Source organism: Ylistrum balloti, unplaced genomic scaffold (assembly GCF_031769215.1).
Source record: "Ylistrum balloti isolate Yb309-2 unplaced genomic scaffold, AGI_CSIRO_Ybal_v1 Utg370190, whole genome shotgun sequence".
Classification (NCBI taxonomy): domain Eukaryota; kingdom Metazoa; phylum Mollusca; class Bivalvia; order Pectinida; family Pectinidae; genus Ylistrum; species Ylistrum balloti.
The window spans coordinates 690,834-835,012 of NW_026782170.1; the positions used below are offsets into that span (position 1 = coordinate 690,834).

Sequence of the window (144,179 nt, forward strand, 5' to 3'; positions counted from 1 at the left end):
GGTTGGGTGTTCATCACACCCTAACTAAGCAAAGGTTGGGTGTTAATCACACCCTAACTAAGCAACTGTCTGGATTTCATCACACCCTAAATATTTAATCAAGACAGGTATATTGGTCCACAAGTACGGGTACTTAACTTAAATATTGAACTTTGAACTTAATTTTTGATAACAGAATATGAATAGTATTTATCTGTTGAAGGGATCTGATAAATGCTGAATATTTTTCATGGTTTAGTTATATGAAAAAGTTTGCATAGTTATAATAAACTGCAAACACCAGCATTGATCTTTTATTGACATAATCAATAAATGTTCTAATTTATGTGTGTTTCTCAAATATCATATCAGTCACCATGAATGTGACACAGCATTGACCTACGTTTACATAAATGATATGCATAATTAGTATAGAAATAAAATTATAGGGTGTCCTACAGTAGAAGGGGTGGACACACCAGGTATAAACAGACTGAAGGATGCTTGTAGAGTTGAAGTACCTTATCATTGGTATTGCTGCTCATACTTTCTACTGATTGCACTAAATTGTCTAATATTGAACCTACTAACAAAAGAACTTACAGAGGGGAAGTTTGAATTACAAAATTCTTTGCACTAAAATCTGAGGTTAACATGGATATCTTTGTGATAAAATATTACATATAACTAGAAATAACTACAAAAACGTATAGCTATAAATAGCTGGTGGTTAGTTTGTATTAAAAGGTGAGGTGACATGGAAATCTTTAAGACAAACATGATGTATAAATCAGAAAAACTACAAAGATCTGTGTATATATTAACTAATTTGTAGCTCATGATCAATGCTCATTAATAATAAAACTTAGAGAAAAAATACATGTTTCCATAAAGCCCACAACATGTGCTAACCTGACCGACCTATGTTTTTTTGAGCCAATGTTAACATGGTTATTTTTTATAATTCTATAGGTAGGGATATCAAAGTAAAGATTCCATCTATACCAGTATATATCCCTCGTAAAAATATTTCAAAGATAAAAAGATTTCCTGACCTACCTATTCTTTTTTTGCATGGCAGTGGAAACATGTATTAATTTTCAGGCCTTTACCAATGTTAGTGATCATAACCTAGACAGCAGTTTAGTCAGGCTACTGAAGTATACATAAGCAGTATAACTGATTTGTAGGTGTATTCACACAAAACTTAAAAGTGGCTATCAAAATTTGTAGTGTCAATAAGACCAACAAGACAAGTTAATACCTACCCTGATCTGTGTTAAGGATAATTAAACCTGGTCATCAATATAACTTGAAGACCAGATAAAAGGTAGCTTAAAACACTCAAACAAAGGCTATACATTTTAATGTACACCAAGTATTAAGATGTAACCCTTATAAAGTTATCTGAGGTAAATGTCTATAAATGAATGATGTATGAATTAGGGATTTTTTTTGTTAAAAATTTATCAATAACTACAGAAATTATCATATAATTCTGTTGAAAATCAGGAGTTTGGTTTAAAGAGTTATACACATTTTGCCTTTTGTTAAATCATTGAGCTTCACTTTTTTCCCACTCAAATTTTGAATTAAATGATGGTCATTATATTGTTACAATAAAATTTCAGCAAAACACTCCTTTCACAATAGCTGACTTAAGCACTTTGCCCCGTTCGAATTGCAGGCATATAGCCAGCAAATTTAAGTTCACAACACCAATTGTAAATAAATACAAATTAAAATCACATATAAAGACAAAAACTAAAAACTAATAATAAATGATATATTGTAATACCACATGAGCAAAAACCAAACTTAACAATCATTCAAAAGATTTCTAGAATCAATTTGAAATTAATATACACTGTATCTTACACTGTATATGCTTTGAAAAGAAGTTTAAAGGTTAGAATCCTAAAAAGACATCTTCCGAACTTTGTTGTACGAAACAACAGTTTCAAGTTCATCATTGACATCCTGAAGAAATTTCCATTCTTCCAAAGTCAATTATTATCAATGATATATTGTTTTGATAAATACTTGCAATTTACTAAGACCAGCTTATTACACAACTCTTAGTCTTAAACACATAAACTTTCTTCACTACAGAATTATTTTCCATTAATATTCAATAAAAAATAACTAAAGCTAACCTGGTTTTTACATGGACTTCACAATTACACCATTATATATGGTCTAAAAAACTATCTTCATGAAAATGAAAAGAAAACCTTTCGTTGACTTAAATTAATAAATGATCTTAGAAAAACTTATAATTGGAAGTAATTCTAAGTCTCCTTTGATTGAATACCTATCTACTAGCTCATCGGTTGGTCTATTTACATATTACAATAGGTTCCTGTAAAACCCAGGCCCATTAGTAAATAAATACAGTTGATTTAACCCAATATTTTTAAACCTTCTGATCAATACATGGCCTGCTTGGGTTTCATGGGTCAGTGTAATGCTTTGGAAACCGAAACACAAATACTGCCAATGGTCAACAAAAAGGAAAGCCGGGTTGGGTATTTCACAACACCACTCCAGCAAGCATGTACAGACATATAGCCCCAACATGGGTTGACTAGTACTTTCACTTCTACTTTGTTTTCTACTAAAGCCTTTAAGCTTTTACTATAGGGATTCATGGGGTATATAGCAACACTGATTGCATGATATTGTAACCATTAAAATTACTATGATGTAACCAGTCTCAAAAGCCTATACTTAGTATTGTATGTTCACACTGAGGTAAATAACATTGATTAAGTACACATATCCTGAATAGAAATAAGGTTTTAGTGCTTTATGATTTTACATTGATACTGGAATAACTCAGCTCACCACATCTACAAATACGTATCTCAATAACAATGTCTTAAAATGATGTAATATTATACATAACCACATCAATTAGAATTTTAATCTGTAGTCCGTAAAATTACTGTCCAACTAGATTTTTCAAATGCTACAGTTGTGAAATAAATTAATGAGGTATTAAAAAATTGAGTAAAATATCAAACACGAACAGTATTGAAATTTCCGTAGCTGGAAGGTTTGATTGCTATGCATTGTGATAGTTGAAGACTTTATTCCAGAAAAAAAGTTTTGCTAACAGCAGTATTATCGACAAAGCTCAGGGTGAAAATAAAAAGAAGTTAGTTTAATCATCAGAAACAAAAATATGAAGTTGTAATCATATTTGGAAAATGTGATTTTAAGCATCACTATAGAATGTCTAGAAATAAACCTTTTTAGTATAGACATGAAAACAAGTAATAACAGCCAAGTTTGAAAGGAACACAGTGAGAAAGGAAAATCAATCGTATAATTCCATACCCTTTTTGTACTTAGGAACAGACTTATGTTCGCACAAGATTCAGAGTACAAGCAGTCAATACAGTGATGATGTTGTCCCAAAGCTGGAGCATCAATATTGATTACTCTCACTCTAGTCTCTATGTCATAATGTACCTTTCAGTCACATGGCAATTATTCCCTGTATCATTCTACAAATGGTGAACTAAAATTGGAAAGTCTCCAAACTTCCATCAAAAATTAATACAATTCACAAAAAGTCATGTTTGAAAGTACACACTACACAGGGCTTCAATTCTTTTGTTTTTGTTCTACTTTATGTGTTGAGATGGCTTCATTATTCTTCTCATGTTCCCCATAATTAATAATAATACCAGGTGCCAAAAAATGTTACCTGTGCACAATCTGAACTTAAATTTCCTAATGAAATCATTGAAATAGCATTTTCTTAAATATAAATGTATGGGAATTTTAACTGAACCTTTGAAAACAATGCTGAACATCAAATTAAGTTTTAAAATATTGTAGATATGTACACGAAAATAAAAAAGGAAAACACCTGCAAATGCAAAAATAAATGAAATTAGGATCTGGACTATTAACAATAATTAAAATAAAATCAATATCAAAGTAAAACTTGAGCTACAATCTATCCATGTATAAGTACCTTATTAACTAATCAACAATACACATACTTATTTTCGCACAAATTCAGGATTTCACAAAATTTTTAATTTCTGCAGATTTCACTTTGCGACACATTTAATTATCCATAATGTCATCTCTTGCACAATGCCTTTCCAATATGGAAACAATAATCGCCATAAGAAACGATTACACATATTCACAAGAAACCAATTCTTGACTTTCCAATGCATGCTCATCCACTGTTGTAGATATGAAAACTGATGTTCCTGATGGATGTAAACTGCTTTCTTCCGTTTAAGTATTCAAATTTTCAACACTTACAGTTAAATTAAGTTAAATGGAATGGGATATGTTTATGGTGCAGGACTATCAACTCTTTTTCTTTCCGTCTGTTATATGACCATTTATTGATTTTGGCTTTTCGGCAATATAAGTTGTATAGAAGAAGTGAGCAAAGAGAATGAAATATGTCCCATACATAATCATTCCATACTGAATTGGCTGTTCCGTCTGGCTACATTTAATACCCTGTTGATTCAGCTTGTGTGCAAAATAGGTGACAGCAAACCCAGTTACCATTTGTGTCAGCTGCAGTAATGTGATGATCATGCTCACAAACTTGGGTACATGGAATTTCATCGCACGCAGTGCATAGTAACTGTACATAATGGAATGCACAGTGTAGTTCATCCCCATAAACCATCTTCCAAATCCCAGATTTATTGGGTACATGTACCAGACGTAAATTAAAACAGTGATGTGATGATACCAGTGTAAGAATATAAGCTGTTGCTTTCTAAGAATAATGAAAATAGTGTCTCCAAGTTCATATACCTTCGAAAGTGCAAACATGAAACACCAGAACCCGGTCACGCCCTCGAAGTACGACGGGACACACAGCGAATACTCCATCCCATAATCTCTTACGGAGGAAATCAATTCTGGGACAGTCCTAATTGCTCCAAATATACTAAATATACCCAGTATCGCACTCCAGGTGGCGAGGTAGGGTCTCAGATCGTACCGAGGTCGATTCTCCATCCATTTCTTCCCACAGAACACGATGAGGACGTAGACGGTGGAATAAATGAAGCTGTCCGTCCAATGCCGCTTCATGTAACCTTGGAACAAAGACTGGTCATACTTTTGTTCAAAATGGAACACAAACGAGTGGTTGTAGGCACCCATTTCCTCCGACTTTTCGTATGAAGTGTCGTTCTAACCTCCTTCGCCCTAGTTACTAAGATTATGACCACGAGGGTTCGCAATGTAGGGTGCCGGTGCGCTGTCAACAGCATGTATTAAAACCTTTGATTGGTTAGAAATATGAACTGAGCTATCGTAAGTAACCAATCAGAGGTTGTTATGCAAATAGACTTCATGATTCGAGAAAAAATGGCCGTTCTAATGTGGACGTCAGGTTGTATATAACTATATAAATGTGTACTGGCACTTCAATACTATATGTGACAAAATCAGGTCAAATATGATTATAATTTAATTACCATGTGTTGATTTTAGCACTACAACACTGAATTGTAGCGCAGAAGCCACTAGAATGTAGATAGGATTTATTTTGCACTACGAGTTACCTCCCTTACACTTTCATTGACCATGGATCATCTGCCTAAGATATAGTTACTAAAACTAGCTACTCACCCTACTAGACCTTATTTTCACACTTCTCATTTTCAAAAGACCTTCTAAGGCACCAGTGATCCGCACTGTTCGCACCGTGCTTGGCACTTGCTGGACCGTCCCGTTGATTTTCTGAGTTCAATAATTTAATTGGAATACACCACGGGGGGAAGGGGCTTGTATGCAAACTATACATTATCTATACTATGAAAGTGTAAAGAAAGCGCTATATTTTATATATTCTAATCCATATTCCCTATCCTCTCTATGACAGTTAAGCATAATTTGTAGTGACCTATCTTAACTCAAATTTTTGATTTTGGTATTGGGCTTCATCTGTCATGGCTGGTTTTACAGGATTGGACAATAGCTGTCACACAGAAGTTCTAACTGAATCTCTACTAGGTGACATAATACCTGATATTTAATGGCATCTTTTCTCTTTATTTCCATCATTACAGCATCTTTCACAGTAAATTGATGCATTTATACTTGAAGTACCCTCACTATCAAATGGAGTTTATTCTATCTCTCCATCACAGAAAGAACTTGTCCTCAAATTTTTGTTGGGGTAAATTCATATTCTTGTGGCATAAAACAAAGTATCTCCATGGGGAAATTTCAGGTCCCTTAAAGATGTACATTTCTTGGTGACTATGCATGAATAGAAATTCAGAAGGGATATGGGGATGGTGAGCGATACCGGTCCCATGGGCCTCATGTTATTGCAGAAAGAATGTTTTTGTAACCAATCAATAATGTTCATGTATTTATTTTCAGGAATATTATTTTGCTTGTTGGCAAATACCATGGTTAATGCTGATATGCAAGACCAGGACAGGAAAAATTCTCAGGATTATATTGTACACCAGGAATCCATGAGCGAATCTCAAATTAGTTCTGAAAGTCCAAGGACAACATCGATGAATGATGTCAATTCAGATATGCATGGGAAAATTGACTTAACCTACAGTAAGGATGGGAACAGTGATCTTAATAATGATATTGTTGAACCCTCAAATTCTGAAGATGTAGATTTAGGGCAGACTTCCACATCACAACAAAGAAAAATTCCTGATAAGAAGGAAGAACCCATTGAAAGTCCTGAAGTTTCTGTTACAAACAAGAGGGAGGAGGTTGTGCATGTTTATCAAGAAGAGATTGAGGTTGTTAAAGATGAAAATGAGGTTCCATATGATAGTACAGAGGATGGAATGAAGGAGATAAAGGAAGCTGATGCAAGTGTTGAAAGTACAAACCAGAGTTATAGATACTTGTCATTTGGAAACATTCTCAAAAGCATTGTAGACCCTGTGCTAGAAGGCAGTTCTGAAGTGTTGGCTGATATGCCATCCTTTGACAGTAATGACTCCTCTCTGAATCCCACTCAAGTTGTGGAAAATACAACATTAGACAAATCTGTAGATGATGAAGAACTAACAAATAAAACAGATAAAAAGGTCAGGTTTCAGTGTAGTGGCAAGAACCTTACAGACACAAATGTAACTACTGAAACAGTAAAAATTGTTAACAATACAGGACTATTAAATGCACTTAACTTTGACAAGAATGAAAGTATATCAGACTGTGTTCTGGTATTGTTTTTTGCCCCATGGTGCCCGTTTTGTGCCAAAATGGCACCAAACTACAATGCCTTAGCCAGAGCGTTCCCCCAACTTGAGGTGTTGGCTGTGGATGCTGCACAATTCAGCAAGTAAGTGTTTATTTGCCTTAGCCAGGGTGTATGATATAAGTTTGTGTGCCTGGATGCCACAGTGAATAAATACATTCACCTTTCAACATAATGGCTGAAGAATTTTGGTGTTTGGTTTCCTTCCATAGCGAGACTCTGAGACTCGTGTTTACTCCCACACTAACAGCTGTTGTAAAAAAATCTTCATTATGGGTTATTAAGTTAATAAGCTTATGTCTATGGAATGGAAATCTCTGCATGCTTCATACAATCCCCTTTTTAATAGTATTTGAGAAAGCAAGGGAGTTAAGATATTTAAAATAAAAAATGAGAATTATTTGTCTGATCATGATAAAATCATTTGCTTTCTATAGTATCATTTGAAGTTGCTTACTAAATTCTGTAAGCTTACCCATATGTTATAATAAACATTATTTTAATTTTCCTTCATGTACTGATTTTGTTGAAATCTTGTTAGGTTACCTGTCGGGAAGGCTTTGTAAGTTTTATGTTGAAGAATAATCATTCTAGATATGGAGAAATCATTTTTATTGAATTACATATACTTCAGGGTTAAGGGAATTTATCCGTAAAAATAAATGGAGAGTATTGGTCTTTAGTTGCAAAAGGTTGTACAAAATGGAAAATGTTAGTTTATAGTGTATTGTGTTAAAAGTTTTGACAGATTAATCAACTTGGCATCCATTGTCAGGAATATCACTCATATGCTTAACTGCTTTTGTAGTGTTAAATACACATATGTATTACAATTAAGTGAAAATATTTATTCACAAATATGAATGTCAATGCACTTAGATCTGTCACTCCCCTGTAATGAGGAGATAGATTATTTGAAATTTCTGATGAGGAATAATGCTCTGAAAAATGTTATTATTGAAGAATGTATGTATGTTTTCAGTATGATAATGAGATGAAATTTGTTATCAATTACAATTTCTTAGGCTGAGCTACTGGATCATATATGTGGTCAAAATGTGGAAAGTGATCTAACATATCTCTTTCAGATGTCTGATACATGTATAGTGCATAGGTATAACTAAATGCAGCTGAGTAACTTATCTACCAAATTATTCCTTTCAGTCTTAATGCAAGGTTTGGAACTGTGTTGGTGCCTAACATTCTGCTGTTTCACCAGTCCAGGGCATTAGTCCGCTTTAACCAGACAGACAAAAGTTTTGACAATTTGGCATCGTTTGTCAGGAATATTACAGGTTTGTTAAGTTGCCTTTGTCTTTGTAGCAATACATGAATAAAAATTAAGTCGTAGGAACATTAAGTAAAATATAGCTGTAGCTGCCAGCAAGCAGGAATTGGCATTGTTCATTTCATTCTACAGTATCAGTCAGTAAGTAACAACACAGATGTTAGAAACTTTTAAGACAACCTTGATGCAGCAATTTTATCAAAACACACTAAGCAGCATCTCCTGTTGACAACACTTTTGATGCCAAAATTTCAGGTAGCATACTGCAGACATTTATAAAATTTATTAATGATTGTAAAATTTTCATGGTTGATTTGATTTTCATCTCCTTTTGCTGACAGGTTTGGAGCCGAACACTTCGGTGAATGTTACAGATGAGGATTATGATGGGCCCCTGTCCAGTATACCAACAGAGGAGTCAGATTATTTACTGTGGGTTGCATGGCTTTTTGTCCTTACCTTCACCTGTATTGTTTTTGTCCAATCTGCCTATGGCCAGCAGTGTATCACTAAGGTACGCATACTCTGGCAGGAACATCAGCATATAGACTGACCCTCCAGTGGTCAAGGAAGTCTAGGAAAGTACATGGTGCTTGCCATGTATACATGGAAACCAACACAGATATACTGCCCAGTGGTCACTAGAGATCAAATCTCTGTTTACAGTACATGTATTAGTAAGTTAGCAGAGATACCAATGATGAATGACACGAGATGGCAGAGACACCATCCATGGCCAGCACTCATTATCATTCAAAGATGGTAAAAAATAATGACCATGCAACACTGTAGCCTTAAATCAGTGTGCCTCTAATATGGAAAAGTTACCTTGGCTGCAAATAAACTGTAGATACATTGATAAGAGGTCAATAACAAATATTGAAAACTGAAACAACATTTGAAAGTGATGTACTGCTTTGAAAAAAACCAATGTGATATCTGTACTGAACAGTCAGCTGCAGTGAAAAATCACACTGCCTGTGACGATCAAAATAATCTATGATTGTGGTGTCTAATATTCCAGCACAGTACATAAATTCCTGATAATTCTATATCTTCTCTGGAATTGTAAATGTACAAATTCAATGGATTACTGTTCAAGATTACAAACTTTTATTACATGTGCAATTTCTTAGGTCACCTGAAACAAAGTCTCATGGTTGACCTATTGCGATCACCTTCATCTGACATTTTGAACTTCTCAAAAACGTCTCAACCGATTTCAATGAAATTTTGTAGAAACCTTCCCTGGCCTAAGATGAAGCAAAGTAGTGAGATGGGGCAAAAGGTGTCAAATTTACTTAAATTTCAAAAATCTTCTTCTCAACACCCAGATACGGTAGTATCGAATGCTCTTCATGGATAGATGCGTCTTAGGTGATTTACCAAAAGCTGTGAATTTCATGGCTCCAAGGTCTTACATTTCCCTATTGGGAGGGGGTAAAGTTTACTTTAGTTTATAAAGTAAATATAGATTTTTGAGTATAATTTGTGTAATTTACATTGGAAATATTTCAAACGGGTAGAATTATGAATAAAGGATGACAGCTAAATGGTAAGAATAGATTGATCCTAACTGACCCCTAGGGGCTGTTGGACAGGGCCAGTTTGGGTCAAATTGACTTAAACTTCAAAAATCTTCTCAACACCCAGGTATGGTCGAATCAAATACTCATCTAGGATGAAAGCGTCTTAAGGTGCCTTAACTACCAAAATGGCTCTCATTTCTTCCTGGAGTGGCGATTAACTTTACTATAATTTATATCGAAAAATAGCATTTTTGATCATAACGTTGTTTATTTCTCACTGGAAAAATTATTAGTATAGGCTGAAAGTTTTGATGGTATGCATGTATTGACACTGGTTTACTATCATCAGTGTCACAATTTCTTTTTCATGACTCTTGAAAGTTACTTTCCCTTTCACCTTTATATTCAATGTTACTCAGATGAATTCATAAACAAATGTATTTATGATTTTCAATGAGAAATAATTGAATGGCTGCCATATTCTATATGATTTTTGAGATGTCAAAGCTTATGTTGTCAAAATGTATGTTAACTGTAAGATGCACTTACCGTAAGTAAAAATATGATTTAAAAAATTTAAAAAGTTTAATCATCCAGGTGAGATTGATGAGTAAGGTAGGTTGAAATCAATTGGCTAGTTCCATGTTTCAGCTGAAAGATCAAACTTATAGAATAATAAAGGTATTTATGTATTAGTGTAAGACGAGTAGGTTTCCTATACTGTTCTATAGCTTCTACAACATCAGTAGGACAGCAGACATCAGAGTACATTTTGTAATAAAACTTATATTCACTTTGATATGATAGTCAGATCAAGCTATAAGGCTGTGATATATTTGTTACTGTTGTCTGCACTTCTTCATTCCTGTCATTTAGTTCTTGGTTACATCTCAGAAGGAAACACAACTTTGTTCAACTTACAACAAACTTATATCTCTGACTCCACAGTCATATAGACATGGTGCTATCTAATTGCATAAGTTTGAAGACACGCAGGATAACTTTATTCACAAAGTCATAATAAACGTTTTGTAACAAACATGATGTCAGCTTCTATTACACAGTTGTAGTCCCGACAATTTCACATTTGGGTATAAATGATACTTTTACATTAATATAGTCAAAATTTGTTTAAAGTCATTTAATGGTTGTTTTTTACATGTGATGTAAATGCATTAGGACCACAGAGAAACATAAGTCTCCTATGAGTATTTATTAAGCAAATTAGTCATTGTTAAGTATCGCTGAAAAGGTATGTAAAGGGTTTAAATGTGTTTGATGGTTATTTGTATTTGATGTTTATATGTGTTAGATGGTTATTAATATTCAATAGCTTTAAAAGTGTTAGATGGTTATTTGTATTCGTTAGGTCTAAATGTGTTAGATGGTTATTTGTATTCGTTAGGTCTAAATGTGTTGGATGATTATTTGTATTCGTTAGGTCTAAATGTGTTGGATGGTTATTTGTATTCTTTAGGTCTAAAAGTGTTAGATGGTTATTTGTATTCGTTAGGTCTAAATGTGTTGGATGGTTATTTGTATTCGTTAGGTCTAAATGTGTTGGATGGTTATTTGTATTCTTTAGGTCTAAATGTGTTGGATGGTTATTTGTATTCGTTAGGTCTAAATGTGTTGGATGGTTATTTGTATTCGTTAGGTCTAAATGTGTTGGATGGTTATTTGTATTCGTTAGGTCTAAATGTGTTGGATGGTTATTTGTATTCGTTAGGTCTAAATGTGTTGGATGGTTATTTGTATTCTTTAGGTCTAAATGTGTTGGATGGTTATTTGTATTCGTTAGGTCTAAATGTGTTGGATGGTTATTTGTATTCGTTAGGTCTAAATGTGTTGGATGGTTATTTGTATTCGTTAGGTCTAAATGTGTTGGATGGTTATTTGTATTCGTTAGGTCTAAATGTGTTGGATGGTTATTTGTATTCTTTAGGTCTAAATGTGTTGGATGGTTATTTGTATTCTTTAGGTCTAAATGTGTTGGATGGTTATTTGTATTCTTTAGGTCTAAATGTGTTGGATGGTTATTTGTATTCTTTAGGTCTAAATGTGTTGGATGGTTATTTGTATTCTTTAGGTCTAAATGTGTTGGATGATTATTTGTATTCGTTAGGTCTAAATGTGTTGGATGGTTATTTGTATTCTTTAGGTCTAAATGTGTTGGATGGTTATTTGTATTCGTTAGGTCTAAATGTGTTGGATGGTTATTTGTATTCGTTAGGTCTAAATGTGTTGGATGGTTATTTGTATTCGTTAGGTCTAAATGTGTTGGATGGTTATTTGTATTCGTTAGGTCTAAATGTGTTGGATGGTTATTTGTATTCGTTAGGTCTAAATGTGTTGGATGGTTATTTGTATTCGTTAGGTCTAAATGTGTTGGATGGTTATTTGTATTCGTTAGGTCTAAATGTGTTGGATGGTTATTTGTATATGTTAGTATGTTAATTAAACTTGCCCTTTTGTTCTGACTATGAAAAATTATATCAACATATAAATGTTTGAACACATCTCTACTTTATTTCACTTTATTTTTTGTATATATGTGAAAGTAATGGATATGTCTGAAAGGTTTTATGATCTTAAAAATCAATAAACAAGTTGTCACCAAATCCCTCATTTCCTGCTTGTAAAGCATACATTTTCGGTTACCATATACAAATGTTTTGCTGTGACTACCTAGTACCAAACTTTTCATTGAACTTTAAAAAGTTGCAGATATGCTTTAGATGTGTTCAGTTCATGGAAGTTAAGGTACATAGATCACACTACTGTCTAATACATTATTATTGTCTTTATTACAGTACAGTACTTTCATTTGAATCGTTGATATGTTGCTTGTGGATATACAATTCTTATATACTTGTTCTTGTGTGAAGAAACCAGTCTTGTTTATAGTTGCAGAAATAACAACATTATGATGTTGCATGTTATTAATATATGTGATTTGTAAATGCTACATTTTCTTTAAACATATTAAAGAACCTGCTCTCAATAAAGCAGAGTAAGATTTTCAAAACTTATCATTTTTCTTTGCAAGTAGGAATGCAAGTTTTCAATCAAAACAATGAAGGGTATATTTGATTTCCTTTAAAATTTAACTGAAAGGATTTTTTTGTCATTTTTTATGGAAGTGACCAAGTGAAGTAATAATGGTGATACATGTACAATTGAAACTTGGCGATCTACATATCTTTTTGACTGACCCAAATGTGATAAAATTTTGATATCAATGTGACATATTGCTATTACGGTATATTATAAAGTTACTCTTCTTTATTAATTTGACCCATTGCCAGGGCCACAATTGGGAATTTCTGTCGAAAACCTTTTTTGAAAGGATGATTTGTACATGAAGCCATAAAACAAAGTCCTCTCCAGACTGTGTATGGAATAAAACATATGTAGCACTGAAGGTAAAGATTTATTCCTAGTCAAAATCAGTACATGTACATACACAATGACTCAAAGATGTTTCTGTATCCTCTTGGTTAACAAGAGTAAATAACAAATTAAAAAAATGAAGTACATTTATATTTTATTCTGGTTTGCTTCAATATTTGTACATTATATTTGCATCTTTTATAACTGTGTGAATGTCTTTATAAACCTGTACATAAAAGAGTACGGGACTAATCATAATGGCAAAAAAATCAATATGGCATTAGGTTTTGTATAATGTATGTAAACTTTAAAATCCATTATCAATGACATAGAAATGAGAGTATTCTGAAATAAGAACCACAAATGACATCAATATTCATTTCAATATTATTTAAAACCCTAAATGGCCAAATTTTTTTCCGGTATAGCATGCTTGTTTTTTGATATATGGACAGTTACATTAATTTCAGCAATAGATCAACTACTATACCATGAGAAAGTTCATTTCAACATATGGGTCTGCAGCAGTAACTTCAAATATACTTTCACATATACAAATGTCAATGTAAGGGAAAAATAATAGAATTCCAGAACTGCATAATTTCCGATATCTACTTATATAAGCAAGGATTCCAAATAAAAACCCTTTAATGGTACTGACAAGTTTTGAAGATGACCCTTTTCCTATTTATAGACTCAAGCCCCTCTGTTTCTATAACATTATGTTCATTTGTTTACACAAATTTACAGCAAATTTGGTAAAAATTCCTTCATCAGTTCTAGACAAGTAGGATTTTTTTGGAGCCAGAGAAATGAAAGAGGATGTGACACAACATGTTTTGAATACAAATGATTCCCTTTTCCAACTTGAATATTTGCAAGAAGGAAATTTCATAGCTGGTGATATTTTGTAGTAACAACTAAATTGCAAACATTCAGCTTGCAGGGATATATGCTTAATTGTTTGAACTTCATGAATACATTGCATTAGTTAAATTGATTTACTGCTTTCTGGTGCAATGCACAATAAAAGGTATGATGATGTAATTGGTGATTACATCTATGGTCATAAGGTGTTAAGCTCATGACAATTTGGTGTAAGGGCCAAAATATTGTAGTAATCCTGTAAAAAGCTCAAATGACATTCAGAAAAATATAGCGAGACTCAGAAATGTCAAGGAATGTATGCCTCACTTTAATTACCTACATCATTGATCCAATGAAAAGTGATATATGCACAATACCTGCTAAAGTTTCCTTTCAGTGGTTTTAGCTTGTGATACAGATAATTGGGATGGAGTTAACAAAGTAGTACTTAGAAAATAGTAGCAATGTATCCATGATATAATATTAAAGAAATTATAATCATGGTGGAATTTTTAAGGCACTTTAGGATTTAACCTTTACTGGAGTACGTTTTTGGTCATAACAAAATATGAAAAGTGAACACAAGTGAAAAAACAAGATTACATACATTTGTATGCATTGTCATGAAAACATGTATTGTCATTAAGAATTTTACAAATATCAGAAAAATATATGGAATATCAATGATATTTTTTGATGATACAAGAATTATATACCATTTATAAATTGTAGTTCTGCAATTAGAAGTTGTTTTCCATTAAAATACATTGTTTGACTTTCTTGATTGTGCTACACAAAAAATGTGACAGGAGTACATTAAATTATGGAACAAATATATATCCAACCATCATAATGATTTCTACATTGTGAGAATTGCTTATCTTATTCACATCCATCTCCAAAAAGCAAAAAGCACAAAACATTTATCTTAAGAGAGATCATAAAGTGAGTAAACCCTGTATACCACATTGCATTTCCAGGACTTGCAATGCATGATGCCTGATTTTAATCTCCCCCATCCCATTCCGCACCTCTCTTCATTTTCATAATAGCTCAAACACTGTACTTTATGTTGGATTTCATATGATACACTCTTTGACAGACAGATGCTTGTCATGTCTCTGCCACAAGTACTGTACATCAACCAGAGATGTATATAACATGCTATGTGTGTACATGTACATCTCTAACATCAATATACAAAGCAGGTGTTTCATTTCCACATTCATATGGAGTTATGTCTGGAATTTTCCATAGGTATTATATAAAAAAAATCTTATATTATAGTATACAATTTGTGAACAGTACAGTGCATATTTCAAGGTGAATGATATTTATTTGAAATTCATCCATTCAAACCTAGTTAACCAATGAAGTTGAATTAAGTCCAGCAACTAGAAAGTTAGAACTAGGAAGACAACTTGGTCCAGCCAACAACAGCACTGTCCAGCATCACAAAAAAAAACATACTAGCTAAACTTCTTTTGATGAAATACTACTGAAAAGTTCCTTGTAATCACATACAAACACATTGAAAATCCTGATAATAAGAGGGAGTGATGAAAAACATGTTCTACCCCTGTTGGAATTCGAACTAGGGATTCTTCAACCTCCAGCCAGATACTATACCTCTTCACTAAAGAGGATAGAAAAGTGACATGTTCTTTAAACTAAAAGAGTATACAGAAAAAGACAAAAACAAGTTTTAAAACCTCACCAGAATTCAAACATTTTCAGAAACTGAGACATTACTGGCTGCAATGGTTTAGCTGAAACTTTGGAAAGGATAAAATATCAGAATTAAACTGATAACTATCCAATATTAGCACTGACAATTATGGGTATTGTATGAAATACATAATGCCATTTTAATACGTATCTACAAAAAGTGTATCACTAATTTGAATAAATGATTTATTCCTCAATGAAAATTTAGCTATATCATTCAATAAAGAATTATATGCATTCATTAATTATTCTTAATTAAATTCATATCAATCTATTAAATAATATTGTTAATTTGTATTGAAATAATGATATATGTATCATTAATTTGAATGAGTGATATCACTTAATTAAAATTTTGTGTTATCATTAAAAAGATTGATATCTGGATCAAATGCCTCCAAAAAGTTGAGAATGTAAAACACCTTTATTGTATCATTGCTTACACATGTATACTATGTGTAAATCTACAAAAATGTCAAGCCACATCTATACAGTAAATGAGTATCTATTGGTAAATTATATAAGTATGGATATATGCCAGTCTGGCCCTTTAGTGTCTAAGACTTGTGTAGTTTGGTGGGATGTTTTTCCTTAATATAGGCTATATAATAAAAATTCGAAAACAGAATGGTCATAGACATTCCATAAAAAATTCCATAAATACAAAAACCATAATATAGATACCCTGTAGTTGCATGAATGAATCCTATAAAAAACTGTAGAAGCTGCAACTGTGTGATATGTTTCTTCCAAGGAAAGGACTTGTCTGGGAATGTAGCACTTAAGCCATAGTACAGGTAGAGAACAATATGTACAAAACAGTTGATGGCCAGGTAGAAGGCTATACAGGGCCAGGGATACACGTTGTATGATACGTCACTCAGCAGCAACATGGAGCAATGGTGGTACACATGCAGGAAGCTAATCTGCCGGCGACGGTGACGTAGCATCATGAAGACAGTGTCCAATAGCTCGACGAGTTTTGTTATCCAATAAATCCTGAAGAATGGGATCATCAACTCAGATGGGCCTTTCTGGAATGTTGACTCACTCTGAGACAGACCATACAGTAATCCCAACATGGCATACAGGCTGGCAGCACTACAGGCAAAGTTGTGGATTATCAGGATCTTAGAAAAAGACAAGTACTTCATAAATAGCAAAATGCACTTCTGTATTTTTATTTTTTTGTCACTGCATGCATACTTTTTATGAGTTAGCTAAAATGACTGCGTACATAGAGAAGATACAGTAAATCCTAATTGTACCAACATCATAGGGGACCACAAAAAATGTCCGATGTGACAGGGTGTCAGTAAAGTCAGTAGTATATGTAAAAAGCAATGAATAGCTCATTCAATTGTTTATATGGGACTTGAGAAATTATTCAATTTTGATCTAGTGCAACTTTGAAAGAAAAAATCAATTCGAAAATAGTGGTAAGTTGAAACCAAACTGAAAAACAAAATATACATTTTTACAATGATACACTATTACCCAAGTTCAAAATGGAGTGCTTAACTGACTTCATTTGCATCTTCTACTGAATCTAGTTACTAGTCATCTCCCATTCTTGCCATCATTAATCATTCCTCCAAATGCAAAGGGGTTTTTGGTTGAACTCACATTAACTTTCTTGTCATTTTATCCCCAAATGTTTGAAATGTTTTTTCCCTTCCATTAAAAACAAACTAACAAAAATCACAAGATGCCCTATGAAATTGTGAGAACTGGTATTTGCATGGTGAGTATTCCTTGATCTCTTTACAAGCATTGAAAGAGAGACTGATGTGTGCAGATTAGGTCAAGAAAACACCAGATCTATATTTTTGGTCTTTGTAGTGTTTGATTTAACTGGTTTTACTACATGTACTTACTGGTCTCATTTGGAGAGGGGAGGTAACTCTCTGGTAGATAGGTGACAACATAATCATGATGAGGTATGCACAGAACAATGGAAAAGACCACAATGAGGTGGTGGTCAGCAGGAATTTCTGTATATTTTCTACTGTGTATGCCATTTTGGGATGAATCTGAAAGTAGAGTAAAAAAACAAAACCATTCTAAACACCAAGTGAAGAACTATGAAATAGTGTTTGATAGGAGTGATTTAGTACTAATGTACTTCATTAGCTAAATGAAAATTGCAAGAATGGATCAACTGTACAGTATTTCATATAATCATTAAATCTATCAATTCCAAAATCAATTCTGAGGTCTAAGTCAATGTAATATTTTGATCAACCTGGAATGTATAATTGATTAATATCTCGGTGTAATTAAGCTCAGCAAAGAAAATTTGAGTCAACTAGCTTTACTGAGTTACTCAGTTATTCAAACTTGATAGCATTGCTGAGCATCAGGAGATAAACACAAACACAACTGATAATTTGTCCTTGGGTCTGGTCCCACCCACTTTGAAAATGTATCTATGGGTTGAGGCATATCCTTCAAAAGAACTGTCAAGTTTTGCATTATTGACTTAAATATGTAGGTTAGCAACACAGGCCCTCAGGGCCTCTTGTAACTCTTGTCTCTTTGCATCAAAAAGATGAAATACTGAAATCAGATACCTTTCTTTATATTTATTAACTTGTATCAAAATAGAAATAACACACAGCAAAAGAGAAGTGCTTCTTTGCATTTGACATCTTGTCATGAGCTTCATATTTGAGGTTAGGGACACCAGATAACTGTCACACTTAAATTTCCTGTTGATTAATGGTAGGTATATTACAGGAGGAAGCAATGAAAAACACCCTGTCACTACTGGGGCTTGAACCAAGAACCATGTCTCATGCTGGACACTATTGCTCAACTTGAGGGAAATTCTCACAAGTCGAGGCAAATAAAGTGACTTGTACTCTTTAACTTCTGCAATATTCCCTCCTTCACTTGAGAGCCTTCAACCCCCAAAGACAACAACTCGTATTCAGTATCTCAAAAGGAAGCATCTCAATCACCCATACCTGCTACCCTTGAAGTGGTCAATGGCATCAAATCTGTAATAGAAAGGAGAACCAATAATACAAAACACCTTGCCACCAAAAGGTTCAAACCAGTGAGCCTTCAGCCTCTAACTGCACACTTAGCTGATCTACTTAAAAGCAAGGCTAGTAAGGTGACCTGTAATCTCAACTTCTACAGGTATAGATGGTTTATAAAAACCAGTACTCATGCTTACAATTTTATTCCCTCTTTTGCCATTTGTCTGCATACTGGTTTTAAAAAATCATATGCCAAAGTAGCTGATCTACAGCTGTGGTCTTGTACAGTATTAATGCTAAACTTTACAAAAAGCAAATCCAAGACCTGAACAGAAATCTGAATGGCTGCCTACCATGATTATCAAAAACTAACCAAACGTATGTGCGATTTATTGTGGGCATAGAAATCGTGACTCTGTTAATCACCAAAATGGCTATTCCATCCATTATGAATAATTTGTTTTAAGTTTAGTTGTAATTAGCACAATTAGCATGTATTGGGTTGGAAGGCAATGAACTGTCTTGTTATGGCATTAATGGTCTTCATTATTGTCAGAGTTTTGTAGACATTCAGGACATGTGTAATATACTGTAATAGCTCCCAATATATGACGTTTGTCTGTTAAGTTCAATATTTTTCATATGACCAAACATAATCAATTTGGACATTAATCACAAACATCTTGCATTCATATCATCAATGCACTAAATACCAAATAAAAGTTTGGGTCTCATGAAGTACAATGCTAGACCTCAGTGAATGTTTGGAATGAAAATTACAAACGTAAACACAACACAACAAAAATAACAAAACTATATTAACTGTAATCTCAAATTTAAATCTCGTCATATATCCGTAAATACAACAAATCTGAACAATTGATTAAATTCGTCATTCAGTATGACTGATCGCAAGCCGTTTTACTGAAATAAATCGAGCGCTTCTGCATTTAACACGCATGTGTACGTGTTTCCGTGGTGGTAAGTGTGTTCACATGCGCACGCGTACGTGTGCATTTAGTTATAATTATACAATACATGTGATATTTCTGTTTACTTGGTATTAAGAATCTTTGGAGGGTAAAATCTGTAAACAGCACAGCAAAACATCTAAGAACGCTACATTACAAACAATATGAATCAAACCGGCTTTTTGCATCAGAAACCTTACCTAACCTGTTCACACCTTCAGGAACTGTTGTCTGCTTTATGATCCTACACCTGTTGTATGGGATATATCAGTGTGTATATTGTAGGGAAGGTATGATTTTTTTTCTCTGTAATTTAATTAGATTTATACAATATTAGATTACTAAATATACTAACTGTTACGTTTCCTATTTTGCGAATAAGTATTTTAATAATTCATCGTAATTACAATATCGTAACCTTTTTGATAAAAAGGTTGATTAAAATTAAATAATGACTGCTCTTTTACATCTTTTTATAAACTAATATTTTATCTGTAAAGAATTGCGATTCTGTTAATGAATAATACGAACAATTTTAATATTGTCATTTCTTGATTCCTGTATCATATTTAGTGTAGATTGTGGTAAATCATCTTTACATCACATTTTCTCAGCTATAGTAAATCCGGATATTAAATGTTGCTTAGGAAATTAGCATTGACCAGGAAATGCCACGTCCATAAGTTTGCGCAGGCGTACGAGCCGGAAGACACGACAGACGTCTGCGATGGAGTACTTCCGAAAATACCTTGGAGCACCACAAGAGGGTGGTCAACCCACGGGAGCTGAAACGGTTGGTGCTATTTAACAACAAACATAATGTAAAATAGATTATGTTGGTATATAGCTGGCATGTTGTCTACCATATGTCTGAAACTGCAGTGTAGGACCGGCCGGTAGACCCCCCCCCCAGCCACACTGTTTAGAGTATCGTACAGTCAGATGGTACTATACCTGTTGCAGATAACTTAGTATAGCACTGAGTAGGAATAGATGCATAATATAGAAACATACCATATGTATTACTCAATAGTATGTTTGCATATATGGATACCCATAACTGAAAACGCTAAGACAAGTGGAAAGATAGTCTGAAAGGATCCATCTATCCGCGATTTAGACTTTGTGGTGACAAGTCAAAAAATAAAATCAAAGCTAGATCAGAGTCTTTCGGAATAGTGGAAAAGGTGCTTTTGCTTCTCTCCTAGGGTTCTTGTAATCCCGTGTAAAGTTATAAACATTCAGTTCTACACAGTATCTTAATGATTGAACAAACATCAGAATTATGGGCTAATCACACGCATCACCAGAAATGATGCTTTTCAGTGTTTTACTTTTAAAAATCACCATCTTTCATTCCATGCCATAATTTCCTCATGGTGTAGGCCTCATAGATGCCGATATTGTTGATAAGTATTACACCCAACATCATGGTGACATTTTGGGTTCTTATGCACTTAGTGTTAAGTCACATGACAGGAATTTGGAGCAACACCAACATCTAAACCGTTCAAAAAGTACTGTCCATCTGTTTAGTTTTCATGATATGAATTTTAAAGGACAATTTAAACCAACCGGTGGGGGCAGGTTGTAGCAATATTTGCATGAAAACTGTTTTAGTTTCCAGATAGGCTTCAAAATTTTAAAAGAGCGGTAGTAACAAGTCAGAAGATGTAGCCATTCGTAGGAATCTTATGAAATTTGCTTCAAAAAGGCATGGAATGTTGTATGGATACTAGAAACATGCTATAAATTAAACTATACAACAACAAAACTCCTTACAATACTTAATATGTTGGTGATTATGAAAATTAAGCTCATACCAGACACAAGCATTTATGGGAAAGTATTGTACAATTTAATTGTGTATTCATACAATAATGATGAAAATAAGATTTGAGATATGATTATGCGAATCTTGTCAACCTGTTCATTAACAGCACACCATCAATAAAATATTGGGATGTCACCAATTCAATAACTTGTTAAATGTATACTGAATGAGACCACATGATATGCAAAAAGAACAGATTTTCATACTTTATTTTTTGTAATTTGTCTTAATGTCTTTATCTCATACGAAATGTGTGGCATGTAATATCTCACATATAATGCATGTTTACATTGATTCTAAATACATTTTATATTTTATTAGTCCACCATCCATGAATTGACATGTCCACAAATGATAAAATAGATAACAGTTGATATAGATTATAGTACTAGTGAATTTTGAGAGCAAAGTTTATCCACAAAATCAAGGGTTAATGACAATATGTATTTTTGAAAGTCCTAGAAATTTTAGCCCCACAAAAATGTATGATTTTACATTGGTTCTGAAATGGATAATGGTATAGCAAAAAGGGAAGGAAGACAGCAAACCAACAATTTTATAAATAATTGAAACAAAAAATATTACTGTTAAGTCAGATATTTTTGTTGGGCTCAAGAAATTTCATTCTGTGGACGCATAATTCCACAGATAACTATAGCTCAATAAAATTCCCCAGGAATATTTATGATATCATAGTATAGGGCCTATTTTTTGAGGGCTTTCCCAAACTATTTTGAGTGGTCAAACTGGACATTCAGAATAGACTTTGCACTCTGATGATATCCCATAGGGCCATTGCAACAAGGGTAATGTATATAAGATGAATTTCTAACTTTCAGGTTGAGAGGCTTGTAGACAGAGTTCAGTCATCCACACTACTAGATGACCGCAGAGATGCTGTTCGGGCTCTCAAAGCCATGTCTAAGGTAAAATGTTGTCTACCATTGTGGGTATCAAACCATTGAAAGCAACAGATATTTGTAATTCAGAAATGATGATTAAGATTTACACCCAATGTTCAAATGTAATTGTAAATGTTAATTGTTTCCATGAGTCAACATATAATGTATATGTATAAATGGTAGTTGAATGCTGATAATTTTTGATCTTTTTTTCAGAAATTCAGACTGGAGGTTGGTACACAAGGAATGGATATCCTGACCAAGACATTAGAAGCAGACAGGTACAATTAACTTCTTTGTATGTGTGCATTTGGTAAATCAAAAGTCATTCAATGATGTATACTCAACATGTCTTGTACAAGTTTTTGTAATATCTGAAGGCTTGATATGAAAGTGCTTATGCTTTATTAATGGACAGTGTTTCCATGGCAATGAATTTGCTTGGATGGAGTGATTAGTGAATGATACAATTTATTAGGTCTTTTTATGGATTTCTTTTACATGTATAGGATACATCTAATATATTATTATCTTTGATTTCAGAGGTGATGCAGAAATCACAGGCTATGCACTTGATGCTCTCTGCAATATTTTGTCTAATGAACCACTAGATGATGGTAAGTAATACTCACAGGAAAACATATGCAATTTTGTGGGCGTTAAAGTAATACACATTGAATTTTTATATGATGATTGGTGCTGGTTCAGTTTCTAGATTAAATGGTGTTGCAAGCAGTGGTGTCAGACCTGTAGCATAACCATTTTTATAACCAGCTTATTTTAAGGAAAGGCACATAACATTGTCTCTGGTCAACACTACATCATTTTGTCATAATTTGGTTTACCTTCTTTCTGCTATTATAAGTTGAAGTATAGTAAGTAGTTATTTAATAAGTAAGTTAGCTTTTCATTTGGTTTCATTCCACTAATATTTCTAAAGTTCTGAGCTTTGAACAGAAAAATTTTTCAGAAAATATCAATTTTCTCTTATTTTCATGGAGCTGGATGAGAACATTAAACTGAAACTTTAAAGTGAAGTTCTGTTATGATAAAATGCTGGTCAACACAATGTTTGGTACTATTTGCCTACTTTTATTTTCTTCAGAATTATGTGATTTGACATGTAATTGCCTTCTGGAATGTTGCAGGCCAGTTTTATATTTTGTTTAGATAGACATCTCTTTTTTCTAGAGTTATGATCCTTAGACCTTGGAAGTATCTATTAAGTTAAAACTCAATTTCAAGTGCTGGATTGGAATATTGAATTGAAATTGGATATATACAGTGCATTGTTTGTACCAGATCAACTATTAATCAATTTTGGTCAGCCAACACTTGACAGAGTCATTACTACATCTCAAGGCATTTGTGTTGTACTGATACATCTAGTTTTTGCTAATATTTTTTCTATGTGATATATTGATAGTTTTTTTTACATGAACTTGTTCAGATGATTTTAGAGAAACAAACCTATTTGTTGCTTTTATTTTATGCCAATTTCTTTGGGAAAGAGATCACTCTTGCTTTATCAAACATTTCCCTTTCAGATGAAGAAGAGATTCAGGAGAATGTTCCAGATGATCTTGGGAACCAGTTCACAGAAATATTTATAAAGAAAACAGATAATGTTCCATTACTGTTGTCACTGTTGGAGGTAAAATTTATGAAGACAAAATATTGATAACTTCAAAAAACCTGACACTGCGCATGGTGCTTTTCAGCAATCTAATCTATAAATCTTCCCTTCTGATTGTTTGCTGAAGTAAAACATTACTTAACTGACAATCACCCAATATTCTCCAATCAAAAATTGCTTGTTATCACTAATCAGAATTATTGTTGTCGCATGACATCAGAATTTGATGTGGTCTTTTTTTAGCCATTTTTTCTAATACTGGAGGAAAAGTGTCATTAATTAAGGAATGCTTAAATTTAAAAACTATTAGATGTAAAGGAACTTTGTATTTCACTTATGAAAGAAATTGATATAAACATTCATTTAATGTAAGATAAAAAGAATCCAACAGCATGTTTTATAAAAAAGAAAGCGGACAAATCTCATTAATGATAAGGGGAGCCAATGATTTTTCTTACCACGATTGTTATGAAGCATCTATGATCCTTCAAACCATGGAAACAATGTAAAAAGGAAATGTGGCTCTCTTAATACAATTTTACTTTTATAACTTTAATCCAATGATTGAGAGATTTTCTCAAGAGTGATTTCTGGTAAATAAATAGGGTGAAAATTGAAGGATAATTTTATGTTAACTTTTGATATTTTGTTTAAAAATATTATTATGTCCAAACCTTACTCAATAAAATAAAAAAAAATATTTCACTGATTTATCAAAGAATAAATATTTCAGTATAATTGATAATCACTCATGAAAGGTGATCTAATTTACTTGGTAAAATATTGAAGTATCAGAGTGATACAGACACTTCTGACCTCGTGTTAAGTGATGTTTGACTTTTCTTTCTGCAGGAGTATGATTTCCACATTCGTTGGCCAACTGTGCGACTACTTACAATTCTGTTGACCAACAAAGGCAAAGAATTACAAGAGATTATCCTAGTCAGTCCAATGGGAGTATCTAAACTGATGGACTTATTGTCAGACAGCAGAGAAATCATACGCAATGATGTTAGTTTTTTGTTTGTACTTAAATATCTTCAATTTAGTGTATAATGTATATAAATATGTCTGATTATTATAATATGTATAGGGTATTAATATTCATTGCAGTTTTGTAGTCACTAGCTGATCACATCTGTCCATAGAATCTTACATAGGGCAGCTTAAAGTCCTTACATTTTTTGAGAAATGAAGAAGAATTATATCATAATTGCTTTCTGGTCCTTCAAAATTATTAACTTGATCGATCCTAATTGTTAAAACACAATCTAGCAACAGAAAAACTAATGATTAGATCAACTAAATCAGAGATATGAGTTTGAATTACCATGTTAAAAAAATTGATAATGTGGTCAATGATAATTTAATTACGTAATCACTTAGTTTGTCCCTCAACTCTCCATTTCATAAGTTGTTTAAGAGGGGCAGTGATAGCTCAGTTGCTTAGAGAATAGGTCTCCATAACTTCAGGTGAAGATCTGAGGTACATGGTTCAATGTTCCCTTCCCATGATGTTCATGTTTCACTGGAAGCTGTGAAATGGACTGGTATTAGTGTTGAGGTTGGGTCCTTTGATAAGACATTTATCCTAATTGCTGTGGATGATCAGGCTTCCCTTACTGTATGTTATTCAGTTACATAGTCACAAGCTGATAGAAGACTTTGTCTCAAGACAACCAAAGCTGTTCAAGGGGCAGTAAACCCAGCAAATAGTCAAACAAATAACATATCACCTGTAAAATGTTCACAGATTAGGTTCTAGTCATATCTGTAATCAAATGATAATCAGCTAATACAGTTCTCTAATTGATCAATACTTTACTTCAAACACTATAATGTAAACAAGTGTAGCTTGATGAGGACAAAAGTTCAGTGGGCAACATTTACATGATTAAAAAAAAAAAAAAAGAAGTGAATGATTAACTTCAAACAATTTCTGTTGTTATTTTAGGCTCTTTTGCTGCTGATTCAGCTGACAAAGAACAATGCAAACTTGCAAAAGATTGTTGCTTTTGAAAATGCTTTCGAAAGACTGTTTGATGTTATTACAGAAGAAGGTGACAGTGATGGAGGTATGTTCTTTTCACACAGCTTTAGTTGTTTTTTTACCTGCTGTAACTTTACTTGTTGGGCATACAATTAAATTGGGTACTGTTTTTGACTAATGTATTGATTCTGGAATGATACAAAAAAGCTATTTAAGGTATTCTGAAGAACAATATATCCAGGTACTACTGTTTAAGTGCCATTAGTTATGTTTTGAGATTTAATTTTGTTATAATGCACATAACTAGGAAACCTAAAATCATTTTAATTGAACATTTTCAAAGAAAGTTTAGAAACTGTTTATAAATACAATTCGCTAGAGTTTCCCTTTTTTCACTACTTTTCATACATTCACATTATATAGCATTAGCTTGTCTAACTCTGTGTCTAAGTATCATTTGTCTCTACATGGATTTCCACTGCGTGACTTCGCTTATGTGACATGATTGATCATCTTCATCAGCTGGTACAATTGTATCATATATTCATTTGGTATTTCTGCAACTTCCCTTCGGTCAAAGAACTGATGTGCTGAATCACTGATTTATGGGTTTCTGGAACTAAATTCAGCAATGTTCATGTGATCTTTGAATTTGGCTGAGAGATGCAATTTTAGGTTGATAGCATATATTGGCTATTGTTTTTTATGCTTAGACTTAATATATTGAATGTATCAAAAAAACTTTCACATTTCACATATCGAAATGGGAAAATAATGACCTGAAATTTTTATACTGAGTATCTTACAGTTTTATGAATAGTTTTCAGACTGAACATGTGATAAGTTATATATTGTTAACAAAGCACATTGGCCCTCATCTCAAGTTGCAACACACATACATATATTAATATAATAAATCAGTATGTCTTCTACTTCTTGTCAATTAAACTTTATATTGTTGGATGCTTCCAAATTTTAATGCCTCACCAATTTTTTTAACAATTGAGTGTTATATGGAATAGGGACAGCCACAATATTAGTGTCATAAAACAACATACAGATCTGATTGCAGAATGAAAGAACATCATTATTCAAATATCAAATTTTATACTTTCTATGATTTAATTTCAGATATTGCTTAAACAATTTTTTTTATTACAGGTATTGTAGTAGAAGACTGTCTGATATTGCTGTTGAATCTACTCAAGAATAATGCATCAAACCAGAATTTCTTTCGTGAGAGCAGTTACATACAGAGATTGTCTCCTTTTTTCAATTTAAAGTCTGACCAGCAAACATCCCAACCTGGTTGGTCGGCACAAAAAGTCACTAATATACACAAAATGTTACAGGTAAGCACCAAAACGTCACCAACATAACAAAATATTTTAGAACATTTTCTTTATGTTAGTAATGTCAGTAGAATAGAAGTTCTTATAACACAACCAGAAGAAGACACTAACACTCAAATCTTCTACTGGTTGTGTTACAAGAACTTCTATTCTACTATCATAACAAAATGTTATAGGTGCTTTTTAGGTCACCTGAGACAAGTCTGATGGGATCAAAAAAGATAAAGTTGATTGGATTTAAAAAGAATTATACTCATCATACTCTATTATACTCAAGACCAAGATATGTCAGAATGAAATACTCTTCAAAAATGGAAGGGGTTTGAGAGGCATTATCGAAATCCTAATTTTCTTGACCCCTCTGGGGAGATCATGGTTAAGTTTCCCCTATAGTTTGTGATAAGTAAATGTATTTTTGAGCTTGAGTTATTTTCTCATTTCCAGTGGAAACAATTTAAAATATGGTTAGAATTTTCAACATTGTATGGCAGTTGATATTATATGTACATTTAACATTTGAATTATATGTACACTGGAGTTATCTTACCTTTGTTTACAAATTGATTTCTATGGCAAGTTACAAAAACAAAAATGATGGTTTTTACAAAACTTGTGTGTCTTTTGTCGCCCTTCAGCCTCTTGTTATCATAAGATTGTATTTTTTTACTGAAGATAAATATTAGAACATGTTTGAATTTCTTTGATTTATAATTTTTTTTCAGTTGGTTCGTACTTTAGTGTCTCCTAACAGTCCACAACAACAGATGTCATCATGTCAACGGTCAATGTTTCAGTGTGGTAAGGAATGTTGTATTACACATTCAAATGAAATTCTGGATGCTTAAATATCAATCTAGATATCTTGAGACGGAGAAAATTATTTAGCGATTAAATTTTATTTTGTGTCGCCTACAATTATACTCATGTCCTAAAAATTGGATAGTAATGTTAAAATGAATAACAACAAAATGCATAACCCAAAACCTGTAAGAGGTATCAACATAAGACTTCATAGGTAGATAGATCTCAACAAGGAGAAGTGCATTGCACCAGCACAATCACCCTCTTTTGCATAATTTAGGTGTTATTGCCCTTTGTTAATTTTCATACTTAAATTTTGTCTAGAGCATTACACTAAAACTGTTAAGAGGTATCATCATGAAACTGTATAGGTAGACAGATCTCGATGAGAAGGTGGGCAATGCACAAGAATCATAACTCTTTTGTTATTTTTCATACATAAATTTTGTCCCATTCGGAGAGCATAACCCATCTGACAGCCTTTGAAAATAAATCATTAAAGAATGTCATCGGAAAAAGTTGTATTCCACTATTTATTTAGACTTGCATTGATAATAGGAGAGTCTTCAAGGGTTTTAAATGTATTATTGCTGAAGGTATAATAACTGAATAAAAAATTGAAATCTTGCCTGATATAATCTGTTACAGGCTTAGTACAACAGTTATGTACCATACTGATGGCTAGTGGTGTGCCTGCAGATGTCCTCACAGAGGTATGTACAGCTAATGGTCTTCGTTATATCCATCATAAGTCTTCTGTGCCTTGGTGGTAACTTTGATACTCAATTTGATTTAATATTCTATCGCATTAATGTGTTAACAATTTCCATGTCCTTATTACATCACTTATTTGATTTTGTAAACAGAGTTTGAGAATAGGAATTGAACTTTATATACATCTTAATATAGAAAGACTTTATCACATACTTTGCAAATAATACTTTGCATATAATTGTACATTTGTTTCACTATTTGTCTTACTTAAGACCATTAACACTGTGGCAGAGGTGATCAGAGGCAACCCACAAAATCAAGAGTATTTCGCTTCTGTGATGGCTCCGTCCAACCCTCCCAGGTATTTGTCAGAACTAGAGTATATGTTACTTTGACAAAGATACATAACTGTCACAGTAATATATAGCTAGTATTTTTAAAATGATTGTTTAAAAACAGCATAATCTTATGAGAAAATTTTGTTTTTATTTTCATCATACATATAATTGATAGTCATACAATACACTATAACATTGTAGTATCAATATTTCAGCTTTGGTGTAGCATTTGGTACTAAGTTTAAGAAGTTTAATTGAATAAGTGAAAATGTTGAAAATACCCTGCTTCTTAACTGAGTTGATTAAATGAATAGTAATTCATTATGAAAATGTTTTATCAGAGTATGTGTAATAGTATTACATTTAGATATATAATTTGTATGCTTGTGCATTTAAGTTCATCTTATAAGTTTATCTTAATGATCCTTACTATATTTTTCAACAACATAATTTAGGATAACATGTGGTAATCTGAAAGAAAGAAAGTCAGAATATGAACTAGTTTCTAGTAGACACTGACTAGATCTGCATCCTGGTTTTAGATGCTAAGAAAATGGACCACAGTAATATTTTTACTTTGGCTCAACAAAGTGATACTTTACTTATCAACTGTCTTAAAATATTGATCGCATGATCCTGTGAGCACTCACACTCAGTTTTGTTTTTCAATCGATATGATGTATTGGTTAAATCAGTGATTGAGTTACTTCTGTAAAGTTTTCAGTTGTCTGCGTATACTAGAACTTGAACTAGCAGCTTTCACCCTTCAAGGGGCTCTTTAGGTTTTATCTGTATATTTATATTGTTCACAGGATAAAAATGATGCAAAATCCTTGCATTGCTAATTGTATATTTCAGACCAGCCATTGTGGTACTGTTGATGTCAATGGTAAATGAGAAGCAGCCTTTCACACTGAGATGTGCTGTCCTCTACTGTTTCCAGTCTTTCCTCTACAGGAATGAGATCGGACAGTCTCAGATAGTCCAGACACTCCTACCCACATCATCTGATGGTAACCCTTTTTGGCTTACCTGTTTAAAAGTCTACTGACGTTACTGGTATTGCCATTGTCATGGTACAGCATCTGCCCATCAGTCCCTCCACGTGTCAACTTTTTTCTTTGAATTACATTTTCCAATAGGCCTAGAGTGGAAGTATTGAGTCAGTAGCTTGTAGAGATTAAAGGTTTTCAGGTATTTTTTTTTTTAATTTAATTACCTTGGATGATCAGGCGGTGCAGTGGAAACACACCAACCTTTCATCTAGATAAAAATGTCATGCCACTAGCATATTGCCATACAAGGTTAACATGTTGCATACTGAAGTAAATGTAGAATTTATTCAAGTAACATCTTTTAACAAAGGACTTTTTGTTACCATTCCCATATCACAGTAGTTGAATATTTCAGTGGAACAATGATTGCTAATTTGTTATTGAAACAGTTACCTCGATTTCTGCTCTAGGATGTCAATAAACACAAATTTGTATAAGAAGTAAAATTATTCAGAAGTGTGTGAAGATTCATTACAATAGATTAAGAAACACACTGACAACTATTCTGAAGAGATAATAAAGAAAACAAATTAAGATGGAGGAGAGAAAAATGGTAATGCAATGCACTTTATGAATATAATTAATATGATTTTCAGGAAAATGCTGCAGTTTATCTTAGAACACTTCTGTGATCATTGCAGCAAATACAATATCTGCCGGCCAGTTACTTTGTGGAGGGCTTTTCAGTGCTGATTGCCTGTCAAACTGGTTTGCTGCTGTAGCCCTGTTACATGCCATTATGGAAAACCCAACGCAGAAGGAGCAACTCCTACGAGTCCAGCTAGCTACCAGCCTTGGTAGTCCTCCTGTCTCGCTGCTGCAGCAGTGTTGCAACATATTGTCACAGGTACCTTCTTCTGACAGGAATCTTTCACACCATAAAAGTATTTTCAATGTATTTGCTATTTTCTTTATGTTCTTAACAATAGTATTTTTGTCTGTCTTACTTTCAACCTTTTTCCAACTTTATTAATACTTTTTTGACTAAATTTACTATTTGTTTGTGAAAAATAAAAATACAAAGAACCATGATATTATGGTCATTGTGTTACAGTTTTAGTTAGTACACACTTTGAAAATTGAGATGTGTTTTAGTCAGTACAAATATTGAAAATTGAGATGTGTTTTAGTCAGTACAAATATTGAAAAGTGAGATGAGTTTTAGTAAGTACAAACTTTGAAATTGAGATGAAGAAATGTTTGTACCATACTGTAAGGGACAAGCACTTTTAGATGGCGATTTCTGATTCATGAGTGACATCTTTTTGTTTTTTCTTTTTGTTCTTGTTTTTGATAGTCATAAGTACTGGAAACAATATTATTTCCTCTGGTACTCTTGACAAAGGACAAAAGGGATTGAAAGTAATGTTGATACAAAAGGCATGAAAAAGAAGGCTGAGGGAGGAAATTAAATCAGACAAAAATATTTTTGAGTGCAGTTTATTATGTTCCAATCTCACTAATATAAATCCTTTTAACTCATAGTTTACAACATTTTTACTGACCCTTGTATGATTTCCGTCCTTTTTCTTCTGTTCTCTCTCAAATTTCTCTCATAGAATGTTTTGTTTTGTTTGGCATGATCTTAATAGTCTTTTTGTTCCATTATGAAATTTGTGTTTTATACTGGCCAGCTAGAGTGTATAGCTTATGACCATCCCTTGTGTATGTAATTAACACAGGAAGATGCTATGTCCGCTGATGTGAGTATCTTACTGTACTATATTTCCCCAGGCTTTTGGACACATGCGTAGTTTATTAACAATTGCTTAGTTTGTGTTGTTTGATCCACATCTTTGTTGTGCTGTTGTAATACTATCTGTCATCACGCATGATTCCCTCTCAAAAAAAAAACTATTGCATTTGGTAATTTAACAAAAAGGTGTTATTATGGTATAAAAATTCTACAGAAAAATAGATTAAAGCCAGGACGTCCTAAGGTCTTGTCCACATCATCCATATCAGAACAAAGTCTGTCCTTTTTAATGACTTTCTCACTGTTAACAAAGGAGCTATATGTTATTATTTCTTCGTGACTGAAGAGTCTGAGTGTCAGGGCTGTAGGGACAAAGTCATGGTCACTAGCTATTTTAAGAAAAATATTTCAGCACTCTAGTGACTTTATTTGTTGAGGTGCTTTGATCAAACTTCACATTATTCTAAAGAATCATAATATCTCACACAAGGTTGATTTTCAGGATTGTAGGGTCAAGGTCAAAATCACCATTACTATTTTTAGACAATTGTTGTCAAGACTTGAATGGTTCCATTTCAGGCCAACGGTGAACCATGTTTGTATCATTTGCAATGCTGTATCTTTACAGCAGGAAGAACAGGCACTTTTCTACTATATCACAACTTAAACCCTTTCCAAGCATTTTCGCATGTTTCCTGCATCTCCTATTTACAGAACTGAATCTCTTCTTTCCCTGTCTAAACCTTTTTTATTTCTAAATTGTAAATACTGCATGACAATGGAAAAATCAATTGAATTGATACAATGCCATAAATAAAGTTATTTCAATAAGGCATTGGTGGACAAGATCTACAAATGTTTGATTGCTATCGGCAAAGGAGTTTTACCTTTTGTTTCAAACTACAAATGACAAATATAGTGATTTAACAATGATAAAAAACCTATTGAGAATTACAAATATGAAACTTTCATCTCTGAAAATTTAGATGCATTGTATTCAACAATTATTGTATGTATTTAATTTTTCTATATGTTAGAATGTATGTCTATGTTGTGGATTGTTTGTACCTGTGTTGGTTGTTTGTATTTGTGTTTATGTAGGTTGTGTATGGTTGGGACTGTTTGTCTTCATTGTGGGCTGATAAAGACCAGTTTATGCCTGTAGTTTTGACCCAATTTTTGTCTGTGCCCATAGTTTATGACCAGATAATGAAAGTAGTTTTGACCAACTAATGACTGCCTGTAGTTTGTGGTCAGATGTTGCCTGGTTTTGCCTGTAGTTTTGACCATATAATGGTTCTTTGGACCCTAAGCTTGTGGCTGATATTGACTGGATTGTGTCTGTAATTTGATCAAATGATGGCTGTCTGTAGTTTGTGGCAGGATTTATGTTTATGCTTGTACTAGTTAGATGATGACTTGATTGTATACTTACAGGGTGGTAAGATCCAGACCAGGGTAGGACTACTGATGCTGATGTGTGGATGGATGTCTAGCTGTCCAATAGTTGTGGCCCACTTCCTCACAAACACAGCCAACATACCATTTGTATCCTTGAAATAGACCTTAGTTCTCTACAGTATATCACATTACAATTTCAAGTAATGTGATAAGAAACCATTTCTCTACTGTAACAAACCTTTCAGATCTGAAATAGATATTCTTCTGGCAAAATGTTAATAACAAACTAAAGGAAACTAAAAAGGATTATTAAATCTCAGGATAAATATAAAACATGCTTTGATTGTTTGCTAAAACATCCCTATAAACACGCAAACTTAACTATATTTTCCTCCAATTTTATTTTTAAAAAGTACAAAATACCCTAACCAATTTCTGTGTATTGTTGCTTTTTGTGTTTTTCTTAACACCATCCAAAGCTGATAACCCAGGTGTCTGCATCAGAGAGTGACGAGAATGAAACTCTGGTCCAGGGATTATGCTCATTTTTACTTGGAATATGTGTCCTTGATAATGATGATCAAAACGAAACATTTAATAGGTTAGTTTTCTTCATAGTCAGACAGAAATGCAGTCGTCTAGACAAAATATTTGTATAATTTTGTTTTATTATTAATCTTTTATCATATCAAAGTTGTTAGACAGCAAAGACTTTGTTTTGTGTCCATTTACATCATAATTCTGAACTATTGTCTTTCAATCATCAAGAGAAAAATTGAAATTAACCTTTTGAGGTAAGATGTTTGATTAATCATTCCATTTATGTTTGATTTTAATTTTCAGAGCATCTTTACGACAAATAATAGAGAAAAGAATAGGTTTAGAATCCTTTTCTGACAAGTTAACACAGATACCAAAGAATGAGAGCTATACAAATGCAGCTAAAAAACCCAATTTCACTTACAAACATCCCAGTGAGGTGGTGTTTGATTTTGAATTTACAAGAATATTTAAAACTCTAGAAGGTAAGTTTCCTTGCATGGATAACTGTTAACCTTTAAATAAGAATCAATAGTTCACTTTAAATTGAATGTTATTGGTCCTCTGAGATAGTAAAATATTTACTAAACCAAGTTTGCAGATTTTTGCAATATGAATAAAAAGCATACTAGGTGTTATTGATATTGAGTCCACTGTATTAATTTCCTGGTAATATAATGCCATTTTTGGGTAATTGCATATCATGGTGTAGTTTTTATATCAAAATAATTATGTGCATGTGTAGTACTTTAGTGTAGTGAAATATTTCATTAAGAATTATTGGAATAAGATTTTTAACACACTTTAATATTTATTTTCAGTTGACATTTTGAATACGGTCTCACCAAATGCTAATGCTGCAGAACACAAACAGAAAATTGCTAATTTACAGGAGCATGAAAAGGTGGTCAACCAATACAAGGAACTTATTCAAGAACAGGTAAAAATGTCTCTTTTATACTGGTATATTCAGCAATTTCAGCATTATTGACACAAAAAGGATGGCAGAGATAATAATGTAAACGCATTTTATAAGCAAATATTTTTTTGTTGAAGTTCTAAGCATTGATTTGTGACATATCAGATAGTCACTTGACTGACCTTATATGCCAATATCTGTATGCTTTAGGACACACAGTTAAAAAGTGTGACCCAGGAGTTGGACCTGTTGCGTTCACAAAACATCTCGTCCACAAGCAATTTAAGTGAACTACGGGAACAGGTGCAACAACTTAAGGATCAGAATGCACTTCTGAAAGCACAGAAAGGTACCTAGTAAACAGACATCTTATTTAATTTTCAAATGGTCAATCAAAACAGAAGAGAAGTCGATTCTAACATGTATATTCATATTAAACACCAGAAGTAAAAGAAATTCTGATTTTGCATGTTTTCATATATCTAATGTATCATCTTGTAAATCCATGTGTTGTTTCTTTAAAGGTTCTCAAGGAGCAGTGCTAGATACAAAGAAAGATGATGACCTGAGAAATCTTCAAGAAGAATTGGAAAGGTTAAAGCTATATGTATCAGAAAAAGAAACAGCAATGGAGAAATTGGTAATGAAAGTAATGAAAGAACCTGTCTAAATATGATAGTCTTTCAAATTCCAGCTTCCCCATCTCTTTGATGGCTAAAATTGTATACACTGAAACCAGCCATACCAAGACTCTCTTATCACCAACTCCAGCCGTTCATAAATAATCACAAAAAATTACATACAATGTACTATATGCATTAAAGCCTGATCCTTAAAATGGGATAAGTCTTGCTGATATTCAGCTTTGTGTAAAATATTATTTTTTAAACTGAATGATTGACATTGTTATGTATGGAAGGGAGATCATAAGTCTTTTTTAAACTGATTGATTCACATTGTTATGTTTAGAAGGGAGATCTGACGGTGTCAGAGGCTAAGGTGTTGGCATATCAGACAGCAGGGGAGGAGGACAAGGAGAACAACCCTAGTGAAGTTGCTGTGTTACAAGCAACAGTTAATAGAATCAAGTGTGACCTCCAGGAAGCTCAACATATAGTGACTGAGAGGGATGCTGAAGTCTCACGACTCGCTACACTACACACTGAAGCACAGAAACAGATAGAATATCTGGTAAATTTATGTATATATGTATATTTGAGTTGACTGTCACTGACTCACTGGTTTACATTCCACAAAGGGACATGGCTCTTTGTAGTCTAGAGATGTGAACCTAGAAGGAATGCTGGACATACTGAAATATGCCTCTCATCTTAAAATTTCTGAGAGATGGTTTTACCCAGAATGTGAATTATTACTAGCAATTTAAAGGTATACAAGGACTGTATATATAGACTTTATCTAGTAAATGGTAAACAAACTGGCAGTTGAAATTGATCATGTCCCTAACATCTTTGGATAAAGCTTGATCTTACTATCTGTGAACAAGAGTAGGTAGAGATCATGTAGACCTTGTTTTGTTGCCTGTAAACTGCGGTATACAGAGGTAGCCCAGGTGCATGTTAGATGTGTGACAATGTTATCTGGTTAAAATTATACAAAGATTTGTTTTTATTATAGAATCAAGTCAAAAATGAAAATTCAAGTCAAGCAGCTGGAGGAGGAGATTCAGTATTATTACAGGAAGAAATTCAAAAACTTTCAAGTGAAAAGTCAACTTTACAGGAAAGACTGACAAAGGCCAATGAAGACAATTTGAACCTTATAGACAAAGCTAATGTGAGTACTTGACCTGTTACAGTTCTGTTTTACATACACAGGTAATCTAGACACATGTCTATTTAGATGACTAGTTAAAGGGAAATGTTCTTTAGATACAGCTAGTATGTGGCTACTTCACAATAATATCTATTCCATGAAAGGATCCAAGAATGAAAGAAGTTCTATGCATGGTTGGTACTCTATTTTGGTAGAGGAATAATCCTAAGGTGATATGACACTGAATAACAGTGATTATCCATTACATATGTCAAACATTAATATTTGTTTATCCCTAACTCAATAAAGCTGGCAGGGGATATTGTAATGGGCTCCATCTGGGAAACTAGAAGTAGAACAGGACTTGTACTTGCATTTGACCTACATTTTATGCTCCAGTGAATTAGTTAGAATCTTTACAATAAAAATTGCAAAGTCCATATGTGGGAAACTATTAAGAGCTTTAGGTTTTACATTCGCCTGAATGATTCAGGAGGTTGTTCAACAGAATTGCAGCACCATTTCTTGATGCATTTGTAAATAAAAAGATTATTTTTATATGAGGTACAGTTCCCAGAATGGAGATTGGAAATATTGGTGCCTTCAGGTTAGTTTTAACAAATACCAGATAGTTGATTAAAAACTGTGGTTGATACCAGATTCTGGAACAAAGGTTGTGTATCATTAGGGGCTATCTATAATCTTCTGTTAAGTTTTTTTTTTGCACAGTGCCTCTTGCATCAAATAGAGATGATTAAGTGCAATTTGTTTATTTGAAATTTTTTCAGAAAGCTCAAGAGGAGACTAAACAAGTTATAAAAGAAAAGAATGAGGTTGCAGAAGAATTGGATAATCTTAAAAGAGAACAGGAAGATTTGTTAGTTTTACTGGCAGACCAGGACACCAAAATAGACACATACAAGACCAGGTTAAAAGCACTCGGGGAACAGGTGAGATCTAAATCTACACCAATATAAAGCATTTTCATAATTGAACATAATGAACATAGTCAGTCAACATAGTTTTAAATCATGGGGAAATGCAGACTATGACTGATCTTATTTCTGTTTCAGGTGGAAGAGGATGATGATGATGATGATGATGATGATTTAGGTGATGATGATTTAGATGAAGATGAGGACTGAGAAATAAAGCATGCCAGATTGTGGAGTTAGAATGCTCAGTGCCTTGAGTACTGCAATAAAATCCTGTGATACAGATAATTGAATTCTAGAGACATTGTTCAGGGAGAAAACCCTGTGGAACGGATAATTTAATTCTAGACATTGATCTTGGATAAAACCTTGGCAGAAGCATCCTAGATGGTTTGGGTATCAGTTTGTGCACCAGAGAGTTGACTTCCTTTTGTTAGATGCTTGAATGTAGGCATTTCTAGAGTAAGAAGAATGACACTAATGTATTCTGTGTAGCTTAAGAAAGTTCTAATTACTGAAATTTCTTTTACAGTCAATTTTTTGTTCAATCTGATTAAGACAGTTACAAGTCCATGTCCATGTAAATATTAATTATTACATGACTGTATCATGGGCAGGAAGTTAAGTGCCAAATCATGGTTTTGTAATGTTTATCTTGGCATAAATTTTGGCAAATTACATTTTGAAAACAATGAGATGAATAGTACATGTACTTGGAATTGTGAGATTTTTGTGCAATGTTTCATTTTGCTTTTTTAACTGTTGTGAATTCCTTTCTTTTGTAAGTCAGGTAATTTTGTTTCAATTTCAATGAAAAATAAAAGTCTTCATTCTGAGATTAAATTCCATCCCAGTAATTAATGGTCTATTAGCATTCCAAAAAGTACAGATCAAGTAAAGCATTCACCAAAACCATTTTTGATTATAACATTTTACTCCCAGTATATGTACCATAGAAACAATAGAAAGGAATACCACTGAACATAAAGACCTTTCCTGTTTTGAGATTTCAATATCATTTTTTTTTAACTTTCATGTTTGTGTTTGTGACTATCAAACCAGTGTGATTTATGACCTTGTGCACATTATAACTGAACAACGATAGGCAGCATCTCAGAGAAATGTGTTGTTTATTTATTACCACTGATTGATGCTGTGTTGTTGAGCTTTAGGAAGAATGGGAAATTTTTTTATGTGGAAGTGAATGTTAGAAAATTAACATGAAATGTGAAGGTTAGGAAAACTACCAATAGTATTACATGGTATATGATCCCTGCTTCTTCTCTATACAATATACTCTGATTAAATCTCACTGTCAAGTTAGATTTTTTTACCCGACAAAAAAACTAGACTGATCTGAAAACCTGCTAATGGATCAGCATGTAACATCTGAAATGTATTTTTTAAAAACTGTATAAGGATTTGAAGAAGTCTATTGTAACATTATATTTCAGTACATGCAGGTTTTACATGTGGTAAATTGTTTTCAGCTAAGATCCGATCAGGTTTGCAGTATTTCTCCATTTAAATTATGGTTAGAGATTTGCTTCACACATGGACAAATATTCAGTTGTCCATGAGAGATATGCTGTTCTGTGTTTGTATGGTACAATATTATGTATCTGGGAGAGATATGCTGATCTTAGTGTTTTGTAATGGTATATCTAACCTTACCAAATGTTGCATAATTATGAATATCAGTTATAGTGTATGACACAAGTGCTATTTGTGTTGGCTGTGAGGAGATTCTTATGTGCTGTGCTTTAGAATCAGAGACAATTGCCCTATTATACTTTGTATTAGAGTATCTTACCCCAAGAAGTTCCCAGCTTCAGTCATATTAAGATGGTAGCCTCCGTGTATGTATGTATGGAATGTCAGTGATGAAAAAGCACCAGTGTGTTAAGTGTAGTTGCTTCATTTTTAAATCTATCATGTACATACTATCCAATAGCAGCACCTGTAAAGTGTATAGAAAGAGGAAAGATTTTGAAAGCATTGTCTACATATATGAAGTCAGAGGGGGCTGAAGTTGTCGTTTTTGTTTCCTTTCCTCGTATTAAATTCACTCATAATTCTTTTCATCCCTTGTCATAGGGATATTCCAGATATAACGAAAAAAGAGAATTTTCATAACCTCACTTCCTGATTTGTTTTTCCTGTGAATTCATATACTTTAAGTTAGTCATTTCCAGAACTCACTTAATCTTATCTTGACATTCGTTTCATTTCTGTATTTGTAGAACCTTCTGCTCTTTCTACCTCATCCCCTTAATATTTCTATCTGATGTGACTCTAAGTAACTACATCTGTCATCAATTTGGTCATATTACAACAAAGAGCAGGGGAGTATCATGCAAGATGTTATAAGGAGCACTTTCATCTGTGTTATTGTGAAGAGAACAATAACAGGAACTCATTTTTCAGGAAGTGTAATTTTAAAGAACTTCAACATAATATCTATCTATAAATCATATCAATAATATAGCCATTACATGTATAATTGTGGGAAGATACATAAATGGATGAACAAATTGAAAAAGGTGTGAATGGTTCTGTTGTTTAAGCCAGTTTTATTACTGATAGACATGAGGGGGTTTGTTTTGTTTTAATGCACAGATCATAGAGTTAATTTTAAAATAATGTCTTGTGTATATCATTATATTTACCTATACAACGGTTGTTGAAAACATGATATAAATAAAATTTATTACCTAAGGTATGTTTAACTTTGTTTTGTTGTTGATCCTCATACTGGTACCAGGGTGTATTATAATATACCAAATTAAGTTGTTCTTATAATTACTCAATTTGAAAAATTGAGCTAAATGAAACTTCTGAACATTAAAGTAGATAGCAACGGTAAAGAAAAAACTTGGTCTCACTTCCAATAATTAATTCTTATTAATCGTAGCAGTAATAAAGACATTTTAGAAAAAGAAGATGCCCAATGGGCCTGCAGTGTTCACCTGGTATATATATGTACCACCCAAATATGCCTCTATGACTTTTCGTTCATGAGAAGTTGTTTAAAAGTTTTAACAAATTTGCTCCCTGTGAATTTGTATGTTTGTCAAAGTCATTTATTTTCCAAACATTGTCAGGTTTCATCCTAGAAACATATACGCCAAATATCATGCCTCTAGGCCTTTCAGTTCATAAGAAGAAGTTTTTTAAATATTTCAACAAATTTGATATCTGTGGCCTAGAACATAGGTCAAGGACTTTATCCTAGAAACATACCACCCAAATATCAAAACATTTGGTTCATTGTTTATTGAGAAGTTTTTGAAAGGAAAAAGTTGACACTGGATGCTGAACGCTGTGCCATGGCATAAGATCACTTGGCCCTTCTAAGTCCATCATTAAACCATTTAAAAATCCTGAAAATAAGGAGTGGTTTATGTTCAAGTTTAACAGCTTATCTAGGAAACTGGTTGACTTTCAAGAACATTTTATATTCCAAGGCTGTCAACCCTAAACAAGCCATGTTTATGTTCTGTATGCTAGAATGAAAACTTTAAATGTCAAATTCAGTACCAAAAACAATATAAAAACATTATTTATTTCAAACTTTTAAAGACTTTTTCCTTGACCTTGATTCTATAATTAACTTGAGAAGCTCCATACCAATACAATACTGTGCATTAGGTATTTTAGTAAGATATTGGTACAGCCTTCATTTTGGAGGATATTTTCATACTACAACCACCTGAATTAATTAACTTTTCTATAACTGTGGGTTGCTTATCTTTAAGGCACTTGCACTTTTATTCCCTTCTTGTCCAGATTTTGACTTTTCTTTTTCACTTTGGATTTTCCTCAGTTGCCTCCTAGGCTTCAAAACTTAGGCTCTTGGCATCACAGATGAATCAAAGAAGGACATGGCATCGCTGACGAATCAAAGAAGGACAAAACAGCTGTTTAATGCAGTTCACTTTATTGTTTGGCATACCTATATGTAACTTTACATTTGTAGCAAAAGGTACTATTCACATGTGTGTCTTTTGTATAATGTTCAAAGATCCCTTTGAAATCTGTTTATTTTCAGGACAGATTTGTTTTCAAGATTTTAAGGTATTTGAACTTTTAATTTGGTCAACGAATGAATATTTCACACTCTTAGGCTGCATTCGCGTAACCCACTTGAAATGTTCAGATGGTCTGAAATTATCCCACTATACCCGAATGCACTTGTACTGGATGTTGAACCTGATTTACCTGGTACGTGTATGTAAAGTTAAAAATGCACTATTTTGGAATTTCCTGTCAAGCAGAAATCAATTAACTTTAATTATGTGAAATATGTGAGTGCACTAACCTTACTTTTTATGATGAAATTTGAAACCAATGATATTCAGCAAATTAGTTTCAGACAGGTACAAATACTGCGTAGTCCAGCCTTGGTACCGATTTGTACCTCACGTTTTTCTTGTAGGGTCAACTGGTCCAACCATTTCAACTGCTTATTTGAAAGTGCCCTCATTTGCTCAATATCTTAATGGCTGGTTGTTTAAACACTTGTTTCTGTCACATGAGCTAATAAAAACACCATCAGTGTTATCTAGAAAGCCTTTAATGCTATATAGTAACAAAAATAAAATACTTCCAGAAAACAAAAAATTATGGTCATAACTAACAATAATGAAAATATTCATCAATCAAGAGAAATGTATTTGAATATGATACTAGTTTATGGCTACAACCAATCAAAAAATAAAGGAAAAAGAATCTGACTGGCACTTGATGCACAGAATCAGAAATACAACTAACAACTTACATCTTCAACAACTTCATATAACATTGAGGAATTCTTAGTCTGAGTCCAAATTTAGTTTAAGGACTTGAATGGGTTTAATAAAATAATGAATAATGAAAAATCAGTTTAGGTTATAAAGCCAATCAGGTCTGATCGCCAATTTGAGCACTTTTTAATAATCATCTATAGAACTTGTGCAACATAAAAAAGACTGTAATCGAACAATCCTAATGAAAAGAAATATGACTTTGTACTCTTAATTATTTAACAAGCAAAAGTATTGCTGATATTGACAAAATGTTTGATATTTTGCCAATTTGTCTTAAAATCTTGTATTGAAATGCACAAAATTACTGAAAGGCAACAATTTCCCAATCACAATGCCATTAGAGGAAGCCAACCAGGATTCAAAGCGATCAGTGGTTGTTGATTAAAATGATGAATGGCAAGTGAAAGTCAAGAAAGATTGAACTTGAAGCCCAAACAGGATAAACTAACGATGAGTAAGTGTTCTGAATGTAAAGATGTAAGGCACCAAAAGTATGTTAGTTTTAGATATCCCCCAGTAAAGTAACTACAATCGAGATCTGTCAAAGTTTTGGTTCAAACAACAAACAGTTTTAGATGTAATTAGTCCATCATGGGATCTGATTTCTGCATGTGGCATGCCATTTTTCCATGATGAAAGTTTGGACTCATGTAAATTATTACAAACTGTTATTGATGCTGTCATGACACTAACCAAATCAACACAATATTATCACATATTTAGTCTGTGAAAGTCACATAGAAAAGGTCTTCCAGTTCTGATCAATCTTTATTTTCTTCGTTTTCTGGTTGGAAATAGATCGTCATCATCATCAGAGTCAAATGCCACACCTCGTTTCTTGCTGGAACTTGAGTTATACCTCCTGGAGGAAGTGTTGGCCACAGGCTGCTTCTTCTTACTTGAAGCAGAAGAGATGTTACTGAATTCATCATCCTCATCCGATATGTTCATGACATCTTCCTCCTCAGAATCAGACCTGGAAGAAGAACATTTAGCAATTTTAGAATCACTTCGTCACCTAAATCTTTATACGAAAACAGAAAAATTCACAAAATTGTTGAGTCAATCAATTTGTACCAGGTTAAAAATGAATTTCAACAGTGGTCATTTCATTTAAAATGTGAAAAGTTTGTTTATGTGCATGGCTTTTGATAACAACTTTCCACCTGAAATGATGTTACTAAGAAGGTTACACAAGCCTTCTTCAGCCTGACATGGTTTTAATTTACTTTGTTTAGCCTGTGACAGTTAAATTAGCCTACGTCATACAACAGTGTGTTTTTTAAGTATAAGTGTTTACAGAATTTTAAAGCTATATAGACCACAGCACTGGGTGTTTGAAATCTTTTATTTACCATGGAAATAGGTGTTGTTGAAAACTCAATAAGTTTTCTAATACAGTTTGAATACAAAAAGAAACCTGGTATATATTAAACCATGTGTTAACACTTTTTTATTGACAGCCTGCATGGGAAAGAGATGACATTAAGTTTTGTATACTGTATTATCTTTCAACGAGACCAGTGGTCTAACACAAAATCTCGGACTCAAAGTGAAGGAGATGGGGCAGTGGAACAACATTTGTTCGCATTTCTACAGAACCGGACATGGGTCAATTGTCAGAAAAATACCGTATGTGACTTATACTGAAATATAACATCTTGAAACTCACAGGTTGTGTACCCTGGAATTTGATGGTTTCTTTGATTTTTGTGAAGCAAAGGCATCCATGATACTTCTGTTCTGACTCTCAGCTACAACAGATTCCTTCTTCTTTCCTCTTCCTCCTCTGGTTGATGTTCCTTCTCCTCTGCCTCTTGCCCTGCCACCTCGAGCCCCCGTCCCCCCCACGACCCTCTATTGGACTAACCTCCCCTTCTTCAGAGCGGCTTGCCTGTGCCCTCTTTATGCCTCCTTTACTTGGATCAGATGTTCCCCTCGTACTTCCACGCCCCCGTCCCCTCCCACGACCTGTTGGAGCCTGGTTGTCATCAGAGTCTATTGGACTAACCTCCCCTTCTTCATCATCATCTTCCTGCTGGGAGCGGCTTGCCTGTGCCCTCTTTATGGCCTCCTTTACTTCCTCATCATCCTCTTTCTTCTTCTTCCTCTCCTCCTTGTACCGAGTCACTTCAGCATCAATGATTTCTTCATTTGCATTTCTCTGTTTCAGGTAAGTCTACAAAATATCAGCAGAATCCCTTGATCAGACCTGTTAAGAACAGGTTAGGTGTGGTTCAATAACAAAATTGAAAACCTGCAAAAATGAAATTGTTGATACTTTAGACACATCTTTGTCTAAAGTTATTCTGTGAATCTACATAATTTTCTTATGACTGTTGAAATTGCAACGAGATTAAGTGACAGTCCAAACTTAAGATTTATTAACTTTTAACAAAATTCATTATATCATAAAAAGTTTCAAGTAATAATATGGTAAGATCACTGATCAGGACCTCATGTCAATCATTTGTACTGAACACATTCATTATTTCACCTTGTGATATATTCACATTTGTTTTCTGAACCTGAAGTGTACGTAGTGTATATCTCACCTTGTGATAAATTAACCTGAGTGTTCTGTAGTGTATATCTCACCTTGTGGTATATTCACCTGAGTGTTCTGTAGTTTGTACATGTAGTGTATAACTCACCTTGCGACATTCACCTGAGTGTTCTGTAGTGTATATCTCACCTTGTGATAAATTAACCTGAGTGTTCTGTAGTGTATATCTCACCTTGTGGTATATTCACCTGAGTGTTCTGTAGTGTATACCTCACCTTGTGGTATATTCACCTGAGTGTTCTGTAGTGTATATCTCACCTTGTGATAAATTAACCTGAGTGTTCTGTAGTGTATATCTCACCTTGTGATTAATTAACCTGAGTGTTCTGTAGTGTATATCTCTCACCTTGTGTAGTGTATAATTAACCTGAGTGTTCTGTAGTGTATATCTCAACTTGTGATAAATTAACCTGAGTGTTCTGTAGTGTATATCTCACCTTGTGATAAATTAACCTGAGTGTTCTGTAGTGTATATCTCACCTTGTGATAAATTAACCTGAGTGTTCTGTAGTGTATATCTCACCTTGTGGTATATTCACCTGAGTGTTCTGTAGTGTATATCTCACCTTGTGATTAATTAACCTGAGTGTTCTGTAGTGTATATCTCACCTTGTAATTAATTAACCTGAGTGTTCTGTAGTGTATATCTCACCTTGTGATAGATTAACCTGAGTGTTCTGTAGATATCTCACCTTGTGATATAATTAACCTGAGTGTTCTGTAGTGTATATCTCACCTTGTGATAATTAACCTGAGTGTTCTGTAGTGTATATCTCACCTTGTGATAAATTAACTGAGTGTTCTGTAGTGTATATCTCACCTTGTGATTAATTAACCTGAGTGTTCTGTAGTGTATATCTCACCTTGTGATTAATTAACCTGAGTGTTCTGTAGTGTATATCATCTTGTGATTAATTCACTGAGTGTTCTTGTGATGATAATTAGTGTTCTGTAGTGTATATCTCATTAACCTGAGTGTTCTGTAGTGTATATCTTGTGATTAATTAACCTGAGTGTTCTGTAGTGTATATCTCACCTTGTGATAAATTAACCTGAGTGTTCTGTAGTGTATATCTCACCTTGTGATAAATTAACCTGAGTGTTCTGTAGTGTATATCTCACCTTGTGATTAATTAACCTGAGTGTTCTGTAGTGTATATCTCACCTTGTGATTAATTAACCTGAGTGTTCTGTAGTGTATATCTCACCTTGTGATTAATTAACCTGAGTGTTCTGTAGTGTATATCTCACCTTGTGATTAATTAACCTGAGTGTTCTGTAGTGTATGTCTCACCTTGTGATTAATTAACCTGAGTGTTCTGTAGTGTATATCTCACCTTGTGATTAATTAACCTGAGTGTTCTGTAGTGTATATCTCACCTTGTGATTAATTAACCTGAGTGTTCTGTAGTGTATATCTCACCTTGTGATAAATTAACCTGAGTGTTCTGTAGTGTATATCTCACCTTGTGATAAATTAACCTGAGTGTTCTGTAGTGTATATCTCACCTTGTGATTAATTAACCTGAGTGTTCTGTATCTCACCTTGTATATCTCACCTTGTGATTAATTAACCTGAGTGTTCTGTAGTGTATATCTCACCTTGTGAAAGATTAACCTGAGTGTTCTGTAGTGTATATCTCACCTTGTGATTAATTAACCTGAGTGTTCTGTAGTGTATATCTCACCTTGTGATTAATTAACCTAACTTGTGATTAATTAACCTGAGTGTTCTGTAGTGTATATCTCACCTTGTGATTAATTAACCTGAGTGTTCTGTAGTGTATATCTCACCTTGTGATAGATTAACCTGAGTGTTCTGTAGTGTATATCTCAACTTGTGATAAATTAACCTGAGTGTTCTGTAGTGTATATCTCACCTTGTGATAAATTAACCTGAGTGTTCTGTAGTGTATATCTCAACTTGTGATAAATTAACCTGAGTGTTCTGTAGTGTATATCTCATCTTGTGATAAATTAACTGAGTGTTCTGTAGTGTATATCTCACCTTGTGATAAATTAACCTGAGTGTTCTGTAGTGTATATCTCACCTTGTGATTAATTAACCTCACCTGTAGTGTATATCTCACCTTGTGATTAATTAACCTGAGTGTTCTGTAGTGTATATCTCACCTTGTGATTAATTAACCTGAGTGTTCTGTAGTGTATATCTCACCTTGTGATAGATTAACCTGAGTGTTCTGTAGTGTATATCTCACCTTGTGATTAATTAACCTGAGTGTTCTGTAGTGTATATCTCACCTTGTGATTAATTAACCTGAGTGTTCTGTAGTGTATATCTCACCTTGTGATTAATTAACCTGAGTGTTCTGTAGTGTATATCTCAACTTGTGATAGATTAACCTGAGTGTTCTGTAGTGTATATCTCACCTTGTGACTAATTAACCTGAGTGTTCTGTAGTGCATATCTCACCTTGTGATTAATTAACCTGAGTGTTCTGTAGTGTATATCTCACCTTGTGATAGATTAACCTGAGTGTTCTGTAGTGTATATCTCACCTTGTGATTAATTAACCTGAGTGTTCTGTAGTGTATATCTCAACTTGTGATAAATTAACCTGAGTGTTCTGTAGTGTATATCTCACCTTGTGATTAATTAACCTGAGTGTTCTGTAGTGTATATCTCACCTTGTGATTAATTAACCTGAGTGTTCTGTAGTGTATATCTCACCTTGTGATTAATTAACCTGAGTGTTCTGTAGTGTATATCTCACCTTGTGATTAATTAACCTGAGTGTTCTGTAGTGTATAATTAACCTGAGTGTTCTGTAGTGTATATCTCTTGTGAAAATTAACCTGAGTGTTCTGTAGTGTATATCTCACCTTGTGATTAATTAACCTGAGTGTTCTGTAGTGAGTGTTCTGTAGTGTATATCTCACCTTGTGATAGATTAACCTGAGTGTTCTGTAGTGTATATCTCACCTTGTGATTAATTAACCTGAGTGTTCTGTAGTGTATGTCTCACCTTGTGAAAGATTAACCTGAGTGTTCTGTAGTGTATATCTCACCTTGTGATTAATTAACCTGAGTGTTCTGTAGTGTATATCTCACCTTGTGATTAATTAACCTGAGTGTTCTGTAGTGTATGTCTCACCTTTGTCTCACCTTGTGAAAGATTAACCTGAGTGTTCTGTAGTGTATATCTCACCTTGTGATTAATTAACCTGAGTGTTCTGTAGTGTATATCTCACCTTGTGATTAATTAACCTGAGTGTTCTGTAGTCTATATCTCACATTGTGATTAATTAACCTGAGTGTTCTGTAGTGTATATCTCACCTTGTGATTAATTAACCTGAGTGTTCTGTAGTGTATATCTCACCTTGTGATTAATTAACCTGAGTGTTCTGTAGTGTATATCTCACCTTGTGATTAATTAACCTGAGTGTTCTGTAGTGTATATCTCACCTTGTGATTAATTAACCTGAGTGTTCTGTAGTGTATATCTCACCTTGTGATAGATTAACCTGAGTGTTCTGTAGTGTATATCTCACCTTGTGATAAATTAACCTGAGTGTTCTGTAGTGTATATCTCACCTTGTGATAGATTAACCTGAGTGTTCTGTAGTGTATATCTCACCTTGTGATTAATTAACCTGAGTGTTCTGTAGTGTATATCTCACCTTGTGATTAATTAACCTGAGTGTTCTGTAGTGTATATCTCTCAACTGAGTGTGATAAATTAACCTGAGTGTTCTGTAGTGTATATCTCATCTTGTGATAAATTAACTGAGTGTTCTGTAGTGTATATCTCACCTTGTGATAAATTAACCTGAGTGTTCTGTAGTTTGTACATGTAGTGTATAACTCACCTTGCGACATTCACCTGAGTGTTCTGTAGTGTATATCTCACCTTGTGAAAGATTAACCTGAGTGTTCTGTAGTGTATATCTCACCTTGTGATTAATTAACCTGAGTGTTCTGTAGTGTACTGTAGTGTATATCTCACCTTGTGATAAATTAACCTGAGTGTTCTGTAGTGTATATCTCACCTTGTGATAAATTAACCTGAGTGTTCTGTAGTGTATATCTCACCTTGTGGTAATTAACCTAGTGTTCTGAGTGTTCTGTAGTGTAGTGTATATCTCACCTTGTGATAAACCTGAGTGTTCTGTAGTGTATATCTCACCTTGTGATTAATTAACCTGAGTGTTCTGTAGTGTATATCTCACCTTGTGATTAATTAACCTGAGTGTTCTGTAGTGTATATCTCAACTTGTGATAGATTAACCTGAGTGTTCTGTAGTGTATATCTCAACTTGTGATTAATTAACCTGAGTGTTCTGTAGTGTATATCTCACCTTGTGATAAATTAACTGAGTGTTCTGTAGTGTATATCTCACCTTGTGATAAATTAACCTGAGTGTTCTGTAGTGTATATCTCTTGTGATAAATTAACCTGAGTGTTCTGTAGTGTATATCTCACCTTGTGATAAATTAACTGAGTGTTCTGTAGTGTATATCTCACCTTGTGATAAATTAACCTGAGTGTTCTGTAGTGTATATCTCACCTTGTGATAAATTAACCTGAGTGTTCTGTAGTGTATATCTCACCTTATGATAAATTCACCCGAGTGTTCTGTAGTTTAGACTTGTAGTGTATAACTCAACTTGTAATAAATTCAGCCGAGTATTCTGTAATTTGTACATGTTGTTTGTATTTCACTTTGTGGTGTATTCACCTGGGTTTTCTGGAGTTGGTACTTGACAAGCTCTGAGATGGCCTCACGCTCCTCTTTGTCCACAAATTCCTGTACAGCCTGGCCCATACCCTTCTCTGTCAATAATTGCAGCTGCATCTTCTGTGAACACGTAATTAAGGTAATAGATGACCTACAGTCTTTTTATAATGTGTAATTATGGTTGGTTATATTGGGGTAAAAGCATCAGAAATGAAAATTTTAATTTTGATATAATTCATACACCCGCCCCCCTCCCCCCCTGTTCTGTCAAAGATGTGTGTTTCAAGACATATAAATTGCACTTATCTATTGGCCTTTATTGTCTATAAACCAGAGAGTATCTTAAACATGAATACCCCTGCTTCCGAGTATTATTGTTTGATAAATTTGGGTAAGTTTTCAGATGTGACATTTGATTCTTTAATCTTGACTGACTACCTTAAAAGGATAAGTTGTAGAACTTGATGACATAGGATAAATATGTGACAAGATGGTGGATATGAGGCTTTATCCCCTGAAATGAAGGGGGCCATGAAGAAAGTCACTCTTATCTACCATGAAATTATCATTACAGAATGTACAGCCTAATTTTCCGTGTACAAGTTAACGTGACATATACAGGAATCTACTGTTACTACAGTATAACATCACATCCATAGATTATTATAGGTACGGTTTCCTAGTATGACTTACACAGTCAGAACTGTTGAAATAATCTTTGACCATGTCTTCCACTCTAGATGTGTCTAATGTGTCAGCTTTAATGGCTCCTAGGGCATCTATATCTGTAAAAATAATGTAATTCAAACATATTAATACCATACAAATATCTACAATATCACTGTTTCTTACTCTGAGTTTGGACATTATGACAATTACCAATGACAAAGAATTACCTTGTTTTGAATCGGTTTTTGCTGAGAAGACTTTTTTTCTTTGAAACTGTACCATATCTTTGGGATTAGCAACCTTGTCAATAAATTTTTGTCCAAACCTACAAAAAAAGTTAAATTGAAAATTTCACCATATCAAGCTAACTTTCCTAGATAAGAAAGAAAGATACTCCAAACAATAACCCCCTTGCCCAGAAAATTCAAGGTAGTTACTTCATTAACAGTATTCAATGATTAGAGTGCTTGTTCTCTTTTATTTAAGATATTTGGTTAAATCTAAGATTGGTAGCAAAAAGATTTGAAGATACATAAAAAAATGATAACTAGAAAAAGATAAAAAAAAACCAGCATTTTTAGAAAAAAAATGTGCTTGAACTTTCTATTTTTAAAAATATCTTACAACACTTCATTATAACAGCAAATATGTTACCTTTTGCCAGACATTAGCAAACTCTACAATTTTTCATGCAAATTTCTTTATCTAAATAAGTTACGTTCTATTATGACAAACTTTCAAAATCTAACAATACTGACATGATTTGCTGCTGTATATTTGGTCTTTACCTGTGGGCACTAAAAGGTTCAAATCCACCACTGTAATCTATTCGTAGTCTTATCAATGGCTGATCTGGTTGCTTGCCATTTCCAGAATGTTCAGATTCTAAAATAAGAGTGTCTCAATATTTTAGAGGATATATTTGTATAAATGAATTAATTTCTACAGTAAATAATGTGTATATCATATTCACTGAGTGAGAATAACTAGAGAAACTTTTCTTGAAGTTTAACTTGAGCTCATTTCACCTTTCACAAATAGGGTGAAAATAGAAAACAGCGGCCTAAATGCTTAACCCTATACATAAATGTATATGGTAGGAAAAATTTAACACTGGGCAAACAGAGTGTGAAAATAACCTAGAGGAATGTTTCCCTGTATACCTGTTGTGCATTTTGAGTTTGAGTACCAGTAAACATGGGTAATTTGCACATGTTTCCAGTCTACTTTTGCATGTAATGCAGTACATCAGTAAAATGCAAGTGTCTCAATAAACTTAAAATCAGTTGAATTAAACACAAAATCTTAAAAAAAAAAATCCCATACCAGGTAAATACTGACTAACGACTAATGAACAAGATATGCCACTTTATGTATTGTGTCATCCATTTATCTTTCCAAAATCCAATCTATGACATGATATCTGAACTGTTTCTGAAATAGCATCACTGGTACCTCTGTTCTGTTTAAGTTAATATGTTGATATTTAATCAATTAGCATCATTATTAAGTGTATTCAGTGACCTTTAACACAGATTATATCGGAGAGTACTTCAGGTATTGATCTTGCAGATATCAGACTTCACACAATGTGCATCTGTGCTATCAATTAGCTGAACAAAAAAATAAAACATGCGGTATAAAAAATGTGTGCAGTTTTGCAAGTACATTTTAAGGAAACTATATAAAAAGCATTTCAACCACTGAACTTTGAGTTTCCGGAATGGTGAGTAAAATTAATAAGTAACTTTTAACATATACAGGTAGCCAGTTTTCCAGGCCAAAGGCATACAGATAAGATGCATAACAGGGTCATTGTACATTACATTGTAGTCATAACAGTTTCCCTAACTAATACTGAGCCAAGATAGTTCAGTTATTTTGAGAGTGGGCCTCCTGTATATTGGACAGTAAGGTAGCCACAAGTTTCTACAAGGAGACCCTGCCTTAAAATGACCCTTGGTGTTCACAAGGAAATTCACCCAGCAAAAACCTAAAACCTACCTGCTTTTTCCAATAAACTTTCAACTTTTTCAACACAGAAAGCCTCCACCTTCTTAGCTATGTTGTGGTCCTCAGGATTCAGACTAGTATCACTTAGTACCACATCCTCCATGTAAAAGGGGCGAACTGTCTCCAATGGAATTTTGGTCATTTTGAAATCTTTACCTTTGATCTGTAGTAAACCAACATGCTTTTTTACAGTCTCTCCCTCACTCAGTGAGGTAGCAACACTGCTACCTGGCTGACTAACATAAAAATTTTGAACACTATTCCATTCCGGTTCAATTCTACATTCATGTTCATGACCCCAAATCACAAGGTCTAGAAAATCATCAAGAAATTGTTCAGGAATATAGTTTGTTGTGGTATGTTTTGATCTGTTTTGGTGTATTACAAACATGTTGAACCATTCATCTTGATTTTCTCTAGGTCTCAACATTGTAACTGACTTCTTTAAAAACAGTCTGTGCAATCTTTCATCTCTGATAGAGCCAAGACCATACATGGCTAACTTTGTGGAACCTTTCTGAAGCAGCAGAGGACTCATTTCTATTTTTTCTAAAGAAGTGTGTTTTCCAAAGTAATTGACAAACCCTGAGGTATGTAGAATGTCCAGGGTGCAAAGGTTCCCTTGGCCCGTTGGGTCATCATGGTTACCATGTATTGAGAATACCGGAATAGAAATATTCAAATTTGGGTCTTCGTAATTAAGATATGGAAACTGACAATGGTTGAAATCTTTTGATTGATCACTAAGGTATTCAAACTGAACTGGTTTATCCCCCATACAGTATTTGCGTAAAAGGGAAATGCATCCATGCATTATTCTTCGAGGTGGTTTGTTTTCATGAAAGAGATCTCCTCCAAGAAGGATAAAGTCAACATCATGATTTTTGGCATTTTCAAGAATCTCTTCAAAAGCTACTAACGAATCATTTCCTCTAATTCCATCTTTTTCTGCATAACCAAGGTGAATATCGGTGGCTACAAGTATCTTCAAAATATCCTCTGAATCCTGTGTTGGTGGCATGTTTCTGAAAAAGACAGTATTTTATTATAACATAAATACAAACTTATCATCGAATATATCACATTTGTATGTTGTCATGTGGTATGTTCGTTTTCCTACTTTCGCTTCATACAATTCAATGATGACAACACTTCACTATTCATATCAACATAGTAACGGAAAGGATGGTGTTCTATTTTTCATATACAACAACAAACTCGTTACGGCTGGTTCACTAGACAGCTGTTTTTTCTCAGATTATGTGACATAAATACCGCTTACCTTAGTAGTAAATACGTCTCTTTAGCGTTACACCGTACACATGGCGGGCTATTATTTTTGACATCGAAGTTATTTCCCTTTAACAACTTCCGTTTTCCGTTTAGCGCCACCTAGTATCAATTTCCATAGCAATTGTTTCAACAAAGTCCCATCCGGCAGGATATTGTTAACCCGATTTTATCTAAACATTGGGTTTCTGACACTTTCGGAGTTGATGACAGAGCGGATACACAAAGGAAAAAGTGATTAATGTTAAATGAGATATTTGCATGATGTAAATGTTTCGATTTGGGTGATTAGATGAATTGGATAGAGATCCATCAAGAACAGTAGTAGACAAATTGGCAGTATTTTGTTTGATTGCGTTAAAAGACAATCATCATGGGAGATAAAGGTGGAAAAAATGATATGGACAGGATTGGAGTGTTCCAGGAAATGGGATATGTCACAATAGGCGACAGATATAAACCTCCTGGAAGTAAGTAAAACAAGAAATATATTGAATAGGATAAGCTGCATAGATAATAGTCAATATGATACCTATTGACAGCATATTTCACGTCTGTTTTTAAGTTACATTTCAAAATGTTTACTGTGTGTTTATTACTGTCAGAATTTCCATGATTTTGGCATTCAAGCTTGCCATTGTTGAAGACTGGAAGCTGCTGTTGGAAACATCAATATTAAATAATATTTAAAGTGTGAAGCTTAATCACAATAAACTGCCATTCAGCTAGCATTTATGTGATCTTGTGTGATATTGATCTTTCAGTTCAGTTCAATGCTGCTGCCAGTAAAGGAAAACAGATGCTGCCTGGTGGCAGCAAGACCAGGTCAGCTTTACAGAGCGGTTATTTTATGGAGAAATTTGGGAGAGTAATGGAGGGAGAAGGATACAGTGATCCAATCAAAATGAGACGGCAACACAGATTAAAAGAATCCCAAAGAAATATTGGAAAGGCATTTTTACCTAGCAGTGGTGAAAAGAAACCGTAAGTCAACTGCCTCTTTGCATGGTTGCAACATTTTTGATAGTGAGTCACTGAGTATAGCAAGTATTGTGTTGAAATTAAAAGTAGCTGAAAATAAAATCCAACAAAAACCTACAAATGTATTGGTGATTCATGCAGTCCTGAACACATGCTTCACTTGAACTTTCTGCAAAGCAGATTGAACTCCCAACCAATTGAAAGTATTGTTGTAAAAGTGGAAAGTATGTTACCTTCATAACTGGTCTTGGCTAGTAAGAATTTTATCAAGATATAGTGTGTGATCACAGCTTAAACTCCCAGTGAGTGCAGGGTATTTTTCACCACTCCTTCCTATTACAGATTTGGCATTAATGACCATTCTGAAGCCTTCCTTGACACTCCATGGGTTACAATTACTTTCTCTCTCTGCATCCCTGGAACATTTCCAATCAAAGTTGATGGCACAAAGCCAGTACAACACACCATTATGTGACCTCGAGATTTGTTTTTTATGTACATATTGGACCAAACCAGTCTTCTCCTCTGATCCACAAAGTGTCACATGTGGAACCTTCAATTTTGCCATGAAATGTTCCAAGGGTGCAAAGAGTGATACTGAGCATAATCCCTGGAAAATAAATGATGCCTTGAAGCTAAAGAACTTGAGTTGTTGTCTTGGGTTTGAAGACTTCATGATAGAGGGAGTAGCTTTAGAAGTTGATAGGCATAAAAGTCACCTTACTAGCCCTGAATAGCGGGAATTTCCCATAAGTCAAATAACTGAAGGGTTACTAGTTCAAACCCTGGTGGGGCAGGGTATTTTTTCATTTACTGAAAAATTTTTATGACTCAAGGACCTGAAAATGCTGAACATCTCATAATATTGATCGCATTATACTCACCCTAAGGCACTGCCTTCAGCAATATCATATTATCATTAGTTGTTGTAGGTCCTAGTAGTAACATATCATTTTGAAGGGTTTTGACTATCTATCCAGGATTTATTTGTACCTGGGTCAATACATTCTAGATTTTTAGATTTTAGATCATGTTAGATTAAATATATTTCATTCAGGTGTTGAAAAGAACAGAATCTGTTAAAAATCCATGCAATGTTATCTTGCCTTTTCAGTGTTATCATCCATTTTTCTGTATTACCAATTTTAAGCATATTTTTTAAATTAGATGGCTTCTTACAAGAGTTTTACTTATTGACATGTCTTAAATGAAAACTCTTGTGAGTGTATATAAATCTGATAAATTTGAAATATTCATGAGGAAATCAGCAGTTCGTTTATGAAGTTTAACTCTTAGTAATTTTTTTCAGGTCTGGACTAGGAAGCCATTATGGCACACTATCTGGTCCTATATCAGCCTTTAGTCCAAACATGAGGCCAGGGAAAAGCTACAAATCACCAGGAAAGAACTTTCTGACAAATCCGGGAAAAAAAGGAACAGGTTTTGGGTAATTTCATCTTGATATATAATCATGAATATGACAGAGAGTGTTGTAAAAATGATAACTGATCATTATGAAACACATATATATTAAAAGAATGGAAAATTGTTGATAATATTTATTATGACGACCATTTTGATTGATAATTGAGATGTTACTCTGTATTTTAACATTGGTGTAACTTTCAGTAAGTTCAAGGGGCTTTTTTCCTTGGGTTTTTTTTTTTTTATCAAATTCTAATATTTCAATATGAAAAATGATAAATAGTATCAAGATATAAAGCTTTTACAAAGCTAACAAAAAGATGGTATTTTCAGATATGTAGCTGTTACACTTGGAAAATATCCCAATTATTTAGGGGATACTTATGATGTACATAAAGACATTGAAAAGGTTTGTCTGGCCACTGTGATGTGTTTATCAGTGACTAATGGCACAGGATGATGCTCTGCATTAATTCATTAATATTGGTGTCTGCACCATTGCTGTGGCTGTCATGTATGCTATGTATTCATACATCACTTCATCAATATATATCTCTCTGTAATGTGAGGGTTATGTTTTTGTCTTGTGTGTCAGTAACATTCATTGTAATCACTCCAGAAGATTTTTTTTTTAAATATTATCAAACCTCATATTTTTCATAAGTCATGGGAAAAGTTTTGATATCGATTTGTCAATTGAAGATCAAATTAACTTACTAGATTGAATTTCCCCAGTATACACCTTCATTTTTATCCTTTTAGTATCAACAATTATACAAAGATTTCAATTAGATATTTGGAATTACATTTGTCGTTATCTTAGATATAGGGTCAGGTCACAAAAGATAAAAAAAAATCCCTATCACAATTTGGAATCACCTTAGGGGTCTCAAGTCATGGCCAATTCCATTGTCATTTCACAGATCTAATTTACTTGGACATTCAAAATGCAAATTAAAATAAATGAATGTTCAATGTCACTATTCCTTGTTACTAAAAATAGAATTTTGCTATCATTATTTCATGGTAATTCAAAATCTAAATTCTCTGAGGAGATTGATAAAAGAAACAGTATAATTGTTTCCAAACATTATCATTTACAATTCTGAATTTGAATTGACGTGGATGTGCTCTATCAAAGGTCTAAGTGAAAAAAACGCAGAGATTTCACATTGTAACTCTATTTGGTTGTCTGGATGTGTGATGTCACCAGATTTTCTGGTACATTGTTGTTTGTAAGGCGAGTCACCTACCACCCAGATTTTCTGGTTTGTTTGTATGAGGAGTCACCTACCACTCAGATTTTCTGGTTTGTTTGTATGAGGAGTCACCTTCCACTCAGATTTTCTGGTTTGTTTGTATGAGGAGACCCTTATCACCCAGGCTTCCTCATATGTGTGTTTATTGAGAAAATCTTTCTATTTGTGTAGTATCACTCAGGCTTCCTGGTAAATTTGTTTGATGAGAAAATCTTTTTATTTGTATGGTATCACTTAGGCTTTCTTGTACATCTGTTGGGTAAGTCAATGTTTTTGCTTGTGTGATGTCATCCAGGCTTTCTGTTTCATTTCATTGATGAGAAAATCTTTTTATTTTTGTGTAATCATCCAGACTTTCTGGTACATTTGTTGGGTAAGTTAATGTTTTTACTTGTGTGGTATCATCCAGGCTTTCTGGTACATTTGTTGGGTAAGTCAATGTTTTTACTTGTGTAGTATCATCCAGACTTTCTGGTACATTTGTTGGGTAAGTCATTCAATGTTTTTACTTGAGTGTTATCATCCAGACTTTCTGGTACATTTGTTGGGTAAGTCAATGTTTTTACTTGTGTAGTATCATCCAGGCTTTCTGGTATATTTGTATGGTATCATCCAGGCTTTCTGGTACATTTGTATGGTATCATCCAGGCTTTCTGGTACATTTGTGTGGTATCTGCCAGGTTTTTTGGTACATTTGTATGGTATCATCCAGGTTTTTTGGTACATTTGTATGGTATCATCCAGACTTTCTGGTACATTTGTATGGTATCATCCAGGCTTTCTGGTAAATTTGTGTGGTATCTGCCCGGTTTTCTGGTAAATTTGTTGGATAAGAAAATCTTTTTACTTGTGTGGTATCATCCAGACTTTCTGATACATTTGTGTAATATGTGTTGTTTTCACCTTGTTGTATTACAGATGGTTAGGTGCATCAAAGATAATGCTGTGTTGTTATCACTTCTACCATTATGAATGTTCTTACCATACATGTGTTGTAGAAATCATTGCTTGGCTTTACATAACATATTTCGGTCTGTAAAGATATGTGATTGGTGACTGATTCTTTGGTTTTGATTGGCATAATTACTCATATAGGTATTCCTTATCCTACTTATTACCTGTTATTTTATTGTCAGTTGTAAATACAGACACCCCGACATGAAAAAATATGGACATAGAAAATAAAAAATCTTATAGATCATCCATATACCTTTCCATAAGGAGCCATTTTCAGAAATTGCAAAATGTTGGCATATTATGATTTCATTAATTCCATATATACATGTACATATATATAATTAGCATGCCTTGATTTTTACGTGTAAACCTTATTGTATATAAGTGTTCTGTTTATAGATACAGGTTGCTTTTTTTTTTTTATTATTTTCATTCATTTTCATATCTATATATATCTATAATAAATATTCATGTCTTTGAGTGATATTAATCTACACCATTCCCCTTTGTATATATATATCATATCTATGGGACAGCTGTGTTTGTATTCTACCTTTGACCCTGTGGAACCTTATTTTACCAGATCAGTAATCTCTGATAATTCAAATCTGCATTTCAGCAACAAAATGAAGGAATTAAAATGTGATTGTATATAACCATGACTTGTTACATGATCTGGTGTGATGAGGTTCCTTGGATATATATCAGGGTGGACATGTATTGCTGTTTACTAACTTCTGATTGTTCTGTGTGGCATTGTGTGTTTTTTCTAGTTTTGTTGAGATCACTCTGGGAAGCTATCCAAAATACCAAGCGGATGCATATGACCGGGCAAGAGAATTAACCAAGGTTTGAGTTATTTACTAGTTACTACAGGTTGCCTGGGCTAAATTAATTTGATATACCCATATATAGAAAAGTGGTAAAACTATTCTGAAATGTACGTAATAGTAATGAATGTAATGATCTGTTATGTACATTATGGTCTGTAATATGTGTAATGGTCACTATTGAAGAAACGTTGTTATTGTTAATTATTATCATAATAAAACTTTGCCCTTCCAAGCAAATGAAATTAGTAGGAGATGGGTGTTATGTTATGGTAGGAAAGAAAATCAGCTTTGAATGCAATCCTATTTACCTTCTATGTCTGCTGCACTGTAACTGATGTTTATGCAAACTTTTCTTAATCAACTTTATGTCAGTTACTAGATACAATGTATCACTACTTGTCCATGTGTAAACATCTAGACTATTAGATGAAAAATTACCAATTTTAATGATAATTGTGATGCATATAATTGAACACATATTTCAATACATTTTCAAATTGGGATGAAATGTGTACGAGTTCTATTTTTCAAAAACATTTGACATGCAATTTCTTGTTAGTTTGTGAGCTTAAATGAAACTTTTGTGAGATGTTTCATTAATGATTGTTACTCTCTTCATATTTTATCCTTGAAAATAGTGAAACAATAAATGCAATGACATGTATTAGTTCTAGATAAACTGGTTCATATATTTTACAGAATTGTTGATTAAGTTGTAATATTTACACATTCAGAATTAATGAGGTGAAAAATGTGTGATAAAGTTCAAATTCATGTTTGTAATTTTTCCCCTTGCAGAAAGAGCTAGCTAATCATAAAAATGCTGTAAAAGGTGCTGCGTTTAGATTGAATATGCATCCCAAAGCCTACTTTGACCAGAATCCCTATGCATCAGATAAGTTAATGGGACGACGAAGTGTGTCTGCAGGTGTCTCAAAGAAAGAGGATGTTAAGCCATTCAAGCCAAGCTCTCCTGGGAAGAAGGTGAAATTTCAATATTTTTAATTATTGTTCTTGTTATTTCAGTGTCAGTGTTTTGATTTATATACCATGAAAAATCACAGCCTTTGGGTTTTTTCATAATTTTGAATCCCATCAGTAAATGACAAAAAATGTCTGCATTTAATGTGTTTGCAAAATTCTATAATTAGAGTTAAAAATGCAGTTTTTTTTTTTACATCTGTAAGATGTGTTCAATAATGTAAAAAAAGTCTTATGTGAGTCTTTCAATTATTCATTTTATCTTATCACAGCCTGCTGGAATGAAGGCCGGAACATTTGACCCTTATCCTTCGCATTCTGCCGACCCTTACAAGGTCAAAGTGTCACGTTCTGTCAATGTTGTCAACAAAACTGGAAAGACTTTTATGCCATCACAGGGACCTAAATCTGTACCAACTAACTCTATAGTCAACCAGAACATAATGAAGTAAGTGTGGATTGCTCTATGGTGAAAGCCTCTTCTTCTTTTAAAGACAATTAACATGTTGATTCGGTAGAAACAATAAGTTGTTTAAAAACTGTTCTGTAGAACCTCTCTTGGCAGACCATCTATTTTAGTACAGTAGAACCTGTAATGAGAGACTTTCTATAATGTTACAGTAGACCAGTATTGGGAGAGAGTCTTTTAAGGTACAAAAGGACCTGTCATGGGAGACCATCATGTCACAAGAACTTGTCTTGGGAGACCATTTATCATAGTTCATTAGAACCTGTGTTGGAAGACCATCTATCATAGTTCATTAGAACCTGTGTTGGGTGACCATCTATCATGGGACAATAGAACCTGTCATTAGAGACAATTTATCATGCTTTAGTATAACTTATCATGGGAGATATTGAATCATGATATAATAGAATCTGTTATGGGAGAATCAATTTTGCTTAAATGAAGGGTCAGACCTCCTCAGGCCAGATGGGCAGAATCAAGTAGTTGTAATAGAGGAATAGCTATGTAGTCTGTCTTCTCTTGAGTTGGAGGTTAATCTAAACCAATATCGGTCTGAAATATGATTGGATTGAGGGGATATAATTTTGTATAAATGAATGCTGACAAAAATGTTTAAAATGTTTCCCATTTGTTTTGATCAAGCAATTGTGACCAAACCAAACAGGTGACTTATACAGGCCCCATGGACTTCTTGTCTTGTTATTAAAACATTTGTGTTCAGTGATTGTATCAGGGGTTTACAACGGATATGTAAATTATGACATAACTAAATTTTTCATCTTTTACAGAACAATCAACGTACAGAACTACAGATCAATGACATCCATCATTTAAAGGAGGATAACAAACTTTAACCAGAATTATAAACCAACACCTAGAATTATATATTTGTGATCACAGCTGATATCAAGGATTAGGTTCTGACTGCCCACATATCTGCTGCCTTGTAAAAAGTACGACAAGGTCCTCATTTCTACATACATTCAATATTCTTGGAGAATGTTGTTTTATATGCATGCGAACACTTTACTGAGCGGGTGTGTTTTACTAGTTATAAAATATCGTTTTGAAAACACTTGTACATAGCTTATTGTTATACATAAAAAATTGAATAAATTTTGTACTTATCAGAATACCTTCTAACCACATGGTATATTGAAGTACTATATATATTTAATATATTGTGATGCTCGTTTAAGTTTATGTAAATTTATCTTTATTTGTTCTTACATTCCATTTTTACATAAAAACCTTTCTTTTGTATCATTGAAAGCAGAAGGCTTGATTATAGGATATTTCCTGTAATTGTGATTTAATTTCTCTATACATTTTTACACCTTTGGATACATTTTTTTGGAACACAAATTCAAGAGTATTTTTTAACTATTTATGAACAACTTCATTTATCTTATTATATCTACCTAGGGAATCTAAATTTGGTTGATTGTAATAGTATCTGTTCATGCATGGATTTATATAGTCATGATTCCTATAAGAACTTTGATTGGCCCTATTGATAATTCTCACTTTTAAAACCAGATTTAATCGTGCCAAACTTAATATTAATTATCTTAGTGCAAAACAAAATGAAAAAAAAAAAATCAAAATCTTGAAAGGAATGAAATGTAAATTTATTTATTTGAAAATCAGAAAACAAATTTCATTGAAGGAGAATGTTGACCTGTGAAAGTACCTGTAATTTCCATCTGAATCTATTTTAATTGTTAAGCTAATATTTTTTATTTTATCTCTGATCAGCATTCTCTTATCTTCCAGTGTACCACTCATAGCCTTATCAGGTTTAAGTAAATCTGTGGAGAAAAGTCTCTTCATAATGGTATTAAATTATGAGGATGATATTTCCCTCAAGACTTATTTTGATGCTGAAATAATCTAGTAAGTGTTCTTATTTTTTACTGTCATCAAAACAGACATTGGTTTATTAAAGACCACTTGTATAAAGATGTGAACAAACCTTTCTTAGTCTTGTCTTCTTTTGGCTTATCTGCTGTCACTCTAAACAGTGTGTTGTCCATTGTCAATTTTGTTTTGTTTTTGTCTTTAACAACTTTTTTCCACAAAGTTAAGTGTAACCATGATATTAGACCAGACTGAGATAACTAAAAGCAGTTTTAAAATAAATGATCTTGACCTACTTTCAAAGTTACCTGGGTCTGTTGTGTTACTCTTAAAATCTTTCAAGGAACTAATGACCTTGACCCAAGTCCTGAGTCATAGGATTGAAAGTATTTACATATCTCCAAAAAGCTTTGCAAGATTACCCAAGATCTCCATCTGTCTCGACAGAAGACCTTTAAAAGCTAACCGAGATAATCAAATGAAAGACCTTGACATACTTCTAGGGCCACATGGGTCAAATATCTCGTAAAATCCTCCCAGTGACCATGGCAATGTATTTGAAGCCCCTGTTGAATATCATGGACCTAGGCTACCATAAGCACAAGAAATCTGTCATCATTTAAGTTTAAAGTTTTGACTTGCCAACCCAGAAGCCCAAGTAATCTTATGCTGTGATCAAGCATTGTCCATCTACTTGTTCAAGTGGAGCATTTCAGTGTGATAAGTAGAAAGCTGTGCCATGGCCGATAATCAAAGATACACGTTCTCTTTCTTCTTCTGATGAAACCTACTGATATTCAAAGTCAACGTCAAAGATCATGGTCACTTTTGATCATACCACCAAATCAGTTTTATGAAAAGCATGTCAAAATGTTATAAAAGATAATAAAACATGGCATACCCGTGCATTTCAATATGTGAATGTAAATGCTTGATTTTTCAAATTGAATCTTTCTAGTTCCTGGCAAAGTAATATAAAATTCATTTAATAAATAGATGACATCATATTAATCCATCTCCTGAAGTATAACCGAAAATTTACAGACCTATTATCTTACCATGGTCCCTTTTTAGGGAAGAAATCCTATTTATTTTCAGATGTCAAATGTCATTTTACTCTTAAAAAAAAAAAAGTTTTCTGCACAAATCAAGAAAAATGTCATACTATGCATGACCATTATTCATGAATTCATAATTTGCAGGATAACTGAAATATTGAATCTCTGATTCAGCAAGTTTAAATGAAGACATTTAAAACAGTTTAGGGTCGATGGTATATTGTGGGGTGATGCTTTGCACTACCTCAATGTTGACCTTGCTTCATTCAGGTTTTAATATAACAAACTCTTATTTGGTACGGTGAGAACATATGGTATATGTGTTCTATTACAAATGGGCTGACATTTTGTGAAGTTATATTAATCCCCATCATTTCCAACTTACCAAAAAGAATTTTAAATTTAATTTCATTACCAACCACCTGAATATTTGTTACCTTTCAACTCTTCAGATATAGTGGTTGTTTGTTTGTTGTGTTTATTGCCCTGTAAACAATCAGGGCCAATTTTGAGGCTGGGTCAGCATATAGTAGCTGGTAGCTAACTCACTGAACAACATATGGGAGGCTAATCACATGCCATCCAGGTCATTAAGGTAAATTGTCTTGCATCAGAACACAACCATGACATCACAGACTGGTTTGTTCCTCAGCTTCCTGAGAAACACAAACTGTTGTGGGTATGGTGCAACAAACCATGCAACCTGGATCTTCATCTGATGTTTGGTAATCTGATGGAATTATTACTGCCATGATAGTGAAACCATAAGTTGACTTAAATGCTCTTCAAAGATGAAAAGCACTAGAGCCATTGCAAAACTCAACATTTCCTATTACAGTGAAACCTCGCTATTAAGACCACTTTGGGGACTGGACAAAAGTGGTCTTAATAGCGAATTAGTCTGAATAGTGAGGTGGATCAGATTGTATGTTTCTTATCACGGGTACACAATGCAATGTCACACTGGGATAATACATTAATATGCCCATAATCATAAAGTATACTTCCTGGAAATGTCTCTCAGAAGGCAGACAATGAAAATGAGATCAAACCATTATATGTTACGGCTACAAAGGCTGATTACCAAAAAAGTATTACAATGATTCCATCTTTGACTGAAGCAGTGACCTTGCGACTAGCCTGAGATGTAATAAACAAATCTGAGCACATCATATGAAAGATATTAATTTGATGTCAAAATAATATCCAGTTGCAATACATCATTCTTTTCTTCTCAGAACATTTCTTTTAGTCTTCTTCAAGTAATGTCAGTAGAATGTATAGTGAACAAGATGTTACAGGGTCAACACAACTTTTTGAGTATGTTTTTTTCTATAATCTTTTTACTATTACCTGGGTATGTCAAAGCTATTTCATACCTTGGTGTGTATAGGACTATAGTACTGCAGAAAAAGTTTAATAGATTAAATACCATCCTGTACACTCCATTTGTCAGTGCTCATACACTTTATGTTGGTAATTTGATGAAGGAGTTGTCATCAAACAGTCACAATTAAATTGTCTATTGCTTGTGCAATAGAACTCCTTTTCTATTAATGCTGTGAATTTGAGAGTACATCTTGGGAGTGTGACCTCATCAAAGTCTGCCGTGGAAATGATATTACACAATTCAAAGCTGTATAAGCACATGACACAATGTCCAGTCAGGATATGTATAAGGGCTCGACCTTGATTGTGTGTCTCAAGGTTTAATACCAATCACCATTAGTAAGAAACTTCTGGGTACAAGACATCATCAGCCCAATGTTTCCAATCCTTTAAACACATATTGTCATTAAACAGACAACACTTGATTGTACATGTTTTACTTTTATTATTGATGATTGAACATATCTAGCAGCCATTGTTGACTGTACAGTTAAAGAACATGAAGATCCATGCACTGTCGTGACAACATGTAAAATGGAGAGAAATGCCAGTCAATATCCGTTTATAAACGTACAGAAAAGAAAGAAATTAAAACTAATTCACATGTAATAATACAAAATGATCAGCACATTTCAAAATCTATTTATTTGATTTTGATCATATTGACAACTGCTTCATACTGTGACAGGCTTTTATTGCATTGTGTGAATATGTACACAAGTTATCCAAGCTGATGTATGGAATAAAGTATACAATATACAGAAACATACATACAGATTGAAATGTACTCTTACCAGCACTGATGTATACCAATTGTAATGCACACTGAACCATGCATACAGATTGAAATGTACAAAATTCTAATATCAAAACTGATGTATGCTACACAAAATCGTATAAATTATATAGAAACTGTTAGTGATACACTGGCAGTCTACAGAAACTGATCACAGCATATACTGGTACATAAATCCTGACTGGTATTGTGGTCATGTACCAGTGGGGATAAATAAACAAGATTAAATTTTTGGTACTCAAATAAACAGCAGCTGATGGGAGGCTTCTTTAGCTAATCATAATTCTAATAAATTTTCCCTGCAATTGTTTTATTCCAAGTAATAATTAAGAAATACAAAGAGGTAAGCATTAACTACCTGCACAGTAATGGTATAAAAGTAGTATTCAACTACTGTTTGAGTAATGTTTGCCCACCAGACATACCCTTAACAAGGACTAGCTTATCACATGCATAGACAGCACTTTATAACAATAGTGATTAAAGGTGGAAAACGAGGGGACAACACCTTTTATCTAAACAATAAACAATTGGGATTATTATCTTTAACTTGAAGATTTTAAAATAATTGCCAATATATATATACAATTTCCATCAATGGAATTAAACATGCAGAGTAATTAAACATACAAGTTCATGTTGGATTTTTTTCTCTCGAATGTACGGTGGCATTTAGTTACTGACTGAATATCGAGACAATTGAACGTCAATTAATATCATGTATCACATGTTGTAGACACAATAATTATAAAGTGCACCATGACATAATGTATGGATTATCACATAAACACCTTGTCTTGACAACATAGCAAATTAAAAATGTCCTATAAACAAGTCAACATAATCGGCACCTTTATGTACATTTTGATACATTCTAAATTTGCTTTTAATTTAATCTCTCTTATTTTTAAAAACTAAACTTCCTTCATTTTACAATATTTAAGAAAAAATAGTCTATTAGTTTAAAATAATTACTCTTGTAGGCCCAGATGGTAATGTGCAGGCTGTTTTAATGTCAGCAAAAACTGGAGTACTCACAGAAAGCTCACATGGTCAGACAAGTGACCCCATACTTTTCCATGTCCTTTTGGGGAGCTCTTAACCCTCGCAGCTTAGATAAAAGGTAGCGTTTTTTTCTGCAGTGCCATTCTTTTTACTCATTGTAAATCAGTCTAATAATGTCCATCATGTAATCATTTAACTGAAGTGGTATCTTAATAAAATCAAATTTTCTCATTATGAACACAATGAATCAATTGACTCTTAAATAAAGTGTTGAAATTTTGTAGATCATTGTACAAGGAAACAAGCGAATCTTAGAAGTTGACATCAAGTTTTCAAAAATATCTTTACACGCCAACATAAAACCATAAATTAAAATGTTACATAGCTAGATACTACAGTAAAATCATGAAGTACTTCATCATGACAAGTCAACATAACAGGATACCATGAAAGGTTTGAATTATCTACGAGGATAGGAACATCACCTCCTTAACAGGTATATATCTTGATACCCATGGGCTAAACATACTACAACATTATGATTAATTTCCAGAGCTCCAAAATTTGGGTAAAGATGAAACTGAAAACAGCTTTATGTACAGCCATCCCTAGACCCAAGGTCAGCCCAAATATTTGTAACAGAAATGAAATAATTGTTAAGTTTGTTAACTGTTCATTTTTAATTGCTACTTGCATTACAGTTGTGAATAATTTCAAACAATACTTTTTCAAAATTAGAAAATTAATTCAAAATATTTTTTTTTTAAATTAGAAAATTAGTAACTATTTAATTAACTTTTTAACTAATTTGAATCTTTTTTTTTTTAATTTTGAACTTTTAAACTATCTCCAAATTTCTATATACGGTAATGGTGATGCAAGGTTTTCTGGGATTTTGCTGGTTAACTGTCAAAAGATGAACCTCCCTAAATAAAAAACCCCAGCCAACTAGGTGAAAAACAGTGTTATCACTGCACCATCCAAACCTATTCAGATAGCAACACATATTTGGCAGCCAAAAACATGTCTGTTTTCTATTATGTAAGATATCAACTAGCTAACCAATATCACATGCCAGTTAATACAGAATGAAGCAAAACAAACTTGTTCTTCAATCTGTGTAGCTGTCTAATAATATTTGAATAACTGTTTTCTCTTAATTAACTGACCAGTCACTTACCCTTGCTTTTACAAACACATCAATGTTATGCCAGCAAGTAAAAGTGAGCAACTGCAGAGATAAAAAAAAAAAAAAATTATTTGCCTATACAACAAACTTGCTAATGATTCATACTTTCATCAAATCAGACCAGTTTGTAGCTATGAATCTTTGCATTTTACCCCATCTCAATTCAAAACTATGAAAAACAGATTCACAGTGATTAATTTTCACTGAATTAATGTATCTCTGAAAGTTATTAGCACAACATTAGCAGGTCATATCAATCAAACAGTTCAAATGAAATTAAATGGAACCCCACATAGACCTGTAGTCATTAAATTACAAGTGTAAGTAAAATACATTTTAACTGTTTAACACTATCATGGACCTACACCATAAAAGATCAACTCTCTCATCATCCTGTACCTGAAAACAAGAATACCTGGTAGTTGTTGTTTTCATCTTCTTTCTACAGAATTTCTAATGGTCACTTGCTGCCATATACACAGAATCACTCACAAGCTAAAAATCTATATAAATTTGTCAACTGTGTGCTGCACTGATGATCACTTGGCTTCCTTAAAGATCATGTTTATACATATCTCAATTCATCAGGTCAAGCACTTTTCACTGAAAACAAATTTTTATCAGTTGCAGAAGTACTTTGTATCATTTGGTGAATCATTTGTCAAATATATTTAAAGAGAAAGCAGCAGAATTTACTTATAATGAAAAAGGGCCAAGATCACCCAAGTCTACTTCAGAAATTGAGGCCTGGAAGTTGATTGACTGAGCCAAAATCAAAATTACAAAATTCTTTCAAAACATCTACACATGCTTTCATATCATACAACAGATCCATGTATGCACTCTGGGCCATATTAGCTAAGTAGAACTTCAGAAATTCCTTGATATTCATTTCTTATTTTATATTTTTGAAGTGATAGAAGAATTTTATCATTAATGCCCCCCAAAAAATCAGATCTATTGTGATAACAAAATAAGGCAGTCATAGCTACACCATTCAACTGTCTAATTCACAACCAAATATTTACAAAAGACTTTTCATGTGAAAGCTCCCAACTGTAATACTTACTTGATATGTTGGCTTCAAAGTTAAATACATCAGCAATATTGCATCCAGTTCACAGTTGGAAAATAAAAATCCTGATTTCTAAAAAGATTTTTTTTAAAAACTTTTGGACAGTGGTTGGGGGGGGGGGGGGGGGGGGGAAGCACAAGAAAAAGTTCACTGTTCAATTCTCCAGAGTTTGATCGATCTGGATATGGCACATTTTGCACAAAATACTGAAAAAGGCCAATATTAATTCAATTTTAACATCAAGGAATTATTTACTTGCTTATAACATCATATTTCAGACTATTCACTTGTTTTCTAAAAACCCCAAAAGGTGCCTGTCCAGACTTTGATAGTCCTGACAATGTTTCCACCAATGCACTCTATGTAGACTGGCCATGGCTCTATATGACCAACTCATTGGAAGTATTTTTCTATTTCTTTGGACTGTATTAAGGGTGGGTATTGCAAATAGTTTTCATATTGCAATATATTGAGATACATGGTGATATTGCAAAATATCACAATATATTGTGCTTATCTATAATCTAAATAGTCTTTTTTTGTAGAAAATGTACACAAGAGAGTAATAATTAAAATCAAAGGTAAGTTATTTCCAAACATTAAATCAGTGATTTTTGGGACTCAGATAATGGAGTTTTTGACTCATGCTTTTCCTGTTGGACTCACTCAAATTTTGAAAACCCACTAGGTCTCTTGGTATTGCGACTCACCAATATTTTGGAATTTGTGTTCTGGACTTCCCTAAAAAAAAATCCTATGAAAATTACCGTTTAATTGAAGTTTTTTTTTAACAACCAATAATTACTGTTATAAGCTGAGATGTAACTAACAGGTAGTTATACTGAAAAAAATCTTTCGCTTTCAATAAAATAAGATTTCAACCAGCTATTTCAATGTCTTTGTGTAATCTGTAATGTATCTTCGTGGAAGCTATTTGTTAGAATTTTTGAACTCAGTATTTGTTTGTTGGGTCAGATAGGCAGATGATGAAACCTGAACACCTGGACTGGTCTATGTTAATGGTTTAAACATTTGAATAGCACATTTTACCACGAAACAGTAGCATCACAATGGAACACATACTAAATAGGAGAGAGGTTTAATTCATTCTGTGACATAGTATTGCACACATCAATCTTTTGCAATCTTTACCATGATATTTCAAAGTTTTGTTGATGATGTCACCAAAAGCAGAAGCAAACTAAACCTAAATTGTCAACATCTACATAACAGGTAAACTGTATCAAGTTTGGTTTGATTTGCATATTCTGATGGCCTTGATCACAATATTTAAGAAGTCTGACACATCATCAAAATTTGAGTGCACTGAACTCATCAGTAAACGGTACAGTATAGTGTTTCAGAGAAGGATACACATGTAGTGGTGGGAATTTACATGTGCTACAAGGATGAGTATAAGATTAATTCATTTTAAAATGGAATGAATTTGCTTATTCTTAAATATCATTTTGTCAACAAAGATACTACCCATGTATACAGAATATCAGTATTTCATTACATCACACAAGTCAATATGCGACTCTATGCACAAGTTTGAAGAGTTGGAGATCCATTCTGTAGGAATCAGTAGGTATTTAGGACACCCAAGTATAGGTACCCTGCTTTATATATATGTCATCTAAACCTTTCACTTGTCTCACACCAGGCAAGGCCAGGACTGCAGTGTTTATTCCTTAGTTTAGTAAGTTGTGAGACAGGATACAGTAATATAGCTCGTCCTTTGTCCCTTAGACAACACTGAAGCCTGCTCTTCCCATTCATCCCCTGGACAATCCTGGAACTGGTTCTCCTTTCTCTTCCCTAGGACAATCCTGGAGCCCATTCTCCCAATTCGTTTAATGGGCAATCCTGGAATTTGTTCTCCTTTCTTTTCCCTTGGACAAGTCTGCTCTCCCTACTCATCCCAAAGATTATCCTGGAGCCCACTCTGCCAACTCATCCCTGGGACCTGCTGTAGTCTCCTCTCTGCAATATTACCCTGGATAATACTAGGGCCTACCTCTCTGTGGCTGACCAGCACACCACACAAGCTTTTGTCTGGGCTAACAATACATTTGCTTTTAAGCTACTATCTACTGTCTGCATTCTTCAACTTTGCTGAAAGTCCATAGATAGCAGTGGAAAAATGATGAAAATGACCAGAAATCCAAACATTGACATCTAGTTATGGATCTTGATGGCTTTCTCCAAATAGGCATACCTAGATCTCTTTGGTGTTTTGTTGACATGGTCTAATCCAAGCCATGGTCTAGCTTGCATGTTTGCACCTATAAAGACAGATCATACAAAGTAAACAACACTATGTATTTCACCTTTTGTCAGTATTTCCATATTCAGTAATCTGATGACGAAATAAAATATTGCATCTTATCTTAAACATTTTATACTTTCTGTTGTAATAATAAGACAATTCAAAGTATTAAAAGGATCACTTAAAGGTTGCTTCATTTTAACCTTTGTGAACCAACATTAATTGACTCCTCAGTAACACCAAGAATGACTATGAAGTAGATTTCTGAACATGGAGAATGAGTGTAACCATGATGTGCATTCAACCACAACAAGAGATCCAAGCGGGATCTTGGCACCCACCACTTTTTGACCTTTAAATGTTATTCTAAAAGTTTATTCTTTTCCTTTCTTTCTTTCATATTCTTTCATTTGTTTTTTCTTTTAATTACAAGAAATTGTGATAATTATCTTTAAATTCCAAATCAAAGATGACCACCCATCAGCGATTTTAATCTTCTGATCAGTCCCAAGATCAGAAGGGCACATTTAGGGACCAAGAGTACCCTTCATAAGAAAGTTCATACAAATCTATCTAGTATTTCTCAAGAAAAAGTGATAACAAACTTTCATAATCAAAACACATGATGGCCACCTGCCAATCATTTTGTTATACGAGTCAGTTGGAAAATCAGAAGGGCACCATGAGGGACCAAGGTAAACCTATATATAAAATATGAGAAAAAACTATCCAATGCTTCTCATGAAATAACAATAACAAACTTTCATTGTCAAAATCCAAAATGGGTTGCATGTCAGACATTTTATTTCTTGGTTTTTATCAGTCCTAAAATAAAACAAACACAACTCGAGACCAAGGGAAATCTACAGATGAAGTCAAGAAATATCCATTCAGTACTTCTCAAGCAAAAGTGATAACAAGAATTGTTTAAGGATGGATGAACAACTGACATCAGACATAGGAGGATTGGAATAGCCCATCATCTGGTAGTTGCCTAAGATGAATACCCTTGACGAAGCCATATACCAAGGGGTAAATATGATTACTAAGTAGACTTAAGCAGACTTATTTGACAGGGATAATGTATGAAGTTGAAGATTTGATGACTTAGCCACAGTTAAGGTCAGCTATGGACTGTACAAATGACGGGACTGTTTAAAGCTCAACAGTGCTGAGAAATATATATCATGGTACAGTTATTGGACTAGCAGTAAAAATGTTAACTTCACACACTTAAAGTTGAATGTCAAACCCAAGCTTAGAGCTCAGAAGAAAATCCTAAACTGTGCCAGGTAATTCCAACATAATTTTTCTATAAAGGGCAATCGGTATCTTTTCTCAATCCTTAATGTAAAGAGTTGATTAATTAGTATCAATGGACTGGATTTATATCATAAAAACATTGGATTTACACTGAGATAAGAAAATTCATGCAAGTCACTTCGAAGCAGACTGACATAATAGATAATTCATTCTAAAGTACATAAGATATAATGTAATCTAGAAAATCATATAGGATCTGAAATACAATCAGTATTTGTTCCAGGAACAGATACTCTAGGAGATATATTGAGAAAATTCTCCATATGGCCCTCAAATAAGTAAGCATAAAAAATAACCCTACCCTGTATAGCGTGAGGTTTGAACACCGTCAGATCTACTCTCATATCCTGGTCGTCATCTGATATGTACTCCACTCTTCCCATTACCACCACTGCAAACTTGTACTGAAAAAATGAATTCACAGCAATTTGGAACAGGCTAACAATTTTTATCTCATTCTTTGTATTCTGTTTTTCATATGCTACTACCTACATAAGTGTTATATCAACTTTCCTATTACTGGTGAATCAATTACATGTACATTAGATTATACCATAAGATCCCGGAGAATCTTAGCACCCACTATTATTTGATCTTCATTTGGTCTTTAAAAGTTGAACATTTCCCATTCTATTCTCCATTCCTATCAGGGCTGTTCCAGAATTAAATGTGTTGGAGGGGGGGGGGGGATTGTCAAATCTTATAATCTACACAATTTAATTTGTTACATCAAGCAACTCCCACAGAATTTCCTTCTCCATTATCACATGACTCCCTACAAAATTTTATTTCATTCTGTTTCCTTTCACATGATGCTTCTCTGCACAAAAAAATTGTCATTCAAAAAAATTGATATAAAAAATGTCAGTATATTTTTCCTGTCTGAAAAAGATTGCAAAATATTTCCTATATCTGCATGCATAAACATGCTTAATATTGATGTTTAAAAACAGAAGACAAAACAGCATTAACACATAAAATGCATTTTAGTGTTGTCCTAACTACCCGAAAAAAGACAATTCATCTACCCCGACATATTTGATTCTGGAATCGCCTTTACTAGTAATAGTCTTGATTATATGACATTTGAGAATTCCTCTAAGAAATAACCTCAATAATCTTCAACTGTCAAATCAAAGATGGTAACTTATGAAATTCTTGAATGATGCATCCAGTATTTCTCAAGAAAAAGCGATAACAAAGTTTCAGAGTAAAAATTCAAGATATTCACCTATCTGAGTTTTTTTCTCTTTTCAGTCTCAAAATCAAAATGGCACAACTATAGACCTAGGAAACCTAATTACTAATTTGTGAAAGAAAATGTCATTTTCAAGCAAGTCAAACCTTTTTTTAATAAAATGTAATCTTCACTGTCTAGCAATTAATTTTACAATATGTCCAGCATATTTTTACCTTTTCAAATTCTTTGTCTGGAACATCCATCTTGTTTTGGATTCTTTCTTTCACCGCTGAGAAGGGCTCATTCTACAAATCAACACATACAGAACAATGCTATTCTCAGATACATTTATTCACTACTACTCTCATTTACCAATGACTTGTAATGACACCTGGTAATAAAAGAATTTTACAAATCATATTGAGGTATCATTCTAAAAGGAAGGCAGAGAAATAGTGTATGTTTAATTGACCAGAAACTGAGCATTAGCATGCATTAATACACTCATTGGAATTAATTAACAAATATTGATTTATTGATTCAAAAGTTTGACAATTCAAAAATTCCCTTTCAATATTTCTCAAAAGTATTTCCATTCAAAAGATTAATTTTCTTTATATTTGACCTCTCAGAATAGTTACCTGTTTAATCTTTAGTAAGAATGGCACACCGAATGTTGAGAAGACTTCCTAAAATGATAATAAAAATAACATTTTTATTACTAGGTTAATTTTCTAAAGGTCTCCATGGTATAACTCTCACAGTCTTGATAAGATTTCAACTAAAATGTGCATCAACTGTCATCGTAAATCACAAATTTCAAATGAGTGAATCGTCAGTTAGTGGGCCACATTCTTTGATTTTTCGTATCTGAAAATATCCTCTTTTTCAAATCATGAAAAATTATCAATTCTCCTATAAAGTGTAAAGTCTTAAAATCTTAATAAAATAAGGAATTGAATCCATTTTTCAAAAATTTCACTTTACCACTGCTATGCAGGTTTAAGCTCACTAAATCAAATGAAAATTTAGCATTTTCACATCATTTCCCCCCCCCCCCCCAATACATTTTAATAGGAGGATTTACATGTAAATTGAAAAAATGTACACCCTGAAAATAACAAAGAATCCCTTCTATTTAGGAAACAGAAGAATAAACATGTGAAATATTGAGGTTTACTGTTACATATTCAGACATTTGTATTGAAAGAACTGCACCTTCTGCCCTTCAGCTGTACCTGACATGCTTATATACACAACCAACAATGAAATCTTAGCATATATTTATGTGGAAATATTTAAACTTAATTGATCTGAGCAAGTTGCACAACACTACAAAGTCTTCTGATTTGTTTATTTGATAATCAAAGGTTTCTTTTCTTTGAAATCAAACATTTGAAACAGTCCAAATTAGAATTCAATGCAGTATAAGAACAGTCAACCTTTATTTACCTTATGGAAATGTGCTACTGGAATAAGTGTTTCATCATCTCCAAGCCGCACCTCGTCTTTTGGGATTTCTTCGATTCGATAGCTCTTCGTGGCACCGGCAGGATTGAGGGCATCCAAGAAGGCTTCCTCTCTCTGTATTGTGTAGATTTTGTAGCTGATCACCTCTAATAGCCTGAAATGAATAATTAAATATAAGTAAATCAGAATTTACCCTATATAGCTCAATATTTATCAAATGTAGGTCAGTGATAACACCTAGAGGTCTGATTTTTTTAGGTAATCATCAGATTATATCCAAACACTACCATGGTGAATTGCAACATAACAATTACAATGAACAATATACAGGAACTTGCTTTAGTGAAATTCTAATTTAGAAGAAGCTGTTAGTACCACACATACAACACACCAATAACTACTATTACAAATGAATATGTATGCTTACTACACCTTAAATCAATTTGTAGTCTACAATGATGAAATACAAACTCTAAATTTCTTTTGTAATCCAAATGCCATTAACTCATGAGAAAATTTCATTAGCAGTACTTACCTAAGTTTGCCAGAGCCATCGTCAGATAGTTCTGCTTGCTTCTTTGCTTCCTCAAGAAGATCTCCCACATTGCCATTCTTGTTTGGATAAAGGACTAGTTCTTTCTACAAATATGAGAAGACAAATCCATGTTTAAACATATATTGAAGGAAAACCAATTTTCTACAGAAAGCAATGCAGTAGGGTATGAAAATGGTCACAGGTATTTATCTATATCATAACTGGGACAGATGTTTTCAAGAAGTATGACCTGTGATACAACATCCATCTCATTATATTTCACTTTGATAATAACACTGCTATACTTAATTTCAGCAATCAGCAATGATATCAAGTTCATGACAAATCTAATCAACTTACCTCTTCCTTCATTTTGCTATTCACCCAGGTACATTTGAATTGCTTTTTGTTCTCTAGTTCGTTAATCCTAATGTTTAACTAGAAAGAGAAGTGAAAGAGAAGATCAGTCTACTATAAAGAAAAACAAATATTTTTGCAAGGAAAACATTAAATTCATTGACATCAGAAATCATGTTCTGATTTACAGTGAACCATTCATAATCTGATCACCACTGATGATCTAATCACTGATAACCTGGAAATTAGTTGCCATGTGGATTGTTTTTATGGAAATACTTTTAGGAAACAGAATGGACTTAACAAAGTAATATTTCCCCCATATTCATGAAATTTTTGGTTACACATCAAGAAAATTTGTTGTGTTCAATCAACCATACCAGAGGTGTACAGCATACTGCTAGACATTGTGTAGTCATAGCAACTGCTGCCATATCATTGCCAGTATAGCATTCAAGAAACAGACTGTTTTTTTTTCTTCGAATCTGTGATAATGATTCCTGTAAAATTTTGCTGAATATTATCTGAAACTTCCAGAGTAACACTCTTGACAAGTACCATAGAAAATGAAAGACATTGAAATTTTTTACCCTAAAAGCTGAATCATGACCTCAACTACACTATCACAAAATATAGTCCAAAGGAAAACAATCTACAGAACGTCATATTAAGCACTCTACTTATGGAAAATAGTACAACTGCTGGTAACAGAAAATATCAAAATGCAAAAGTCTACAATGTTTGAATTTTCTTTGTATTGAATTATGCCCTTCTTTCTGTCAATCATGTTCCTGATGACAACAAATGGTCTTATTCATCAGGGAATTTGCATCTGCATTGACATAAAACACATGTAAATACACTGTAAGCTATGCATATTTTTAACATCCGCTTCAGAAATTTTAATTCATAAACCATTATTTAGAAAAATGAACATTATTGGACTATGAGAGACATTTATAAAGAACTGTATTCACAGTAAATACTATTTCCACAAAACAAGCAATCATATGTATAATACAGCTGACTTAACTGCCATGTAATCAAAGGAGTTAACTCTGATTATTATGACCAGCTGACTAAACTCGGTAATCAGGACAATTTGGGAAAGGAAGTGTCCGGATTATCAATGGTCCAACGTACTTATGAAATCAGAAGTTTTCGATTTCACAATAAAAAATTCATGTTCAACCAAAGCAAAGACATGTACTGAGAGCATAACCAAAACACTGACCACTGAAAATATTGAAATGATGGTTACAACAAACATGTTAAAAGAATGATAATCACAATGAACACTTACATGTTGATAATACAGTTTCCGAGGCTGCCTTGGTTTTGCGTATAAAAGAAGGTCTTTTAAGTTCCCTTCAAATGTACATCTTATGGCATTTCCTGGACCTTCTCTGTAGCTGTAAACAAGTAAAAATATTAATACTTCTTTCGACAATTCTGAAATAATCAACAATATCATGTCTCATCAAGTCAACCGAGATATGTAGAACAATGTCTTATCATATGGAGTGCACTATGGCCCCATACCAGTCATCTGTCCCTCAACTGGTGTTGAGGATTGAGGAATTGACTACTAATTTCAGAAGAAGTACCTTCAGGGCTCTCGACCTGCCAGATTTGGGGCCGAATATTCCCAATGCAAAATAGTATCTTTTTTTCCCGGGTTAGACCCCAAGTTTTCCCAATTCTAAGGAAAACGCCGCTATTTTTCCCGATTCTAAGGGCCCCAGGCCACAGTCCCAAAATGGGGTGTGAGAGCCCTCACCTTCTTGCCTGAAGAGGGAATAATCAAAATGCAAATACCTGTTTTTTAAACCTCCAAATAGATGAAATGATAAACAGATTACATCAATGATAGTACTAGAAAAAATGATGATCAAGATCAAAATAATGTGCTAGGAGGAATCACTGCAGACTTATGGCATAATAAGTAGTATTGCATTGGTACACACTATGTATAAAAATTTCTTTATCAATACACTTTATTACTGACCTCTGTGGTTTGAAGAACTGTAGAAGGTAAGGGTCTGTTCCAAGGTATTGAGCTACAGCATTGGCCATCTGGTCGTAGTTCATCCTCATAGACAGGTCAAGCGTGAAGCCTTCGTCATTTGGTAAAGTTTTATCACAGAAGGTAACATCTACTCTATAATACAGGTCTCTACAAAATAACAAATCTTCAATTCAGCAAAATGATTTTGTTAGAAAACCTTTCATCAATTTATGAAGTTTGTCAGGGATTTAATTACTCAATTATTGAAAGTGACTTAAAGAAAAAGATACGTTCTCTAATGAGCATTTATCTCTAGCCCTAGAATTCTCCCATAATGACCTTTAACAAGACAGTAAATATGAGTTTTTTGTCTTACTTGAAGTAGTCCCTAGCGGACGGGAGTTGGTATTGTTGGAGGTCTGCTTCATCTCTCTGGAATACTATTATATCACCATCCATCAGCTCATCCAACATCTTCTCTATGGGCAGATCATAGTCTTCTAGCTTTTCCAACATGTTTGGTTTCACTTCCTAATCAAATTATTGCCAGATGTTACATGTTATGTACAGATGGGTCATTTTGTTATTAAAAAAAGTTTTGAAAAATTGTTTACGAGGTGTGATGCGCAACACACCATGCATGATGCCGGACAAAAGACAATTGCAATAGCCTGGTCTCAAGTGACTTAAAATGTCAAACATTGTACAGAGGCCCTAACACACAATAAAAGATTAAATATTTCATTGAGTTATTTTTACTACCAGGAAGTAACAATTTTAGTGATGTCAAATGCAATAATATAACTTTACCGCTCACCAAGTGTTTCCCTTTTCCATTACCCAGGGTACAACACCACCACCACCACCCCTCTTGGTTTTCAAATGTTTCAATGACCCTCCTTCAGGAATACATAGATAGAATTATACTATAACCCCCTGCCCTGCCTCCATGGTTCAAAACACAAAGGAGAACGAACAGGGAACACTAGATCTCAAATTACTTATGTAATTAAGTTACCTCAAATAACAGTAAGGGTGTGCCCACTGGAAAACCTGCTCTCCTACACAAATCTGGCAACAGCTCAGCTGCAATACAAGCCATTCAGTCATCATCTCATCACATTAAAAACTTTGTGTTCATAAAAGGTATGAAAAGAGCAAGGAAGTAAAGAAAATCTCTAAATGTCATCATAGATGCTCTTTAATAGTATCTATGAAATGAAATCAAATTCCAATTTGTGAAAATAAACGTGGAGAATTTATCAGTGGTGATTCAAAGGGCTTATCAATGTGAATACTGAGATCCAAAACTATGTCTGATAATTCAGTTAATGATGTTTTTTAACAAGTTCATGAAAGTTCATGATCCTCGAGTCAAAAAACTAGTTAACTGGTTAAAAGTTATAAACCCAAATAATTTGATAAATCAAAAGACTTACATGTCTTGGCAGAGATCGGAACATAGGTATGACCACAATAGGATATTGTCTTTGATCTGGGGTCATACAATTTCAGAAAGATAAGCACATCACCTGTTAATGAAAAACGAAAAATTGAAAAATCATCAATTTCGCACAGTAGTCAATCATACCAGTCCAAAATTGTCTGGTGTAATTATCAACATCAGTGAATACTGAAAAACTCCACAGCAACACTGAAACAATGTTAAAAAGTAATGAAATTAAATAAGTAAAGGATTATTTCCAACATAGCCCATGAAAACAATCAATCGGTGGGATTATAATTCTATGTAGACTTGCAAAATCAGTAATCTAGTGTTAAACAGTAAACTTGTGAAATGTTAGCTTAATATATAAACACACATAAGTGAAAATCTTCAGACAATGCATTGCAGTTCCTTGAATTTGTCTAAGTTTCAACTTCATCCATTATATAAAATCATCAAAAGCAAAATAATTCAATCATAAAACAAAAAGATTAATCAATATTGTATATCAACCATTTTTACATTAAACAACAAATAATTTAAATATTTAATAGTATCATCTCCACTTCATGAGTTTAGTACACTCACTTTCTTTATCAAAACTGGGAAGAGCTTGAAGTCCACTCTCTGGGTTTAGTGTTTCAACAAACAGTGTCCAAGGAGTTTCATTGTCAGCTACATCTTGTATCTAAAACACAAATTTTCATAACATTGTCAAATTTATGACCTTGAGTTTGAAAACATTGTAAAATGTGAGTATGAACCATAAATAATCTACCATTTCATACATCATACAACGAGCATCTGATATATTGAATCATGCAGTCTCCTATCCATACATCTTCAAGTGACCATTAGTTAAAGCATCTGCACATACTGTTTTCTGAAGGTTTGACTCCACATCAATCAGAGTTGGTCTGTAGGTTTGATTCTGCCTGCATTGAAATGGCCATGGTCGCAGCTGGTTCACGGGATATTTCTGTAGAGGAAAATGTTCTACTATTATTATATGTACATGGTTATATCATAATAAAAATGAATGTTTAAAAGTAAAAAGGAATATTGATGAATTGCATAAAATATAACAATATCAAATGATGTCCTGAACAGAACTCCTGATAGATTGAAAAAGAAAACAATATTTATTGAAACATATTAATCAGAGGGTTAAAGATTTTCATAACAACACACCTGACATAAAACTTTCCAAACTTTTGTCTTGTTCCCCTACTTACAACTTGTGTCAAGTAGAACAGATATGAATAATTAAATAAATAACTATAATTCTTAGAAAAAAACGTTAATGATAATAAGTTTGTCAAAATGTTCCAATCCATATGATGAAGAAGAATAGTCACTATTAAAGGTGAATCAGAGGCCTGAAGTCAGTTTACGTCAATGAAAAGTTGGCATACTTGCAAATTTGAAAGCTATGAATGTATATAGCCAAATGTATTTGAGAATAAACACAGAAAAATATTTCTATATACCCCTATCCCCCTGACTTACCAGGTTTTCTGCAAGCATTTCCATGAATTCTAAAAGAGTGGATGATTTCTTAACTTTGAATTTCCTGCTGTTAAACAGACCAAAAAGGGGAAAAAAATCTGCATTAGACTAATGACAAGTTAGATCTGGTGTATAACCATATAACAATGCCTAATAAATAGTTTCATAATACAAACAAATAACAGAATACCCTCTATTTGTCGAACTCATTACTTGGTCCTGATCATAACTTTTTCACACAAGCTTGAATGCATTTCTCAAAATATAATGCATCTAGCTCTAGCTTTATTTCCATCCATTCATATTCATAAGTAGGCAAATTAAATTTTATCAATAAATTGGTTTTATCAGTGTAACATGACAATAATCTGTCTTTTATCAAAATCATTCAGTTTTGTCTTTCCATAAATTCAACATAGCAGAGAACAGATATATGAAAGTACTGAAGTCTTCTCTGCAGCAACACTTTTGTACGTCAAGGTGATGTCATGCAAGATGACAGTATATATGCATTTTCAGATCAAACAGTGTTGAAACTAATATAAATGCAGCTAATCTTGGTCTTCTTGAAGATGAAAGAGAAATGTATCAAATATGTCACTCCGATACTCTAGCCATTCACATACCCAGCAGAGCAGAACCAACTCCTCATTACTCATATACACAGACCTTGTATCCCTCATATTATTCTTATAGTCCTGAAGAGTTTGAGGTATCGTCTTTTTACCAAAAAAATAATCAACCTAATCAGGCCATATAAAGGAATACGAGTCTCACCTGAAGTTGGCTTTCTCCAGATCCATGAGATCATTGCCTTGGTGACCATAGAAATGGTCCTCTGTCACAACCTGAACATTCATATACAAGTGTGCTTCTGTTCTCTCTTTTCTCTTTTGCACTTCCATACGTCTGGAAATTAATCAACACATGATGTCCAATATAAACAATGTATTCACATCCAGACTTTTAAGGGGACTGAATCTGTAACTGTGAACCTCAGATAAGGTCAACATCAATAATTTGTTTATATTATTCACAAACCAAATAAAGATTTACTAGACATTAAGTTTTTTAATTAATTGACTATGTAATCTCAATTTTGATCTGAGTAATACAAACATACGGTAAAGGTGTGACTTCTTACCTTTCTTCTGCTAATCTATCAATTAAGCATTGTGGAATATCAGAATCACTCATACCATGTAAAGACTCATCTGAAATGGCAAAAGGTAACAACCAATAAATATTTGTGCAAGTCAGCATATTAAACAGAATATTTATCTGTCAGAAATCATGGAAGAATAAAAGATAACCAATCATATTTTTATTGAAAACATTTCTTACTTAACAATTATTTTCTCTTACATTCATTTGATTTACTTCCATCGAAACAAAGCTAAGATATGAGAAACAACTCCTAGTATCGACCTCCTCCCACCCACCTCAGTCATAGCTCTTGAATAAACTGAAACTGGATAATATCTATAAGACATGAATGCTTTCTTTTCCATGCATTTAAGTATCATTATTTTGACAAATTTCTATACAAGATCTTATTTGCAAAATGATTAATAGTGGCCAATTTCTTTTGCTTTGTTGGGTTCATTGATCCATGAACAGTGGGAGTGACCTTTGACTTTCATTATTATTGACTGAAATTATAAAATGAATCATGTGTAAACCCTGTTGTGATGCTATGGTGTGAATCTGAACTAAATCTATTCAGGGGTTCATAAAATATCTTGCACACAAGCTTTTTACTTCCTAAGTGGTCAAGGCTAACCTATGACCTTAAATATTGACCAATGACCACTAAAACCTTCGGTAGACCTTTGGGTGTTATGATGCCATAGCGTGAATATGAACCAAATCTTGTCCAGGGTTCAAGAGATATCTTCTAAAAAATATTTATCACAGACAATATTATGTACACCTTTTAGCCTAATTGGCAGGTGAAACAAAACAAAAAAAAATTCAGGACATAAAAATGAAGTAAAAATCAAGACATTTCTAGAGTATGTTATGCGACATGATTTCAATACCTGGTATGTGACAAATCATCATTCAAAGGATAACTTATATTTGAGATCTGGATGTTATTTTATCAATGATGATGTATACCAGACTGTGACGAGACACTTTTGGAGCTTTATGATTAAGTTATAGATGAAGGGTTAAACACTTTTTGGCCTCAACAACTCAATACCTGATTGTGTAATTTTAGTATCAACCAAAACATCATATCATAAATGAAACACAAGAAATTTGGATACATTCATCCTATACTATATCAAAGTAGATGTCACAGCATTGGTAAATGATTGCAGAGAATATTCAAAACTGAACCTCTCATAAAATGGCTATACTTCAGACATTTCTTTATAACTTACTTATACAACTCTCTCGTATATACACCAACATATATGCATTTGTACAGTGTTTCACAGAAATCTCATCGTCATGTCCACCAAAATTATTATCAATGGCCTCTTGCTTTGTACACCTGGACACAACATCATCATCAAATTTGCACCACTACAACAAAAAAGAGACAAATTCTTAGGGTTATTTCAAGTGAACATCTACATGATACCAGGACTCGCTTCAATCAACGGTTTGGTTTCCTGTCTATTACCTTTAAAACAAGAAAGAAAATACTGGCATGTCAATAGAATCTTGATTCAAACTAAAACCTGATAAAACTACAGCAAAATAGGAGCTAAATAAACATATGTTAACCCCTAAAAAAGTACAATGTAAATAAGACTAGGTTTTCAGGAAAAGTAAGCATTTTTGCTTCATCTGCAACACCTACCATGAGAATCTTGGTAAAACTCAGTAAGTAAGTATAGTCATGTTCCAAAATCAGAACAAGGTAATCAACAAAATCACAAGTAATAAACACCTCCGACTTCATATCACACAAGGAAATAGATTACTTCTTCTCAATGGGATCATTATGATAACCATAAAACTCCCTCATAATGTTCATCTTGCAACTAATGAAATCTTTTTTTATTGATTAGTACGTCAGTTGACAACATCATTGCAAATTGTGATATTGGGAACAAGCTCTTGAATCAAATTTGATATGTAAATATCATGGACTGGGGATTCATATTATCTTAAATTTTATGGGTGATTCCCCTAAACAAAGCCTAAGTCCTTGTGTGGGATATTTACTATAACAGCCTTGTCTATATCATCCACAAAACTACAATTTCATTTCAAACTGCCAATACATACCCTGTACACTTCTGAAGAATTCTGAAAACCTCATCATTTAATGCTTTGAAATCAAATTTTACACTTATGATATCATCAATATCTTTTTACATCAGAAATTTTTTATCTAGATCAATGTTCCATTACTAGGAATTAAACAATAAATCCACAGACTGTTGTTTTCTGAAAATTTTAATTTTGAAATAAACATGTAGAAGAATGTAAGTCAATGACAAATGAAAAAGTACTTACTTTTTCATCACATTTTGGGTTAATATATACAACATAGTGACCACCATGGTTGTCTCCACTATGTACAAGTACAGCATGCAGAATGTATGTGGCAGGAGTTTTCTCTTTCTCATGTAGAAATTGGTCCAGTTCCAGCCGTTCAGGAAATTCAAATCTAAATAAAAGAAAATAAAATTGTATCAGTATTGATATAAAAATAATTAAACAAAATAATAATTTTTTGACTCCTAAATACAAAAGACTCTTAATTACAAAAGGAAAATAAAAAAAGAGCATCTTGAACTTTGTCCATTATGTTAGTCACCACAATAATACCTTTAATGCTGACAGTCACTTGTACACCCATATCACTTGGTAATGTTGCCAGTGTATTAGATCATACACCCTAAAGGGGTTGTCTAAACATTCATTGTCACTGACTGGTGGGTGGAGCTTGACATACTTACTTAACGCTTCTGGTTCACTTATCCTTTGATAATATTTACAATAAACAGAGAACAATAAAATGCTATTTTTGTCTTATTACATTCTAAACATACTCACAATGAGATGATATATTTGGCAAATGAAAATCTGAAACTGATGATAGAGCATTCATCTTCAGTCTATCTCACATCATTTTGAATAAGAATTCTGCCAAATTAAGTTCTGGTGAATATGGTGACAGAAAAAGATTTACATATATCTCAGAATCATTTCCCCAAATCTATGATAGTGAAAGTCACATTGTCCATTACTATGCTGTCACTGGGCATAAATAGCGGGTCCTAAAGAGTGTTAGTCATCGTCAATACCTCATTGCAGAACTGAAGCATGATGTTTGCCATCAATAACATTGAAACTATTAATTCCAAAATAGCCACAACAAAGATTGATAGTTTAAGTCATGTTACTTGAATATTTCTGAACCTCTACAGCACATCCCCTCCTGGGACTATGATCACTGTGATGAGTTCTCTTTCTTTCTGTTTTCAAATGTGATTCTCCCACAACAAGTTTCAAACTTCTGCAGAACAGACTCCTGTTTGCTTTCATCAGAAGTTTGGTTTCAGGAGACTGTAAACTGATGATTTTATCAACAAGTTTTTATTTGCCAAGAAACCAGGATGAAGGGCTTGGATAAAATCATTTTTTTTGTACATATGTTGACCTCAATTGTGTAGTGTTCTGTCCAATTTCCCAGTGATTCAGTGTAATTATGAGCTCCATCCACTACGTTAAATATAGGTACGTCTGTGTATCAGTCATAAAATTTGACTCAAGCAAGCACTAAATAAACTTGCATCATAGGTGTATTGATGTACGAGATGGCTATGTACATTCAAAGTGTTACTGTGGCGACAATAAATGTTAATTTCTGAAGAAAGTACCTATCGTTGATCTTGACATAAGCATCAGCCATGGGATCATACATGAAGCGCAGTAAGTGTAAGTGGAGGACTGGAGGGAAACTCACAAATATCACACCTTTTTCAGACTCCTGGCAAAAACATAAATCAACATGTAGTCAGTATATATAATAGTAATATTAAAACTTTCACAATTTTCCATTTTTTTCATTGAACAATTACACATTTCATAAAAGTCACAATTAACAACTAGCATGACCAATTTAGCATAAATTTCCTCACAATATTCATAGAAAGATATGTTAAACTTATGTAATCATGTGCAATAAAACTCAAAACAAGTTTGCAGAATATTGGATGAAAACGAACACATGTACAGCCACAACTTAAAAGAAATGTTTTAAGATTAGAAATCATGTGGAAAAATATGTAGTGAAATGCTTTTAACCCAAGAAATATATTTCAAACTAAATGCAAACATTAAATTGTAATTTATACTTGAAGTCCAAACTCTCCAGCATCATATTTATTTTCTCCATCTAGTGTCTCCACTTTTACATAGTCTTCAAAGGATTCTATCACTGAAACAAAATTAAAAAGACTTCATTGATATTTTCCATCTGTGTTGGGAAAACTTAAACAAGCACATTTGATGATTTTCTATAAATAATAATGTTGACCTTGACCATCGAAAAATAAACTGATCAGTTATTTTCATGAATGACCTTAAATATAGATCAAAGTCCATATAAAACATTTAAGGAAGTCATCACAGAAAGGTGATTTTATACTATAAAATCTTTCATTTTCATAGAGGTTTTGATTTCATTAATTTTTAGTGTAGTCCTAATTCATATGTCCAAGAATTTTTAACATCAGTATACAGAGATTTACGGAGCTTTATCAACAAAATCAAGTTTCCATGAAATAGGAATTTAGAAAAAAACAGAACAGAAATTGAGCCCCCTCCCCCAAACAATACAGTAATTAATGATTTTCTATAAATAGCATCTTAAAACCAAGAAACATAACCAATCCAAGGTAATACTGTATATGACCTTTGTATAAAGTTTAGTCAAAATCCCATAGGAAGTGAAGAGACTGGAGTGATGCAATTGATTTAGGCTGGGATGGGACAGGCATCAGTAACACTACATGCCCTCTGATAAAATGGTGGGGCATAATTAAAACAAGTGCTATTTTAGAACAGCACAGATGAAGAAGATATAGTATGGCATTTGTTTATTGTCTCTTGATATCCCAATGTTTGCAAACCTACCTGTCCACACTGCATTTCATTGATTAGTGCTTTGAATACTATTAGAGAAGTGTAGTCCTAAAACATGACAAAAAGCATATTTTCCATCCCATAAGACTGGAAACAATAGTAAAAAGAGCCTTTAATACCATATATTAGTATCCACTTACAATAACAATGCACTAAATTCTTTCAGTCTGCCAAAATCTTAAAACACTGAAAACAAGCACCAAGGTCAGGGTGACAACATTATGTTATCTCCCCTTCTCCAAAGAGGTGAGGTCATGTTCATATTGATAACTTACCATTCTTCTTTCCTTTAAGATTTAACTGAATATCATAAAATGCCTCAATCTTCTGGGAATTGCAATTCACATGTTTGCATCGAATGTATGACTGGAAATAAATAAATAATTTTGGGTACATTTAAAGCTTGGTTGCATTTTTTTCTGTTCATTATGAATTAACATTAAGAATTATGCATTATTATATGTCTTGCCTGTCCTGCTTTGTTAGCATGGTACAATAAAATTTAAGTCTCTCAGCCCTACCAAAGTTTCAACTGAATTTTGATAATGCATATAAATATGTTGTCATGTTTAAATACTGATGCATATTTAAAAAAAAGAGGGCCAATGGGGCTGCATTGCTCACAAGATATTCAATGTTCATCAATAGCCAATCAATGCTCATCATAAATACTTTAACACATGCAACATTGGCATTCAAAGTGAGCACATGAAATCAATTCTAACCAATTTCCACAACAAATGTTAGCTTCTAACCTTCAGCTCTAAATTAACAGTGGCAATTATGACCTGGATTATATGTAAATGTCACAATATTTTGTCTGCTGGTTATTGAGAAGTTGTTTAAATAGAAAAGTTGACACTAGACTGACCTTAAGGCCAGATGAGCTAAAAAAAAAAAAAAATGAAATGCAAAATTCTTGAAATCCAGCTTCTAAACATCCCTAATTTTCAGTATTTTTGGACTCTGAAATTTGAAAGACAGGATGTGTTGAAGAGTTAACTATGTGATGTAACAATACATGAATACACCAAGTTTGGTTAAAGTTAAGCAGTTTGCACAACAGATTTAAACGCTCAATTCAAAATGAAATGTTGAAAACACTGCTGTGGTAATAGTAACACAAGAAACTTGTTTCTGCAACTTTCTGTTGCAGGCCAAACAACAATTACAGAAAGCAACAGCATGAGTCTACAGATAATTTGGCCTTCATTACTTACAAGCATTTTGCCTTCAAACAATCTTGGTATGGTTTGATCCACTACAGTTCCTTTCATCTTGCTTTCCATATTTTCTAACAACTGAAAATAGATGAGTGTAAATGTAAAATCAAATCCAACACCAATTATAGAGGAAAACATCAAACATTGTATGACCTCAATACTCCCCCCACTTATTTTACAGGCACTTAAAACAAAGAGAGCATAAACAGATACATCTTTTTGGAGATGTTGATAAACATATCTGTTTATTAAGCAGTACAGACTAGAAGAATTTTTTTTTCAACTCATAAAGTTATAAAGTCCATTTATAAAACCAGGTCAATGTGGGCCATAATAAAATAAACAGGTTAAGAAGTTGTTGACTATGAGACACCAATTCAAGCAAGAATGTATCGGAATATTTTGCTAGGTCTATAATTAATCAAGAGTATAAGTTGATGATAAATTAATATTCTTACCACTCTACATAGCTCCTGAACATCATGTTGCATGAAAGTATCAAAAGTTTCCCAGCTGGAATATCAATAACATTACACTTTGAATATAATATGATACCTAATACATTTTTAGACTGTACAAAATATGTTAAAGTCTGTTTTCTGTTACATTTCAACTTCATATATATAGAATATATCATACATGAATACATGGACATAGATCTTCAATTTTTGATATCAAGAGCCCACATTGGACTATGATGTTATAATAACATTAATACCAGTCATGAAATAAAATTTCTTTAATTAATATTGATTTCACACACAAATAGGTAACATTTTCTATGACAAAGAAATGAATAGTCACTTTAACCTTATCTAATTATCATTTCATCCCTGACTGTGAAGCTGTGTGATGAGAGACTTACCCAAATGATTTTGTAAGTTTTTTTGTGCCTACTGGTTTATCACTAAATTGAAGTTCATAGAAGACTCTCTGCAAGGCCAGAGGTACACTCTTTGTTGAGTCATCACTTTCTGTTGGCATCTGGTACACTGCCTATTCAATGTAAGCACATTCTATTTGAAATTTATGAACTTGAGAAAATAGAACCACTACTTCCATTTTGTTTTTATTCCTCTAACAGGTTGTGCAACCTTCATTTGATATCTGGTTTTCTGAGACATGGATATCACATAGCATACACCTTAGTATATTTCACTTTACTTACATGATACATGATCCCAATAACAAATTCTAAGGCCTCAATTATGTTAACAGAAATGATTAAACATATAATAAATGCTTTAACAATCTCAAATACTCTCCACATAGACATTTTTATATACAATTTTACAATGGCAACTAGGACAAAGTTGAAGAAAAGTTTTTGACCAATCAGAGATCTTAGTTGCAGTAACTATATATCAAGTTTTAGTATAAAAAATGGTATCCAAAGAGGTTATCAGTTTTATGGGATTTTATGTTGGATTTTTTTCCCAGTCTTTATGGTAGTGAACCAACACCTGGATATATATTTATCATGAACATATTTATTCCTTTCAAAAGATATACCAAGACAGCAAAACAGCCTTTATAAATTATATGAGCATAATGTACCTTTCGTAGCTTATTTGTGAAGTATAGCGTCTGAAGAAGAGAATTCATGTAGCAAGTGGCACCCTGGTTCTTCAAGCCAACAAAGCCAGTGTGTTTCTTTGAATCCCAACTGAAAATAACATTTTAAACACCATAACTTTTGTTTCAAATATTTAAAAACTGGCTCATCATTTCTACCGAAAATGCACAATTAGCTTTCAAAGTAATCCATTAAAAATATGAAATATAATAAATATAAAATATTGAAAATTCCACTTAATAATAAACTTTAGTCATCAAAATAAAATATGGTTAGCTAACAGCAGTTGTTTGCTTTTTTGATCACATCCAAAAATCAAAAGGGCACAACTAGGGACCAAGGTGAACCTACATAAGAAATTTTAGTATGATCCAACAAACATTTCTCCAGAAATAGCAACACTGATTTATGACTTGTAAAACACCAAGATGGCCACCTGTCAGCCATCTTGTTTTCTTGATCAGTCCTTAAATAGACCATGCATAACTGAGATCAAGGCAAACCTATGATCACACGGAACTGAATGGTCACAGTATATGTAACAGAAAGAACACCCTATCAGCTGATCAGTTATTATATATTTCAAACAACTGATGTTATATTATCAGTAAGTTCCATTATGATAAATTTTTCAGCAGTTAGAAGTGATGCTCACTCCTTACCAGGTATGGATCATTACATATGTGACTATAAACATTGAACATTACCTGACACCATGAGGGGCATCTGCTTTGACATAGACTTCAAGAGATATCTGATCATCCTTGACAAACCCTCGACTGGTATCCATAAGCTCCTACAAAACCACAAGAGTATCAGTGAAACTGATGAATTTTCCCGGAAAACCACTTTATTAGACATAAATTTTCAACAAAGAGCAATAATTCTGGAATTACAGGGTTTCGGGGACTGACTTTTGGTATATTGTACATCCTTCAAGTTTCATCATCTTTCATTACCCTCTGAACAAATTTTTTTACAAAGGGCAACAACTCTATAATGGAGGTGTTGCATGCCCTGAATTTGATGCACTGTACATTTTCTTATTTCATTATACTAGTTTAATGCATGCAAAGTTATGTTCTTGACAAGAAATTTTTAACAAAGGGCAATACTATGTAATTGTGGGGTTGAGAGCCCTGAATTTGTTACACTGCATATTGTATTAGCATGATCAATGTATAAAGTTCCATTATTCTAGTTTAAATGCAAGCAAATTAGAGATATCCACACAAAATTTTAACAAAGGGCAGTAACCATGTAATTAAGGGGTTGCATGCCCTGAATTTGGTACACTGAACAGTGTCTTAATATGATAAATGTTTAACCTAATCAAATGCAAGCAAATTTCTGCTCCAGACAGGACATTTTATCAAAGGGCATTAACTCTGTAATTGAGGGGTCGAAGGCCCTGAATTTAGTACACAGCACATAGCCTTAGCATGGCCAATGTATGAAAGTTTCATGACCTTAGCTTAACTGAGCAAAGTTCGCTCTAGACACGAAAGGACCGACGGAGGCACAAAGCGTGAATTTATGCTCCTCTGAAGCATGGAAATATATCTACCATGGCAAAGAGTCATTATTTCTTTTTTCATTTAACAAATCTCATAGACAAAATCCAATGTAAGCATTTCTTGAAGTACAAATTAATCGTAATTTATATGTGTTGGTAAAAATTTATTCAATCTGTTCTTGTATCACGACATGATTCAATTCTTCAAACAACATAGCACACTCACATTCCAGGCCATGAAGTGACTGTAGCCCCAATCATTCTCCTTGTTGTAAAAAGAATGCTGAATTTCTACAATGAAGATAGGTAAATATTGTACCATTTAATACATAACTTCTACATACATTTAATACATAAAAAATGCTCTATCTGTAGTAAAAAGGAATATGACAATTTGTCAAAATTTGTTATCCCAATCTGTATTGTGTTCAACTAGAGTATTTGTGCTCACGTTTTCAAATTTGTATGGCAGTGGAATATATTTCTACAGATATTTCCTCATCTGTATGAAGGTGGAGTTAAATACTGCTAATGAATTTTTCTAATATGTATCAAGGTTGAATATTATAATTCTGTGAAAATTTCTCTATATTTATTGTAGTAGAGCATGATACTACTACTGAATTTCCCCCATCAGTTGTGTGGTGGAGTATGAAATTACTACTGAAATTTCCCCCATCAGTATTGTGGTGGAGCATGATGCTACTACTGAAATTTCCCCAATCAGTATTGTGGTGGAGCATGATACTGCTACTGAAATTTCCTCCATCAGTATTGTGGTGGAGCATGATACTGCTACTGAAATTACCTCCATCAGTATTGTGGTGGAGCATGATACTACTACTGAAATTTCCCCCATCAGTATTGTGGTGGAGCATGATACTACTACTGAAATTTCCCCCATCAGTATTGTGGTGGAGCATGATACTGCTACTGAAATTTCCTCCATCAGTATTGTGGTGGAGCATGATACTGCTACTGAAATTACCTCCATCAGTATTGTGGTGGAGCATGATACTGCTACTGAAATTTCCTCCATCAGTATTGTGGTGGAGCATGATACTGCTACTGAAATTTCCTCCATCAGTATTGTGGTGGAGCATGATACTGCTACTGAAATTACCTCCATCAGTATTGTGGTGGAGCATGATACTACTACAAAAATTTCTCCATTTCTATTTTGGTAGAGAATGATACTACTACTGAAATGTATTGTACTGTGATGATACTTTTATTTGATAATTGGAAATAATACTATCTAGTAAAAGAGCATACATACTTCTACTAAAATGTTCTCCGTCTGGATTGTGGTTGAGTATTTTCAGTGTTGCTGAAGCATTGCAAGACCAGGATCTAAGCAAAGATAGAATTTACATAGATATTAATTACAATTATCTAGCTGCAATTCACTTGATGTTTAAAAAAACACAATGTTATGTCTTAATATATACCTTTCTTCAATATACACCAGGAATATACCATTTACCTAAAACCATATCCTAAAATGTTTGACCAATTCCGCGAGGCAATTCTTTTTGGAGTAAATTTATAATCACACAGCATATAAAAACTGATAGCCTCATAAGATGAGACAGAAATATTCCACTTAACACGAAAATCTCAAAAAAATGGGAATCTCAGATTAACAATTTACTTATCATGTGAAAGAAATAACTAGGAAGAATTTATTAATACTCACGCCGAGTCTGAGTCGCCATTACATTGCACAAAGAATCCCAGTGTTTTTTGGTTGTGTCTTTCTGGATTTTGACTAAACCTTGGCATTATCATGATTTTCCTAGGGATACAATATTTACATATTTTACTAAAACCAAAACATTCATTCATCTGCAATGCTTGAAATGACAAATCTTACCATGTAGTGTTACCATATAGTTTTTATAATTAATCTGTACAAGGACTAAACTTACAATGTACACATATTAACACTATGAAATGGCTAAACAAACAAAAAAGACCAACTGCTATATATTTACAAAACAAAAATAGGTGTCCACCAAAATTGGTTGTATTTTATTAATCAGCTCACCATGGTAGATTCCTGATCATACAGGGAGGACTAAGTGTAGTCTCCTTCAGCTTACTGATATTTTCAACAATGAAGGAGAATGTAGCCTCAGCTCTGCTTTCATCTACACAAACAGAACACAAACAATCAAAATATAGTGCAAGTATGAGTATTACTTCAATAACTTAAAGTTACAAATTGATTGATTGCCTTCATACCAAGCGATGAAACTAATATGTATAATTTAAAAGAAACGAAAAAACTCAACACATATTACCAAATATCAGATAAAACAAGACAATGTGGTCCCCTACTGACACACTGTCTCACTGAGGTGAACCCATACACTAATGTAAAATGCTATTTACTTGTAGTGTATGAGATAGGACCTGGGCAAACCTTTAATTTGATGGAAGTCAAAGGTTGAAATGTAGGTCAGAATGATCGTTTTATGACATGTGACATACCCTCTAACTAAGGAATCCATATCCCAAATTGTTTTATGACATGTGACATACACTCTGACTAAGGAATCCATATCCCAAATTTAAGTTTATGTGATTAGTTGTGTAGGAGATAGCGACTTCTATTATACTATAAACATCAACATGCCCATTTAATCCTTAATAATCTAACCAAACTGACCCTCATCCATCTGTTGGTCTTCCTCATCCTGATGGTTGGTGGCCCCTGTCCCTTGTATGTCTCCATTCACTGTTGTCACATTACTGTCCACTGCTCCTTCCTTACCCTCCTCTGTAAACACACACCAAAAAATAAAATGTTTTCAGAATGGTTTTATAAAATTAGCTAAAAACCAAATTATGACAAGTTGTGATAGTCATATGAATGTAATATATTCCATGTTGTGAAAGCTATAATTTCCAGAGAGAGCCACACAGTATAGCCATTTAAAAGTAGAATTATGATACAGAGACATATTCAATTATATATCTTATGGAAGTATATCTTAAGGAATCTGGCGCTAGAAGTTGTAATAACAAATCTAAAGGAAAATGACCCTGGGATGAATAGAGACATGTGTAGTAAACAACTTTTCTGGATGTACATGCATTTTGATACTGGGATGTGCAGTAACATACCTGAAGGGTATAGGACACTGACTGAAGGGGTAGTAAGAAGAGAACCACAAAGGTGGGGGGAATGAATATTATAGAGGAAAGTCATTGCATACTATCCAGGACAACTGGAGTAAAAGTGTCATAAAGTGTCTCATCTTCCCGATCATCCTGGGTCGGGATCAAACTATACATCCAAGTCGACCTTTACCAAAGTCTGATGCTTTATCAATGGAGTTATGACAGCTCCTTCTCACTCCCTATTTTAAAAGGACATGTAGTTTTTTTAGATTCTTGCTGACAAGACTGTATTACATAAGGTATACATTCAACTATGGTGACCTTGGCCTTTGACACACTAGGAACCATGTCTTATTTATAAGGAATAATGGTGCAAAGTCCAATTAAAACCACTTGAATTTTTTTTCTTCTAATTCTTGCAGACAACTGAGTTTATTAATGTAGTACTAATTCACTAAATCAGCTATTGTAATCTTGACCACTGATCCTGACACTTACAACATAAAGTCCATTGATCTAGGTCCCAGTCAGAACTATCAAAATTCACATGTACAGTTCGTGTGAAAATGGCTGTCTTAACTTTGTTATTCTTCTCTGAAACTGCCTTCACAATATCAGTTACGTTTCAATCAATAAGAGGCTGTAGCTCTTCATTGAATCTTCACATAATTTAAGTACCTAATGATTAAAGGATTTTACCTTTTTTGTGAAATTGGATTTTTCGTACATGTTGCTTTAAAAAAATGCTATGAATAACAAACTTTGGCATGGTTTTCTTAATTTTGGTCAAAGAATTGCTAGTCCATACTTACATTACTAAGTTTTGAAAAGGTGACCATGACTGACTTGTTTTCTAATTGTAATGCAAGCTAGAGAATTTTCTACCAGACTTTGTGTGCTAGGTTTATCATCCCATTAACTGCCAGGGTCATTTTTATATGGGGGTCTCTTTGTATTTACCGATTGCTATCTCGCTGAACAACATATGGGAGGCCCATCACATGAGCAATTAGGAAAAAGTGTCTTGCCTAAGGATGCAACAATGCCATTAAAAGTGTTGTTTTCGGTTGAAATAAGAAATGCTGTTTACACCATTTTAATTTTTTCTCTAGTACATTTTCATGTATTTTTATGTATTTTGAAAATATATATCCACACATAAGGGTGTATTTTTCATAACCAATGTGACATACCTGTTTATCTGAATTTCAGGAAAAGGCAAATGAACCCTTTCCTGCTACCTTTTAGAAAAGGTAGGTTTGCATCATTACCTTCCAAATGCATATACCACCAAAGCCTGGATTGCTTATTTCCCTGAATTTTTATAGGACAGACAAGCTGACATTCATTAATAGGACTGAAAATCAGAATTATTTATAGCTAAAATTTATGCAAATTTCACTTGAAAACTGGGGAGCAAAATAAATATTTCTCTATAAAGTAAAAATTAATGTATCCGAGAAATATGCAAGATGGGTCAAGTGTCAGTATTGTTATGAAAGAAGTTGAAATTCACTCTTTGTAAAGAAGAGTGCATTTACATTTGTTGCTGGACCGAAGCCGGTAAATCCTTTAGATGTTACCATGAAAGGTTTGAATTTATTAAAGACCTGTATATTTCCTATTCATAATACATTTGGAGCCCTCATATGACTATACACAATCATTCTACCTGTATCTCATTTTACCTGTAAACAAGTCTAATAACATATTTTCTGGGTTATAAGTTGCGCCTTTTTTCCTTGTGAGTTGGCATATGGTTTGTATGTGGACGATAAAAAAAACTTTGATTGAAGAAAAAAAAAAGCTTATCAGTAAACCAATATGAGAGTGCACTGAGTTATGAGTTTATGAGAATACCTGCCAGTCACATATTTGTGACTGAAAAAGATCATCTAGAATTACCGGGTAATAAGTAACAGCAAAGACACAAATTCAGACTTTGACTTTGATATTTGCTATTTTACGCTTTTTGAAATATATCAATATAATAAAAGATTATCTGTGTATAATTCACTTGAAAAACTTTATTAAATGTTTCACCAACGATCTTGATCAATTGCCCCCTGTTGTCTGTTATATCAATGAAATTTGGTCAACATTACATTTACCACTTCGTAAGAAATTTTGCAGTTAATATGTGGATCAAATAAAACAAAAATCAGTAAAATTTGGCTCTGCAGCTTATATGCTGGTGCAGCTTATAACCTTAAAAATATAGTACATCTGTATGTTTTTTGTTTTTGCTGAGAATGCAGACTGGTCAATTTTTTTTCTTGGCAGTAGAACTTTAAAACAAGTTTGTATTTTCAGAGGGGCCCATTTTTATTGATGTTCATTTGTTAAGATATTCACAATATATATTTTTTAAAAGCTTAATCATGCCATAATGTTATCTTTGCATATTTATCAAGTGGAAGCTTTCTCAGAAACTTTCTGCATCACATTAAATTGCTAAATGGTGTGTGTATTAGGGCTTGAATGGACCTTTTATTGAAAAACAAGTAGTCCTTAATATAACTGAACATAAACAGATTACCTAATATTCAGAATACAAGTTCACTGCCAAACAGCATAATATGAGGAACACCAATACTTTTCATTGTAATTTCATGCCTTTCCCTATATCCATTCAAATATATATATAAGATATATAAGATTAAATTAAAACCTACCATATATTATTTTTTGATTATGTAATATCTGTATTTTACTACAAGTCTGTATGATTAAGTATAGCTATTAACATTTATATTTTTCAGCTGCTTCCTGGAAATACTGCTATCATAAACTTTAATTTAAAAGCACAAATAAGAGACAGAAGCTGATATCCTCCATGTCCATATCAATACTATCACAAAGCAGAAGTCAATGTGCATTTAAATAAAAAAATACAATGATTTTCCTATTGTTCACCTAACACTATTTTAAATTGTATCCAAGTTTCAGCATCGACCACATTTTGTGGTAAGCTATTCCATGAATCAACAACTTGATTATTGAAAGATGCTTTGAAAATATTTTCTGTATCATGACCTCTAATCCTATTTCTGTTGTCTATAAAGTGTCTTGGTATTCTAGTATCATATATATTAATTTTAAAATGTTCATTATCTCTCCTCTGGTTCTGCAGTGTTGTAGTGTTGGGAGATTTAAATTCTTCAGCTGTTACATGTATGTCAGATTTTTAAAATCCAGGAATTAGTTTTCTTGCCCTTCTTTCCTCTACACACATTCAATCAGTTTGATATCTTTTACTTTTGATGGTTTACACTTCTACCAGTTAATGACCAACTTCAACATAATGAAGATTGTGCCATATGTGGGTGTAGTGCTAGGTGTCATATGTTGGTGTAGTACTGGTGTCATATGTAAGTGTAGTGCTAGGTGTCATATGTGGGTGTAGTACTAGGAAAGAAAAGCATGAGCAGAGATAGATGATTTTAAGTATAAAGGGTCAGAAGAGATCATTTTTGGAAGGACGTTGTTTCAAGTTTTTGATTGTCTGTAGAGAGAAGGATCCTTTCCAAACAGATGTCCAACAAAATAGTTTGACAAGAAGTGTGATGACTATGCCTTGCTTGTTATTGTTAAGGACTTTGTTTAAAACCCTAAAAGGAAGAACATTTTAATTATGCTTTATCACACAAAGCTGTGTATGGATTAAATATACAGTAACTGCCTAAGTGCTTCATTCACCAATGCTTTAATATATGGAATGGTTGCCATAAAACTTGGCTCACCACTTTTGTCTTTCTTCATCCTTGCTTATATTTTAAGACACAGACTATGTATTCTCTATGTATTAGCTACAACTAGATTCCATCAACAAATCTATACCATAAATTAATTATCAGTAACCACAACATATCCCTTTTCATCTGATACAAAGAAAATTATCGAGCGATATATTCAAAGTGGGTTAATTACTTGATATAAACAGAGGATATACTACTAGTGATAAAGGTACGATCAAAGAAAAAATGTACACTAAACCGGCAAACCATAAACCATATTTACACATATCAATGAATCGGTTTCTTATGAAGGGCACCCAGGGTGAATGGATACATTTGAATCCAAGGAAAGTGACATTGATCTGATTGTGTATTAATTTGAAATAAGTGAAAGACTGATGCCAGTGATTGCTTCATTAGAAATGTCGAACCCTCTTTAGAAGCGTTGTCCATTTCCACATCTTGCTGTTCTGTTCCATCATTCACATGATTGTTCATGTTGTTTTTGGAGTCGTTTAAAGTGACCGTTCTGTTGTGATCTCGCCCGGGGCTTGAAGGGCTTTTAGACGGGACGGTCACCTTTGCCTGCTTACTCACAATCCGCCCTATGTCTGCTGAATATCCCCTATGCGGGGATTCACAAATAGAAAATCATGAGCGGTCTACAATGCTCATCACGAATGAAAATAAACAAGATGGCGTCGATCAATGAGGCTGATGGGATACCAATCGGCAAATTTTGCCAATCCAGTAATATCAACTTACCATCAGTAGTAGATACTTTAGCTGTCATTGTGTGTAACTTTTAGGTATATTTCAAGGATTTCCTTATTCTAACAAACTTGAAATTATCAGTTACACATTTCCATTCATTCCGTGACGAACCGTCGCCGTTCGGGTAAGTTCGTCACAATCGACAATCAGACACTTTTTAATTAATGCGCATGCTCAAACCAATACTTCCGTCGTAAGTTGAGAGGAAAGTTTGGCAGTTCGGTAAGAAAGGAGGGATTATTTATGTTGATGTGTGGATTTTATTGATATATATTGCTGTAACCCAGACATTGAGTATTCGCCATGGCCCACGAAGAAGATAATGGCACCGAGCAGTCATCAGAACATTGGTTAAATAGCTTTGAAGAGGAGTGTTTGGAAGAACTCGATGCAGAACCCAATATGGCGGAAACCCTTCAAGCACAGAGAGAATACGCAACACAGAAACTTTTTTTTCATTTCCAAAATTCTGCTACATCTATAGCACAATTATACAAAGGTACTAAATTAATGTCTGTTGTACATATGATTCACATTTGATAGATATATCAATTGTGTTTTTTTCTGTTTTATCCGATGTAAGTGCGTAATTTCATTTTTTGATAGAATTTCACAATATTCAAGTAAACAGCGTCATCATCCTTTCAAAACAGTGAAGTTAATACGATAGAGGAGATTTCTTACTTAATACACTTTTACATACATCTGATAGCGTATGAACATGCGTAGCGGATTCAAATGATCAAATTAATCTGAATTCAAATGGTCTAAAAACTATATTACCCACATAATTTCTTTACAAAATGGGTGTGGCAAATGTATATATTCAATAGCTTTAAAACACTGGTCATTTTAAAGACACAAGTCGGAAACCTTCAATTCACATAAATCCAATCAAAAATATCCTCTAATGCAGTGTGTGCCAAACTTTTAAAATCTCTACAGGTCCATCGGGCAGGTAACCAAAAATGTCCAAAATAAATTTTACAGGTCTGAAAATTTAGTTTTATTGGAGCACTACAATTTTAAGATTTTCTATTGTGCAAACTTCGACTATCATCTCTTTAGGCCCTTTATTTTGGTCTCTTGCTCCAAACTGACTTTGCAGATTTTGCCTTTGTTTAAATCTTTTTGCCCCAAGTGTTTTATAATAGAAATAAATGTAAACGCACAGTAATAGTTTCATGTTTTTACTTCCGTCAGATAAAGTATGTGTAATTTATTCTCTAGTGAATAAAAAGAGATTGTCCCAACAGGATTCCTCCGACATCCAACCATCACACCCTTCTTCCTCGTCATCGATGTCTTTTGCAATTCCATTTGAAACAGAGTTTAAGCCAAGGCCTACCTTCGGTCCAGTTGGACACAAAACTTCGTTCTCTTTTCTCATCGTAAGCTTTCCTCTCTTCATTTGTTTCATCGGGTACCAGCTTTCGTTTCTTTATTGGTTTTCCAGGCACTGCGCCCGCAACAAATTTTAGCGGTAGCATTGCCGACAGAGCGACCGGAAGTATACATCAAGATATAAGTACGGGAGCGGTACCGGACCATTGTTGCCGGATATACCCAGATTTTTTTATCGGACGGTCGGGCATGTATCTGAAATATTTTACCGGTCCGAGACATTTTTTTTCGGACATGACCAACTGACTGGCGGAGTTTGGCACACACTGTAATGACAATATGTTATAAAAAAAACAACACAATTTGCTGTCCAGCTGAGCTATTGAAATGAGCCAGTTAAAACACAACAGAAACATTTCTTCAAGTATGGGACAATTTCTGTTTTCATGAATTCCTAACATTTTGGTATGCATATGTTTCAGTATTTTGTGTACTATTTTGGTACTTCATGAAATGTTAAAAAATTTAGGTTTTCATTTTCATTTTTATTGTTTTTGGTTTTATAAATGTGAACACTATTGATAAGTAAACTGATGGTAGGTACAGAATCAGTGTTATATGCATTAGCAATCGCCTTCAAGGTTTGATTTTTCTTTCACTTAATCATTCAATCATGGCTTCCCTCTATAAAGCTCTTTCTACCTTTTAATTAGTTGTTATTTTAACCAAGTAGGAATGTGAAAGTACATCAAAGAAAACAAAGTTAAAGATGCTGAATACTTTCAATAATTTGTACTAAATACAAAGTACCGAAACATTTTGAAATACCAGAACAACTTACCAAAAGTACCAAAATATCTTCATGAAGTTCCAAACACTCTTGTATCGGAACATCAGTAAAAGATTTCAGTATATATTAAGATAAAAAGCATAAAGTAAAATAAATGGGCAATGCAAGTATGCCTTTTGCTTTATTGTAGTATCAGTCATTTGTCAGAACACTGTCTCTACAAAAAGTAAGGGGATTAAGCAACATCCTTTATTTCTGTTCGTGCAGACATACATAAAGGTTTCTTTCCACAAACATTAACACTGATTGTCAACCCAGACTTATTTTCTAAAGATGGAAATCTGGTATTCATCAACTCAAGACTGATATCTGGAAATCAATTGAATGTCATGAATAATTTGGACAAAGCATACTTGTAAACATGACATTCTCAAATTTAGTTTAGTTCTAGAACAAGTAATCAATTATCCAGTTCATGGTTTGGTTGGCATCTGCTAATACCGTTATCCAATTAGCATGAAGCAACTATCCTATAACTGCCGTCAGTGTCTTGCACTGCAAAAGCCTGATCTCTCCAGTTAAAATTTCTGTTTCCATATGATAATTGCTGCCTATACATGCATACAAATGTACTTTACAGTAAACTTCTTCACTGGTTTCATTCCTTTATCATGAACATCGTAGCATTGTAGAAAACATTATGTATTATGTCAACAAATCTAATATTTTCTTAATCTGACGTAGTTTGCGTTGATTGTAAATCAGGCCATATAACCCAAATTCCTATTTCACACATTGCTTCCTCTAATATGTCCATTGAGGCTTCTACTGAAAATAGTAAATTGGCTAGTAGGATGTGCATTAGAACCACATAAAGGAAAGATATTTTGCCACTACATTTGTAATGTTAGTTGTGTAATTTACTGAAAGAACATGGTAAACCCGAATGAAATTATTTATGGTGCTAGCTATAGCCAACTTTGTCTCTGTGTGTTGTATATTGCTTGTATGATTGAACAGCATGTGGACAAATAGGAGTACAGTACATGTGCTCCGTTTCAAAATTTCTTACACCAGTATGGCTAAATATTGGGTAAATGGCAAAATATAACGTCATAATGACATAATGCCAACCTTACATATATTGATATGTCCTTATTTTCAATTACAGTTATATGATTACATGTAAAATAAATACATGTGTAATTAGGCCAACCAACTCACGATAATATTCATATTCCAATACAAGTGTTGTAAGATATGTACAAGAATCCCAGTATAATCATCTGAAGACCCATGACACTGATTTGGGCCTTTCAACTTTAAAGAACAAAAAGAAACATGAAAATTACACCAAAATTTTTACCTTCCTCCACCTTGACTTCAAATAGAAAACTGAACAAAAATTTGTCCATAATTACCAACATCTCAATCAGTACTTTGGACATCTTGATTTCAGTATTTTTTCCAAAAAATTATTCCCAGGATGTACCAGTATTGGTAAGGGAGCAACTGCATCACTATTGCAAATGATTCCACTTTTTAAGCCCATTAAATAGACTCGATTGAAGTACGCAGATAAACCAACACTAGGTAATGAGCTACAATTAATATCTCGGGTTATTAAAAAATAGTTACAGAGTGTGTCACTCTCCTCATGTGACGAGATCTATCAACCCACAATGAAAGCGATCACTTGATACTTACCCTGTCCTTATGTATTCTTTATCTAATCATGGATTACTCAAACTGTTATAAATGTGATGTTCTGCATTTTATAACTGGAATTTTTTCCAAAAGATTTCCTGTCACAGTCTTCAATCAATTTCAAACTTAATAGGCTAAACCACTGTCGTATTGTATGAGAAACAGTTTGATTCATCTGCATATGTAATTACTGTACATGTAAAGTGTATAAGCAGCACATAGAAACTACACTTTAATTAACACAATCATATTTTAGCACAATACATTCAGCAATGAAAAGACTACAATAAGATCACCACTAAAATCTGTTTGTATACAGTACCGCAAATAGGTTTATGTTTCAAGTTTATTATTACCCTTTTCAAAAAGTTTTTATGATAATTATCTTGTGTATGGAAATATTTTCAAAGTCTCGCATATCTTTTTATGTTTTTATTTCAGATCGACACAGTGGGCTTTCCTTGTTTATACCATTTCAGAATGCTGCTGCATCTGTAACTAGTCTCTATAAAGGTAATGTCTATCTGAAATATTTGTTAGATACTAATTCCCAGTACCTTTGTATAATATTTTTGCTAGTGAGTCTAGAACGCATTTCCAAAATTTCAATGAGTTTCATTACTAATCAATAGGGTGGGTCCACAAAATCATGATTCCAGGACGTGTACTATGTATCAGGATTCTTCATGAAAAAAATGGACTGACATACCACTTAAGAGTTGCCATTTGCTCCTTGCCTTTCATTTGTGTCATTTGGTATTGACTTTTTGGTCATCCACTCTAAATTTTAAATTGCTATGTCTAGTTTCCAGCTTTTTAGTAAAATGCATACAATATGCTTTGTGTAAATTACTATTTGTGGGATGGTCAGATGGCACAGTGGTAACATGCTGGCCTTTTGTATAGATTGTCGGGGTTTGATTCCTTGAGCAGACATGAAAAACTACAGGGGTCACCTGCCAGACGAAGGGTTTTTTTCCAGGCACTCTGGTTTCCTCCCACAGTAAGACCCCTCAAACAACACTCCATCTGAGCCAACAAGAGTGATAATATATGCTGATATTTTGTTTCAAAATTGTTCGAAAAGGATAAAAGTTTATGCATTTTCTTCATTGCTGTTTAGCATTATTTTCTTTATATAACCATAAAAAAATTTCCGCAGACATTATGGTATGGTGTTTTCTGTCTTGTTAACTCCTCCCCCAGTTTTCAACTTATCTTTTTTAAACTTTTGAACTTGTATTGTCCTGAACACCATTGAAGGGTTGTTTTTCATGTCAATTTTTCCACCAATCATCTTTGCTGAATCACAATGCGTCATGAACTTGTGCTTTTGGATTCAACTGTGTTTTGAAATGGTTACTGCCATTTGTTTGTTTCACAATGTTATCTTGTCTGAGATCTCTATCAGTTTTCAACCTATTTCTTTCAAAGTTGTGTAAGCTTTACATTGGCATGAGCTTGTTTTCTTCCATGGCAATTTGTAGGTATGACTGCTTTGTTTTTGTTTAATTCAACATTTTAATTCTGTGGAAAGATTTCCTTCCTCAGGTTTTTAATCAGATTCTCTGAATCCTGGTTGGCTTTTAACACAGGTGTGCTCTCATGATCACATTTGGATTTAACAGTATTTCAAAAAGTTGTTGCTATTTGGTCTTGTTTGCATTTTTATCTTTTCCAGAGATTTCTTCTCTCAATTTTCAATCCATAAAAAAACTTTCAACATGCTTTAATTAATTTATCATTCAAACTTTTTGGCTAGCTCTGTTTTCTATCTTGACATTTTACTTGTTTTACTTTACCATTTACATATTTATTTTTGGCATGGGATAGATGTATATACTGCTCTGCTTCATTGTACTATTGTTGTACACATCAATTTTGATTATATTGTTATAGTATACTTTTTTTATAAATGAAATACATCAACAGGTAATTGTGTGATTTGTTAATGCAGGGCTCTCACACCCCATTTTGGGACTGGGGCCCGGGGCCCTTAGAATTAGGAAAAATAGCAGCGTTTCCTTAGAATTGGGAAAACTTGGGGTCTAAATTGGGAAAAAAGATACTATTTTGCATTGGGATTCAGTCCCAAATCTTGCAGATCGAGAGCCCTGTCATGAAATGATGGAGTTAGTAAATCATCTTTCCTTTCTAAAGGTATTTGGTATTTATTCCTGGCTATGTGCTATCAAGTCTAGTTACATGTTTTTGTTTTCCTGTGCCGATATTAATTTATATCTTTTGATGTACTTCTTGTCCAAAATAAAACTGAAACAGCTTGTATTCAATTTGGTTGCAAGGATCATACATATTCAGTACCATGGTATAAAATCTGTTCATCAAATAAGTATCAAAAAGCATCAGTGATAGAAATAAGTTAAGAATATTTCAAGGTTAAATGAAATGAGGTTAATTGTACATCATATTTCACTTTCCTACGTTTGGTTGGCCTTGGCCCAGCTATTAATAAAAATGTCATTTGATATACTGATAGCACTTGAGTTTGAAAGGTCTCATTTCTCACTTGTATCTGGTACAGAGGAGTGTGGCAATAGTTTGTGAAGATCCTGGATGAGAAAGTTTTTCATAGTTTCAAGGTGACTGATAGTATTCACCATTATTATCTCTTTGGGGATGTGTCGGAGGGGTGTGACAGTAGTTTGTGAAAATCCAGGACAGGTGTTTTTATGGTTCCATGGTGACTGGTCACCTTTAATATTTCTTGGGGAGTGTAAGTATTTTTGTTTCAGATATTCTCTAGTTTGATTAATTTCATTCTTTATTTCAAAATATGATTACAGATAGTGTAGATTCCCTAAGACGTTGTGTAGATGTTGGCGTTCAAAGAGGACGGCAGCACAGAACAAAGGACATTGTTGCATGGGCAAAGAAGAGACGTAGACATATACGTAGAGAAGACTTGCTTGCCTTTCTTTGTGGGAAGTCTCCTCCAGCTAGAAATCGGTTGTCAGGTCCAATAGTTCGTCATACATCCTCCTCCCGACTCAGTGGCTTGGAAAGGTCTCATTCCCCACGTGTATCTGGTGCAGAAGGGTGTGAGCCAGAACCGGAACCAGATCTACAAGTATTTAGAGAAGCCATTGCCCTTCAAGGTAAACTGTCACGAAATGATTAAACATTTTAGAGTAGTCACCAGCAATTTGATTACCATCATTGTTCAGCCCCCTGTAGCTTTCCAATAACGCAAATGCATCAACATTAGAAAGACATTTTGAACAAATATTGTACTTGTAAATTCGTTGTTATCACACCCTAGCACATTAACCATAATTTCAAAGTTGACAAGGCTTGTATTATGCATTGGCATGGGATGATAATCACAAAATATAAACTCTTTCTTTACAGGACTCAATGGTGCAATGTCAAACATCAGTGTGGACTACAATAGGCCTCATGGTACTCCAAGTACACAAATGCCTCGAAATAATATGGAGGAACTGAATCGCTTTATAATGGATGAAATATCCCAAAATTATGATTCTTCACGTAAGAGAACATCCTCTCCTGATGTGCTAATGGACTCTCCATCACGGAAAAGAAGTCGATTCAGCTGGAGGGATTAAGAACATGAAGTGCACAATTTCCTGAGGTTTTTATTGCTGCCTAAAAGTTTAAGGATACACATCATCAGATAATGTATTCAGATACACTGCTAGTGTTAACTGTGAATGGGGATGTATCATTTTGTTTGTAAAACATATTTACCATTTCCTTTTTCTTTCAATGTTGAATTGAATTTTTATTTTGTTATCAGTATTTCAGTCCATGCTGAACTGTTTTGTTCATTATTGAAAATTGTTTGAATAATACTGTAAATTTGATAGAATATATGTATAAAATTTCAGTTTTAAATCCTGTTGTTGAATCTTTTGATATAGACTACAAGGTCATTATTTCTACACAAAGAATTGATTTTTTTTATTTGTAAATAAAAATTATGTTACCTTGATATGGGCATTTTGGATTGGGGGAGGAGGGAGTCAATATAATAAATTCAAACATATGTATACTTAAAAGCTTATGTTATAACTATGTATGACAGGTATTTTAATGATTTTAAAAAAAACTTCTTATTTAACTCAATGTGGGGACTGAATTGAATTGTTTTCTTTATGGAAAATCATCCAGAGAAAATTATTACATGTTGTTACTTGGTTCTGCAATAAATTTATCTCTTTCTCTATAGTTTAAAGACTAACACTGAAAAAGGTGTTGTATTTTACTTCAATGTCAACTCTGTTTCCTGTAGCATGTCATTGTACATGTAACAAATATGTATCCCCATTCACATTCCAACATCATAAAATACAAACTGAGTTTACCTGCAGGAGAGAATTATAATGTCTGTGATGTATATTTTATTCTGTATGTCATGCACAGCTAGTGTTCCTTTATACAGAGTCTGCCAAATAAGCTGTTGGATTTGTATTGCTACATATACTGTAAGAGCTAAAAAGTCTTAAATTTTATAAATATATATTAATTAATATATCAGTATAAGAAGAGATTGTTTGATGGGTTTACTGTGTAAACATGAACTCCGTGATGTGGTTTGAACTCGGGTGTAACAAATGCTGAGACAGAAAGCTCAAATTGCATGTAACTGTAAGGATGTGTGTGTGTTTGTGTTTTCATGATATTCAAATGCAGTAAAAGCTCATTGGAGATCTGTTATTTCTTAAAATACATTGTAATTATCTATTGTAAGACTTTGTTGTCAGTGTTTTGATAAAGAAGAAATATTGATATAAGAATTGTTATCACCCTTTCAGTAGCCCATACTTAAATTTTCATTGATAAACAACAAATATAAGGATGACAAACCATAATAACTTTTGTTAAGTATGTGTTAAACATCCCATCGGTATATATTTATATTTCATTTCATACTATAAAGGCTCACACTGGCCATACTAAGATTAGTCTATTTCTCATACATTTTACTTGGTTTATGTCATATCTCAAGACATGTTTCCATTTTACCTTTCTTTTAAACAATTTGTACATTCAGGTTGTTTTTCAAGAGAAAGTAAAATATTGAAAGTATGATTTAGTTTACCTCCATGAAACAGTTACATCTGTCAACTTTCTCTTTTCAAATACTACTTCTACTGAAGACCATGGCAGAATTAATCAAGATTGGAGTGTAACAATCTTAGAAAAGGCCAATCATATTTTTCATAAATGTACTGATGTTGTAAAGAGTGGTTAGTATAGGGGTAGGGTCTGTAATTGAAAATTTGGTATTCTGTTTTAAAACACTGCTCTCCCTACATTGGCAAATTTTATTCAGATGTGGTTATAAGATTCTTTGTAGAATTTATCATATGTGTGTAATTGAAGTTAATGTCTTTGGGATGAAGGGGCAGGACCAATGATTTTGCTTCCTTTTTCATCAGTTTGACATATCACAAGACACAAAATGTCCTGCATGTATGACTCTTAAAATTGATGGTAAAAGTTCTATTGGCTTCTTGTTTCATATAATTTGTGTTGCATTGACATAAGTTTATTTGAATGTACATCATTATGATTGATTTGGTTACATAGTTACTGATTTTTAACAAAATGTCAGTACTTTCTTTAACTTTAAAAAGAACAGCAATTTTATTAAATTTTCATCATTGTTCAAAGATGTTGAATTAATAATTACAATATTATTTTTAAAAGTTTAGTTAATGTATTTATATCAATGTTTTTTGTGACATATGCATTTAATTCTGTGAATTAAGAGGTGCTTTTGTTGATTTCAAGTTGTATATTGCTGGTTCTATACCATTTTTTATTAAAGTTTGATGTAGGCAACTTGATACTAGTATTTATTTTTCAAATAAAGAGATCCTCAGAAAAGTAAGAATTCAATTTTTTGGATATAATTCTGACTCTGTTTACTGATATTATTTAGGTACATCTCAGAGTTTTGTCTAAATACTGATATCAAAGACCAATACATTGCCCTGCTAAATCAAACCATGCTCCAACACCCAAGTATGAAAGATTGTTAATATATTTATCATTGTTCACTTTGGTGGTTTTGGGTATATGTCGATTATCTTCATTATTAATGTGAAGTTACTAGGATCCTTATCAGAGATGACTGTCAGACCTGGTCACTTCAGATTGGCTAAGATATACCTTGTTTTAATTGTTCTTTGTTACAATTCTGTTCACATTTCATTGATGCAATGAAGTTGGTACACATGCAGAAAAAATAGATGATTGAAGATTTTTATGATAATTTAAGTAGTCATATGCAATGAGAGCAGTATCCTCATAGACTTTTTTGTTAAATAGAATCTGTCAAGTGACTATAATGTGTTTATATACAGTATCTCTTTATTTTCTTGCCTTACTATACTTATGTAATGATCTTTTCTTTGACCACTTGAAAATATCTTTACACCTTTGACAGAGTTTTAAAGGAATTGTCAAGGACCAAAGACAAACCAAATTTATGAATGAGAGGTAGGAATGGTGTCCACAGCCTGGAGAAAATGGACACATTGGCTAACACTTAAATATACTAGAAACAAGTTCACTTCATAGGTTCCAAGTTGCTTCACTAAATTAGTGGCCTTGGTTACATCTGTACTCAATGTCATCTATTGTATATTGTCTGATAACTCTTTGTAAGTAACACATGTTATCATTTAATGACTTTTTTATTGAATTTTATGTAATCTTACCAAAGTAGGTAAAATAGCGTGAACTAAAAAGTTGATCTTTTCAGGAATCATTACATGGAGCTGTAAATTTTGTATAAAAATGTGAAAATTCTTTGAAAAGTATGTTATTCAATTGTCATTACATATTGTACATCAGTAAAATCAAAATATCAGAAGGGTATCAGTCTGGCATTCTAAACACTCTGTAAGCTTGTGTTTTGGAAGTATCTGTGAAACCATCATTAGCATCTCTCATAGATGGAAACTGATCTGCATTCCAGTCAGATGAGAAATAAAAAAAGATGCGAGAACATGAGGTTTACAACTTAGTATTTTAGTTTGATGGTAATTTTGAGAATTAAATACAAAGCTTAAACAGTAGAGGATGTTGTGTTTGAGTTTCAAATTATTTTTTGACATGTATTTATTTCAGTCTACAAAGTTAGCCTAAGGAAGTGGTTTTGTTATTGTATGTTTGTTTGTGTTTTTTTTTGTATGTGTGCCATTTCCATGTTGATATTTATTATCAATGGAATAAATAATAATTTTCAAATTCCTTTGCCATTGAAAAGGGAATTTGCTCATTACACCAACACATGAAATACAGATAATGTAGATAAACTGTATTAGAAGAATTTACGTGGTATTTTTTATGCCAAAGATGACGCTTCATCTCAATAGAAAGCAAACACAAAATGGAGAATAAATAAAAATTGAAAGTTCAAGATACATATTGATGAAATCAAAACATTGATTTATGAGACCAGCTATTCAGGGAAAACTGTTACAGAACTTGTCGCTTTATCTTTCTTGTCATTCATTAACTCTTTTACAATATTTTTTTTTACTTGGGTATCTCTGTTGTTGTAAAGGGACTAAATGTTTAGATACTGTCTTTTTTTCTAGAGCATTTTATTGCAGATAAGATGGAAACCTGAAATAAGCCTATTTGTAGGATTATAAAACTACTTTTATTTATGAAATTTTGCTCATCAACAATTGATTTTTTGTCTGTCACCATTTGTTGTTGTGATTGTTGATTATTTTAATTGAATAAAAGGTCTGGTTTGTTTTAATCGGATTCGAAGAAGTGATTATACTTGCAATGTGCTACTTGCATGACCTCTAGAAATACCCACTACACTCCAATATTGTAATAAGTATCGTAGAAATGGATATGAAGAATAATGTCAGGTTAGATGCTCAATGATTTGGCCTTGTTTGGCAAGATTTGTTTTGTATTCTAAATTTTGTGCATGCACAATGACAATGCTTACAATGAAAGGTAATGACGTGAATTAGGCAAATGGTTGTGCAAATTTTTTATACTTTCATAATTAACAAAAATGCATAACTTTTCTAATGTAAACATACTTTTACAGTGATTTTTGGGATTCTGATATCTGAGTTCTGTACTTTTGCTTTTCCAGTAAGACTCATTCACACTAAGAGAACTCATTTTATCTCTTAGCATTGGGACTTATCAGTGTTTTTAAAATGATCTTCTGAACTTACCGGGAAAAAAATCCTGCAATAATTACTGTTTTAGATGTTATGCTAGTAACACTTATTTATTGGTTGTGACATAGACATCTAATCATTTAGTCCCTTGAAATCTTACCTATACATACCATGTAATTGCTTAGTACTGTGCATCTTTTTGTAACTGAATTATGTAATGATTATTTTGGAGGTTTATTAATATATAAGAAAATTTAGACATTTTGGATTCAGTGAACTAAAAGTAAAGTGATTTAATACTTGACCATAGTTTTATCAACATATTCTCAGTAACCGTGCATTTGATCATACATTGTAATGAGATACTGAAGGAACTTCATATAACATGATGTTAATTTGATTATAAATTATTTGATCATTAAGTAATTTATTTGAATTTTTTTTCATGATCTTATTTTTTTCTGGTTTTTTTTTCTTTTTTTTTCCCCAGTGTATTTTAATTATACAGGTCAGTGTATTATACTCACAATGCTGCATTGAGATACATTGAATTTGTTTTGTTAACATGAAATAGAGAGGTAGAAAATGCAAAAGATTGTATGTTTGTGAATGAAAGGAATGATAAAGATTGGAAGGACTGTGTGAATGATAATGACCAGGTTTACGGTGTAAATGGTCTTCTCATTATCATTGGCTTCAGAGCGAGATATTTTTTTGGTTGAGGATGAGTTCTCTTGTGTATTCACTGAGAATACTTAAACTGTATTCCATGGTAATAAACAATTGTAGATGTCACTGATGTTTCTGTTCTGTTTTCAAAATCCTGGTTTATATATCAATTTTTTTTTTAAACTTGATCTTTCTTTTAACAAGAGAACTTTTGTAACTATGCAATTAAGTTGTTAAAAGGGAAAATAAAAAGTCAACAGGTTTATGTGGATGTTTCAGAAGACCTGTCATTTCAAAGGCTCGTGAAAAATTTATATAGTATAAAGTATATAGGCACACATTATGTTAATTCATGTGATCCAGATGATTCCTTCCATATCAGACCCACATGTGAATTCATACTTCAGAACGTTTTGATTTCTAGTTGTCAAAATGCTGCACCCTCAGGAAAAAATGAAAAACTGTCTTTTAAACCTAAAGAATTAGAAAAGATTTGTTTTTGTTGAAGAGGTGTAAGGTTTCATGTTTCAGGCCTTTCTCTCTTGGAGCTGCAACAGTTCCATTGGTTAAAGCCTTGGTCAAGGTAACCTCAGCAGAAGATTCAAGATGTGAGACTCCTTATTCTAATAGTTTTTGTGTTTCTTAGAAAGCTGAGAAAAGGACAGGTCTGTGCTGATGTGCTCACTTCCTTTGGTAAGACACTTGATCCTAATTGCTCTTTACGTTGGGCAACAGGCCTATCGTATGTTGGTATGTTCTATGAATATTCATGAGAGAGCATATGAAATATATCCGTCCTTTTGTGTCCAGGGCATAACTTTACCTATAGCCTAACAAGGATCATGAAACTTAGGGTTTACATTAGTCATACTAAGATGATATTATGTTAATCACATTGATTTTTGCATGGTTCAGGAAAATCCTTGTATTCAAATGAATAGGATCAAGTGGTGCTACATGCTAAGGACTAGGGCAAGAGATACATGCTTAGGACTATGGTCAAGTGACCATCCCAGATACATGCTCGGGACTAAGGTCAAATGATAGTACCAGATACATGCTCAGTGCTAGAGTCAAGTGACCATCCCAGATACACGCTAAGGATGAGAATTAAGTGGCATCCTACATGCATGCTAAGGAATAGGGCCAAGTAATGGTACCAGATGCATGCTCAGGGCAAAGGTCAAGTAATGGTACAAAATACATGCTTAGAACTCCAGTGGAAGTTCTATATACATACTAATGACTAGGGTCAAATGACAGTACTAGATGTATGCTATGGACTAAAATCGAGTGGCGGTCCCAGATACATGCTAAGGATTAGGGTCATGTAACCATCCAAGATAAATGCTAAGGACGAGGGTCAAGTGGCAGTCCTACATACATGCTCAGGACTAGGACCATGCCAAATTAAAGTGATCGTCCCAGATGTATGAATGTGTGGTATGACCATTGTAAACAACAAGCTTCATAATCCTAGATTTGATGTAGGCAAAGCTATGCTTACAACACAAAATTTCAGTAAAGGGCAATAACTCTGTAATTGAGGAGTAATGGGCCTTGACATTGCTACACTGCACCTTGCTTTTGTATGACTGATGTATGTATTATGTTTCGATATCCTAGGTTATCTAAATGCAGGCAAAGTACTGGTAATGCCCCGGCCCCACTTGTATAAAACATCTCAACTTGAGATTTCCTCAAGTCGAGATTTTCCTCAGCTGATATCTCCTCAAAAACGGCTTGTATAAAATTTTCTCAAGGAACAGGAGGAAGTCCTCGGCTAGGATGTCCTGAAATTCCTTGAGGAATTTTTATACAAGATATTTTCAAGGAGATATCAGCTGAGGAAAATCTCGACTTGAGGAAATCTCAAGTTGAGATGTTTTATACAAGTGGGGCCCGGACACACAATTTTAACGAAGGGCATAACTCTGTAATTAAGGAGTTTTGGGCCCCTAACATCGATACACTGCACATTGTCTTCATATGATCAATGTATACACCAAGCTTCAGTATCTTTAATTCTTTAATTTAGGGGTAGAAGGCCTTGAATCTGCTACACTGCACCTGTCTTAGTAACACAAGGTTTCTTGATCTTCACTTAACTGTGGGCAAAGTTATGCTCTGGACACAAACAGACATGGCATTGATTATATGCTCCCCCTAAAAATTTTGGGAGCATGAAAAAGGTTAGTGACATGAAATCAACAAACAATCATATCTCCATGCAAGAAGACCTTAACAAAGTTATGTGACAGATTATCAATAATAGCAATGTTCCAAATCATTACATTCATACTGAAATGAGCTTATAATAATGGAACAAAACACAAATGATATATTCATGATGTTTATTAGACAATGATACCAGTTAAAAGTAATATGCCAAATGTATTTCAATCTAATGTATATAATCCTGTAATATGTCATGACACATTTGCATGAGAATTAGTAAAACATCATACAAGCCATTGCCGACAGTTTACTGATTTCCACCAATACAGTAACAAAGAGTATATAAATATAAGGCTGTGAACAGGGTGGGATCTACAGTAATAGCAAACATTCCCATTGTCTGATGTTTGTTTGTCTCATTAGGTCATAAGCATCACTGAATCAGTACATTAGGTAATGTAAAACTGTAAATAGATGGTTTGCTTCTGTTTATAAACATTTAACAACTGCAATCTCTGTAGTTAAATGTCAAATTTATTGAAAGTAAACAAATAAATTACTGAATTGAACCGATATGAATCCTGACTGCAGTAAAAGAACCAAAATGGAAGTCATACATTGACGATTTACAGTATAAGTACATTGACCATTACCCTGTCATGTAAATTAACTCCGAGGCTAACCATTTAACGACACGATATAGTCAGGTTAAGCTCAACAGATATACTTGGCACAATATTTTGTCTATTCTGCAATAAGCCCATGTACCAGATCTGCAAACATAATCAGGGAGTGGGCTAATTTGCAGAAAAAATTAAATATAATGTTTTTTCCAAACCTACTGAACAGAAAAATATTTGGGTGGGCTTACCCATGGGTACTAGATATTGGATTATAGCCAGATAAACACTTAAATCTTTTTCTTGGCAATGAAAATGTTCAGAGATTCATAAGAAACATCAAAATTGAAGTACTTTTACAATTAAAGTACTGCTGGTTTATAATGAGTGTATTTAATAGAGTGAGCACATTATTTGATGTAATCCTCAGTATATCTGTACAAATTTACATAGAAATATTATCATTCCTTTCTCTACATGTTACTGCCAATAGATTTACTGATATCAACACTTAATAATATAGAACGAAGGATACTTAGTGGGGATTACAATTCATGTTGTAGTTACAGATTAATGAATTGATGTACCCATGACAACACTGTTGTCATCTACTGCTCATGCAAGTCAAAACAAACACTCAGTGTTCCTTAGTAAAATGAACAAAAATTGATGCACAATTGTACAGATTTGAAATATTTGGAATGATAAAGCCAATAACAGATGAGCATTATCCATTAACAACTACAGTGAATGTTTTTACCATCATGGTAACTATGGAAACTGCCATTGGTTGTTACAGAAATACTTCCATTGACGTCTAAGGAAAATGTCAAACTTTGCCAAAGTGATTATCATTTAAGTGAAAGTTTTTAAAACTGATTTCCATCAGAAAACCTGTCACCAATATCAAGAGAAATTCAAAATGCTCCTGATACAGACATAATGTTTTACTACTGCACTGTATCTATGACTGGTATTGGGTAGCATGTAATGTCTTATAGGTTGTATAATACAAGTGATATGCTAAACAAGACTTTTGTAATTTATGTGGATTTTATAATATTCTCCTTATCTATAGATCATTAAATATATTATTTTCTCAATAAAGCTGCCTTATGAGTGATTTTATGTTAATAAGTCTTGGATTTACGGTCACAGTTTCAAGGGGAGCCCAGTAATACGACTACAACTGGATACTGCACTATATACATGATGGTCACATTAGACAGAACATCACACATAAGAATTAGTATGTTCCTCATACCTACTGTTGTAACAAACAAAATCATTTCGATGACTGGAGTAACCTCTACCACTTAAGGTATGCAATGCCTAAACAATTAATATTTTCAAAATATAAAATAATTAGTTACATGTAATGATAAAGTGAAAGATCACATCAAGATCTGTTCAGTTTCTATACACAAAAGCTATGTGTAGTATGTGCATGCCTGAGATCAAAAGGATACCCACAAGAAAAATCAAAACATCGCATTACTTTCAGAAATTTTTGTATTTCTTCTACCTTTGTCCGAGTTACATAATTGTCAAGAAACCAAGTTATTTCCATTTCAGACCTTTGCATTAGTGTTCTATCAGAATCACAGAACCATCAAAAACATTCTCAGTAAACTGCGCTCTTTCCTTTTGTGTTGAAATCAAGTTTGAAAATGGTGTTAAGTAAACTACATTGGCATAAATGTTTTCAAGTATTCTTAAAGGAAAATGATTGTTGGTTTGTGTTGTAATAGGAAAATATGTGGCACGATCTTAAACAGCATATATATATCTATCATCTATGAAAGCCAACTATTTTTGGTTCTTTCACCTTAAAATCAACAGTACAATATAACAATTGTACTGAAACAAATTCACTAATAGTTACCCTGACAAAAATTGGAATGGCAGCATGTCTTGATCTAAACGCAGTTATGTGCAGGAGTGGAACTGCATATTAACACTTATCTACATACCTACAAATCTGATATGAATTTTACTGTGGCCAGCACATTTAAAGTGAGTGCTAGTCTGAAGGACTGAAATCGGAATCATATATACTGTAAATAAACACTAATGCTTTCAGCTTAGTACATTATGTAATTCTAGTTTGAATAGTTTGAAACTTGTTACATATGTTCTATGCTGGAAGCGTTGTATCATACTATCTATCAGGATGTATAAGCTGATACACACAGGTACATACAGGAATTACGGAATCATATTAACTATCTTGATTTCACATTCCATGAACTGATGACCTGTCTGGATTCCAAAACCAGTCTAAAGACAAGTAACACAGGTTTATATGACAGTTCATATTATAGTACATAACAACTGGTCATCACCACAATGTCTAGCTGTGAACTTTCACATTTGTCTTGTAATTACCGGGTATAATCCTTACCACTCATATCGTTGGTGTTAGATGTTGACCAGTTGAGGCACCCAGGTTGAAACATATAGCCAGAGTTATTTTCCTACACACAGGTGATACTCTACACCCACAAAGTGTTTGAGTACCACAACACGTATTGTACCTGTTCAGGTTTAACATTTTTGTCTTAATCATTGGGCCAATCAATGCAGGTAACATAAGATCATATCACCTGTCTAAATTTCAAATTCCCAAATTGATTCATACAGGTATTATTCACCTATGTAACCTGAACCAACCATACAATTATAACAAAATAAATAACATCAAGGTTAATATGAATCAAATCCTCGAAAGATAACAAAAGCAGATTTACCACAGTACATACACTGAGGGTGATATTTTATCTTTAACTTTCCATTCATACATGTATAATGTACAAGGCATAGTATGGGATATAAATCTGTGGATATTTCAGAGTGACGTAGGGCAGTTCATAATAATTTTTGGTCTGTATTTGACATTTTTATAAATTTACATGCTCACAAGACTAACCTAGGAATGTCCGCACATAAAGCACCTATACATTGTGAACTTAACAATATTGTTCTTAAAATAAATACACAAATACAAAGATCTCTTCCGGAAAACTCTGTACTCTTTCAACTACCATATCATTAAAGCACAATTTGTGTATGGTTTAGGCATCACTGAAACATGTACATGCAGAGAGGGAAAAAAAGACAGAATGTACTGGGACCATGAGGACATTGTAAAAAGTGAAGTAGAAATATTCTACAGAAACACACAGTTGTATTTAGGAGCAACATCATGGAAAAAGCAACATGGTTAATTTTGCTGAATTCAATATAGAACGTATAGAGAATATATCTAATGGTTTCCCGCTTTAATATCTTAAATATGTCCTTTTTTGGGATGCTTCACATATTTAATGTAAGTATAATATATATCATAAGTTGAACAGGAAACCATTTTTATCAAATTTTCTGTTCCTTAAAATTTCAAAGGAAGACACAAAGAGAAATGAACTGATCCAAATAAGAAGTGAACTGGCATTCAGAACAGTTAAGGATTATTAGCATATTCTTTGATGTCAGATTGTTTGACATCACACTTGACAACAATTTGAATAAGCCACTTTATGTGGTTTTCTCCTATCTTATGCTGTTATCTATTAAGAATTTAATTGCAAAACTGTTTTGATGTACCAAGTAAAACCCAAAATATACATGGAAGGATTTGCTGTAAAACCAACTAATTCAACCTTTGCTCCACAGGAAAATGATGAATTTAATTGCAGTGATTAGAAAGCACGACTCTGATTGTTAAGTTAAGTTAATAATGGACGCAGGCAAAACAATGCCTCTATGTCCATATCTAAAACTGATTACAATGGAAATTGATATATCATACAATGTAGGAGGAAATAAATCATTACATAGCAATTTACGGTTTTGAAAGATCAAATTATTGTTCATAATGAAAGATTGAGATATAGGTCTATTTATATTTCAGTGCTTTATATGGTATAACATTCCTGGCTTAAATGTCTCGTTTTCTGCTGATGCGAACAATTTTTCTGTTCCATGGTGGTCCGCGAACCCGATAGATTTAGGCTTCAGATTCTTGTTCTTCTTTTCTTTTTGCCCCTTTATATAATTTACTTTCCTTTTCTCATTCTAATTTGGTCCTGATTTGTATAGAAGAAAATTGTTCGCAGCTGCATAGCATTTGGATACTTTTGAAAATATTTCTTTTAAGTATCAGAGAGTCAAATTTCACAAGCATTGGTCAAAACTACAAAGGTTGTATTATCACTGGAAAAGTTGGATCATCACTAATGATAATATATTAAATATCTGACATCACTACATTTCACTGACAAAAATGTAACAAGTGTATTTTTACTAGTATACAGTGACACTCATTTGATAAAAACCATATTTTTCTTGTATGGCAACCTTAGAGCAGGAATTTTGGAAAATAAAGGGGTTAGATGTCAATTATGGCAAGAAAGTGGAACCATTATTAATCTCATTATTCATCTATAACAGTATGCAAATCAGTTTTCATTGATTATGCAACAAAACTCTAATTGGCTAGCTTTTACTACCATTATATCTGATAGGATTTTCACTATTTGGAACATAAAAAAAAAAAAATGTTATCTTTTCACTTCAGTGGTTTTAAAACATATAAAGACAGCAGGTGTAAATCTATTCTCATAATATCAAACAATGTAATAGACATTTGTAAACCAGACTGGGAGGAATATTAACTCACTTTTAGGATGTAACAGAGAACCAATTCGGCAGGATTTGCTACTAAAAATAATAATTATCTGTGTAGGGGATAGATTACAATGTCAAAGTTCAAAAGAAGTTTCTTGGAGAATTTAAAATATCAAAGATAATAGGCCCAAGGGCTTCACTGGGAACCTGAGTCACAATGCTTCTTGTAACATTTCATAGAGATGAGTCCGTTAAAAAAAGTAATATAACTTTAATTATAGTGTACACATAATGCAAATGTAGAATGTGTATACATTAACTGCTGTCCAATGCTATGGCTTCCAACTAAGTTTGAATTAAAAGATATTACACCCAATATTTGATTTTTCCTATATAAAATCTATCCAGGAACAGTAGAACATCTTTGAAATTTCAGTCAATTTGACCCATTTTGGCTCCACCCTTCAGCCCCTGGGGGTCAGCTGAGGTCAATATGTGCATCTCATCAAATAATAACTCTAACGTGGTTTTGAACTATTTTCAATAGAAAATAAACAAATAATGTTCAAAAACCTGATTTTCCTATATGAACTATGAACTTTACCCCCTCCCCTAGGGGAAATGTGAACCCCAGGGTCATGAAAGTAAAATTTGGTAAAGCATCTGAAGGCCTTTCCATCCATCCAAGATTTTTGAAGTTTCAATCAATTTGACCCGTTTTGGCTCCACACCTCAGGCCTCTGGGGATTGAGGACCATATACATAATTTACAGTGTTGATGCACCTTTAGCTATGGAAGGTCTTCGTAAAATTTCAATGATATTGATTCAGGAGTTTTCCAGAACTGAGAAGAAGTAGACAATGTTAAATACATAATGATGCATGACACCTGACTTTTTGTCATGTGACCTTAAAAATCTGTGTTTTTCCCGGTTTGGTTGATGTAAAGGATAATTTTCGTTGGAAAAGAAAGGAATTGGATGTTTATCATAACAAGGAAAGTGATAACATTACTGTTTTGTGGGACAAATGAAATCAGTCTTTGAATATGACTTGAAATAATGAGCATCAAACCTCATGTACCAAGAAAAATAACTGTCAGTGTAAAATAAAACAGTTTTCAGTTATGCTTGCTGAAAATGTTCAATGAAATCAGAAGCCAGAATACTTCCATTTGCTGATTAAGAAATGAGTGGTCAGATAATTGTAGCACTTCCTCACTTGAGTAACATTTGTTTACAATTGCTTGGTCCTGCCACATCATCTGCTTGTACAGGTCCATCATTTGTCCTCTTTTTGGGTTTACGTTTTTGTCCTTTGTCTTGTGGAGGCATTTGTGGCGGACATGGCTGGAGAAGCCAGCTCACATTGTTTTCTAAAAAGTTTTTAAAACCAGGTGGCAGGGTGATCACTTTTAAAACATCTAAGTGATTTGGAATGACCTTGCGAAGAACTTGGCAGCACATAAACTGGAGGGATGTTGGGAAAGAACAGCTACGAATCACCTTCATGCCACTACGTGCAGCTGTTGATGATACCATTGGATACAGGATCTTACCATGGAGACCAGTGTATGCCACACCTACAAAACACATCATCAGCAATTAGTGTTGAATAAGTGCAACCGATTTATGAGATCATATGAAGACATATCAAATGCTAAAAGTCTAAGATTTCGGTCTAAAAAAAGTAATTGAATAATATTATTGGTTAAATAATTTATAAATCTATGTAAACACTGTTCATATAGCCAAAACATTTCCCAAACAAGTCAAAAAAGAGCTCAAGCTGTAAAATGATCTAGTTTTGCAGTAAGTCTCATATGTCACATGTTCAAACTTGAGAAAGACACCCTCATTATTTTGTGAGAAAACACAATTTCAGCAATCAAAATCTATGATAGCTGTCTGTTGGTCTGGGCATCTTGTTTTTCTGGTAAGGCTCATTTTTTGTACGTTTGTTTGTTTCTGTTTGATTTTATGTTGATTTGCTGGATTTATTGTTCCGTGAACAGTCTTAAAACGACACATAAAATAAAGGACACAGAAGAAAGGTAAAGAAATTGCAGAAAGATCCTTTTAGCAGTTTCTGAGACTGTCAATAACCAATTTAACTAACAAAAGAAGAATTTATTCACACCAAATTCAGTCACACGGCTGGTAAAAAAATCACTTCATCCATATGGAGGAACAAAAATTTATATATAAATTGCATTAATCTACAGGCGTGGAGCCATATTATACACTAAACCAAAGAAATCAGCTTAAGATGAAATTTCATCATGATGCCTTAATCTGACTATGGAGCTTTCAATGGGAAAAATGATGAACAGACAGGTAGACAAAGTATAGAGTTCTATAACATAAGCTCTTCTTTTCTTCAGTCAAGGTTTTCTACTAATGGTAGAAATGCTGACCAGTTATCTAATAATGGAAATGTGAATATGGTAATCAAAAGTTAAATGCACAAAATGTAGTTCCTACTTCAGTAAAATCCATGTGTCTCAAGGGAACAGACACATTGTAAAATACAATTTTTTGACCAAGTGGCCTCTTAACTTTAAAAAGGTCAAACTTTTGTAGTACATATTACATGTTCTTGTTTTAGAGAATCACTTGTCAACTTCACCTAATGGCCTCCTGTTTTTGTAGAATGATAGTGTTCCGTGCCACATGTCCAGGTGAATACCAATGATGGAACCCTGGCCAAACTTGGATGAATACTGTTCCTTGATACTTCTATGCTGTCTCATGCCTGTATAAGACAGACCCCATGACTCTGAATCCTGGCCAATCATGCTACAGAACATGTGGCGACACTTGTTCAGATCAATATGTGCTGTGCAAACACCAACCATCTGAAAACAAAATGTATCTTTTAATACCCTGTTGCAATAACCTATTGCAGTCAAACAATACATCCCAAAGGGATTTTGATGTCCATCATCATAATTACATCAGTGGTTCTTCTTTCCCTCGAAAAATAAAATATGCACAGCAAAGGACCAAAGGGAGTTTACACATCACTGCAAGTCAAGGCAAAATGGAAGGATCTCTTTATGGTCATCACTGCACAAAGTTTCCCTCTTATAACTTCTTACAGTGATAATTCATGTAATTTTTCATGATGGATGGTATATACATTAACTTTCAAAGTGGTGTAAACAGCAATATTGACTTTCTTACCATATCAGTGCCATACACAGGTGTTGTCATTTTAATCTCCCAGTAGTACTGCTCATTTTTGAGTGGCAGTGTGCCACGTACAGCCGCTGTGCCACAACTATAATCAATATGAAACATCACTTCCCTCATATCATCTTTTACATAGCTAGCAGCAGATTTGGTTTCATCATCCCAAATCCATTCAAAATCTGAAAAAAATTGCAATTACTTATTTTAATCAAATACAAAATTATTGTGAAATCTTTGATTAATTCTAACTGGCAAAGTCTTTTCAATATAATCAGATTTCTCTGTCATATATGTGTCAAGACTGAGAATGGGAATAATACTACAATTCTACTATCACTATGAAATTTGTGATGGTCTATCACTGTTGTAAATATCCGACCAGTATGTTTTCTCCTCATTACGTATTCCAAACAAGAAAAAATAAGACAATTGTAAAATGAAAATGCTATCATATTTAGTGTTGGGATACAAAAGCCACATTTTTTTAATATGTTGCCATGCTGAAGCATTTTTGCATTATTCTTTCAAAAAACTGAATGATTACAACTAAGGTACCTATTTATTTATGTGTAGATTGCAGCTTCAACTTCAGATTAAATATCAAATATGGTTTCATGCTTTAATTAATCTTTTCAGTGCTATTTTCCAAAGAAGAAATAGTGTAGCAACTTTGTAGTCTTTGCAAATCAATGATGTGACAAAAGAAGTGCATGCATTCTTAACGTTGTAGTTGATCTCAAATTTGCTTTCAACACATACTAGTACAACAGAGCTACATGAAACAGGTTGGGTACAATCACACATATGGGTAACAGTCCTTGATTTGAAGGAGACTCACTACCTTTGCTCTAAAGGAAATTTCAAATAAGCAGGTTTGATCCATGGAAGAGGCACACTACTCTCTTCCTGTTCCAGTGCAAATGTCACGAGCAGGCATGAATATACATGTGTGCTATATTCAGCCACACTGTAAGAATGTTGATAAAGGTGATATTGATTGTAATTTTTACACAAAGCAAGACAACTGAATTATTCACTTTTTGTGTAAAATGTATAATAGCATACAATCTTGCATAAATTATTGGACCATGTCAAAAAAATATGACATCCACTTTTGTTACAATTGTATAAAAGAACTTATGTGTTTCTATTTCAAGTGATCCTGCAGGGCATTTGAGTAACTGATTACTTAATAAACGCAGTAAAGTATCTATCAAATGCAGGACTATTACCCATATGCGAGGTTGTACCTAACCTGTGGAAAAGGTTAACGTGAAGAAATGATAGGTTCAGTTGAACAATAACAGAAAAAGTCAAAAATCCGATAATAAACATGAAATTGTCCCAATGGAACATATGAAGGCATGTATTATAGGACTGACAGTAAAACTGTTAAGCCAATAATCATAGAATCTATCATGATGATAGTAATTTTCCATGGTAACGTACATGTGTCATCTTCTCCACATTTGCAAGATTTCTCTAATCCTTTCTTGTAGCATTCGCAATATGCATCTCCTTTCAGTTTCGCATTCGTCTGCTTAATTGAAATTGAGTCAATTTCATCTTCAGACTGGTCCGTACTAGCATCCTTGTCACTCTCCTGCGAATCTAGCGACTCGGACCAGGAGGGAGACTTAGAACACGATGCCTGATCTTCTTGGTCACCGTCCCTTTCCATTACATATGATAAAAATCAGGAGACAATGCTAGATTCACATTTTTCATCTAAAAGTCATCGACGCCATTACAGCTTAAGCGTCAACGTGATTCAGTTCCACGAAGCATTAATACTCCTATGCGAGTTAAACGTTCTGGTGTTCTTGAGAAAATCAAAACAGAAAGTAATGCTCTTTTTGTTTACTTCCGGCGAACACATGACTTGGATGACTCCTCTGTGATCAATCGGTGGACTGTAAGTTATTTTTTTCCTTCTCACATATGCTGATAGAATGCTTACGGGTCCGTGATGTGACATACATTGATTTCATTTTCACTGATCAATCATTTACCTCGTGTCTAATCGTTAGCTTCACCAACAATCAAGTTCATGTGCTCTGACGCGTATGTTATATACGTCTCTGATGTGCTTTATGCTTTTAATATCTTCATAAAGATCAGTTCACTTAATTATGTGCTTTTTAATATGCTTTGCCTGTCTGTATCTCTAAACCTAAATTGACGACATGAGTGCCTACTCATTTTTATTCTAGAGAAATATCTACTTAAAAATACTTCCGTCAGGGACGTATGTATTTTTAATAGGACCTAATCAGAGGGATAAGAAACTAGGCCTATTGGAGGTTTCTTTGGCATTAACTTTTGTGTTAGTTCACTGTACCATGAAGTCAGTTACCCCTCTCTCCTCACAATGATAATTATATATACCTATGCCCTTTTCAATTCTGTACTGTGGTTAGCGTGGACTTTGCACTAACCAGAGCCATTTTGTTGCTTAGTGAGAAGGTAATATAATTTTCGTAACAAAAATAATACTATTACTAATGTAATTACTAATGTTACTAATGACACATAATAAAAATTACAGAAATTAGTCGTCACAAAAGCTAGCACAATCAATTTGACACTTATGAAGCTTTCTAACACTGTGTATATCGAAAAAATTAATTATGTCCTTTTAGAGAAAACTATAGCTGGTATGTAAAAATATTAAGACTAGATGACTTAGATTCTTTGTTGTAGCTTTACATCCCTACATACATGTAGCCTATATTTCTAATCATAATTCAGAAAGGAGCATTTTGATAAGCTTACCTGTTGTATATTTTAGTTTCTTTTATACCAAATCTTATACAGATATTCTTCCTTTTTCAGTTAATTTTTATTTGGTATACGGTAATTACTAAACCATTTTCTTTTATCTTAAGATATATTAATTGGTACCAAATTGAATGTTCCCTTTATCAGAAATGTTAATTTCTTTTCTTCTGTTTCTCTTTTTTTTAAGGTTTGAAATTGTTTTATTGTCCCCAGTATATAGAATTAAGGAAAACCAAAAAGGGGAGGTAGAGTCAACACCTGGTTGGTTTATTGAATGTAGGATGATAGGTTTCTAGGCTCCTCCGTCTGGATACCTGAAAGTATGCTTGGTGATTGAAGGATAAGTAACAAATATTAGAGGTGTAGAGGTCAATCACAAAAGGGGAAGAGGTAGGGTTCTTAGATTTATTGTTATTAACAGGTTTGGCCTTCAGGGGCTTCTTCAGAACACTATTTTACATTGAAATTGTTTACCCCTAAAGTAATAAAAATGAGTGGACATATCTCATTATTGAATTATGACGTCTAACTGTTATACAAGAACCATAACTCAATCATGGTTACTTTACTCATATATCATACCGTTAGGTGTATATTAAATTTGAAGTTCAGTAAAATGATTATGAAGTTTATTTGTTCTACTTATCATTTCCTAACAGTTTATTTATATATTTAAAAAATCTAATCAATCTCATCTAAGCAGTAGAAGTGGATGGAGATTAAAGAAGTGTGCCCTGGTTTCACACCCCTTACATGCATGTGGTGTTTTGTACTGGAAGTTCTTTTTCAGATTGGAAGAAATAGTTATTTTCCTTAAAGATAAAAGCAGAAGTTCAACCCATAAAATGAGTTCTGGACACATGCATGTATTTATGTACACTCACACCCAGGATTTCCCAAACTCTAGGTGTACTCTCTAACCAATTGGACTATCTGGTAGCAAGACTGAAATATCTATCCAACTTAGCTACACTTCATGATTATTTCTATTTCTCTCTTTTTTTGTTACATTTGGTGTCATAGACCATGTAGAGTGCAAGGTTAAGGTGATTTAGAGGCTTAGCTGGAGCTGAAGAACCTAGGTTGATGTAGTATTTGGGAATGAATATAATAGAAGAAGGACTGGGGAGTTATTGGACAGGTTTCATTTGGGCCCTGGCTTCCTGATGTTTCATATATTTGGTATTACATCCAATCAATTTGGTATTACATCCAATTAATCAATTAGATTGATTGCCCGATCGATCAAGTAAGTAAGCTAGCAAGCAATCATTCATTAAAGCAAAGGTGATTTTTGTTCTTTTCAGATAGCCAAAGCCATGAAGATTTACCAACATATATGACAGCTAGTTTAGTATGATAGCATTAAGCTTTTTGTAAATAACATATAACATTTATGCCACATATAAGAAATGGGAAATTTCACAAAATTTCTGCTTTTGCTATGGAAAAATTATGTCTTACAAAAGAGGAAGAAGATAGTAACTATTCTGGAAATAGGAATTCCCACTGTGTTCTCTTTGATCCTGATATTTGTACGCCTCCGAGTTGATGGTCAGCCAGTCCCAAATGCTGTTATTTGGGAAGAATGTACAGAATTTAAGAACTTCAACTTCATGAAATTACCACACAAGGTAGCTTATTCCCCAAACAACAATGTGACACATGCAATCATCCAGAGAGCCAAGAAATTCCTTCCTAAATTAGATTGGGGTAAGTATTAAGTATTATGCCATTCACAAGGCAATCAAGCTAGTAAAAAGCATTGAAATAGTATTTGTTAGTAATGCTAATGAAAAGCTATAGATAAAGATCGGCTTATTGCTTAGTAAGTGGTATATTTGTTTTGAAGTAATCTAGACTTTTGAATCTTGGTGGGAACAGGCAAATAAAACTTAGGCATGTGTAAAAAGTATCATGAACCAGGATAAGTAATTGCTCGTCTGACTAAACTGAGAAACTCCCTGCCATTGATCACTAATAATCAGTGACATTTATGGTTTTTGGTGTTCATAGATCATGGGTTCAAGACGGAGGCAGAAATGGTGGACTTTGTACAATTGGTCAACAGCACTGGTAACAAAACTTATGTTAACAACACTCGAGACTACCTGGGAGGTATTGCCTTCACTAATTCATTCCCTTCTGGAGCGCTACCTCCGCATATTCAATATAAAATACGTCTTGACTCAGTACCAAGACTGGCACACTCAAAATTTCGTCTCAACCCATTCAAGATGGACACCAGTTGGTACACTCAGTTTATGTTTCCTGTCTATCAACGAGTGGGACCCCGAGAAATTAGTGATAAATGTGGAGGATCACCAGGTAAGTGGGACCTGAGAAATTAGTGATAAATGTGGAGGATCACCAGGTAAGTGGGACCCGAGAAATTAGTGATAAATGTGGAGGATCACCAGGTAAGTGGGACCAGAGAAATTAGTGATAAATGTGGAGGATCACCAGGTAAGTGGGACCCTGAGAAACTAGTAATAAATGTGGAGGATCACCAGGTAAGTGGGACTCCGAGAAATTAGTGATAAATGTGGAGGATCACCAGGTAAGTGGGACCAGAGAAATTAGTGATAAATGTGGAGGATCACCAGGTAAGTGGGACCCCGAGAAACTAGTGATAAATGTGGAGGATCACCAGGTAAGTGGGACCCCGAGAAATTAGTGATAAATGTGGAGGATCACCAGGTAAGTGGGACTCCGAGAAATAAATGATAAATGTGGAGGATCACCAGGTAAGTGGGACCCCAAGAAATAAGTGATAAATGTGGAGGATCACCAGGTAAGTGGAACCTTGGGTAATTGATGACAAATGTGGAGGATCACCAGGTAAGTTGGACCTTGGGTAATTGATGACAAATGTGGAGGATCACCAGGTAAGTTGGACCTTGGGTAATTGATGACAACTGTGGAGGATCACCAGGTAAGTGGAACCTTGGGTAATTGATGACAAATGTGGAGGATCACCAGGTAAGTTGGACCTTGGGTAATTGATGACAACTGTGGAGGATCACCAGGTAAGTGGAACCTTGGGTAATTGATGACAAATGTGGAGGATCACCAGGTAAGTTGGACCTTGGGTAATTGATGACAAATGTGGAGGATCACCAGGTAAGTTGGACCTTGGGTAATTGATGACAAATGTGGAGGATCACCAGGTAAGTGGAACCTTGGGTAATTGATGACAAATGTGGAGGATCACCAGGTAAGTTGGACCTTGGGTAATTGATGACAAATGTGGAGGATCACCAGGTAAGTGGAACCTTGGGTAATTGATGACAAATGTGGAGAATCACCAAGTAAGATGGACCCCAGGTAATTCATGATAAATGTCAAGAATCACCAGGTAAGTTGGACCCTGATAAATCAGTGATAAGTGTCAAGAATCACCAGGTAAGTTGGACCCTGGTAAATCAGTGATAAATAGCAAAGATCACCAGGTAAATTTCAATTTTAGGTGTGTTAATATTTCTTAAAAGATTATTCAAAAAAACAAATAATTTGTTGATGATAAAGATCCTGTGTAAAACTAAAAATGGAAGTGTTTGGTAACTTGTCTGTTAAATAAATAACGTAGATAGATATTGAAATTTAATACATCTTCGAAGATGTGTGGTCTTGATATAGGAATAGAATGCATAACATACTGCTGTACTCGAACTTATATACAGTATAAAGTTGTATTTGCACATCAGTGCTGACTTAACTCACCTTCTAGCTTTAAACGAAAATATGTTGAGTGATGAAATTCTGATGTGCATTTCCAGGTTATGTCCGAGAAGGATTTACAGCACTCCAAACAGCTATAAACAAGGCAGTGATAGACCTCCAGGGAAGTTTGAATAACAGGAGTCATTCCAGTGGACATGTGGAGCTGGGTCTGCAACGTCACCCCTACCCACCATACAATGATGACTACTTTGTCCTTGTCATACAGCAACAGTTTCCACTTGTCATCATGCTGAGCTTTGTACTTGTAGCTCTTAACATTGTCAAGGATATAGTGCATGAAAAGGAAAAGAAGCTCAAGGTTAGTGAGATATCAGCATTGGTAATATTGATAATTTATTTATCACATTATATATCAATGTCCTTCATCTGATTATAAGGCCAACAGGAAAAATTGTGTCAGTCAACAAAGATGAGGGATCTGTAATCATATTATTGAACTCGATAGAAGTCAATGAAGATAGTGAGTCTGATTAATTATATTATTGAACTTGATAGGAGTCAATAAAGATACTGATCCTAAGTAATTATATTATTGAACTTGGCAAGCGTCAATGAAGAGCGTGTGTGTGAGTAATCATATTATTCAAATTGATAGAAGTCAATGATGAAAGAAAGTGTGTGTAAGTTATCATATTATTTAACTTGACAAGAGTCAGTGAAGATAGTGAGTCTGATTAATTATATTATTGAACTTGACAGGAGTCAATGAAGATGATGGGTGTGAGTAACTGGCTACACTGGTCTGCATGGTTCACCAAATACTTCCTGTTTTTATTGGTTACCGTGTCCATCATGACTGCATTCTTTTGTGTAAAGACCTACAAGGGACGAGTGATTGGACTAACAGCTCCCTCGCTGCTCTTTGTATTTCTTATGCTTTATGCCATAGCAACAATATCATTCTGCTTCGCTATTAGTGTCTTCTTTAAGAAAGGTAAGACTCATGAGACAGGTGCTTGAGAAAACTATGGTCTGGAGAAGGGTTTGTACCTTATCGAATATAAATAATTAAATAAGGACAGCAATTAATTTTATAAGAATGCAACAGGAATGGTTACTCCAAGAAAATTCTGTAACATAACAATATTGAAATTTCTTTATATTTTCTTTAACTTCATTATCTAATTAGTGATTGACCAGTTTATGCTAGCAATCTAAATCCTCACACTATCAATATGAATTATATGTTGTCCTTATCTACAGCAAATTCTGGAGCTGCAGCAGGTGGCATCCTTTTCTTCATCTCCTACATACCCTACTTTTTTCTGGAGCCCCGCTACAACACATTTACCTGGGGGCAGAAGATAGCTGCATGTTCTGTATCCAACATAGCAATGGCATATGGAGGAACAGTTATTGGCATGTTTGAAGGCACAGGTACGGAGGCTGGAAATGATTGATAGTGTGACAAGAGATGTTGTATCTGAAGAAAAAGTCCAGATGTGCTGCTGTAATAAAAATGTTTGATTAATTATCATGATCCTAAAATTTTTCTCCTTGGTCTCATCTTAAGACAAAACTTATTAGTGAACCAATATATCGAAGAAACAGTGATAAACAATTCATCATTGAAATGTCTTGTGATGGTTGTTTTAAATGACAGTTTTCATGCAAACATTATATCATGTACCATGATTACCATAACCAGACAGTTCAGTGCTTACAACTACAGGCTTATATTGATAAGAACTTGATTTAAACTCAAATGAATTGATCATTTTTGCCTAGTGTAATCTATGAGGCATGAAATGGAACAGCCATTTTGACAGTGATTGGTTGCTGTTTCTGTGCTGACAATACTGATATCACAATGGTCAGATAATGGATGACATCTATTGTATCATAAATCTCACATCTTTTTTGTTAATCTGTATTGTTGCAGTAGAAATGTAAACATAATGATATATCAACCCTTCAAATTTGACTGAAACTGGTGCAACACTGTTATTGACAGGAACTGGTGTACAGTGGAACAACTTCACCAAGGGAGCATCTGTAGATGATGACTTTGCAATGTCCCACATAATGATCATGCTGGTGATTGACACGGTCGTATACAGCTTCATTACCTGGTATGTGGAGGCTGTGTTTCCTGGCGAGTACGGTGTGCCACAGCCCTGGTACTTTTTTATAACTGTGAGTATTTCTAGTTATATAGTTTGCAATGTTTAATTTCTCCCTATGACTATAAAATCAATGTATTTGACCTGAAAACTTATAGAGTTATACAATACGTCCTTACATTAATCTACATGATGTCTCAGGCCACTAGAGATCAAGTTTTGGTTGAGAAAGATCAAAATATGACAGTTTTGTTTAAACCTGTGGTTTTCTCCTCCTGTAATTGTCAGTTATTCTATTTTGGAACATTTTCTTCAGGTTGGTAATGTCAGTAGAATAACTGTACTCATAACTTAACCAGTAGAAGATTAGAGTGTGACAAAGTTGGTACTAGTACCCTCAACACTGGTCATTTGTCTGATGTAGGTGACCGTGTAGTCATCAAAACATCACACTGTAATCTTCCCCTGGTTGTGATACAAGAACTTCTATTCTATTGTCAGTAACTCTAGATTTGTCTTTGGACGTGCTATGACTGATCATCTATTTGAAAGTAGTCAAATTACCTTTGAAACATTACATCTTTGATTGTTGTAGAGAACTTACTGGTGTGGTACATCGGCAGTAGAGGATATTCCTGATGACAAGAGAATTTGTATTGGCCAGGATCCAGAGTTTTTTGAGCCTGATCCCCAGGGTATACCGGCAGGGATACGGATACGAAATCTTAGAAAGGTTGGCATTCAAATATGGTCTGATGTATTTTTATTTACTATATCTCAGATTTCTTTGCTGGGTTTAGTGCCTTTGAACAGCCATGATTATTATGATGCATTGGCTCCTTAAATAGCAAGTGACTACCACACTGAACAACATATGGGAGGTCTGACATATGCCATCTTGAGTAAGAAGGATAAAGAGTCTTGCCCAAGGACACAATCATGACAGCACAGATCAGTCTGTTCTTCAGCTTACTGAGAAACAAGCTGCCATGGATAGGGAGCATCAAAATGCTCACCTCAAATCTTCATCTGAGGTTGCACAGGCCAAAGCTTTAGCCAGCTGAGCTACCATGGCCCCAACATATTGCAGATCATTCTCCTGTAGAAACGATTCATTGTTGAAAAATAGAAATCTTCTTATTATCCGTTCTTTCAACATGAGAAAGTTGATAACAAAATAGTAAATGAGTATATTTCATCATAATTAGTACTTGTGCTTGAATTTTAAAAAAAATGCCCACAAATATTAATAACTATACAGAATACTGACATGTCATGCTGGAATTTTTTTCATTGATTTATATTTGTGATTTTACAGGAGTTTGGTAAGGATGAGAAGAGGAATATTGCTGTTGCTGGGATGTCCCTGGACATGTATGATGGGCAGATTACTGTACTACTGGGGCACAATGGAGCTGGCAAAACTACCACTATGTCTATGTTAACAGGTGGGTACACTTCAAGATTTACAAAGATCAAATTTAACTGGTGGGCACAGATCAAGGTATAGGTAAACAGGTGTGTACATGTAGAGATCAGAGGGTAACGGGCATAAACACTCCAGGTCTAGGTTAAGAGGTGTATTCAGGTCAAGTTTTAGGGTTACAGGTGTGTACTTGTCAAGTTTTAGAGTTACAGGTGTATACAAGTCAAGGTATTGGTTAACAGGTGTGTACAGGTCAAGGTCTCTCAACAGACATGCAAAGGTCTACAATCATAATGTAGATGTTTCTAGATCTACAGTAATAGTGTAGATGTTTCTATATATACAGTAATAATGTAGATGTTTCTATATATACAGTTATAATGTAGATGTTTCTATATATACAGTTATAATGTAGATGTTTCTATATATACAGTAATAATGTAGATGTTTCTATATATACAGTTATAATGTAGATGTTTCTATATATACAGTTATAATGTAGATGTTTCTATATATACAGTTATAATGTAGATGTTTCTATATATACAGTTATAATGTAGATGTTTCTATATATACAGTAATAATGTAGATGTTTCTATATATACAGTAATAATGTAGATGTTTCTATATATACAGTTATAATGTAGGTGTTTCTATATATACAGTAATAATGTAGGTGTTTCTATATATACAGTAATAATGTAGATGTTTTTATATATACAGTAATAATGTAGATGTTTCTATAGATACAGTAATAATGTAGGTGTTTCTATATATACAGTTATAATGTAGATGTTCTATATATACAGTAATAATGTAGATGTTCTATATATACAGTAATAATGTAGATGTTTCTATATATACAGTAATCTATATATACAGTAGTAATGTAGATGTTCTATATATACAGTAATAATGTAGATGTTTCTATAGATACAGTAATAATGTAGATGTTTCTATATATACAGTAATAATGTAGATGTTTCTATAGATACAGTAATAATGTAGTAATAATGTAGATGTTCTATATATACAGTAATAATGTAGATGTTTCTATAGATACAGTAATAATGTAGATGTTCTATATATACAGTAGTAATGTAGATGTTCTATATATACAGTAATAATGTAGATGTTTCTATATATACAGTAGTAATGTAGGTGTTTTTATATATACAGTAATAATGTAGGTGTTTCTATATATACAGTAGTAATGTAGATGTTTCTATATATACAGTTATAATGTAGATGTTTCTATATATACAGTAGTAATGTAGATGTTTCTATATATACAGTAATAATGTAGGTGTTTCTATATATACAGTAATCTATGGATACAGTAATAATGTATGTGTTTCTATATATACAGTTATAATGTAGATGTTTCTATATATACAGTAATAATGTAGGTGTTTCTATATATACAGTTATAATGTAGATGTTTCTATATATACAGTAATAATGTAGATGTGCTATATATACAGTAATCTATATATACAGTAATAATGTAGTTGTTCTATATATACAGTAATAATGTAGATGTTTCTATAGATACAGTAATAATGTAGTTGTTCTATATATACAGTAATAATGTAGATGTTTCTATAGATACAGTAATAATGTAGATGTTTCTATAGATACAGTAATAATGTAGATGTTTCTATATATACAGTAGTAATGTAGGTGTTTCTATATATACAGTAATAATGTAGATGTTTCTATAGATACAGTAATCTATATATACAGTATATATAGATGTTTCTATATATACAGTAGTAATGTAGGTGTTTCTATATATACAGTAATAATGTAGGTGTTTCTATATATACAGTAATCTATATATACAGTAATAATGTAGATGTTTCTATATATACAGTAATAATGTAGATGTTTCTATATATACAGTAATCTATATATACAGTAATAATGTAGATGTTTCTATATATACAGTAATAATGTAGATGTTTCTATATATACAGTAATAATGTAGATGTTTCTATATATACAGTAATAATGTAGATGTTTCTATATATACAGTAATAATGTAGATGTTTCTATATATACAGTAATAATGTAGATGTTTCTATATATACAGTAATAATGTAGATGTTCTATATATACAGTAAATCTATATATACAGTAATAATGTAGATGTTTCTATATATACAGTAATATATATACAGTAATAATGTAGATGTTTATATATATACAGTAATCTATATATACAGTTATAATGTAGATGTTTCTATATATACAGTAATAATGTAGATGTTTCTATATATACAGTAATAATGTAGATGTTTCTATATATACAGTAATAATGTTGATGTTCTATATATACAGTAATAATGTAGATGTTTCTATATATACAGTAATAATGTTGTGATGTTTTGTGTTCTCTCTGATTTGTTTCAGGTTTCCTACCCCCTACTGGTGGCACAGCTTATGTTAATGGCTTTGACATACGAGAAGACATAGCCAGTGTCAGGAATAGTCTTGGACTTTGTCCCCAGCATGACATTCTCTTTGACACCATGACAGTGCAGGAACATCTATGGTTCTTTGCTAAGGTTTGCAGTCATAGCAACATGTTTGTTTTTGATATAATGATGACAGATGAAGTAAATTTTTATCCTTTTTAGTTTGAGAAGCTAATCATTCTCAGTATATTAAGCTATACTGAGCCTGAAATTAAATGTTATATAAAACTTCAGAAGTACACACTGGAGATGTGTCATTTACCTATGTATGACAATTAGAAGTACATGTAAAGTTATCATCAGTCTTCATTGATTTACAGTCGATCTGTGTCAAGTATTTCTAGAGTAACATATGATTGGCAATAGAAGTTAAAGTTTCAGAATATTTTATTGGATGAATTTTACACTTTTAATTTAAAGTATATAGTTATTCAGGATATTCAGGGTGCTATACAGTGTAATTAATATACCATCAGAAGATGTCCCTGTCAACAGTATGACATTGTTATTCAAAAGGAAAACATACTGTGTGAAAGTGCTACTGTTACATTAGAGTGATACAGTAAATGTAAATTTACACAGGGGCTTGGTTATATTAAAGGTAAGCAGTATACACTGGAAATGTGTAGATGTTGTTGTCATTTACCTGTGTATGACAAATCTTTGTTATCATTTGTCTACTATATCTTGTGACCCATACATTTGTGAACATGCTTATTCATAATGAAGAGGATGCTATTTAGTACAGACAATATTTTATACGTGAAGCTGGATTGAAATCAGTTAAAACTCTTAATCATTAAATGATAAACATGTTTTAATTTACTTTAGTACATGTTACATAGTCTTCTATACTGTTCCAGTGTCTGTTTTGTAAATGATGTATAGACAGGTTTAGTATATCGTACAATTATCCTATTTTTCAGCTGAAGGGCTGTAATTCAAATGAAGTGACCAATGCGGTAGATGAAATGATTGAGAGCATCAGGCTTGAGAACAAGAGACATGCGAGGAGCAGCCGGCTGTCTGGGGGAATGAAACGCAAACTTTCTGTCGGCATAGCACTCATAGCAGGTTCAAAGGTCATCTAACTTACTGTTACTAAAGTTATACAGCCCATCATCATGATAGTGAAAATACTAATGAGACCATTTTATTTTAATGTGTCTTTTTAATCCCGCTAAAATGTTTTCTTCTTATTTTCATTTTTATGAAACCATTTTAATTAAATGGGTGTGGCTTTTTTTATCATTTATTGTTGCAGTTTTTTGTTTTATTTTCTTATTTCAATAAACACGTTTCAATTTTAATAGTGTTTGTTTATCCCAAATCTTTTGTATCACACTTTCAGTACGAGTGTCAAACAGATATAAGGTAAAACTGTGGTGAACTCTGAAAATTCCTCTCTATAGCAGGATGCTTCATTTACTTCATTTTGTCATAACAGATTGTGATTCTTGATGAACCGTCATCAGGGTTGGACCCAGATGCCCGACGACAAATTTGGACAGTTCTACAAAACCACAGAGCTGGGAGGACAATACTTCTAACCACCCACTTCATGGATGAGGCAGACGTTCTAGGGGACAGGATTGCCATCATGGCTGATGGAGTTGTCAAGTGTTGTGGAAGTTCTCTGTTCCTCAAAACCAAATATGGTAGGCTATGATCTAATGTCCATTGCTTTTGTGTTTTAGGTCAACTGAACGATAGGATCAAGCTGACATTGAGCCATTGTGTTTCTTCCATTTTGTCTGCAACTTTTCCTTTAAAATGCTACTTCTAAAGTCCACAGAAGGTTTCAATCATATTCGGTCTGGAACATCATTAAGAGTTTGCAATCATTTCATATATTCAGAAAGTTGATTAGACCCCTGAAGACTTAGGGGGCGGGCCCAAAAAGTGGAATTTTGCTTTAAAACCCTACAATACCTCATCATTTTTTCTACCAAATTTGGTTGGAAACATTATAGGACAAGAGCAAGAAGTTCTTTGATTTTTAAGAAATTTATTTGTTCCCTAGGGACTGGGGGTTAATACCTCTAATGGGGCATTTAGCCAAATATTTGCCTTAAAACCCTATTCTTAATGTCTCAGCATGTTTCGACCACATTTGATCTGAAATATCGTAAGGGTTAAGCAGTCCTTTTCTTAAATTCTTAAAGGCCAAGTTTACTGTTAATGCCCCTGCATCTCTTCATTAATTTACTTAATAATGGAGTGTAATTGAATTATACCCATATGCCTGACCCTAGATCTAATTTTAATCCTTAGTTTTGTTGATATTTTGTCATAAAACCTATGAAATGAACACTTTCTGAAATATCTTTTTTTAATTATGAAATATGACATCACTAGACTTTAAACTTTCACTTTATGCTTCATTTCCATTGGACAACTGTCATACATTGAACAGTTCTGATTTAAATTTTGATGATGAAACCTACCTTAGAAGTATTCTGCCCATTACTCTGGGCAGCCTTATAACATGGTCTCCTGTAGACCACTTTACACAGGTTTGACTGTCTCTGAGGTGGCAAGATGTCAGTGAATTCCTCATGTCAACCATGACATTTTTTTGTTTGTTTCTTTGACATTTTTAAACTCTTTAGCTTAAAATGGAAGTAAACAAGTAATTTTATGCACTGAGAACATATTTTGGCAAATTTTATTTTCTATCTGCATGTGTAGTCGTGTCTTACTGACAGATAGCTACAATCTGTTTCACTCATATATCTCAGACAGATGCATATTATGTTTATAGAGTGCAAGTACATGTCTTCATCAGTCTTCATTGATTAACAGTATATCTGTGTACAGGTATTTCTAGAATAAGATATGATTGGAAATATATGTAAAAGTTTTCTAAATTTTTAATTGGGTCGATTCTACACTTTTAGTTTAAAGTGTATAGTTATTCAAGATATTCAGGGTGCTATACAGTGTAATTAATATACCATCAGAAGATGTCCCTGTCAACAGTATATCATTGTTATTTTAAAGGAAAACATACTGTGTGAAAGTACTACTGTTACATTCGAGTGATACAGTAAATGTTTAAATTAACGCAGGGGCTGGGTACCACATGGTGATAGTAAAACAGCCAAACTGTCATGTGGATAATATATCCAAGCTGATCAGGACATATGTACCAGCAGCTGAACTGGAAAGTAACATTGCAGCAGAACTGTCCTACATTCTTCAACAGGAAAGTTCCAGCAGGTTCTCAGACATGTTCAAGGATCTGGAAGCTAAGAAAAAGGATCTTGGTATTGCAAGCTATGGAGCATCTGTCACTACGATGGAGGAAGTTTTTCTCAGGTACAAAACATAATATTTATCATATTATAAATTACATTACAGAAATTCACTGAGTGTTAATCTTTTGATATAAAGCAGAGTGATAATTTAGGTCATTATGGCTTTGTAGAGTTGGGGAGAGTAATAACAGGTCCTTGACAGATAGACTGAAAGGAAAGCCGATAGTAAACCACCCAGAGAATGGATTCAGTTTGGATGCATCAACATCATTCAGACGGAGTAGCCATAGCCTAGGTAAGACAGCCTACTTACTCAAATAACGAGGCATATTAAATTGTGATTTAGCTATATTTCAATATTACTTTATCTTGGGGTTTCAATGATGGGATGTATTATAGAAGAAACATTTTTGTTTCGCATGTGGTAAACATTTTACAATTGAAACTTTGTGGAATGATATGGCAAATTATTAAGATCACTGGGTCAAAGGTAACATATATCTGTTATGTAAATGTAAAATGTCAAGGTCAATGGGTCATGTAAATGTAAAATGTCAAGGTCAATGGGTCATGTAAATGTAAAATGTCAAGGTCAATGGGTCAAAATTCAAAGTCAGATATTCCAATTTGTTATAATGTTACGGAGTAGGAAGTTTATTTAAATAATTTTTTCTCTTTATCAATAAATTAAAAAATACATGCTGTCCTAGTCTTTTATATCAAACCCCTCAAATGCTGCAAATGTTTACTTTTAGCAGAGAAGTGAGGACACATATACGTCATACACCAAATGTCTAGTTTTGGTTTAATTTTATCAAAACTACTCATTTCATTTTTCCATTCTGCCTGAAAGGAATTAGTCTTGTGACATTAATCTGCTCTGTTTCTCTCAGTTTCTGTAGGGTTTGTCAAGTGTATGATACAGCCTGCAGGGTCATTTTGGGTAAATTGTTTACTTCTTTTGAGAACTGAAATCTGATTGCATCTTTTCAGATTTTAATATCAAGTACAATGTGAATGGTATGCTGACATTGCAACAGTTTTGGGCCATGTTTGTGAAGCGAGCTCTCCACACATTCCGTAACAAGCTGGTGACAATAAGCCAGCTAGTGGTACCTCTCTTCTTTACCCTCATGGCTCTGATTGTGGTGAAGACTTTTCCTGGTCCTGAAGACCTTCCTCCACTCACCCTCACACCAGACAGATTTGGAGCCAACAACATTGTGTATAGAAGCAGCCCAGGAAACATTAGTGACAACCTCAGCTATTTCTACAGCAGTCAGTTTGATCAAAGTGATACAGAAACTGTGATTTCTGTGGATGATCAGCAGGGATACAATGCTACTTCTGACATTATGAAATTCCTGGTGGACACGGGAGAAAAAAGCATTGGACTGTACAACCTACATTATATGGTGGCGGCCGACTTCCAGCAGATATCTGAGACAGATAAGGTCAAGGCTACTGCTTACTTCAATGACCAATCATATCACTCCTCAGTGATATCATTAGCAACACTTAGCAATGCGATTGTCCAGTATGTCACTAACAGCTCTGGCTTCTCAATCACTACAGTGAATCACCCCCTCCCTCGTACCACAGCACAAAAAGTCAAACAGCAGATAACTCAGGGAACCACTGGCTTCATGGTCGCCTTTAATGTTGTGTTTGGAATGTCTTTCTTAGCCAGTAGTTTTGTTGTTTTCATTATTAGAGAGCGTGCCACCAAGTCCAAACACATCCAGTTTGTCAGTGGCGTAGACTCCCTCAACTTCTGGGCATCAACATTTTGCTGGGATATAATTAACTACATGGTGCCCAGTCTGTGCATTCTAGTGACATTTTGGGCATTTGATATAGAGGCTTTTGTAGTGGATGCCCACATCGCTCACATTCTGCTGATGTTCCTGCTATATGGCTGTGCAATGTTGCCCTTCATGTATCTTTTGTCCTTCTTATTCTCCCAGCCTGCCACTGGCTATGTCTGGATCACCATGTTCAACATTATTGCAGGTATGTTTGATTTGCTGTGTTAAATTACTTTAAATTCTTTGTAACTTTGTAGATGTATACATGTGAATGTTGTAATTGTAACAACCGGTTTTCAAACACTGACAATAAAAAGCATGCTGTGTATCATTCATTTGTTAATGAATCCTGATGGTTAAGTTATACTTATTTTCTTATGTGGGAGTCTTAATTAACATATGTTGTCTTCCATACTATTAACATTAGGGTCCTTTTGTAACAAAAAGATCTCCCTCCTGTATGTATGGTGACACAGCAGTGAAATCGATGTTGGGAGATTTATATCCACTTCAAGATGTGACACCATGGTTTATTTATAATAGTGTTGATCTTTATATTTTTGTTTTTTACAGGTGTGGCTACACTGTTAGCAGTGGGTATCCTGGCAATTCCCCAGCTTAACCTGGAGGATCTGTCACATGCCCTTGAGTGGGTGTTTCTGGTACTGCTACCCAACTACTGTCTGGCTCAGGGGCTGTCTGACTACTACGCTAACCATGAATACCTCAACATCTGTCCTAACATCACAATCTACTGTCCAATCTTCCCTAACCCCTGTTGTGGAGGTAAGATGAAAGTATTCCTGACTTAATCAAAAACTGAAATCTTTTGCTGTACACAAATTATAAGGTGTGATAACCAGAGTATCAGATTAAGCCATTTCATTTTTCCACACATTTTGAAGATTGGAAACTGGATAAATATTGCTCTCAAAATCAACAAGTGCTGTTTATTAATTTGTGGATATGTAAATTCATGGATTAAGAGTATGCAAAAGTCAACAAAAATTAATCTCCTTTTAAAAATGATAATTTACAGTGGTTATGTTTGTCTTAACGTAGTTTCTTCTCGTCTTCAGCAACAACAGGTAGCTGTGGGCCCAGTGGGTGTATTTACTACCGAGAGAACTACCTGAGCTGGTACCAGGGTGGAATTGGCCGTATGTTAGTGTTCATGGGCATTCAATGTGTGGTATACTTCAGTATTATCCTACTTCTAGAGTCACGACTATTCCTTCGTTTTCTCTACCTCATTGGTCACCGTGATCACAAACATGACCACCTCACAGAGAGGAGTAGAACTGAAAGTGAGACAACACCACTCCTTATACAACAAGCTACAGCCCCTCATACACATCGGTACACAGACAGTTCATTGGTCCAAGAAGACACCGATGTAGCCACTGAACGAGCACGACTGGCTAACACTGACATAGAACAGCTATGCTGGGAAAACTCTCTAGTGATGAAAGAGCTTACTAAATACTATGGGAGCAAGCTCGCTGTTGATCGCATTAGTGTTGGAATCCCTCAGGGCGAGTGTTTTGGACTTCTGGGTATTAATGGGGCAGGAAAAACAACAACCTTCAAAACTTTGACTGGGGATGAGATAATGACGTCAGGGGAGGCCTTTCTGAGAGGGTACAGCATAAAGAGTGACATCACAAAGGTAAAGGAGAAAATAATAAACATGCCAGTAATATTATATATACTGAAAACTGTCAAACCTGTCTCTAAAGGTCACCCAAGGACAGAGAAAAATACCTTTAAAGTCAGATATTCTTTTAAGGTTCCATTGCTATGAGTTGTATTACACTTGGAACTGAATCTGGTGGCCTTAATACACAGGTAAATATTATATACTGTTGGCCTCTAATGCAGGATTGACTGTACTGTTTAATATTTGTTTACATATTTTTTAAAAAACTTTTATCAGAGTGGACATGAAAACTAAAAAAGTAAAAACTATCTCTATGTGGTATGATATGTTAGACAGTTAGACTTACCTTGGGGGACATGATATATCAAATTTACACTAAAACTTACCCCAGAGGACATGATTTTATAAACATACAAGTCAACCTATCCCAGAGGACATGATTTTATAAACATACAGGTAAACTTACCCCAGAGAACATAATTTAATAAACATACAGGTAAACTCACCCCAGAGGACATAATTTTGTAAACATACAGGTAAACTAACCCAGAGGACATGATTTTATAAACATACAGGTAAACTTACCCTAGAGGACATGATTTTATAAACATACAGGTAAACTAACCCAGAGGACATGATTTTATAAACATACAGGTAAACTTACCCCAGAGGACATGATTTTATAAACATACAAGTCAACCTATCCCAGAGGACATGATTTTATAAACATACAGGTAAACTTACCCCAGAGGACATAATTTTATAAACATACAGGTAAACTAACCCAGAGGACATAATTTTATAAACATACAGGTAAACTAACCCCAGAGGACATAATTTAATAAACATACAGGTAAACTCACCCCAGAGGACATGATTTTATAAATATACAGGTAAACTTACCCCAGAGGACATGATTTTATAAACATACAGGTAAACTCACCCCAGAGGACATAATTTTATAAACATACAGGTAAACTAACCCCAGAGGACATGATTTTATAAATATACAGGTAAACTTACCCCAGAGGACATGATTTTATCAACATACAGGTAAACTTACCCCAGAGGACATGATTTTATAAACATACAGGTAAACTAACCCAGAGGACATGATTTTATAAACATACAGGTAAACTTACCCCAGAGGACATTTTAAAAATATACAGGTAAACTTATCCCAGAGGACATGATTTTATAAACATACAGATAAACTTACCCCAGAGGACATGATTTTATAAATATACAGGTAAACTAACCAAGAGGACATGATTTTGTCAACATACAGGTAAACTTACCCCAGAGGACATGATTTTATAAACATACAGGTAAACTAACCCAGAGGACATGTTTTTTATCAACATACAGGTAAACTTACCCCAGAGGACATTTTATAAATATACAGGTAAACTTATCCCAGAGGACATGATTTTATAAACATACAGATAAACTTACCCCAGAGGACATGATTTTATAAATATACAGGTAAACTTATCCCAGAGGACATAATTTTATAAACATACAGGTAAACTAACCAAGAGGACATGATTTTATCAACATACAGGTAAACTTACCCCTTGAGGCATGATTTAATCAAACTTAGTTCCACATACAGGAAGCCTAAGTAGGTGTGATTTGTTTCCGTAGGTGAGACAAAACCTGGGATACTGTCCACAGTATGATGCTCTGATTGACCAATTGACTGGTAAGGAGACGCTATATATGTTTGCCCGTTTAAGAGGTGTGCAGGAATCACAGATTTCTGATATTGTCAACAGCCTCCTGGATGTGCTACTTCTCTCACCACATGCTGATAAGCTTGTAAAAGCATACAGGCAAGTGATACTCAAAAATTTCTTCCTCATATTTTTCTTCACACAGCATCCAATCACTTTACTGCCATTTGTCTACACTGTAATTCTGTCGGTATCAAAACCTGCTCAGCAAGAAAAGACAAAAGCTTTCCTTTTTATCAAAGTGCTAATATTAGACCACATTTAGGCATTAAATCTTTACACAAATGTATACCCAGAAAGTTTGTTATTATATTGATCATCAGATAATGAAATGTTTTTAACCACAGTGGTGGCAACAAAAGGAAGCTGAGTACAGCAATAGCACTGGTTGGTAACCCACAAGTGATATTTCTTGATGAGCCTACAACAGGAATGGACCCATTAGCCAGACGTTACCTCTGGGACACACTCTCAAGTGTACGGGAATCTGGAAGGACACTTATACTTACATCACACAGGTAAGATATACTCATCAATCTCAAATATTTGTCAACTGACCAAAGGTCAAGGTCATTTATTG

General features: G+C 33.6%; 10 protein-coding genes across 11 annotated transcripts in view; 5 read left to right on the forward strand and 5 right to left on the reverse strand.

Annotated features, from left to right (window-relative positions):
- Positions 1 to 4,317: 4,317 nt before the first annotated feature.
- On the reverse strand, positions 4,318 to 5,136 carry LOC132551293 (elongation of very long chain fatty acids protein 6-like). The gene has a single exon (XM_060215420.1). It carries the CDS (start codon positions 5,134 to 5,136, stop codon positions 4,318 to 4,320), a length of 819 nt encoding a protein of 272 aa, XP_060071403.1.
- Positions 5,137 to 5,340: 204 nt separating this feature from the next.
- Positions 5,341 to 11,438, forward strand: LOC132551267 (protein disulfide-isomerase A4-like). Of its 2 annotated transcripts, XR_009554242.1 has the most exons (5): positions 5,341 to 5,368; positions 6,367 to 7,300; positions 8,381 to 8,511; positions 8,846 to 11,296; positions 11,367 to 11,438. XR_009554242.1 is itself a non-coding variant. In XM_060215391.1 (4 exons), the coding sequence occupies exons 1-4, from the start codon at positions 5,344 to 5,346 to the stop codon at positions 9,055 to 9,057; spliced, it is 1,302 nt and encodes a 433-aa protein (XP_060071374.1). In that variant the 5' UTR covers positions 5,341 to 5,343; the 3' UTR covers positions 9,058 to 11,360. The 2 variants fall into 2 exon arrangements, 1 of the variants encoding a protein (XP_060071374.1); XM_060215391.1 differs by lacking the exon at positions 11,367 to 11,438 and having other exon boundaries at positions 8,846 to 11,360.
- A 5,011-nt stretch (positions 11,439 to 16,449) lies between these two features.
- On the reverse strand, positions 16,450 to 18,042 carry LOC132551289 (elongation of very long chain fatty acids protein 5-like). Its single transcript, XM_060215415.1, has 2 exons — positions 17,899 to 18,042; positions 16,450 to 17,151 (listed from the first exon to the last, which is right to left on the reverse strand). Exons 1-2 carry the CDS (start codon positions 18,040 to 18,042, stop codon positions 16,579 to 16,581), a joined length of 717 nt encoding a protein of 238 aa, XP_060071398.1. The 3' UTR covers positions 16,450 to 16,578.
- Positions 18,043 to 20,679: 2,637 nt separating this feature from the next.
- Positions 20,680 to 40,590, forward strand: LOC132551253 (general vesicular transport factor p115-like). The gene is made up of 23 exons (XM_060215367.1): positions 20,680 to 20,772; positions 22,653 to 22,739; positions 22,932 to 22,996; positions 23,259 to 23,332; positions 24,263 to 24,369; positions 25,204 to 25,362; positions 26,306 to 26,426; positions 27,503 to 27,693; positions 28,416 to 28,491; positions 29,143 to 29,207; positions 29,481 to 29,569; positions 30,405 to 30,559; positions 31,243 to 31,448; positions 33,735 to 33,845; positions 34,178 to 34,299; positions 34,542 to 34,723; positions 35,060 to 35,178; positions 35,368 to 35,506; positions 35,682 to 35,797; positions 36,127 to 36,348; positions 36,796 to 36,954; positions 37,722 to 37,883; positions 38,007 to 40,590. Exons 1-23 carry the CDS (start codon positions 20,707 to 20,709, stop codon positions 38,076 to 38,078), a joined length of 2,865 nt encoding a protein of 954 aa, XP_060071350.1. The 5' UTR covers positions 20,680 to 20,706; the 3' UTR covers positions 38,079 to 40,590.
- Positions 40,591 to 42,007: 1,417 nt separating this feature from the next.
- LOC132551264 (double-strand break repair protein MRE11-like) lies at positions 42,008 to 53,938 on the reverse strand. The gene is made up of 9 exons (XM_060215387.1): positions 53,909 to 53,938; positions 52,618 to 53,651; positions 51,402 to 51,498; positions 50,841 to 50,938; positions 50,638 to 50,729; positions 49,945 to 50,064; positions 44,609 to 44,855; positions 44,349 to 44,523; positions 42,008 to 43,652 (listed from the first exon to the last, which is right to left on the reverse strand). Exons 2-9 carry the CDS (start codon positions 53,645 to 53,647, stop codon positions 43,445 to 43,447), a joined length of 2,067 nt encoding a protein of 688 aa, XP_060071370.1. The 5' UTR covers positions 53,648 to 53,651; positions 53,909 to 53,938; the 3' UTR covers positions 42,008 to 43,444.
- A 351-nt stretch (positions 53,939 to 54,289) lies between these two features.
- On the forward strand, positions 54,290 to 61,810 carry LOC132551287 (UPF0602 protein C4orf47 homolog). The gene is made up of 7 exons (XM_060215414.1): positions 54,290 to 54,386; positions 54,681 to 54,900; positions 56,207 to 56,344; positions 59,312 to 59,387; positions 60,170 to 60,355; positions 60,625 to 60,800; positions 61,610 to 61,810. Exons 1-7 carry the CDS (start codon positions 54,290 to 54,292, stop codon positions 61,653 to 61,655), a joined length of 939 nt encoding a protein of 312 aa, XP_060071397.1. The 3' UTR covers positions 61,656 to 61,810.
- An 8,466-nt stretch (positions 61,811 to 70,276) lies between these two features.
- LOC132551245 (ubiquitin carboxyl-terminal hydrolase 7-like) lies at positions 70,277 to 99,231 on the reverse strand. The gene is made up of 33 exons (XM_060215358.1): positions 99,021 to 99,231; positions 94,398 to 94,508; positions 93,774 to 93,876; positions 93,423 to 93,521; positions 93,003 to 93,076; positions 91,950 to 92,014; positions 90,915 to 91,003; positions 90,189 to 90,297; positions 89,497 to 89,627; positions 89,090 to 89,144; positions 88,629 to 88,709; positions 87,684 to 87,774; positions 86,619 to 86,701; positions 86,142 to 86,251; positions 84,772 to 84,925; positions 83,685 to 83,829; positions 82,439 to 82,508; positions 82,072 to 82,203; positions 81,295 to 81,361; positions 80,663 to 80,764; positions 80,374 to 80,473; positions 79,778 to 79,870; positions 79,357 to 79,424; positions 78,715 to 78,869; positions 78,339 to 78,506; positions 77,634 to 77,742; positions 76,334 to 76,411; positions 75,974 to 76,077; positions 75,421 to 75,592; positions 74,610 to 74,657; positions 74,202 to 74,273; positions 73,090 to 73,192; positions 70,277 to 71,481 (listed from the first exon to the last, which is right to left on the reverse strand). The coding sequence occupies exons 1-33, from the start codon at positions 99,085 to 99,087 to the stop codon at positions 71,375 to 71,377; spliced, it is 3,315 nt and encodes a 1,104-aa protein (XP_060071341.1). The 5' UTR covers positions 99,088 to 99,231; the 3' UTR covers positions 70,277 to 71,374.
- A 348-nt stretch (positions 99,232 to 99,579) lies between these two features.
- On the forward strand, positions 99,580 to 108,829 carry LOC132551259 (HUWE1-associated protein modifying stress responses-like). The gene is made up of 4 exons (XM_060215374.1): positions 99,580 to 99,862; positions 103,646 to 103,717; positions 106,009 to 106,320; positions 106,574 to 108,829. The coding sequence occupies exons 1-4, from the start codon at positions 99,667 to 99,669 to the stop codon at positions 106,789 to 106,791; spliced, it is 798 nt and encodes a 265-aa protein (XP_060071357.1). The 5' UTR covers positions 99,580 to 99,666; the 3' UTR covers positions 106,792 to 108,829.
- An 11,733-nt stretch (positions 108,830 to 120,562) lies between these two features.
- Positions 120,563 to 124,322, reverse strand: LOC132551270 (SPRY domain-containing SOCS box protein 3-like). Its single transcript, XM_060215394.1, has 4 exons — positions 124,091 to 124,322; positions 122,633 to 122,820; positions 122,076 to 122,304; positions 120,563 to 121,029 (listed from the first exon to the last, which is right to left on the reverse strand). Exons 1-4 carry the CDS (start codon positions 124,320 to 124,322, stop codon positions 120,665 to 120,667), a joined length of 1,014 nt encoding a protein of 337 aa, XP_060071377.1. The 3' UTR covers positions 120,563 to 120,664.
- Positions 124,323 to 126,834: 2,512 nt separating this feature from the next.
- The window catches only part of LOC132551277 (phospholipid-transporting ATPase ABCA3-like), an 18,939-nt gene continuing 1,594 nt past the window's right edge, over positions 126,835 to 144,179 (forward strand). Inside the window, exons 1-18 of the mRNA XM_060215402.1 lie at positions 126,835 to 127,135; positions 127,439 to 127,750; positions 129,202 to 129,464; positions 129,866 to 130,100; positions 130,370 to 130,543; positions 131,121 to 131,302; positions 131,825 to 131,962; positions 132,548 to 132,677; positions 135,071 to 135,225; positions 136,062 to 136,217; positions 136,583 to 136,793; positions 138,207 to 138,456; positions 138,566 to 138,690; positions 139,389 to 140,408; positions 140,777 to 140,989; positions 141,283 to 141,872; positions 143,511 to 143,698; positions 143,947 to 144,117. Of these exons, the coding sequence (XP_060071385.1) occupies positions 126,835 to 127,135; positions 127,439 to 127,750; positions 129,202 to 129,464; positions 129,866 to 130,100; positions 130,370 to 130,543; positions 131,121 to 131,302; positions 131,825 to 131,962; positions 132,548 to 132,677; positions 135,071 to 135,225; positions 136,062 to 136,217; positions 136,583 to 136,793; positions 138,207 to 138,456; positions 138,566 to 138,690; positions 139,389 to 140,408; positions 140,777 to 140,989; positions 141,283 to 141,872; positions 143,511 to 143,698; positions 143,947 to 144,117 (4,814 nt within the window). The remainder of the gene's footprint in view (positions 127,136 to 127,438; positions 127,751 to 129,201; positions 129,465 to 129,865; positions 130,101 to 130,369; positions 130,544 to 131,120; positions 131,303 to 131,824; positions 131,963 to 132,547; positions 132,678 to 135,070; positions 135,226 to 136,061; positions 136,218 to 136,582; positions 136,794 to 138,206; positions 138,457 to 138,565; positions 138,691 to 139,388; positions 140,409 to 140,776; positions 140,990 to 141,282; positions 141,873 to 143,510; positions 143,699 to 143,946; positions 144,118 to 144,179) is intronic.

What these genes read in the sequence shown, in the direction of transcription:
- LOC132551293 (XM_060215420.1), bottom strand. Translation starts at nt 5,136, where the DNA reads ATGGGTGCCTACAACCACTCGTTTGTGTTCCATTTTGAACAAAAGTAT.
- LOC132551267 (XM_060215391.1), top strand. Translation starts at nt 5,344, where the DNA reads ATGGCCGTTCTAATGTGGACGTCAG. An exon ending in CGTTCTAATGTGGACGTCAG is followed by an intron (nt 5,369 to 6,366) that starts GTTGTATATAAC and finishes ATTTATTTTCAG; the next exon opens with GAATATTATTTTGCTTGTTG. An exon ending in GTTTGTCAGGAATATTACAG is followed by an intron (nt 8,512 to 8,845) that starts GTTTGTTAAGTT and finishes TTTTGCTGACAG; the next exon opens with GTTTGGAGCCGAACACTTCG.
- LOC132551289 (XM_060215415.1), bottom strand. Translation starts at nt 18,042, where the DNA reads ATGGCATACACAGTAGAAAATATACAGAAATTCCTGCTGACCACCACC. An exon ending in CCCCTCTCCAAATGAGACCA is followed by an intron (nt 17,152 to 17,898) that starts GTAAGTACATGT and finishes TCTTTTTCTAAG; the next exon opens with ATCCTGATAATCCACAACTT.
- LOC132551253 (XM_060215367.1), top strand. Translation starts at nt 20,707, where the DNA reads ATGGAGTACTTCCGAAAATACCTTGGAGCACCACAAGAGGGTGGTCAA. An exon ending in CTGCAGATGTCCTCACAGAG is followed by an intron (nt 29,208 to 29,480) that starts GTATGTACAGCT and finishes GTCTTACTTAAG; the next exon opens with ACCATTAACACTGTGGCAGA. An exon ending in AAACAGCAATGGAGAAATTG is followed by an intron (nt 35,798 to 36,126) that starts GTAATGAAAGTA and finishes TGTTATGTTTAG; the next exon opens with AAGGGAGATCTGACGGTGTC.
- LOC132551264 (XM_060215387.1), bottom strand. Translation starts at nt 53,647, where the DNA reads ATGCCACCAACACAGGATTCAGAGGATATTTTGAAGATACTTGTAGCC. An exon ending in ATTTCAACAGTTCTGACTGT is followed by an intron (nt 50,065 to 50,637) that starts GTAAGTCATACT and finishes ACGTGTTCACAG; the next exon opens with AAGATGCAGCTGCAATTATT. An exon ending in ACCAACTCCAGAAAACCCAG is followed by an intron (nt 44,856 to 49,944) that starts GTGAATACACCA and finishes GATATTTTGTAG; the next exon opens with ACTTACCTGAAACAGAGAAA.
- LOC132551287 (XM_060215414.1), top strand. Translation starts at nt 54,290, where the DNA reads ATGGGAGATAAAGGTGGAAAAAATGATATGGACAGGATTGGAGTGTTC. An exon ending in CAGATATAAACCTCCTGGAA is followed by an intron (nt 54,387 to 54,680) that starts GTAAGTAAAACA and finishes TTGATCTTTCAG; the next exon opens with TTCAGTTCAATGCTGCTGCC. An exon ending in AGCAGTGGTGAAAAGAAACC is followed by an intron (nt 54,901 to 56,206) that starts GTAAGTCAACTG and finishes AATTTTTTTCAG; the next exon opens with GTCTGGACTAGGAAGCCATT.
- LOC132551245 (XM_060215358.1), bottom strand. Translation starts at nt 99,087, where the DNA reads ATGAACAATCATGTGAATGATGGAACAGAACAGCAAGATGTGGAAATG. An exon ending in TCCGATCTCTGCCAAGACAT is followed by an intron (nt 79,425 to 79,777) that starts GTAAGTCTTTTG and finishes CTTGTATTGCAG; the next exon opens with CTGAGCTGTTGCCAGATTTG. An exon ending in TCTTACTAAAGATTAAACAG is followed by an intron (nt 74,274 to 74,609) that starts GTAACTATTCTG and finishes GTTGATTTGTAG; the next exon opens with AATGAGCCCTTCTCAGCGGT.
- LOC132551259 (XM_060215374.1), top strand. Translation starts at nt 99,667, where the DNA reads ATGGCCCACGAAGAAGATAATGGCACCGAGCAGTCATCAGAACATTGG. An exon ending in TATAGCACAATTATACAAAG is followed by an intron (nt 99,863 to 103,645) that starts GTACTAAATTAA and finishes TTTTTATTTCAG; the next exon opens with ATCGACACAGTGGGCTTTCC. An exon ending in AGAAGCCATTGCCCTTCAAG is followed by an intron (nt 106,321 to 106,573) that starts GTAAACTGTCAC and finishes CTTTCTTTACAG; the next exon opens with GACTCAATGGTGCAATGTCA.
- LOC132551270 (XM_060215394.1), bottom strand. Translation starts at nt 124,322, where the DNA reads ATGGAAAGGGACGGTGACCAAGAAGATCAGGCATCGTGTTCTAAGTCT. An exon ending in CTGTGTATGGCACTGATATG is followed by an intron (nt 122,305 to 122,632) that starts GTAAGAAAGTCA and finishes TTTTGTTTTCAG; the next exon opens with ATGGTTGGTGTTTGCACAGC. An exon ending in CAAAAACAGGAGGCCATTAG is followed by an intron (nt 121,030 to 122,075) that starts GTGAAGTTGACA and finishes TGTGTTTTGTAG; the next exon opens with GTGTGGCATACACTGGTCTC.